Genomic DNA, 102,632 nt, shown 5'->3' on the forward strand with positions numbered 1-102,632 from the left:
TTTTGATGCCCCACAAACATAGCAAAAAAAACAGTTATCCCTTCCTGTGCTAGTGATTTAGAAAATGGAATCGCACTATTTTTGATTTTATTCATTAACAATTTCTTTTAATGAAAGTGCAATTGTTTGACTGTTTTGATGCAAATAATATCTAAGTTTGAAGTATATTTTCAGTGAAAAATAAATAAATGGAAGAATCAAATGAAGATTCACAAACTGATTCTTTTTAGTCCTTGAGGCAACAAGATGTAATATTTCTTAGAGATTTTGGGAAGAAAACAAAGGGGTCCAACAGGCTGTTGTTGAAACCTAATCTCCTTGAGTGCATCTGAGGCCACAGATGTAGCTGATGCAGTGTGTAGGATCAGAGGGAAAAGGCTGAGTGCTGTGCGTTCAGGGACCTGCAGCCTACCCCCTGCGTCGGCTGCCAGGTAACCATCCACAGGGTCTGACCGCCTGATCTCCTTGGGGGCCAGGGACCAGGAGGAGCCACCAGGCAGCAGGTGCTCGGCTGGGATTGTAGCTGCAGCAGGATTATTGTACATTCAGACAACAGAATGGCTGTGTGGGGATGCTGTGGCCACAGGAGTAACAGAGTAAATGAAGCTTGTGTTTTTTTTTATTTAAGCTGGTAGAAAAACTTGCAGCTCAAACAAAACAAAGCAGAGCGATGAAAGAAACACTAGTTATTGTTATTTTTTTCAGCATTTGAAACATAATAATTAAAGAAATTTGACATATTTTGTTTCCTTTTGCAGAAACACACCTTAACTGGATAATTTTTACGTAACATTGGCGCTCACAAAATATTTTTTTTTCCAATGAAATGAGAATGCTTGAATGATAAAAAAGCCTTTGTTTCATGCAGATTAGTCCAGTCCCTGTATACATTTCTGCTGCCTTAAGCATGTCTTATCTTTCAAATGAATTTCAAACTTTCAAGGGCTGTATAAAATCTCAGTAAAATCTAAAAGTACTGTTCTGAACAATTTTAGCTAAAGGCTTTGCTGGGTTTTGAATGCTTAAGATAAATTTCAGAAACTAACAAAAAAAAAAAATCCATTTGTTCCTGGGTTTCTAGGAATTTGGGGTTTGCCTTCAGAAATATTGAACTGCTTAGAATTGAGTAGAAAAAATGAAGTGCTCTATCAATCCTCCCCAAATAAGGAAATTTAAGGATCTTGTCTTGTTCACAGGAGGGTATTCGAGCTGAGCCGATAATTGACAGCTAGATAGGGGAAAAGCGTGTAGTCTATATGAAAGAAGACAGTGATACAAAAGATAAAACTCCTGATATACTATTGGTCTTGATGGATTTTATGGCTGGATTCTATTACTGGGTTAGTATTTGTTGCTTAATTGGTGTTTAGCTTGTACCGCTGGTTGGGAAGTTTCCCCCTGAGTACAGTAAAGTCAAAATAAAAAACCCTCACATGAGAGCTCTGACTGAATGAATGAGATTGCAGAAGCTTGCAGATGAAATGAGTTTCCTCTCAAGTCTGACTGGACAGAAGCTTGCAAACAGGGTGAGGACCTTCATGTTATCATTACATCACTGCTCATTCGCTTCAAAATCTCTGATTCAGACTTCCATTAAAAATGCACCCCAAAGCTTTCAGTTGAAAATTTTTTTAAACGTGTCCTGCAAAGGGGATGACTTGAGGAAAATGATGATGATTTTAATAGACTGTGGGTAGAGTCTTACGATTAACCTGCAGCTACAACCCGCAGTAACAAATGGATGGCTGACATAATTCTGTTCATGGCAAGATTGTAATTGTCATAAAGAACACATAACAAATAACCAGCCCAACACACAAGAAGGCCAAATAAAAACACTGACTAATTCAAAACACCCCATAAAAACAAAGAAAGCTAAACAAGGACAGTATAATCCAAGTTTTCAGACAACAGTTTAATTATTTGTTCTGCAGAACTGGCACCAAAAATAAAACTTTTTCTTTAATTTGCCAATTACTTTTTATTCATCCCTCCATTGTTTCACCAAAGAACAGGTGAATTTTGCTCCCTGCACAAGGGAATTTTGCACAAAAAGAATGCAAACAAATGTGCATTTTGATTAAATTATGTAGTACTTTACTCATGTTAAGCACTCTTTAACTTATCAAAAACATATTGTGTAAAACTTGCTTTTTTTAAATATATTTAGCAACGTTTTACTTATGTTACTTGTGTTAAACGTGAAGAGTTGTTACTCATCTTATCTGTTACATCTTTGTACAGCAAAGATAAAACATTTTTAATCAAAAAAGAAGAAAATGAACATGTGAGGACAAAAGCAGAAATGAAACTGAACTTCAAATCCACTCATTGAAACTGCGTGCTGTCTGTCACTCTGAGCCTGTTTACAAATGGATGAATGGAATATTTGCTGCTTTAATACTCTCTGAGCCTGCTTCATCCTGCTGGTCCTCAGCTGCTTGTGAGCAGAATGTTTCTCTAAAATGTCTCAGGGAGCCGTCTTTCCATTTGACAGCCCTTCGGGTGAACAAAGGCTCAGTACTAATGCTCCCCAGATCAACCGCCTGCCTTTCTATTGAGCGAGGTGCCAAGATGCACAGGCTTTTAATGCTGGAGCGCTCAACGCCGGGCCGCAAGGGAACGTCTTCAAAGGCTAATGCAAAATGAGTCATCTACCAGCCATCTCATAACAACGCCCCTGCAACACAATTCCCTTTGGTTAAAGGTTTGCTATTGTGTTGCACCCATCTGAGCTGGTGTCAACAGTCAAAAAAAAAAGCTGGGAAAAGGGTGGTTATCAGAGGCCGCCCAAAAGAACAGCAGCGTGGAAAAATGCTGGCTTTTTGGGGTCTGTGCAACCATCTGTGACACCTCTGCTTCGCCTCCTGACTAGGCGGTCCCATATGGCTCGCTGCAATTTACCGGGTGTCGCCCTCTTGTTGCTATTTTGTTGTTGTTATTTATTTACAGAAGCATGCACACGAGATGAGTGAGGGGACGGCTTTCCTGTTGGTGCCAGAAGCAGCCAGGGAGTTGTTGGAGGGGATTGTATTTTTGAGATGATCTGGCACCAACACCGCGTCCAACAGAGACAGTCCAGCCAGAGAACAGAGGGAGAGCGAGGCTCGGCCATCTGTGGGACAGACATGGTAGACGTCCTCGATTTCGCAGTTTCCACCTCAAATAGTGCCAGAAAGTCATGGCACCACGGTTGGTTTTAATCTCCACCAGGTCTGTGTTTGAACAAAATTTGTTTGCAGATATTTGTAGTGATGAAATCTTTGCATTTCTCAACACATTTTTGCTTTTGCGAGCTGGAACTAACTTTCCAGCAATTTGAAAACTGAAACCACCATTCCAAACAAAAGTTACATTATACAGTTGAGTATTTTGAAAAATGTTTGCAGAATATAGTATATAGTCTTGAAAAGTTGAAGCATAAAGATGATCTCTTCTTAGAGAAAGAAGAAAACAACTAAATTTGTCAGTCCCTCAGCAGCAGCAGCATGAAACTGAAGGGAACTTCAGGAGATCAGAATGCTGATGTAGAGTGAGAGAATGTCCCAGAGGTTCAATTACCGAGCCACCGTAGGTCCTCTCAGCCTTCATTAGCTGCCTGCTGGAGCAGACACTCCTGCCACACACTCTGTGTGGTTTTTGTTTGGTGTAGAACCTCGGGGAGATGCTTGTCTCTGCTCTTTAATGATCATACCGAAATCTTTCTCAGAATTCAGAGGTGATGCTGTGTTCTGCTATGTGGTTTGTGACTGAGGTGAGGATGCACTGCAGTGTTTCCTGTCCTATTAACATTTTAGATAACAGAAATGACTGCATCAAAATTGGAAGAACAAAAAACCTTTATTTTGCAACAAACTAATTTTATTGTAGAAAAATCTTAGGAAAAGTGCCTATTGTCTGTCAAATACAACATTAGCAGATGCTGACGATTCACTTGTGACTTTCCATCAGAAGTTATATTTTAAAGTTTGATCCTCTTTCTATTTCAAAGTGTAACTGGTGGTCTTTTTAATTATAATTTTGCTGTTTTTAACAGAAATCAATAAAACCTGTGTCATTTTTAAGGATATGGTTTCTGCAGAGTAGCAGTCAGAACTTTTCCTCTGAGGTGGGACTTTGGGTGCAGTAACCTCCTTCTTCCCTTCCTATCGTACATTTGATCAATAAAATCATAGTGCAAAAAAATATATAATTAGAACCACAGTCAGTAATACATGATATTGACTTGGATAAATGTATGATATTAAGTTAGATAAACGTGTTAATTTGAGTTGCATAAATACATTTTTTTTAAGTCAGATCAACATTAAATTCTGTTGGATAGACATAAAAATTAAGTTAAATAAACTTAATTCAATTACGTGTTACCAATTGAAGTAATTCGTTTAAGTTGGATCATCTTTTTTCTTTTCAGAGTGCTGTTACTGAGAGCTCACTGCTTACACGCTCTCCCGCTAGCTTACAGCTCCTCACATGCCCAACCCAACATTACAGGTGAAACAAAAATTGCGAGAAATATTGGAGCTAAACAATCGTACAGTTTTGAGCCAGATACCAGCTCAGACGAAGATAACAAGGATGTACAGGGATCTATTTTTCTACAAGTGGAGGCTTCAAAATAGAGTGGAACAGGGAGCTTGTGGCCTGTCCAGAGTGTTTTCTTCGTAACAATTAAGCTGTTTTTCAAACAGCCCTTTTTGTCTGCTCCTGATTCACATCAATTTGAATTAAAAAATAATAATTTTTCTTTGTATATGTCCTCCATCATCAGAAAAATGCCACAAGAACATGTTAAAAACACCAAAAACATTATTTTCATTGGAGTGAGCTTTCAGGACTGTGATTTTTGGGTCAAAACTTTGTTAAAAAAATCTTACATTTTTCGGAATAGCTTATTGCAACGTCATGTGCCACAGTAATACCTCCTCTGTTTGCCTATTTCATATTTCTGTTGCTGATTTGGTCCACTCTTTAATCAAGATTAAATGTGCTGCACCCTCTCCTGAAAGTGAAAAAACAAGGTCAGGCAATTAAAGCTGTTATTTAAATTCACAACCAACAAGGTCTTTTATCCTTAATGCTTCAAATGGCTGTTTTAATTCCGTGCTCAGCTACACTTCCTGATTTACCTTTTAGTTTTTAAAGTTGAGACTTTAGGATTTTCTTTCCCTTTTTGAAATAAAGCACTATAAACATTCTAAAAAAAAAAAAAATTTCTACAAAAGAAAACCCAAAAACAGATGTTAAAACATTTTCAAAGCACATAAACAACCTGTTCAAAACTCAGTTTTTTTGGTTTATTGTTTTTATTTTTTACAATTTCGTTGTTTATTAGTTAATCGCTTTTACCCAAATGTGACCAACAATAAGATAATAGCCCCCCATCAACCATGAAAAAAATGGTACTGGCAATCGCATTGAGTAGCAATCAAGGCTCATTTCTGTTACAGCACCATCTTAATTTCCCAAACCCTGAATGCTGAGGAAAATTTAATCTGCTCACTTACTTGGGTGATGGAGATGGAAATGTAATTATGCTGAATCTCTGTGCTGAGCCATCTGAGACAAGAGGGATTTTTGGAACTGTAAGCACTTCCTTCTTTACAAATAATGGCAGAAACAAAAAGATTTTGAGAAAATCAATAGTCTGAGTACAGCATATGGTTATGGATCTGTTGTAATTTAGATTAGTTGTCAAGAGAACAATCTGTCACCTTCAATGGGTATTCTTTCATGTTGAAACATGTGCTGTGGCATGCATGCAACAGTCTGGACCTGAACAATTCTAGTCTTTTCTTTGATAAGGGGTTTCACAGTCTTTTTTAAATGCACTTCCTGTACAGAAATATTAAATATTATCACACCAATGATTGATTTACTGGCAGCAGTTTCAATAGTAAAATACTGTATTTAGTTATACTGCAGCTTATTTTAAAAGAACTTAATTGGTTAGTTCAAAAGGGGCCCAAGTCCAAGAGGTTTGTTTTTCCAGGAAATGATTTTAGTTGCATAGCTTAAAGGGAGGCTACACCAAATGGTTAATACTTTACCCAGATTTCAGAGGACTAGCAAACTCTGGACTTGGGCCCTTCTTGAATTAAACAAGGGAGCTGCCATATTGGATAACTAGTGCTGCCATCTATGGGATAAAGCAAAACCCATGCAAGAGAGGCCCAAGTCCAGGAATTGCACTTAATGCATTTTAGATGTCAAGCATAGTCAATACATTACAACGGACTTGGGACTTCTTCTGCACATAATAAGATAGCTTTTCCCTTGAAGACCATAGAACATATAACATCTCTATTTTGAAAAAAATGTGGACTTTGGCCCCTTTAGAAATAACGGATTCAATTACAATAAGGTATTGCAAATGTTTTTTACAGTAGCTCACAGTATTCTATAACCGAAATACATCATTGCACTTATCTGAGCACAGATGCCAGCTCACCTTTGCTCAAATATTGTGTGTGACAAAAAGATATATGCTTGATATATGGTTGTGCCTAATGGTGTGTACAGAGCTTGGTTTGGGGAAACATATGCGTTCTACGCATGCCCCGATCGTAATAGCTTTGCTAGAAACTATCTTTTTACAGATTAAAGGAAACTGTAAGAAAGGACTTTTTGTGACTGTTGTAACCATTTCTGTTTAGTTTGCTGGATGTCAAATTAGCACATTTGGCTGAGAACAGAAGAAACACATTTTTTGTTTAGGACTTATTTGACAGCTAAATGGGTTAATAATTCATTAAAATTGGTTTATACGCCTTTTCAAGTGAGGAACTTGCAGTGATAAATGAAGGTATGAGATTTTGTGATGAACCTCTCTGAAACTGAGTGTGTGCAGTGTAAGAGCAGAAATGGTTCAGGACATAATGACTGTAGATTTAAAATCCAATATTAATGCACTAGGAGTGATTTGTTTTTCCAAATTAAAGGTAATGGTATTATTGTATTTATAATTAAACATAAGCTGAAATGGGAATGTGACTATTTCAATACTGTGACCTTCCAAGCCTGTTTTAAGTTTTTGGAAAGGAAGGGGTTAAATGATGTCATATCTGGTCAAAACTGCAACGTTTCAGTGAAAATGAGTGGGTGACTCATATTTCTTAAAACTCTTGTGTTCACGTGTAGCTATGTAGATTTTTAAGACAGTTTTCCGGGTCTATATATAAAACATGCAACTGCTGAAGGTGCGCTAAAGTTAAAACAGGTTGAACTTTGACCAAACAGGGACTTAGATTTGGTTGTGACATATGGATGGCGTCCCCTTTATTTTAGGAAAGTGCCAACCATTTGAAAATTAATCATGGAGGAAAATTTAACATTTGTGGTTTGTGCCGGCCGGAATTCTGTGACACAAAGTCTTTCATATATTGGAATAGACCTGTGAAAGAAAAAGCCTGGATTCGGCAAGATTAACTTTGACTCTCTTCCCAGGGTGAGGGCTGAGGTGTTCGGGGGAAGTACTGTCACCAGGTAGTGTAAAATATATCGGCATCTGTAGTGCGTGTCGGTGTGAGGGCGCCCGTCCAGGAAGGCAGCCAGTTAGGTAGTTTACTCCTTAGTGGGTGAACTCAAGGTGGCCTCGTCCTCCTCGTGCGCCTGCAGGTAGTGTCCACGGCTAAGTGAGGTCACCCAATGGGCAGGTTTGTCACGCCCATGCATTAGCCACACCATAAACAATATAAGAAGTCCCGTAAGAGTTTTTGGCCGGGACGGACCTTCTAGCTTATCAAAATGGTTTACATCCGGGTTAGGGGCAGGACCTGAGTTTGTATAGCAAAGCTGTCTGGATTTGGGGTTGGACCCACGGTGACTTGGCAAATCAATGTCAACTCTCAAGCGGTCGATAGGACAGACACTGGGGGTTGGACGTGGTCCCAATGATATCTGCAAGTATCAATACGAAAAGGAATGGATGCCTTTGACATTATGCTCCCCCCACTGTAAGTGGTGGAAATGCGCTGGTAAACAGCAGGGAAAGAAGAAGCCCATCCCTGTTTGTCCAGCGTGAATACCATAGGCCAGGGGTCGGGAACCTTTTTGGCCAAGAGAGCCACAAATGCCACATATTTTGAAATGTAATTTCGAAAGAGCCATACAATAATGTAGTGTCCCTTCCCCACACTGAGGCACGGAGACTTAACCTCTTTTAAAGTTCTTTATTCCGATTACTGTAGACCGCAACAAACGCCGTTCAATTAATTCAGCAACTCCTGAATCTCTCCCGCCGACACGAGAGCGCTTCTCCCAACTTTATATTCCCCTGCTCCCGCTCCAGCCCCTCCCATTTCCCTTATTCGGCCCATAGCTGAACCCCATTGGTCCAAACTACCTAACAACAGGCTGAGCGACAGAACTGAGGGCCAATCAGATCTCTGCTTGACGCGTTCAATGAACTCCAGAACTTTTAACGCGGCCCAACAGCCATCCAACTCAGTCCGCGACAATTTGTTTAAAACTAAATATACAAATGAATGTGTGCATTTGATTTAATTTCAACATTTTTAAAGTACAATAAGTCTGTGGATTCTTTTTAATAACATTGTTATTCTGTTGCTAATAAATGATGAGTATTTCTCGTGGTAGTTTTGCTGATGGTCTAGTCTGGTTGATACGTGGTGAGTTTCTGCTTCGTTCAGGCGTTGAGACTTTAAACGTGATCTTAGGTCTGAATGTTCTGTAGATGTGACAAAAACTGCTCACCTGCAGACGGGGAGCCAGACACACACTCACACGCTGCAGTGAGTGACGGGAAGCGGGTTTTACGTTTTTACAATCCCTGCGCGGTTCACCTGCTGCCTGTCCCCACAACCCCTCACCCCCACCCTCTGCTTTCTCCCTCACACATCCCGTCCCCGCATCTGCGCGCTCTTTCTCAGAGACGGGAGCGCGCAGTTTTAGGCACGGCAATTCACAGGTTTCAGGCTGGTACAAACTCTGTGAAATAATAGATAATAGTAACTGATAGCGCTGGCGCAGATTTCTCTCTCTAAGCACTGCTACTACTGCGCGCCTCTGGCATCGCATCGCGCCCAAGAAGGACTGGTCTAATGAAAAAAAAATTACTATAATTAAAGATTTGTCTGCGAGCCACATGTGACCATCAAAAGAGCCATATATGGCTCGCGAGCCATAGGTTCCCGACCCCTGCCATAGGCCATATGCGTGTTCTAAAACAAGCGTTTAGAACTTACTTGAACCCACGTCACATATGTAAGCAGCTTAAGGGAGGATTGCCTCAATTGCTGACTTCTGATGGAAGCAGTCTGGTCATAGGGGCTAATTGTTGTGCCATTACTAAAGATGCAGTAGCAGAGGGTGAGTCAGATGCCACTGTACTTGTTCGAGAAATGTCTTGACCTTTTTGTTTTAAGTGCATGTGACCCTTTTGGTCAAGTTACCAATATAAAGTCCTCTTTCTTATTTTTTTTCTTTCTTTTTTTTTTGTCATTCCTTGCTTCTTCAGAGATCAAACAGCTCTATTAGTTACATAAAAAAGTTTTTCAACTGTAAGAGATGGAGGGGTTAATCCTGATGGAACTCCCCTTTAAAAGGCCTCAGCTGCCACTATCCAAACCTTTTGAAATCTCTGTCAGTTTACTGTGACTTCAGAAGGCCTTTTCTCCCTGACCCTTATTGATTCAGCTCTGCGCTGTGGCCTCTTCAACTCCCCAGCCACCCTCACTCGCACATAGATTCTGTCTCAAAGAGGCCAGTCTTCAAGCCATAGCATACAGGGAGCCATAACGTTTCAATTACTGATGGTTGTAATTATTCACGGTAGACAGCAAATCTGTTTGAACAATGTCCGTCCATTAAAAGAAAAAACAAATGTGCAGGATCTTCTTCACTGATAACCTACGGTACAACCTATTTATTTTAAGACATGAAGCTAAAAAAAATAAGGAAAACGAAAATGTTGAAAAAAGAACCACATGATTATACACGTAAGAAAAGGGAATAGAAAAATTGCTGACAAGCAGAAGATGTCAGACCTTTGAGAAAAAAGAAAAAACCGGGCTTCCCTCTTTTGACCTTAAACGGCTACTTACTTCCTGAAGCAAGGTTCCTGGCTCCTCCAGCTGATCCGCACAATTTCTACCTGCAAAAAAATGAGAAAGAAATGCAAAAGTGAAATGCATATCAATTAAGATGTCATAAGAAAGGTCTGAAAAGTGGAAAACCAGTTTAATCTGGCTGCCCTATGTTTTGTGGATGTGAGCTTTAGCATGTCTTAAGGACCTGTCTCATGCAAAATGTACTTTTTGAGTTTTTGAGTGTATTATAATGTTAATTCCTCACATTTTGTTGGTCAGCGTCAGCATGATTCACCCAAAAATAAATTTAGCTCATAAAGTAGCAAGCAAGTTTTAAAGTGCTTTGTGAAATTACTGCAGGGCAACTAAGTAGAATTAAAAACTAACAACAAACAAACTCCAATTATGCATTTGTTTGCAAAGAGCAAACATAAAACGTAATAGGGTATCAATAGAGGGGTCAGAGGTCACAAGCTCTCAAGGAGAAAGGCAGAGGAGTGAAGTTACAGGACAAATGTTCACAATCTGGAAGCCATCTGACTTTTTACATGAAGGCATCATTTGTAAAAACAAAACTGCATGGTAAAGTACAAGTCATTTTAAAAAATGTGTTGTTTTGTTGTCCAAATAAAGCATTTAGAATTAGTCACGACAGATAGTGATCCAGTTTATTAAATTGTTTTCGGTAGGTGGGAAATTTCAAAAATTGGCAGTGGTTACAGTCATCATGGAACCATTAAACATAATTGTTTAAACAATTATGATAGTTTTGATGTGAAAAAAACAACATGCGGCTCTGTGATGTGTTGCTATAGCAGCGAAAACGGTCATTTACAGCAATGACCATGAATTTGTCCTGAAACTGTCAAAGCAAAAAAACTTCTAGGTTGCAGTACACATTGAAAATGACACAAGTTCTCTTTGATTACTTGAGTTCAGTGTGGTTTTCCTGTTTTATCAGCTTAATTAAATCAGTTATTGTACTAATAAGGCAACATTTGTGTTTAACTGTTTTTAAAATTATTTTGTGATCTATTTTAGCATCCTGGATAACAAGCCCATCACCAGAGGACCCTGGTGTTACTGCCTTCTGACCCCTCCCTCAGCTCAGTGGCTCAGGTGTTCCCCTGTGTGACCTTGCAGACTTTCCTTTCAGCGATTCGTCATGGCTGAGCCTGACTGCTGCGCCAGCATGTGCCAGCTTGCAGAGAAGGGCAAGGCCTGCTCACCAGACGGCAAGTCAGCCTGACAGGCTGCCGCTGTCAGCTAGGGGGCCCGGGAGTCACTCTTGGCCCTGGCAACTGGCCCCACCCCGCCCATTGATAAGAATAGGCAAAAAAAAGGGAGAAAAAAAACACCACCCCCACTTCCTTCCTCTCCACAGGCTTTTCATTAGCTGCATTCATCTGCAAGTTAAGACTGAAAGTGGAGTGATGTAAACACTCCCCTGCACTGAGCGAGTGCTTTTCCTCTTATTGGCCTGGATTTTGAATGACGTCTTGTGACATCAAAATGTCATTGCTGTTTCTTGGGCTGTTTTGATGCTTCACATATTGTAGTCACACCTTTTGCACAAATAACCTTTACTGTATAAGGTGTAGTGCTTCAAGGATATGGAATAGTTTTAGGTGTGAACACATTAGAACCTAGTAATGCAGAAAGTATTTAAATGTAAAATAAAAATTTGCAATGTTCATGTTTTACTTTTTTTTCATATTTTATTTTCTCAAATGGACAATGAATGACATAAAAACACAAAAAATACCACATACAAGTAAATTTGTTGTGTAGGAACACAGACGTAAAGTCTCACTGAAGCTAAATAATATTGTTGATATATATATACACAATGTGAAAAAAGTCCCAACAGGAATAAAATGTCTAACAGCAAGAGGTTTCTGTGCTCCCCTTAGAAATTCATTTTCAACCTCTTTTTATTATTTCTGCCCTCTGGATGCCTGAATAGATTTACAAGCATTAGGACTGAGGGCTGTCATGATTTGAACTTGTCTTGTTTTTGGTCCTTGTTCTGTCTTGTTTCTGTTTCCTGTTTTATTTTGAAAGTCTCCTGTCTTGTCTGTTTTCTTGAGTTTTACTTCCTTTGGTCCCCATCAGCCCTGATCGTGTCCACCTGTGTCTTGTCTGCCCTGTCTGTATATAAGTCTGGTCTCTGCCTTCCTCCAGTGTTGGTCCATTAGTTATTCCTGTCCTGGTTGTCCTTGTCATGCCATGTTCCTCGGTTCTTGTTCCACGCCACAGTGAGTTTTGTTTAGTTTTGTCATCCTGCTCTGCAGCGCCTTTTGTTTGTTCATTAAACCCTCTAGACTCTGATCCTCATGCCTCCACCTCTGCGTCTGGGTCCAACCGGCTCTCGAGCCACCCTGCACCATGACAAGGGCTTTGTGAAAGAGGAGGTCCTGGACCCTTTTGTATTTGCCAAGATCCTAAAATCTGCTGTCAGAACAGACTGTTTAGGGCAAAAGTAAAGTATTTTTGATTATTGAAAAAGTTCTAGAATATTTGTTTTCTAAGGAGGTAATGACTTACTCCAACTTTACAGGAGCACATTTTTGCAGATCTTGAAAAAGTCAACTCTTATTAACTTTCTATGAGGTGGGATGACGTTGGATTGTTCGATTTTTACTAGCTATTTTCCAAATATTCTGACAGATTGTGAAGCTTCAAAAATTGTTCAAGATCATGGTATTAAAGCAATATTAATATTAGACCATTTGAAAATGACATGCATCAAAATCACGATCAATGCTAAACTAATCCAAGTAAAAAGAAATCTGAACTCAGCAACCAAGACCAAGCAAGGATACTTTTCAAAATAATGCAGCAGCTTTGGGCTGCATGAGGATGCAGTGGTTGGAGCTCTCACCTCACTACAGGAAGGCCCAGGTTCAAATCGCGACTGGGACTTTTTCTGTGTGGAGTCTGCATGCTCTTGCTGTGCATGTGGGAGTTTTTCCGAGCATTCCAGCTTCCCCCCATAGTCCAAAACCATGCTCAAAAACAGGCGTGCATGTGTGATTGTTTGTGGGAGTGATTGTGTGCCCTACAACAGACATGGCAATCTGTCCAGGGTGTACCCCATCTTCACCCAACAGTAGTCGGGATAGGCTCCGGCAACCCCATGACCACGAAAGGGGTACAGCAGGTTAAGAAAATGAATGGATGGATGCAGCAGCTGTCATAACATTAACATTACAACCCTTCCAGATCAAGAACTTTGGGATTCAACAGAGACAGGAGTCCTAAACTCTGAAAAAAAAACACAAAACAAATGAAAAAAGGAAAAAAAGATACTCCTTCAAACATCTCTTCAAAACCAGTTTAACATCAACAATGTAATCTAATCTTGAATCCAACATGAAGTCTAAAATACTAAACAAAACAGATCTAAACCAAGACACAAAATTATGCTAACAACATAAAGAAATCTTAAGAAAAACAACACCTAAAATCTCAAACCAAATCCATCAACCCCTCAGTTAAAAGGACTATCATAACAGTTTTGATGGAACTGAATGAATGAAACACACTTTTACCACAGCAAAAACTGCGCTGTATTCCTTAAAACACCCATGAACAAGCCTAGGTTTGCACACACATGAATTGTTTATTGTCAAGCTGCACAAAAAAAATTAATTTTTGTAATTGTTTGTGCCAAAAACAGAGTAAAACCACTTTGCTTCCAATAAAGTTGATCTCACTCTCTGCTGCTGCTGCTTTAAGTTAATTAGCTTTTCCACTTTGAGAGCTTTTCAAGTCAACAAGGCGATTAAGGTTTTACTTGAGCCCGGCTCATCAGAGTGGAGATGCGTATCGCAGCCAGCTGTAACCTGCTATGTAATGCTGATCAGCAGTCATCTGCAGAGCCTGACCTTGAAAATGATGCCACTCTTTCCAAAAGACACATCAGCAAACAAGACTCACAGAAAATATTGCACCTGATTTACCAATTTACCAACATTTTCATGTGATTTCATAAGCAAAGTCATTGCTTTACAACTCCTTCATATCATAGCCTCTTTATCTCAACTCTTCAGCAGTTCATTCCTTTACAGATCTGTCCAGCAGCCTCCTTGTAAATGTAGATTGTTGTCATCCTGTATATCATTAAAGGGAGTTCTGTTTTTAACTAAGTTAATTGAGAAAGCATGTGTTTCTCCCTTTTCTCTACTAACTTCTCCTACAGTACTTTTAGTTCCACCTTATTTCTACTTCTAGTTGTCACCAAACTTGATTTTTCTGTTTCCAGTCTTTTTCTTTGAATAGATCAGAAGATGTTAATGGATTTCAAAGTCACTTTTTCATCTCGGTTTATAAAATGTCCATGGATCCATGTGGGCAATAAATACACCGCGACTTATTAATTAAAACATCATTTCATGTAGGATCACTGCGATAATGAAGACGTCAACAACAAACATCAGAGTTTGATGCTTCAGCACCCACACATCTTAACAAAGGCCCCTCGACAAACCTAATCTACTCTTAAAACACAATGTTCCTCGTTTGTGCTCTCTTTTCGCGGCTTGTTCTTCTTCACTTGTTGACTTTTTATGCTTGCCTGCCTCTGACACCAACACCTGCCAGTCCTGAAAATGCCCCTGAGGTTTGTTTGACTTACCTCGGCCCACGCAGAGAGCCAGAAAGCCAGAGAGGCCGTGTTTACTCTGTCTGCTCCTGCAATTCCTCTCTTTCTTCCCCTCTTTGTGTGAGACTGATGTAGATAAGAGGAGGCGTGTGCGGGGCAGCGGCAGCTGAGAGAGGGCAGCTTGCATGGAGGGGCAGAGGAAGAGGCTGCGGTGGAAAGCTACAAGGTGAGGTCAGACAATTCTTTGTAAGTTGAAGCAGCTGGTGTCATCCAACAAAACACATCTGTCAAACCAGGCGCTATGGAGGAAATAAGTCAACCAGCATTATGTTTTCTACATCTAGGTGCTTCACATGTGTTTCTCCACGGCAGGTAAACACAACAAATCTATTCCTACTCACACAAACACCCGAGGTCGAACATTATTCCCCATCCAGGCCTAACAGCATTAGAGAACAGCGGACGTCTGATTACACCAGGCAAATTGAATTATGTTGTGTTGCTTACATGTGTGACAGTGAGTCACATGACAGTAATAAAACACACAACAGCAGCAGAAATAATCAAGCATCCAACATCAGATTTAATAAAAAAAAGAGAGAGAAAAATATTTGATATGATTAGAAAAACTAAAGGGAAAAAAATCAGAAGATGTTCGTTTTTTATCTGTCAAGGTATTGATTCATCTGAAATAGTTTTAGAAGAGGTTTAGAAGCTTTTTGATTTAAAAAGCAAAATCCATTTGTTGTAAATTATTCATTCATTTAATAGAAAAGTAAAGATTTCATACACTTCATGTATAGAAGTTTATGTTTCAAAACTGAACTGGATTCCAGATTAAGAGGGAGACTTTCATTAATTCCAATAAAAATGGATATAAGATATATTCCTGAACAGCGTATGGAATAATGCTTTGGTGTTTACTTTTCAGTTTGTGCCTTGTACACATGAATAGTGCATTTATCTAACCTAAATTTTTCATTTCTGACAGAGAATGACAATTATGAAATTCTATTATTTTGCAAAGAAGCCAAAATCCCAAACCCTGTGCCGTATCCTAGGACATAGATTCCGCAGAGTGGCAGTAGTTCATTAGAAATTTCACCTCTGAGTTGTGGGGGGACTGTTGGGGTCGAGTAAGCCTGTCTCCATTTCCCATCATCCATCTGTTTCCACCTTTCCCACTATCTTACAGTCCCAAACACACCCCAACCTACCATTACCGGTGCAACAGCAATGGTGAGCAATATTGGAGCTATCCAGCCGTTCGGTTTTGATCCAGATTCCAGCTAAGACGAGGAAAACAAAGACAGTCATGGATCTATTTGTCTATAACTGGTTTCATCAGTAGGGAGCAGAGCACAAAAAATGTATACCTTTATTAATGTCCTCCACCTAGAGAAAAATACCACAAGAACATGTTAAAAACACTGTTTTCATTAAGTGAGTCTTTTAGGTGAGATGGTTAGTCTCAATCCTGATGTGATCGAGAGGTCAATGTAGAAACAGAAGCCGCACAACTGAGCAACACAACCGAAAAATAATAAAAGCAAAATGCAAATAAAACAATCATGAAACAACACAGACAGTGATTGAAAATTATTTCCTGTACAAATGATACAAAATTCTCATTTATTTGCGTAGCAGCTATTATTTTATCATATCATCACATATTAGTTTGTTCTTGTTTTTTTTTGTATATAACAAAGTGTAACTCTTAACCAATTCAAGCTTTAGCCTTTACCCTTCAGAATCACTGAGGGCAGGTTGAATAAAAAGACAAAGGGAAATTAAATAGCTCTTTATCTGACAGCAGTAAACTGCACAAGAAACAACAGTAGATCAGGTGCATGTTGAGTTTTGGAGCTTGGCAGATGCCACTTTCACTGCAAGCCCTTTTATTTCTTTGAAAATGCAGCAGTGGAGCTCCATTAAGCATTGCAAGTTTGTGTGTTTGTGTGTGTGTTCATTTTCTGCAGCCCTTATCTGCAATCTGCTCCCCAGCTGGCTTACACCTGTCAGAGCCACACAAGGAGCTGGACTCACTGGCGTACCTCTGTGTGTGTGAGTCAGTGTGTGTGTGTGGGGTTACGGTAAGGTAAGACAAAAGATTTCCATGCAGATGTTGTGAAAATTCTTAGACTTCCCAAAATGTGGTCAAAAAAGTGTGATACAACTCTATTTATGCATGGTGACTATATGGTTACCCAAAACAAGAATACAAACTTGCAATGCATTACAATATATATATATATATATATATATATATATATATATATATATATATATATATATATATATATATATATATATATATATATATATATATATATATATATATATATATATATATATATATATATATATATATATATATACACACACACACACACACACACACACACACACACAATGCAATGTGGAAATTATATAGTTAATAATGATTAATTAATAATTCTCATTATAATGAGAATACTTGAAATAGTTATCCAGTGTAAAAAAGTCATGTATTTTCCTAAAGAGCCGTGAAAGCAGCTAAAAGTGGTCATCCCTTTGGACCAGCAGCATTTACCCTGCAGTTTGGAGACACAAAAGTGTGAAAATCACTTGAATTATTCACTGTTTTTACTTAATTTCATTTAAAAAACATCCGGTTTTAGACTTGGACTAAAATTCTCCTCATAATTTATAACGTGCAATACTCACTCCAATTATATTTCAGGAGAATTGGGCAGGTGTAGCATCCCAGTTTCCTGTCAGTCAAGATTCATCATACTGTATCATGATTTGTGGAAATAACGCAAACCAGTTTGAGACAATTGATGACGATGTGGGAGATCTTTTTTTTAAAAATGTTTTTTCATTGTGTTCCAGTGAAAGAAGAGCAAGGGATCGTGGCCATTTCAAAGTCTTTTGCAGTTTGTGGCGAGAAATGGCACCTGTTAAACAATGCTTCATCACTAAGTTTATGGTTCATGGTCTGAGGATGAGATTTGGGTAAATCATAAAATTAAAATGGCCATCGGGTGTAACTACTTTTCATAAAAAAGATAGTGTGACTCTGAGATTAACAACTGCATGAATGTGTACTGTAGACATTTAGAGCCATTTCTTCACTAAAACTTTCCTTTGCGCATTGCATCCCCTGTGTATTGAAAATGTATTCAAAATTGCAATATAGTAAGGTAACAAAGGAATGCCTTCAAAAGTATTTTTCTTTGTTTTACACGACATTTGTGACACTCATTCCCAAAAAACCTGCCAATTGATGTTGTGTTGTTTTGTTTATGAACACCGAGTACAACAAAATGTCTCTCAAAATATCTCAAAATTACAGACATTTATATTATTAGGATACAGCAGAATATCATGATTAAAAAAATATAAAATTGCCAACCTTGTTTTATTTGTTTAATTGGGGTTTATTTTTTTAAGGTGTGAGTGTTTTCTTTGCAGGGTTTTCATTTAAAAATCTTTTTTATTCATCAAATTTTAACACAAAACTTGTTTTTTTTATATGTTTTATTTTATTTATTTAGTTTTGTAGTGATTGTAAGTTTTGCACTATTTATTTTGTCTTTTAAATCAATGTGTTGGTTTGGAATTCAACCTATTCATACTTTTTTTTAGTGCTTTGTACATTGAGTTTATTTTGTGCAGCACCGTGACGACTTTAGTCGGTTAAATTTGAACGAATGTGTGCGTCAATATCAGAAGAAACTTATGAGTGTCAGTGTTTGAGTAAAAAAACAAAACTTCTCAAAAGTCTATTTCTCAGTTTGGCTTTATTGTTTTTGGACATTTAGCAGAACGCAGCAGAAACATCCAAAGCAGAGCTAACAAGGAAACGCAAAAAAACAAAAAAGAAGCAAAAAATAAATAAAAAAGTGATCAAGTACAAACATGATTGCATTCAGTTCATTGATTGTAGAACGGTCACACTGTTCTCACACCTTCATTATATAAATAAAAAGAAATCACAATGATTTGGCTACATCATGTTAAAAAAAACACAACAACAAAATACAGGTTTGACCTCACAATAATAACTTACACAAATAAATTAAATAAATAAAGAAGAAAAGAGATTACGTAGTACACAGGCTATTAACACAGAAGGCTTTGTGGAAAATTATAATTTATGCTCAGCCAACAATAAAGAGGTGATCAAAAACAATCAGATGAGTTGACTTTAAGGCAGTTTTACAGCAGGAGTTTCTAATCCAAAGGCATTACTGGCTACACTAGTTTCACTCGGGTTGTTTTTAGGCGACAGCTACTGATCCACAGATCCACAAGCTATGTTAAAGCTAATCCCAGTGAGAAGATAAGGTCTGTCCAGGCCTGTGACCTCTGGGCTTCATGGGCTACAGGTTATTCCCTCTCTTAGGTCTAGGAGCTAATAGCACTTGTGCAGGGATGTGAGAAGAAATCTTCATTAACAGTCCAATGCTGTGTAGGAGGGGGTTCGAAGACACGTGATGGAGTGTCAGGCACAGTGCATGTGAGAAGGCAACAGTCACTGATGATTTTTGTGTTCAGAGCTAGACTGCATCATTATTCCCATTTTACTTAAGTTCTGTTAGCTTTAGAATAGAGAACAGATATTTCATAAATCAAAAAAGTTTGTTCAATTTACTGCAAACTTAATGTTGTGAGGATTTGAGGAAATGTGAATATAATTATTTTCTTTTTTTTTAGTAGTTATCAAAAACTAGAATTCCATATTTTTGCTCTGTGATCATGAAAATGGAACAAAGACAGAGATGTGTAAGACAAGAACAAAGGCTGGCCACGAATCATGTGTGAACAGTCCCGGATCAGCAGGCGGGGCGCAGCGGCATCTGCAGCAGGATCACCTGTCGGTTCTCGGACGGGTGGCATTTGTTGATGTGTCTGGTGAGTCCCGGAGAGCTGTAGAAGACAGCGGGGCAGTATTTGCACGGGTACATGTGTGAGGAGTGCAGCAGGCGGATGTGCCGCTCCTGGCTGCCTCTGCTGCTGAACTTCTCCCCGCAGACAGGACACAGGTGACAGGTAGAGGCGCTCAGGTTGAGCGGCGCGGCGCTCTGCTCGCAGGGGCGCGCGTCGTCCTCCCGCGCGGGTTTTGGAGAGCCGTGCTGTGACGCAAGGTGCTTCCTCAGATAGGCTTGGCGTTTGAACCTTTTCCCACACTGGTTACAATCACAAAGCCCGTCATCGGAGCCAGATTCGGACGGTTGTGGGCTCGGCGTGTCCCTGTCGCTGCAGTCCTTTGTGTCATCAGGCGCTGTTTTGTTGGAAACTTTGTCGCTCTCCAAATGATGCCCTCCGCTCTGCGGCTTTGGTTTGTGCCAGCGCCGATGAGAGGCAAGATTGGCCGGGCAGCTGAATACCTTGTCACACTCAGGACACCTGTACTCGACGCGGACTATTCTGGAGCACTTGTGCTGGGCCAAGGAGAACGGGTCTGCGTAGGCTTCACGACACAGCTGGCACACGAACTCCCCCAGCGGGTGTTGGTCACCTGTGTTCGGCTGCTGCTTCTGGTCCACAGGAGCTTCTTTGATCTTGAGCCCGAGAACTGGGGATGTGGTGACGTCATCCTCAAAGTGCAGTTTCCGAATGGCTTTGGTTTTCTTAGAGGGCGGTTTGCCTTTGCGCTCCGGGTCACTGGGCGGTCGTTTGGCCCCGGAGATGGGGATCTTCCCGGAGAAGGAAGCACTGGCTTCGGCGTGGTTGCTGGTGCTGGAGCCGATTTTCAGGTCCACAGGTGCAAAGAGGTGACCCAAAGCTGTAAGTGCTGCTGGTGTGGGGAAAGATTCAGCCGAAACAGGTGATCCGAGGTTGAAGCGCCTCTCCAAGTAGCGGTCGTGGTCCTGGCTGACGGGGCGAGTGGGGCTGTAGAGACCACGGTACACTGTTTCGGGGTTACCGAATTGAATTGGTTTAGCATCCTGGTCCGGAGCAGTGGCCGCAGCCCCGAAACTGGGCGTTGGAGTGCGCACTGGGATGGAGGCGAAATGCGCGGAGGAGGAGGAGGATGGCGGCAGCAGCGGCGGCGCATCAACTGATGCTTGATCCGGTTCCTCGTCATCAGAGCGGACCCGGTAAGACACCGGGATGGTCTTCTTGTTTCTTTTCACCAGAAATCCTCTGGGCATGTTCGCGGTGGTCTGACAGCTGAAGGCACTTTGGATGCTGCTGCGAGAAAGAAAAAAAAAACACTTTCAGCTGCTCGCTGATACAAACATCGAATGCGTCTTTTTTTGTGTTTTTCTGTTTCCTCTTCTCTATATTGATCCTATGCGCTCCTCCCGAGGTGATCACACTACAACATAGCAGCACTCTTTTTAAGGCAACATGATGACATTGTTTCCGTCCCCCCTTGTTGCCTCATGCCCGACCAATCAGATAAAGCCGAGGTCCCCTGTGGATTTGGGGAGTGGGTGTGGGAGGATGGAGGGACTGATGGAGAGGAGGGGGGTGAGTGATGGAGGATTTGCAGATTGCAAAGCAGATGTACCTGAGGGCTTCATTGTATTTACACCCCCCTCCTCCTCTTCAGCCACACACACACACACACACACACACACTTTCTGTCCTTCTCCACACACACACACACACACACACACACACACACTCCTCTTCTCGGCGTCTCGACCCCGGGCACACGCCAGGAGCCTCTTGCTTTCACGGTCTGATGGGTTTGTATAAAAATCTACACGTGCCTCAGCTTTGTGTGTATTCTTTGACTGGTGGAGGCTTTGATTCCTAAGACAAGGCTTCATAACGGTAAAAGTAAAATGTTTAGGATTCCGAATTAGATTCAAATAGTTGAAGTTCAAGAGATTAACAAAAAGACTGTTTTAAATAAAGCAGAAAACTCAGATTTGACAAAGAAAATCACAGTTTAAAATTGTTTAAATCTACACCACTCATGAACGCTCAGCCAACCAGAACTCAAGGTAAATAACTAAACATGAAATCTAAAAGGCCACAGTTGCTCTGGAGCATGTGCGCCGGCGTGACAGTTAACTCCTGGCATACGATTCCGTCATGTTACGCATACATAATTAATAACTAGAGGAGGTTTTCCTGTTTTGCATCACAATAGTGGCGCTTGTGCAAGCTGTACACCCGTTGTGATTGAAAAGGAAATTGCACAGTCGAGGGAAAAAAAAGTAGAGACAGACACCCCCCCCTCCCCAATAAAAAAAAAAAAAGCAATCTGGTCCTTACGCATGCTGTGCGTAATCAGTGCGCTTGTCCTGTGTCTCCAAGTGGGGCAAACCAAGATTATCTGCCAGTTAAAACACATCAAATCCAGTTCTTACAGGTCAATATGAGTCTGTCCTCCACACTCAGGGATTGACTGACCATGGCACGTCACCTGGGTTTATGTGGAGCTCAAGCTTTGAGATTTATTGTAGAAAATTCGCCCAACAAAACTACTGCTTTTCAATTATCCCAACAATTGATTATATTTTCCATACATGATTACTGTTATTATCAATATTTTTTCCAAATAGGTTTAAATTGAGTTTAATCTGAGTCATTTTGGGGGTACCTTGTTGTCCATAGGGAGAGTAATCCACTACATAGTTTTCTATGGGTCAGAAATTCAACTCTGACTTTGATGAAGGTCTCTTTAAATCAAATTCTTCCTTCTCTCTGGCAAGCAGAAATATCTCACAAAATTAATTCAGTCATTAAAAGTTTCACCAAAGCCACGATAAAGTAGATAAATTTGAGCGAAACCTATGCAGGGACCTGTAAAATAATACGTACAGGTTTCTGCTGACATTCATCTCTTAATATTTCTTCACATCATGCCCTTTCTTTCAGTGCGTGACTTTATATTTGGACACCAGCAGCGCGCCTGTCCTGTCATCCTCTGAGCTATTATATCAGTGTGGACATATGCTGTTGTATTTGTGTGTGTGTGTTTTCTCCATAGTCTTCAGCTTAGCCTCATTATCATACAGCTGTAGTGTGACACCCTCCTCCTCCTCCTCCCCCGCCTCAGGAAAACCACAGATCAACTTCCATCTGCGGTGTGGTTGCACGCTGCTGCACAGGAGTGCTCAGATATACCATCAAACTGGGCTTGTGGACAAAATGCTGCTGGTGGACAGGAAATTCAATTCAGTCTGAATTGAATGAAAAGATACTGAATTTCTTCAAAATGCAGTCCATGCTGATGCAAACTTAGCCTGAATAAATTAGTGAGAAATGGTCAGAAAAGTTAGCCAAGTAATACAAAGTACTAATCAATGCAGTCGATCAACTATCATATTAATTTACATTGTAAATTGTGTTTTTTTTGTTTAATTTTTATTTTTTTCTCTATTCCTCTTTTGAATCGCTGGCTCTATTAGTGGCCACTTAAGATCTGTTTATAAGGAAAAAACTTTTCCTCTTGATATAATCTGACAGTAGAATTTATTGATCTGCATCACAGATCACACTGAATCTTGACATGAATGAAGAGTCTTTTATTTATTTTTCGAATGTTTTTAACAAGCACACAGCAAAACAGAGTTTTACTTCAAATAGCTTCAAAAGAACTGGTTTGTGATGAACAGAATGAAAGTTATGTGTGCTTGAGATTAGACAAACATTTTACAAAGAGAATTTTTCTATTTTGTTGACTGAAACAATATTTTTACCACAAGACCAAACTTATTCTACTCCATCCAGCACAGAACTTTCAAGGCTGTTCCGGCTCAGAGAACATCGGGAGCAGGTCTTTGTTGTTGGCCAGAAATCTCTGAGTGACGTTCCTCACAGTGGCTCGGCCCTCAGCATCAAGAAAACTGCCAGGGGGGCTGCTGTCTGAGTCTTCCTCAGTCACTCTCTGACTCCCGGTGTCCTGCAAACACCCACACAAGTTAAGAAGAAAAAATGGATTACTGGTAGATCTGTGAACTTTCTCCAATGTAGAAATCAGTGGGTAACAGAAATAAAGTTTAATCAAGTTAAAACTTGAACCATAACTGATGAAAAAAGGAAATGTTAATTGCAATTCTAGATGAATCAAAGAAAAATTGAAAGTAAGAAAAAATGGCAGATTAATAAAAAAAGACAAAAACAGGAAAGCATAGTGAAAAAGTCAAAACCTTTGAACTGCGCTCTTATTTTTTTTTAGATAAAATATAAAAACAAACAAACCTTCAGTCTGACTTTCTCCCAAAGCTCTTTTTCTAAATCAGAGTATCTGTCATGGAAAATGGGCATACACCATCTCTGTCTGAAGAAACTGCACAAAGAAAATATATAGATTTTTCTTTTACATCCTACAAAAGTCAGAGTTTAAAAGATCAAACTATCACTAAATGCCCCCAAAATGTTTTTGTCATAAACAGCAGGGAATATCAAATAAAAACACTGTCATTAAGAGCCTGTTTTCAGCTATCATCTTACATTTGGTGCCAGTTTATGGTAATAGGCGATGACACAAATGCAAATAAGTTTAATAAAACTGTCTAAAACCTCATTATTTCTTGAAACAGGAACGTATATTTATCTCTTTCCACATAAAGGTATAAAACAAATCAACAGGACTGAAGTGTTTTTGTCATTTGTGCAATTCATCAACGATAGGCTGCTCTTATTGGTTACCTTGTTTCTCTTTTTCTCTTTTACCGTAGTTTTGTTTTCACAGCTAAACACATGCAGGAGAAGTATAAAATTTTGTTAAAAAAAGTGAACTTTCAAAAGATTAAAGCTGCACTAATTGCTTTGGCGGAATGACCCCAAGCCGCCACACAGTCAATCAATTATTATAACAGCTCCTGATGCTCCATCAGCTTTCACAATGACTTTATGAGTCAGCTGAGTGAGCAATGTGATGAGAGATCGGCGTCCGCAGCTTGGAGGCTGCGGCTTTGTCTTGTCCTGCACTGGCCATGAAGACAGATTGGGGAGCTGCATAAAGAGATTAGGAGGCAGAGGACAATAGGCAGCCATGTCTGTGGGTCATTTGTGTTAAAAAATCGGAAGCAGGTCACCCGCTGTTTGACAAACATACACACAATGCAAAGTCACACCGGCAACACACAGAAAGGACAAATGACAGTGACGAGTCAAACCCCTCCCTCCTGCTAACGTCATAACTACTATTTCACAGCAGTAAGGCCTTAGTCTGTTATGTTTTACTTCTGAAACAACAGGAGACACTTCTTTTTCAGGCCTGACTGGGTTTTACCAACTCTTGGAACATAACAGCAAGAACAGACACCATGAAGAACTTTTATAATCACATGACTTTGGTCAAATAAATCTAGTACTTAACAATAAAAAACAACAAAAAACGTGTAACTTTTTTTTTTTTTTTTTACAACAAACTGAAACTGAACAAAGGGCAAAATATTCCTTTAGGTCACACTCAGTTTTTTCAATTACTGAGGCTAATTAAATGTGGTAAAATATTTTCTTATCAAATTTAGGATCCACAAAGTTTTTCTTTGACTTTGAAGGGCTGGTATCATTTTTGATGACTTAGCTTTGATGGATTGGAAAAGAAAAGTGCTGGTGAGAGTTAATGTACAGTGAATTTTAGTCTGATTATGTTACTATAAGCGGTTTTTGTTTTGTTTTTTTGCTTTAGCTTTTTGACAGCTATTCATCCTAAGAAACCATGCACGCCATCTGCTGCTCCTGTGAGGTATCAAATCGGTAAATCACAGAAGTTTCATCCAGGACTTGCAGTTCATCAGACCCGAATGTGGATGAATCAGAATATCACTTCAGAAAAACAAATCTGACATTTCTCAATACAGTTAGTCACATTAGGTGCTTTTTAAAAAAAATTGTGAAAAATATACATCATAAAAGCTTAACATCTGCAATCTGTATCACACCTGTACAGGTCCTGGAGCAAGCCTTGTCTGTAGCGCCTCAACATTTGGCCAAGGAGCTTCTCATGCTTCCCATACAAAGTGAGATAATTAGAGATGGGGAGGGGCTCCAGGGACAAACAAATGATCGTCTCCACCAAACCATTGCAATCAAGCTCTATGCAGAAGTAGTTGCCTGTCTTCACGCCTCCTGTCACAATCTGAGTGGTCTGTAAGGGATCATTGAAAAAGAACAAAACATGTACTTAAAATAGCATCATAGCCAATAACAAAAACGGAACAAAAGTCGTTTTTGTGAATAAATGTAATTATCTTCAAGATTTTGTCCAGAAGCTAGCATAAAAACAATAAAAGAGTCTATATGTATACATTCTTTAGACATTTCCTATGTCTACCCTCTTCATTAAACTGTCCTTCTTTTCCAAAGTGCTAAGAAGTCAAACCAAACATTTTTCAAATGCCACAATGTAGAATGTTGGAATGTAGAATAGGAGTAGAGTAAAATTAAAAGACCCACTCCAGTGAAAATTGTGTTTTTGGTGTTTTTAACATGTTCTTGTAGCATTTTGCTCATGGTGGAGGACAGATTTAAAGAAGTTTCAGATTAAAACTGTTTCTGAGTAGTTCTATTTTTCATTTCACAATGGATCAGGGACAGATAAAAACCTGCCGTTTGTTCAAGCAATTATTTGTGACGCAGCAACTGAAATAGGAGAGCCACAAACTTCCTGCTCCGCTCCATTCTGATGCATCCACGTGCAGACAAATAGATCTATGTACGTCTTTGTTTTCCTCGTCTGAACTGAAATCTGGAACAAAACTGTACGGGTGGACAGTTCCAATTTTGCTCATCCTTTTTGGTAATGTTAGGTTGGGGGTGTGAGGGGCTGGAAGCAAGCAGGACAGATAGTAAACAAAAGGATTATGGGATGTCAGTGGAGGGTTTCCTCCTCACCAACAGTCCTGCCGACAACCCAGACTTGATTTTTTTTAACAAACTCCTGCTGCGCTGCAGAAAATAGGTCTTAAAAAAATACATACGTTTTTTAATTTTGGCAAAGAATTGCATAATCATAATTAAAAGACCAATAGGAAATCTTTTACAATAGATAAAAATATGGTTACATTGGGACTGTAAGCAAAAAAATAATCAACACTAAAAACAGTTGGAACGTACAGGTGTAAAAGGACGTCTCGCGGTTGTAGGAGAGGGTTTGGTCACATGGAGGAAGTTGAATCCTCCAGGAAGTTTGCCGGCTGATGAGGGATAGCAGTGACATAGAAAAAGATTTCATATTTTTAGATCATACTTTCATCAAGTATATATTATAAATACATAATATAAGAATAGTATACTAAAAAGGTTATTAAGCTAGATTCATTTCCCCTAAAATCTCATACGTTTTTATTTCTCTTTTCTTTTTTTTCAATAAAGCAAAAAGAGTTTTAAAAAACAAAAGAGGTTTATTTTGTTGTGTAAGAAAATATGGTTCAGCAACCCCGCTAAAACAAGTACTGGCATCCTACACTGAGTGGGTCTGTGAAAGAAGCCTGAATAGCATGCATGTCATTGTCAGAATCCACCCACACAGGCATGCTGAGGCTATGAACTTGGTTAACAGACAAAAAATAAAAAGCACCATCAGAACATTCAAACGCTCCTGAAAAGTTCACGTGAGCTTCATTTCTGTGAGAAGGCCGAAGCAGAGTGGCTGTTGTGTTCATGTAACCTGTGGAGTGGCCTTGGTCGCTCGTGAATGCTCAGCAGTACAACACAGCATTGTTGCGTCCTACTGTGGTTGGAGCGTGTGGCATAATAACACTGGATATGAGTGAGTGGGTGAGAAATTGAAAAATGTTTCATAAAATCATGAAAAGAATAGAAATCCTTTACAGGGACACAGCGATTGGTTTAAATAAAGACACAGCTGAAGAATTCTGAATATGCCACTTCAAGAGTGAGAATATTTTTTGAAGATGAGCATCAGTAGACGTTTGAAGTCTGACCTTGAATTTTGGCTTGTTTGTAGATTGGTATGAGACGACCTTCTACAGGGGATTCTTCTTCCAGATTCTCCACAATTGCATCCAGCTTGGACAGTAATGTCTCTGCCAGATCCTGACCCACTTCCTTGGAGTTAAAATTTGCATGTGACCATTCATCTGAGTGGTACCAGTGGGAGAACCTGGTGAGAGGTCCAGCTCCATAAATGGAAGAGTCGGTGGTGAGAAAAGTTGCTCTTATTACTAGTCTGTCATCGGAGAGTAGAAGGGATTTTTGGATGCTCTCCAGAACATCACAGTCAATTTCTTTACCAGAAAGATTGAGAAACACCTGTAAAGAGTTAAAAAACTTAATTTACATCATTTTACCTAAAATCTGAAGTCAACCAAAGATAAAACAGATTCATTTTTTTAAGTTTCATTTTATTCTACCATTACATTAAATTTGTTTTTAAATAATTGCCTTTCTCCAGTGGTAACAAGAAACTAATTCAAAAGGACTTTACAAAGGAATTGTAAATTGGAAAGTGAAGACTGCAACCTCAGTGATGAGGATGCTGCACTGTCAAAATGCAAACATCTAGTTTAAGACATCTTTGTCGCTGCTTTGCCTACATGATAACTCATGGATAATGAAAAAAAAAATAGTTTGAGATAGTTAAAGCTTTAAATCAGTTTACTCTAAAGGTTGATGGACTAAGTCATTGGTACAGAATGAAGACATTACTTATCCCATCACATTTAAGATCTAAGGAACTTCTAACAGTTTACACGTTCTCCCTGTGCATGAGTGGGTTTTCTCCGGAGACTCCAGCTTCCTTCCACACTCCAAAAACATGCTTCGGAGGTTAATTTCTGATTCTAAATTATCTCTATGTGTGACTGAGTGTGTATGGGTGTGAGTGTGTGGCAGGCTGGCAACCCAACAGTAGCCAGGTTAGGCTTGGCTTGGTCAGGTTTGGCAGCCCTGTGACCCCAAAACGGATACAGTGGGTTAAGAAAATTGATGGATGGAACCTCTAACACTTAGGCAATGAATATGGGAAGAGTACCAAAATAATTTTGCTCTAAACAAAAGGAGTAAAAATGAACATTTATACACAAACAAACAAATGATTACAGCTTTTTATTGCCCCGCAGACGCATTGGCAGCAACCCACCTTGGTTTGCTCATGACATTTTTACCTAAAACCTATTTGTTTGTAAATAAGCGACAAAAATCATTTGAATGTTTGACTTACTCCACACTGAAGATGGAGAGGTTCAGAGTCCTTTGTAAAAGTCACTGATGTGAGACGATCAGGGTGTTCATCACTGTTCATCTGAGCCAGCACAAAGTCGCGGTGGACATGCACGTTTGCAACCTTCAAGGCTGCTGCTACAGCGTTTTCTACCACTGAATTTGGGAAGGTACAGACGGCAGGCTCAGGAGGAGGGAGGACTAGATGAATACGAGCTCCTGGAATACCAAGACTTAGCAGCGTCTCCACAGAAATGTAGACATCTATGTTGTCTCCGTATATGATTGCATTGTCTGAAATAACAAATGCATAGACAGAAACAAACAAACAAAAAAAGGCGATTGTAAGCGTGTTAGTTTTCAGTTGTCTTCAAAATTAAAAATAAAATAAAATCAGAATATGAGTTCACTAAATAGTCATTTCACGCTAGTGGATCTGCAGGCAGTTTTGTGTTAAATCAACCACTGTTCCATAATTAAAAAGGGTTTAAAAATAAGAATTTCTGGAATTGTCTTTTTCTACCTAATAAAGTTTTAAATGAATAGTTAGTCATGAAAATTCTCAAAAGACCAGCATAAAGGAGTTTTGGTGCAACAAACATGGATTTCATTCCTGGTCTCTGTCCAAGGTGCTAATAAACCTCAGACTAAACTAAAGGTAAGCACACAAAATTCCTGCTTGACAACAACAAAGTTAATAATTTTGATCTGTCTTAGCCGCCACTGTACACAGACATGTCAGAAAAAACAATCTAAGGGTTGACAAAATCCAGAAAATTCTCCAAAAATGTAAAACTAATACTTAAACAGAAAAGGAGACAACATAACATTTTGTTTCGTGTGACCTCTCTTTTATCTTTGTTTTTGTGCAAATGATCTAAAATCATAATAATTTAGTAGCTTTACTTATAATTCACATGCAGCAGGTGAATCTAAGTGAATAATGAGGCTTATTAAATGCTTTACTACACTCTAAATTTAGAAAATAAGTACTAGCAGGTAGAATTAGTGTTGTTTATTTTTTCAGTTTTACCATTAGTCGATTTTGGGTCTCAAAATTTCATAGTAGAAAACTCCCAGACTGTAGGCCTCATTCTTATTCCTCAAATTTTAAAATTATAGTGCAAGACAATGTCTGCAACTGCAAGTTTCTCCCTTGTTGATCAAGCTTCTAATTTGGGTTTAAAAGTTAAACACTCTTTTCAGTTTCAACTTTTTTTTAGAAGTCTCTTTTCATTATTTCTACAGTTTAACATAGTTGAGGCAAAAATCCAAGCCAGACTTTTGGATAAGGGGGGATTGCAACATTTAAAGTGCTCGCTTCAGTTGGAAAAACTAGATAAAGAACTTTTTTGAAGTTTTTGTTTAAAAAACAAAAAAAAGCTAAAAGGATTTGACTGAATTGAGATGAACTGGACTGACTAATAGCTGTTTATAGAGAACCTCTGTGGAGAACCAGCATGACAAAAATGAATGGGATCAAATTACACAACTGCATTTGAACTCATCCAAAGGTAAAATTTACAAGCACATTCCATTTCTGTTTCTGTTATTGTTCAAATATGGAAATGAACACTTTATCTGCAAGTGTCTGCTGTTCCCATTTGCATGTATTAATGGTTTTCTGTGATAATTGGGATGAACTAATTAGTATGTATAAAAGCCACTCTCCAGATCACTGCACAATTCCTTCAGAGAGTAAATTAATTTCACTTAATGACCCTGAATATGTCTCTGTACTGAAAAGCCTGGCTCTCAGAAAGCGATATGATAATGAAAAATGGATGGAGGAGGCCGACCTGATTCACAGAGATGAAAGATTTCTCTGCAGCTAATTTGCTGCTAATTATACTTGGGCACTTCAGTGTCTGGCTAAGTAATGACATAGTACTACAGATTAATTTCCAGTGCAGTGTGTGTTATAGTGCAGGTGTGCATTTGTGCGAATGGGGGAGGTTTTCCACTTACCTTTCTGATCAAGGAAGTTGGCACACAGCCAGTGGCGAGCAGCCATGCAGTCGTGAACATTGTTGAGTGTGAAGAGGTTGGATGGGACGACTCCTGGGTTGGTCTGTTCAGTCGGTTGTGGTTGCAGCTGGTCATTGCTGGGATTGCTAACGTTCTCAACAGTGACATTGGGTACCTATAGATTCGTTTCAAACATATAAATGTAATGATACAGATTTTTTCTTCCAGACTTAGAAAGGATTTATCGTGGCTTTCTGAATTTCCACTCTGAAAGATTCAGACTGGAAAATAAACGTCTCATGTTCTTACACTGTACTGCAGTCCTGTGCAAAGAATCAGGTAGTTGTAAGGCACCTTCCCAACACCAGACACCAAGACGTACTTGGATTTCCTGTTAATGCTCACCATCTTCCCCTTCACCACATTTATGTTGGAATGAATCAAAGCCAAGTCTTTGCTGTTGTATGCATGACTGCATGAAACAAAAAAGGGAAAAGAGAGCAAATGTAAACTTCCTTAAAATGAAAATTTCTGTTGTTTTTAGTTTTGAAACATTTTGTTGCATTTGAATCGGATTTTTCTATTTAATCTAAGGTTGTGTGAGATTTCCCCTAGTACCCCCTAACCATTAAAAAACTATATAGTGCTAAAATATCCTGTGCCCTAAATCTTAACAGCAATTTGCTCATTACATTACACGGTGTCACAGATTTTTAAAAATCAAATACTTATGAACATTTTACAAAGACTTGTTTTTGTAGAGGCTTTGGGAAATTTCACTAGATTTTGGCATTAAAGATTCATAAAGCTGCGTAAAATGGCAATACAGTGCACTAAGTAGTGAGTAGTAAAGGAATTCGGACACAACCTCGATTTCAAAATCTGAACGCATCATTGACATAATGACTGACGCATAGTCTGAGGTTAAAAAAGATAAAACAGAATTGCCCGTGTTCATGTCTCTCAACACTGTAACAGTCACCTTGTGGATAAAAATCCCATGTCGTTGTGGTCACAGTCACCAGGGAAACCATGTGTTGAAACTAGGGCCAGGTTGTTGAACTTCAGTTTAGGACTAAAAGAGACAAACAATGAATAAAATGTGTATTTTTTTGCGCATAATACAGCTCACGGCACCCAGAGGGAGTTTTTCCTCCTGCCATGCTCTGTAGGCCACACTCTCAAGCACATTATGTACAAGGATTCAGCTGCCCCAGAGGCACTTGAACATTTTTACTTGAAATACTTGAAGCTAAAAAAAATATCAGCACTTTTAAGAGGGAATAGGAACCTTTGAAGATCCATTATTTGATGACAAATTTAGTTTTTGAATGCCAAAAGAGCAGACGTCAGTGCTTAAAACACGTTCTCTAAGGTCTGTGTGGGTGCTGCTCATTGTTTTTATATTCAATAGATTTATGCTTGAATGGGATTAAATGTACCATAAGGTTTTTCAACAAAGGTTCTGCTTTGAGAATGTGGTTAATTGCTGGTTAACCACGCTAATCAGCAAAAATTTCTTAATTTCGGTCAAAATCCGATCCTTCTCAACATGTGCATACATCAGCTTCAAACTATATATAGATGCCAAATATTAGACATACTCAGATGTATCTTTTGTGCGATTTTTTCCTAACTTTTGTCATGAAACCTAAAATATTCCCAGATATTTAAAATGTTTAATAAATTTGCAATTTAGGAGAAAAAAAATCGAATGCATTCCTCTTCCCTTTTTGTGCTTAGACTGTCAACAACATCAATCATCTGTTGTGATGCAAATGACCCCTTTTGTCGTGTTTTGTGGTACATTACGCTGCTGATAAGAGCAGCTCCAGCTCCCGGGCAGCACAGCACATACCTCGCAGGGGTGTTGTGTTATCTGACAGACTACCTGATCACCTTCTGCTCCGTTCTTATCTCAGCTTCCTGCAAAATTACCGCCCAGCGGCACACAGCTACAACACCAGACACCAAAATGCTGTTAAATAGATTGCATGTATTAAAGGCTGTTGCTTAATGTCACTTAGCATTGGACATTTAGCCACTTTGTGTTGGAAAGTTTCTTTACAAATGATTTCATAAGATTTTTTTGCATATATGCATATTAGGAAAATAAAAGAAGATAATGATAATTGTCTGATTATTTTAGAGTCACAATTTAATTACAAAATTGTCATGTTTAGTGGTGAAAAGTGACACTAAATTCCTTTTACTGGTGTCAAAAAACACACATTTTCACTCTAAATCAGCTATAATTTAATACATTTCTTAATGAAAAAGCTGCTGCTTTAAGAGACTGAAACGTTGCTTTACAGTAGTTACTGTTTAGTCATTTTTAGTCCAGTATCCTTGCAATCTACTGATGATGTTTAAACCAGTGTAAAATATAATCAAGCCGTACAATACATATATCGCAAAAGACGGCGAAAAAATTGCAATAAATGGTTACCTACCTTAACTGTGCTAAAACAATCTTATGGCAGCTCAAAGTATTTAACTAATCAAATAAATCCCTTTTATGCATTTGACTAATACGATGGAGCCCTTTCATGTTAAATGCTCGCCGCCAATGTATGCGAGGGTCATTTGGAGTATAAGTTATGTTGACTCTTATTTAAATTATGCTGTTGCAATGAAATGGAAATAATGTTTTGGTTGTTTAGCTATTTGTTTATTTATCACAACTTATATCGTCATTGCAAAATTGATGATTAATTTTGCAAATTCGTCATATCGTGCAGCCCTATACAAACACTAATTTTGATACAACATTAAGCATCTACTGAAACTGCACACTGGTGTTGATGATGCTCAACAGTTTTCTGAAGGTCCGATTTCATGTTCTGATATTTGTAGCTGCATACAGTGGATTGAATTGCTTTTATTTGATTTATTAAATCAGGTTTAGACTTTATGTTCAGACACTTCTCTGACACTGTGTAGTCTTTGAAAATGCTACAGGTCCCTTTTTCGAGTCAGTTTAATATTTGAGATTAGTTTACACACCCCCATTCAAAATGTTTCATTCCTTTTCTCGCTAGATAGGATAACATGTTGAAATTCTAATGTTTCCCTATGACAGCATTTGTATCACTTTTTATTTGTCACTTGAACATGCAAATACCAACAATGCTAACAATGAGGGTGTTACTGCAGTCAAAGTCAACTCTGGATGGTTTTAAGCTGCAGCACTGAAGCATTAAGACTCATTATTGGAGTCTGGATGGGTCTGAATCAGCAGCATTGGATTTGTTCCGTTATCAGGCGGTGACAGACGGCAATGGTGACCCTGCAGCCTGACCACAGTGTGCAGAGGAGCGATCCACAGCAGTGTTCTTTATCTTCCTAACCCCGACCCAGCCAAAGATGAACTTAATGAGAGAATGGAGGGGGGAGTGCTGCTGGGGTAGAATAAGACTCCAGAAACAAATCAGTATTGAGATGGGGTGGGTTGAAGTAAGGGGGGCTGGACATTTGGACAGGCCTGATAAGGGAGCCCCAGCAGCTGACGTGTATGTCACCCTCTGAATGTCTTTCTGCCTCACCATTAGTTCAGCGGACACTAACTGCCTCATTAGTCAACTCATTAGTAACAGCAAACACAGATCGCTGCAGCAGATCCCTGAAGAGGGGGGGGGACTGTGGAGTGGCTAATTAAAGGGGGCCAGGCGCTGGCCCAGCTGAATGCCAGGCCTCACACAGCTGTGTGCAGCACCAACACCATGCCAGTCTAACCAGTTCTGATAGATGTGACTTGCATGGAACAACAGCCACGGTTGCCTGGCAGCCGTCACCAAACCCTAAACCTGCAGCCCTGCACTTCACAGTATTTTCTTGGAAAAGAATCTTTCAAATTTAGGACAGAGAAAAGCACAATGGAAGTCCAACCTGGAGTCAAGTGTCACCTCTAGAGGTTGAACGAAACCGTAGAGTGAATACATGTATGCATGGTCAATCTGTTACCCAGCCCTGTGCAAGACGCATTCATTTTTGCAAAATCACATTTATTAGAGTCAAAATAAAAAAAATAAAAAAAGATTCCCTTTGTTCAGCATTCAAGCTACTTGGACTCAGGCTTCCAGCGCTTTATGTTTTGTTTAATTGAAAGCTTTTATGTGTAGGTTTTATCAAAGCAACTGCAACTGAAAGAAAATAATACTTTTTTGGACATTTAGGATCAAATGGAAGAGTTGTGCTAGTTTGTGTTGTAACAATTTTCTTTGTCATGGACCAGCACACAAAGAGCAGAATCAATGTACCAGTACACTACAAGACTTTGTGGATTCTTCAACTACCGAGATGGACAAAAACAAAACAACTTTGCAGCATAAAAATTCACAAAATGTGGAAGAAGGGAAGAAGTTTATAATTTGTGCTGCTTGCAGCCTGACTGACTTCTGGGTTCAAGATAAGATTCACGGCAGACCGCATCTTTTATTATACATAGAGTGGGACGCTAATGCTAAAGCGGGATCTACAGATGGCAAAATGTTTATGTTAGAGGCTCTATCAGTACACGGGTAAACGGAAGAGCACAGAAGTGAGAATTTTTTTCACAAAGATCCATATTTATAAAAGGAATGATTGACACCAGGTGCTGAACTTTATAGAAAGAGATTCAACTTCTGATTGAGAGACTTACTCACCGCAAGCAAAGTGTCTCAAGGAAAGATAAACCTGTGTCCGATGCCCCCACCACTACAATCCTGGTGTTGATGTTACGTCTTGGCTGCACTAGAAACTTTCTGCGGATCAGACTGAGAGCAAACGGTGCCTGGGAGAAATGGAGAGAAAGACAGCAGTCAGCATCCTATCTAATGGATAGACCATAAATTTGAACTGAAATTTGTTTATAAAGTTCTATATAGTTTTATAGAGTATAGTATAGAACTACATAGAATAGAATAGCTTCTACAGTATTTCTAGAGGTAATGAACCTGCGGCCCACTTTCTGTTAAATCTTAAAGGAAATTCAGTGTTTGGTCTACTTTTACATGCTCTTCATAGGCTTGGAAACTAAGTCAAATAATTAAATTGATGCAGAAACACAGGAGTCAGTGTGCAACCCATCGTTCAAGCAACACATTTCTACAGTAATTACAAGCGCATTCCGAAAGGATTGGTCGAAAACAGCATTCTAATTTTCTAATTATGTTTGGTCCCCTCCCTGTGATCTTAGACAGCTAACGTCTCCTGCATTTTCTATAATTGGGCTGATTGGCCCCACAATGCACTTTGTTGGATGAAAAGAGCACGGAGAGGGGGAAAAAGAGGAAACCCGAGGGTGGAATTAACCTTTGTGTGATATTCAAATCATTTCAATGATTGCCTGTGTGCTCGACATCTGAACCTGATGCAGGAGCTGTTGTGGCTCAGTGTTTGACAAAAGTAATGCAAATAAAGGTGTTTATAGTTTATAAGTGTCAGAATAAGGTGATGTTAAAATATTGCTTCAACAAAGGTTGCTGAAAACAAACCATAAAAACATATTAAGGAAACTAAACATTTAAAGGTGTCTGTAACCTGTAACCTGAATTTAATTTTGTCACAATTAAGACAAAAATGGAGTTTAAGAGTATCTAAGAAGTCAAAGAGGAGCACTTCCTAGTAATTGCGTATGGAAACAGTAAAGTGCATGTCTGATAAATTTTTTTTAAATTCATTTGTATTTGGAATTGCATTTGAGCTAGAAATGCCTACATGCACCCGTTTGAATACTGCAGGAATCAGGCAGATGGAGCAATCAGGAGGACAAAGCCTCATGTCTCATCTGCATGAGCAGTGAAGCAGGTGCAGCACCTCTTATCACACTGAAGGTGCCTCAACTTTCCTACACACAATGAACGCAGCGCAATGTAACACAAGCCTATATTGACAGAGAGGGAACAGGTGTTTTAAATTTGATTAATCATCCTGAGACTGACATCAGCAGTGAGACGAGGAGGGGGCGGAGTCAAAGCTCTTATCTGTACAGCAGCATATAAACTATATCAATAGTATCATAATAGAATTGAATTATTGATGAAACGAGATATACACTTTAGTTTACACTATTAAATAATACATCTAATAACCACTGATCTACCTTGTGTCATTTTTTTTAGTATAGAACATGATAGAACATTTCTATCTCTTTTTTCAAACAGAAAACTACTCATTTAATTAATCTTTTTTTAATGTATCCTAAATATCACGTTTGTCGGTTTGAAATGATCAGGCATCTTATGTTGAAATGAAATAGTTTTATTTTAGGTGCGTGAAATGTATAACTGTCAAGAAAAAGATCGAATCGACTGTTATTTGCAAGAAAGCACTTTTTTTTGTTTTTATGTTCTGTTTTGGGAAAATTACAGCAAAAATGTGGCATTTTTTTTAAATATGGGAAAACCTTTTCCAAAAATTTGTTTCAAAAGCTCATTATTTCCTTTAAAATGTAGATTATCAGAGAAACAACTAAAGGAACATGTCGTCAGTTTGGACTTATGATAAAACATGCATGGTTTGACTTACCTTTTTAGTCTTGTTTAGACTTTGTATACATTTTAAAATAAAAGTGTAATTTTTTTAATATTTCCTCGAAGTTGTATTGCTCTAAATACTATTAAAACAGAAGCATTGCTGTTGCACTACTTTATTTACTAGTTGATTTGGGTTTTCTTTTAGAAACAGCCCCCTCTGCTGGTCATAAAAACAGGTGCAGTTTTTTTCTTGTCAGCTAATCAACATTCTCTGGCAGACTGTTCCCTATCAGCCAGCTGCTGCTGTGCCCACCTGCTCCTCTGTTAGTCGTATAGATGGGGCATCGTTGCCAAGCTCCTCCAGTGGGTAGATGATCTGCTTCCGCGGGCTAATAGGGACGGCATAGTTCAGGACAAAATCCAACGGATCCACACAGGAATCCTGAGAGCAAAAGAGGACAAGGTGTCAGAGAGCTGGAAAAAAAACAAAGCCTTCCAGAGCTTAACATCAGCAGTTTGGATAATTTAGGAGCCGGGTTATTAGCAAAAACACTGTAAAACATTTTTGACAATGTTTCTTTTCAATCAAAAAGTTCTGTTTCATTATTGCAAACATTTTATCCCTCTTTAAAAATGTTTTTAAAGGAAACTGGAAGAGGAAGGAAATTTGGTTTCAAAGTGGAGATGCAATAGTAGTAAGGGCAGCATGCTGCAAAAATAACAACTTGGAGAAATAAAATATTGTCTGATCAGACTAATCTAGTGCAACAAAAAATAAGAAAACAACTTCAACAGCTTTTTTTATTTTGGTCCTTGTGAAATGAAACGGGATGTTACTATGCAGTAAACTTCAATAAGCAGCCAAGTGATTCAGGCCGGGTTAAGTATTAGTAAGTGTTCAAAGGCTCAAAGTTTGCCTAGAAACAAGGATACATTCAATTCAGAATTTAGGAACAGTCTATAGGTGGCAAGGAAGCATATCCAGTGAGGTCTCTTAGCTGTAGGTCAGAGAGGATTTGTAGTGATCAAAAATATAATACACTTCCTGTGCAAAGAAGTGATCTAGTAATACTTAAAAAATGGAACTTCCAGGTCTTTCTATGTGACAGTATTTTATTGTAATTGTAAAGATTGTTACAATTTAATTTTAATGAGTGATGGTCTGAGAGGTCCTCAGTCTGCACTCACCTGGTGGCTGCAGTGACGGGGGTACGTTCTGTAGTACAGGCAGGATTTGTGAGCCAGCCGCAGCACCTCTTTGAAGAAGTGCTTGCTCAAGAGTCCGAGGAAAGGTTTGAGGACAAAGTGGCGAATGTGCACGTGCTCCTCAGAGCGATACTGGCTGAATTGGATGTAGTTGTCTATGTTGTAGTGTGCACGGAGGTAGTCAACATCCTGAAAATAAAAGATGTACATCAATTTTGCATCACCAACAAATGTTTGTCACATGAATACATGTCTTTGTAGATTTTTTTATGTCCATTGCACATGCCATGCTTTTATTTTAATCCAACAAAAATTGTTGATTACTAAAAGTATGTTTTTTATATTCAAATAAATGTTAAGGAGATAAAGGAAAACACTTTACTGGTGCTTTACTGGAGACTCTACCTGCTCATCTTTGACTATAAGTATCCCAACAATCTGACTGTCCATCTGAGCAACATAGGCCTGCAGCATCACAGAAACCTGAAAAAACAGGTAAATATGCACAATGACTGTACTGGACTACAAGTGCATTAGAAGGACTACAAGAATCCAGGAGCTTTCATCTACATGTTGAGGGGTATGTCCTAGTTTTAGAAGCAAATATCAGTTTCGGAGTTGCAGCAGTGACAGCTGGGGTGTGAGTCAGAGTGGAACATTTGTTTAACTAAATTCTTGCCAATCTGTTCTCTGGCATACGTGCCTTTTCTCATTATTACAGGACAGTCATTGCAACGGGTGGACGAACTGTTCCAGCGTCACTTGATAGTCCAAAGCATTAAAAACCCGTATAATAAAGTTCTGAGAAAAACATTTTTGTTTTAGTTCAGATGAAAAAAGAAGGTAAAACACTTTGCTATTAAATTGCTCATAGGGTTTCTTGTGTTTAAAGTAATTAATTTAAACAAGGATTAGTTGAAAAAAAAAGTTACGCCGTGTTTTCAGTAAGAGATGCTTAAAAATCCATTTATACATTTTCTGTAGCTGCTTATTCCTGTTCCTGTTCTGCCTGTTGGGCGGGGATACACAGTTCGCCAGTCCATTGAAGGGACACACAGAGACAGACACACTCACACTCACATTCACACCAATTTAGAATAACCAGTCAACCTATTGAACATGTTTTTTGACTGTAAGAAGCCGGATAGCACAGAGAAAACCCATGCACGAATGAGGAGAATGGGAAAATTCCACACAGAAAGGACCTTGTTTGGATTTATATTAGGAACTTCCTGCTGTGAGGCGATACTACTAACCACTACACTACTTGACAGCATCTTCTCAAAAAAAAAAAAACATACCACCAGTTTATTTAAACTAAGGACAGAGTAGTTTAAGCAGAAATGTCATTTCAAATGATTGTTTTAGTGTTTGTGAACTGACTGGGTCATTGTAGAAGGAATCCAAGTCCTGCAGGAGGGACTTGTTACAGTTGAGATCCTTTACCAGATCAGAAACAGCAGCCCGGTCAGAATCCACAGCTTTTCTCACCCCCACCCTCCTGAAACAGATCATCATGAGGAAAAAAAAAATGGATAAATCACACACACACACAAAAGCAACAACACAGTGTAAAGCCAATTGAAAATCAGTTTATCAGTAACATGATTATCAATGCTGCTTATTTTGTTTTATTTTTCGATACATGTCAACAAACCCAAGACCAGAACGGTGGAAGATGTATAGTGCACAGGGTGATAGATTGGTTGGTTCTGTTGGGACCCGTAAGAAGTTCTGCAAGAACCCAAACTCAGCGCAGGATAGGTCAAAGGTGAAGATGCAGTAGTCAAGATCCTGATAGAAAAAGAAAAACTAAATTAAACAAAACTTAAGGAGCAGAAACTTTTCTTAAAGAAAAGGGTAAAGAAGGAAATTAAATATTTGTTCTGAAGACCTTAGGAGGTAAAGACTTTTCAACAGAGAACGCAATAATATTTATATTTGATAAATTAAATTTCTCCTGTCTTTAGATCAATTTTTATAAACCGCAGTTCTTCCATTCATTAATTTCGGAAGCTTTTTATTTGCAAACTGAAACCATCAAATCAGTTTCCATGTTTAACCAAATAAAATGTCAAGTATAATTTAAAAAAAATCAGTTACATAGAAACTGAAAAAAAAATGCTAAAAGATTCAATTAGAGACCAATAAAACACAAAAAACCCTTTGTGACTGAGATGACAGATGTGCCATACACTAAAATCTAAAAATACAAAGATTCAAAAAAATGTAAACCAATTTTTTTGGCTTTAAGAAAAAAATGTTCTTGTAACATTGTTTTTATTTAAGGAAAAATATGTATTTTAAATTCCACTACATCCAATTTAAATCTGCCATAAATCAAATTTATATACTATATTTTTGCTTGCAGTCAAAATGAGCTTATTTCCCATCATCCATCTGTCAGGGCTTTTAACATTACAATAAGAGATAATACTCACAGGGAAAAGCTGGAACATGTATTGGATACAGTCCACTGACCTGTAAGAGAAGACAATGACAAGCAGGTTTGACTGAGACTATGCGTCTCTGCCAAACTGATAATCAGTGTGTGGGGGGGGAAAGTGGCCACGGCTTTCGGCCCAACTTGTCGCCTTCAACTCTCTGTCACTTCAAGAAGGGCTCTCATTAATATTGTGCTTATACTCTGCAGGAAGCGCCTCAGCTCCATATTCAGCAGCAGCTGGGAGGTGAGGCGCTGCTGAGAGGAGCTCAGCAGGAGCCAACAAACAACCACTCTGCCAGCTTTAACACAACATACGACTGACGCTGCTCTGGAAGGCTGCCACCCCGACTGCCAAGCCAACACCTCAAGAAGTCACAACAGAGGGGAACAAATTCTAATTGAAAACAGAAGAACTTCAAGAAGCAAATATCTGTGAATGAGAATTAGAAAACTTTTTTTTTTTTTGGCTACTAACAGCTTTCTACACTATAAAACTAAAAAAAATATGATAAATGTTGTGGCAACGTTTATCTTAAAGGGGGATAATTTAAAAAGCCACACAAAATGTGTAGTTAGTCAATAAAAGGACATAAAAATAAAACAATTGTGACTGGGTTTACATTTCACACTAAAAAGGAAAATACAGAACTTCCACTAAACTCCTGTTGATTCTTAAATTTCAAAAGGTCTCACCTCAGATTGAACCTCTTCTTGGTAAGAAAGAACCTTATACAAAAAGCGTTGTACTTCTTAGATGGCGCTTCAGTCATCTGTGTCTCTCTCTGCTGAAGAGAACACGTCATTTCCATAGTTTGCATATAAATACCATTGTTTTCTTTAACTCTAAATGCATATCAAATTAAAAGCATGAGCTTGTGTCTCAGTTGTATCTGACGGGTTTCTGGAAAACATTACCTCCTCTAACGTGGAACTTGGTTCTTGTTCTTCTCCACTCAGGTAAGCAGCTGCCGCCTCAGCCTGCTTCTCTTGTATTTTGTAAAAACCCTTGAACTGCCTCAGATCAAAATGATCAAGTATCTCTAGATTATATATGTCGATGACATCACTGACTTTGATGAAGCCAACAACAGCTTTATCAGCCTGTGGAGGAAAACCCTGTTGTTATAATCAAACCAAGCCTTTACCCAAGGATATTTACAATTGTCCAATCTCTTCTTTCTATAATTTGATTACAGAGCCTTGCTTAAGATGAATTAAAACAAAAAATGAAAAGCTGAAATTTTAAGATTATTTCCTGTATTTTGTATGGTTTAGGACTCCAAACAAGCAAACCCACAGAGATCATCTTGGATTGTCTGTTCTTTAAGTGCTAAACGTAATCAGACAAAAAAAAAAACAAATGCCGCAGATGTCTGAACACAATATGTTCAGTGAGAGCATGTCTTGGCCAAGTATCAGCTTGTATATGCCATATGCTGCCATAATGTCATGTCAGCGTGCATCACAGGGGGGAAGGGAGAGGAGCTGGTTGCTCAGATCCCAAGGGAAAAGACCCCTGAAGGAGTTCCAAAAAATCTGTCAAAGGATCCTTGAAAAGCTGCTTTTAGCATTTTTTTGGGCAAATTATTGACTAGAAAAAAATGATAACACACTGCTAGGAGGCATGCACTTCAGGTTTTCTGTGTTCAACATTTCAATGAAAAGAAACCAAAGTGAACCGAACCTCAACAGTAATAGCGTGACAGTGCTCGCTCTCTAACTCAATGGAATCAGATGATGAAGCAGTCTCCCCATCAATTATGTCCATTACTTCGTTAAGATCTGAAGCCCTGCAATGTAGAGAAACAGGAAAATCTTTGTTTATTTTAGTTTAAACACACCACCGCCCACAACACCTGCAATTCAGCAATGAACGTCATTGCCCTTTATTTAATGTGGGTCTAAAACAAAACTTTATTTTTGAGAATAAAAGAAACACTGACAGATATACTACATCTGTAAGGGACCCATGCTTTAAAAACAAACTCTGGTGCCAAACAGTTGATCTCTGGAGTTTGAGCCAATGTATTGATCTTGAAATGCTTTGGTGTAGCCAAAAAAAAAGCACTTTGCTCTTAATCATCAAAAATAAAATCAAAGTTTTTAAGAACCTTTTGGTTTTGTCAGTAGAAACATAGCAAACCTAAACCATTGAGGGGAAAAAAATCCTTAATGCTAAAACATAACATAGTAATTCATACATGTAAAAAAGAACAATGTTTGGGCTTGGGCTGTGACTTGGGTTACATTTTATAGAGATACAGCAAATTAAAATAATGTGTTGCTTTTTTATTTTGCTGGTAATATCAGCAGGATGTTTTTATTTATATACTCCAAAGATGCTGTCACATACAAAACCCTTCTTTGGATTTTTGGATCACTTTACAAACTGTCATTTATTTATTTATTTATTTTAGAGACAGAATCTAAACTAAATTTTCAAAATGAGATAAGTGTGATTATCAAATAAAATTAAAGGATAAGATGATGATTTTTCTGGATTTTGGTAATTGTGCTATCCTGTGGGTTCTAGATGTCCGGACGTTACAGTTTTTCTCAGTCGCTTTGGTACAATTCTCAGATCAGAATTGAAGTTTGCAAATTTATGTGTGCATTTCTCAAAAGATTTTGTACAAACAGCAAAACACTATGGATTTCTTGCAAAAGCCTGTAACTTGCTCAAAATCTTTAGTTCATCTCTCCAAACTAAGTTTTTATGTCATTGAACATGTCAGTGCCATCAGAATGTCAAGTCCTTGTGTCATTGTCTAAGACAAGACAGTCAAATTACTTAGTCATGTTGTCAATATAACTGTGTACTTTAGAGGGAAGTTCTGATGTAAACTATGGCGAAAGTTTTGATGACAATTATTGTAAGTTACACCTTTTTTGTTTGATTGCAAGAGACTGGACAAGATTCACATTTACACTTTTATTGTTCATTTTGTAATTTGTTGACAGACCATGTCATACCAACATAGAAAAAACCCACTGCAAACAGTAACAGAAAGGGGAAAAAAGATAGGACAATATTCTATACAACAGTACAGACAGGAATTGGTGTGGTCCTCCTACACCTCTTGTCGTTCCTGTATGTTAGGCCACAAATTCACATCCACATCACAGCGAATATCCTCTCTTGCAATGCAGCGTGGAAAAAATCTTTTAGAGTGTCTTATCCAGCCTCTGCAGGCGTCTGCTGTGATGTCATAACACGCTGCATCCATGTCAGCCAGGAGGGTCATTTGTGTATGTGTATGTGGCTGGCGATCATGAACTTTCTATCTCCATGCTGAAAAAAAGTCCTCAATAGGGTTAAGGAATGGAAGTAGGGTGAAATGAACTCCATCCGCATCCTGTTGTGGGCTGCAAACCATTGCCTGATGATGTTGGAGTGATGAAAACTCACATTGTCCCAAACTATCACATTCGTTGGCAGGTGATACAGACGTCACCTGAGAGCAATTTACCAATTCAGGACAGATTTAGACAAAAATATATAATGGAGATGTATAGAAATATGTTTGTCACATTATGACAACTTGGTCAACCATTTTGCAGTTAATGACTTATACGATGAACTAAGGACTAGGTGTTTTGAGGAGTAAGACTATTGCACAGTGAATTATATAATATATTTTGATCAACATGACATAAACAATTTATAATGTAGCAAAGAGCAGAGAATTATACTTAATTATTTGCATGGATGTACCAAAGCAATTGCAACTTGTTCAAAGAAGTGAGAAACTGCTTATATGATGTGCACAAGTGACATCATGATGTGAAGATTGAACAAATAGTTTTGGGAATTTCATTCTGATCTGAGAATTGTATTAAAGCGACTGAGAAAAACTGTAATGTGTCTTGAAAAGGCAGGGTTTTACGCATCTTCAAGGTAAAGATGTTTTTAGAGATTGCACACCACCTAGTGGCCAAAAAGATCATTTCACATTTTATGTCATAAAATATGGAGTTAACATTTCCTACCATGGTAAAAGTTAGATTATTTTGCTCACATGTCTAATAACCCTTTAAATCATTCCTTTCTTGTTGCTGATCCAAGTGGCAAAGCTGGTTACTGACCACCCACTTATGAATAGAAAACCTTTTTCCACACTGACCTGAATGGACGCATGTGAACTTGTGGATAGATCTTTTCTCTGCAGCAAAAACACGCCAGGCACTGCAGAGCAGAGTCAGTCCGGCTCTGAAATGGGTCGAATATCACCTGGAGTGCTGGTTCTGCAAACCCAAAGTCACAAAGCTGAGTTTATAAAAATGCATTCATATAAGCAAAACAGTTCATGTGGTCACTGAAGCATTTGATTACCTAGCTCAGCAACATTTGGGCTAACCAGACAAATGTATTCAACTTCAGGGACTACGTGGAAGGCAGTTCTGTAAAAAGAGGTGTTTTAAAATCTAGAAAAAAAAAAAAATACAAGAACAAATTCTCAGTTGATATATTTAAATGTTACTTTTAACCAATACCTCATTATCGTATGTACTGTAGTGGTGGCAAAATCTTCTCGTGCCACAAAAAGGTGAAGGAACAGTGTATTCAAAGACTGCAAAAATTAAACATATTTAAGACAGAACCGCAACATAATTAGTCTTTTTTAAAACATTTATGTTTAAAGAGATGATTAAATAAGTGACGCAAACTGTGCATTGTGGGGAGCTGAAGTGTTTGTGCAGAAACTGTTCCCACTGGGCCTGATCCACCAAGTCTCCAATGGGATGATCGACGAAGACAGCATGGGCCACAATGTCCTGGTTTTCATTGACCACTGTCAGGGCGAAGCTGGCTTTGTCTCTACAAGGAAGATCCCAAAAGACAAAAAAAAGCAAAATTATTTTATAAAAATAAATAACTTAAGTTAATAATTTATCATCAAAAGCAAATACATGTTTACTCTTTCTTTCAAATTACCATGGTCTTTAAACACTGACTGTATGGGATTAAATGTCAAAGACACCATAGGCTACAAGTCTGTAGATTTTTTGTTTTTAAAATACAATTGACCTACTCAAGTTGAACAACGTTGACTCTTCCAAAAATTGGACTTGTGGAGGTTGTTAGGCTCTCAATCCACTCAATGTCTGCTGATCCACCTCCTACAACGATAGTTTGACGGCTTGCGTCCTCAGCTAGACAGTTTAAAGTTTCAGATTTCATGATGATCATCTAGTGAGAGCAGGAGAAAACCGGGAAAAAAAGTCGCGATATAAGCAAAAAACGAGTAAAAATAGCTTCTTCTTTTTTTTCTTCTACAAGGTTTACTAACTCCTTGTTTTAGATAAAGCAATCCACATACTAGCTGCAACTTACTGTTCAATAACTGTGGAATGACAGAGTAGCTCCGAAAGTTTTTTTTTTTTTTTTTTTTTTTCAAGGGCAGTTGTCACAGCAACTGACGCCGCGCGGGTAGAACCATTTGTAGCCCAATGCATTGTGGGTTATCAAAGGACAATAAACAAACAAACAAACGAAAACAAATAAATAAATAAAGTTATTTGTCAAGGGAAAAAATAACTTGGCTTTTTTTCCTATTTAACATAAAACGTTTTTGCAAAATTACCTATTTGCAGACACTTGGTCAGATATTCAAGATATCAGCAAATTAAGATTCTAAACAGTGGTTACAAAAAAAAAAATATTTATTTATTTATTATAATTATTGAGTGGTAAAAACATCATCACTCTGTTGTAAATGTCAAAATAATAAAAAAATGGTCTAAGTGCAATTCACAAAAGAGCTAAAAAGCAACATTTTTCTTACTCAGAATCAGATGATAAAAGCAAACGCATCTGTATAAAGTTACTCAGAATATTTCTCTTTAAACATTAATAAGAATGCATTCTATGTCGTGATCTTCTCTGCGTTGTACACTCCAGTCCACGTGGTGCCGACAGCGGGCGTGAACTTCTAGGTTGGAACCGGAAGCTAAAAGAAAGAAATGAATTGTGGGTACTGTCATGGGCGCTCACACCGAGCAACAAGCGAGCAAACGATTTTGTTGTTGTCACTAACCAGTATACCATTTTAGAAATTGAACTTGGCATTTTAACGTAAACTGTTGACTTGCTAAGTAGTCAATATGGCCTCTACTGCTGCTGGAAAACAGCGGATACCAAAGGTGGCTAAGGTAAGTGAGAACGAAATAGCAAAGCTCTCTTAACAGCTTCGCTAAGCTAATGCTAATAATCATTTTCCCCCCAAAGGCACCCATTTTTAGTATTGCTGGCTTTTTATTTAATCATTAAAAAAAAAAGTGTGTAATACATGTGTAACAATGCAACAACAACGTTTTCACATTTTTACAATAAGAAACTATAATGAACAATTTTCAAAACTAAACTTATTTAACACTATTCTGAAAGTTCTAACAAAGAGAGTAACAACATGGTGACCTGCTTAGTTAAATTAAAATGTAACAATATGCTAATTGTTTTAATAATTTGCGACGAATCTTTATTCATTTTCCAAAACAGAAAATTATAAATCATTTTTTAAACAATTGTACAGAAGGGGAACCTTTTTTTTAAATCAATTTCATCTTGTAGTTATAATGTTTTTGCAAGAATTATTATCATGTTGAATATGTTGTTTGACTGGAAAACACAATTATGAAATACAAATATTTTATGTTGAGATAATAAAACAATTTCCCCAGGCATTACTTTAGATATGTGTACTATATCAGGCCAGAAATATTAAAACATGACAATGTACAAAGACATGTTTGCCTAATATATTCACCATGGCGCTGGCAGAAAGAGCACTTATTCCATACATTTGGGAGAAACAACAAATATATTGCGTTTTTTTTTTTTTTTACTGGGTGATATTTAAGGATAATTTAGAAGATAAATCGTTTAATATTATTTACATTAATATAGGTTTTTGCTAACAGATTGTTTCCCAAAGTGTTTTTACATACACTTTTTTCAATTAGACTTATTCCTTGAACTTAAAGTGACACTATGGCATTTATTTTAAGTTGTATTATTTGATGTAGAATAGACATAATACTCATTTTAAAACCTGTTTAAGGAACAATATTGGATTTGCCTAAAGAACTCACATACGTATAGCATTCACCATTATCATCCAGTAACTAGTTTACTGTACTTATATTTATAATGAACCTGGCATTTATTTATTTTTGTGTAAAATGTTCTATGGACTGTGATAACTACATGTTCAATCTGCAATGTTGCAACTCTGTCGTGATTTAAGCAACTTTTCTTTCCAAGATTTGATCATGTAAAAACAATAAAAAAACAACAACAAAAATGTACTTATTGTATTGACACTGCAATGCAAACTGAAAAGGAATCTATGGTCTTAAAAATACACTTTTTGCTTCTCTTTTTTTCAAATGCAAGAACATATTTTCAACGAAATTACTACGTAACTTAGTTAATCGAAGCTGAAGGTTTCCATTTATGCCGCTTCGGTTTGTCTCCTTTAATTTACCAGATAAATATTTACCTCCATTCAAACAACGCTTGCCATAACCTTCAGTGCAGTGACCACAAGCAAGTTATAGCAGGTTTACATTTCTTTCACTTGTCTATGATTGTCTATTTCTTTCACTTTAAATTAGGTAAAGTTAGAGAATTGAATTGCTGACACTTACTGCAGAGGTGAACTGAAATTAACACATTTTTCCATTTCCTGTTTTTTTGCCAAATGCTGAAACTCACTTAAAACTTGTTGCATTGTGTCCTTGGGCAAGACACTTCACCCTCCCTGCCTCCAGTGTTGCTCCACTGGTGTGTGAAGTAAGGGTTAATGGCCGACGAAGTGTGCGGTTACTACTTTTTAACGCACGCCGTGGAAGCCTGCTTCCGCGAAGTGCGTTAAAAAGTAGTAACCGCACACTTCGAAGGCCATTAACCCGCTTATACCATGGTCACTTACAAAAGCAATACATATTAACCAGGTTTTAGTCCTTAATTCTTGTTTTTTTTTTCGATTTGTATCACTTTTCTCATAAACAGCGTACTATATGTTACGTGATGCGGCGCATCGCGCCGCATCACGTAACATATAGTCCGCGTCGCGCAGCACCACCGCTGCAGTTAAGATTCGGCGATAAATATATATGCTGATCGTCCCGATGGGTTGAATAAAGCATCAATTCAGAGGGAAAGTTCACCTCTTACCGCTTGTTTTTGCCCCGATGATGAAGCAAAAGGTTGTTATACAGAAGCCGGCGCAGTGATACAAATCATTTAAGCTAGCCGACCGGAACTTCTTTTTCACCGTGCGGTTATCAGGTTTTAACGCATACCCAGCAGCCAATCAGAATCGAGTATTCAACCGGACCATGGTATAATGTGTATGAATGTCTCGGTGATGGTCAAAGGGGCCTTAGGTACGACCTGGCCGACACGCCTCTGTCATTCTGCCCCAGGGCGGCTGTGGCTACAACAGTAGCTACCATCACCAAGTATGAGGAGTGAATGAACAATGGACACATTGTAAGAGCTTTGAGCTTCTGGAACACACCGAAAAAAGTCCAATTTATTATTATTTTTATCATTAAGTATTTAATGAAATATGTGTATTTATTTTGGAGTTTACTAGCAAAGCACGGTTATTAAACCTTATATGTACATGTTTCCACTGATAATGTATTTTAAATAAGGATACCTGGGAATATGCAACATTTGTAAAGACTGTGTTTTGCGTTTTAGGTGAAGAACAAAGCCCCAGCAGATGTGCAGATTACAGCTGAGCAGCTGCTGAGAGAAGCCAAAGAAAGGGAGCTTGAACTTCTGCCACCACCTCCGAAACAGAAGATCACCAATGCAGAGGAGCTAAATGATTACAAACTGAGGAAGAGGAAGGTGGGTTTTTATGGTTTTAACTTTATCAGTACTGTAATATCTTATATTAGAACATGATTAATATGTTTTGCTTGACTTTGACTTAAAGAACAAACCTTTTTAAAAGAAAAACTATGAAACGTTTAAATTATTTATCCAACCTAAAATTCTACTTTTGTAGGCGTTTGAGGACAACATCAGAAAGAACCGCACAATCATCAGTAACTGGATTAAGTACGCACAATGGGAAGAAAGCCAGAAAGAGGTCCAAAGGTATTTTACTCTATCTTTATAACTTGTGTTTTTTCAATCTAGGCCCCCGTTTGCCCAACAAGAAAGCTATATGCAGGAGCTACTTTAATTGGAGATTTTTTTAGTTTGTCTTAGGTTTTTGAATTCTAAACAACCTTGCATGCCTTTGCTGTCCACTTTCTCTCACCACTGCCTTACCTGCTGTCAGGGCGCGCTCCATTTACGAACGAGCGCTGGATGTCGATCACCGCAACATCACGCTGTGGCTAAAGTATGCAGAGATGGAGATGAAAAACCGCCAGGTGAATCACGCCCGCAACATCTGGGACAGAGCCATCACCATCCTTCCTCGAGTCAACCAGTTTTGGTATGATTTTTTAATTCCCTTCACTTCTTTTGTCCAGTTTGTGCATTATTTTAAAGAAGTATTCTTCTGTTGAACAGGTACAAGTACACATACATGGAGGAGATGTTGGGTAACGTTGCCGGCTGCAGGCAGGCGTTTGAGCGCTGGATGGAGTGGGAGCCTGATGAACAGGCCTGGCACTCTTACATCAATTTTGAACTTCGCTACAAGGAGGTGGACAAAGCCCGCACCATTTATGAGCGATATATCCTTTTACATCATTTATTTGACCATTTTGACCTCACAGAAACTGCTTTTCTTCCTGCAACCCAAATTTATTTAGAGGAACGTTAGTAAACTGAGCAGTAGAAAAAAATTAAAGTAATAACTTTAGCCAACATATTGAACTTCTGCTGACATCTGTTTGTGTTACTAGGTAATTTATAGTTTTTTTTCTTCTATAACCACACATTTTCCAGACAAGATGAGGCCTTTTCAGACATTGACTTACAATCAGAATACCAAGGCCATTTAATTACTAGCAACCTTTTTAGGATGAACAGAAACATGGGTAATCTTGCTGGAAACATAACATTTCTTGACTCCTCGCACTTGTGATGGTTCACCCTGAAGTGAAGAACTGGATCAAGTATGCCCGCTTTGAAGAGAAACATGGCTACATTGCTCATAGCAGGAAGGTGTACGAAAGAGCAGCGGAGTTCTATGGAGAGGATCACGTCAACGAAAACCTCTTTGTGGCTTTTGCCAAATTTGAGGAGATGCAGAAGGAGGTACAAGAAAAATTTATTGTATTTCCATGTGCAATCATGGCTTCTAATAACACAGAGTTTCTTTTTCTATGCAGTTCGAGCGGGTTCGAGTCATTTATAAGTATGCGTTGGACAAGATTCCGAAAAATCAAGCGCAGGAACTCTTCAAAAACTACACCATGTTTGAGAAGAAGTTTGGAGACCGCAGGGGGATTGAGGATGTGATCATCAACAAACGAAGATTTCAGTATGAAGAGGAGGTCAAGGTAAAAATGTCAAATGGAAGCTGGGTAAAACCCAACAACAAGCAGAACATGGAGTTTGACAAGACAACAAATTTAGGCTCATTTGGATGACATTTAAAAAAAAAAACCTAAATGTGAAGATTTCTGTCAGATAAATTAATGATGCAACATGAGTTGTGGCTCAAAAAAGTGTTAGTTTGTGAAGAGCTCAACTTCTAATTAACTGAATGTTAATTATTAAGCATTTTGTAGATCGTTGTTGTATCTTTTTTGTGTTTTAATTACTGCATGAAACAAAGAAATCTGAATCTTAGTTCATCTAAGAATCTATTAATTCTCCCAGATCAGATTTACATGATAAATTCTGAAAATGACCCATCTTAATCTGTGGTAGAAATAAAACTAAAACCTGATTTTGATCTAAAAGATGCAGTCGGGTGTTAGCTTGCTGTACAGCATTGCATACCAACTACTGATCTTAGAGAGGAAAGGGTTCTTGCCTTCAAACACAAGGATTCTCATGATTCGTATCTTCTTCAGGCAAACCCACTCAACTATGATGCCTGGTTTGATTACCTGCGCCTGGTGGAGAGCGATGGAGACCCTGACACGGTCAGAGATGTTTATGAGAGAGCCATCGCCAACATCCCTCCCATTCAAGAGAAAAGGCACTGGAGGCGATACATCTACCTCTGGATCAACTATGCTCTGTACGAAGAACTAGAAGTCAAGGTTGGTTCTTCATTCACCTCATGTCTACTTTCCAAAGCACATGGGAAAGGAACTGCATGCTCACCTCTGCTCACTTGGAGAATCTTAAAACAAATGAAAGTGAAAAATACTGACTCCTCTGCATCAGAGCAATCAAAAACAAGAAGTTTTACCCTTTTTTTAAATCACCTGACAGGATCCAGAGAGAACTAGGCAGGTTTACCAGGCCTGTCTGGATCTTATGCCTCACAAAAAGGTATTCTTTAGAATACTTGTCATTTCTTAAAAAAAAGGTCGGTTTGCTGACATAACCTTACAGTGACGCCTGCTTTGTTTTTTTTTTTGTAGTTCACGTTTGCCAAGATCTGGCTTCTCTTCGCCCAGTTTGAGATCAGACAGAAGAATCTGCAGGCAGCTAGAAAGATTATGGTAAGATGGTGAAAACTCGGCCGTATAAAAATGTATGCACGCGTGTATTTAGAGATATTCCTAAACCAGTGTTGGTTGATGATAAGGAACTTTTTGTATATTTCTTTGTAAGTTATATGATTTTTATTTTAGCATGTCTTTGCACTACAGCTGTGAAATTTATTCAAAACAAGGGACTCCCTAAGGAGACAAACACACAATTTAAAGTTGAACTTTGATACATAAACTAATCTAGTTCAACTTACAAAAATAGGTGTTTGGTATCCATTTTAACTAGTACGACAAAAACTGGTCCACCACCTTCCTCTGTCCTCTCAGGGCACAGCCATTGGTAAATGCCCCAAGAACAAACTGCTGAAGGGCTACATTGAACTGGAGCTGCAGCTGCGAGAATTTGACCGCTGCAGGAAACTCTACGAGAAGTACCTGGAGTTTAGTCCGGAAAACTGCACCACGTGGATCAAGTTTGCAGAGCTGGAGACAATCCTGGGAGACGTGGAAAGATCCCGAGCGATCTTTGAGCTCGCGATTGGACAGCCACGACTGGACATGCCAGAGGTAGGAGTTACAGCTACTGAAATGCTAAATAATTAGAATTTTTTAATACTCTCCTCATTTTTTATCTCATTTGTTCTTACTTTACCTAAATACATCCTTTGTTTTTTAAACCTTGCTTTAGGTTCTGTGGAAATCTTACATAGACTTTGAAATAGAGCAGGAAGAGTTTGAAAACACAAGAAACCTTTACAAACGGTTGCTGCAGAGAACTCAACATGTCAAGGTGAGTAAACTGCTTATATGTTTGAAAAGAATTCTCATTTTAGTTGTGATTTAATGCAATTATAGTTATTATTTTTGAAAATCTAATTTTAAACTTTTATATCATTGGAAAAAAAAACAAATTAATGTGCCAACATTAAGCTTAAGTCTTAGTTTGTATCTTTAACTTGACAGATAGTAGAATATCAAATGTTGTTTCTAACCAAAGTTGAACTCTTCTGTTTTCCCATCTCTCCCACTGTCCTTGTGTGATCTGAGAAACTACCTTTTTCCATCAAACAAAAAAAGCCTAAATTGAATGTTTTTCACCCAGTCAAGTGACTTATACCATTGTCTTTCTCAGGTTTGGATTAGCTATGCCAAATTCGAGCTGTCAGTCGATGGACCTGACCGGCTGGCGAAGTGTCGGCAGATCTTCGAGGAAGCCAACAAGAGCATGAGGAACTGTGAGGAGAAAGAAGAGAGGCTGATGCTGCTGGAGTCCTGGAGAGACTATGAGAAGGAGTTTGGCTCAGACAGCAGCAGAGAACGAGTTAGTAAGCTGCTGCCCGAGAAGGTCAAGAAGAGGAGGAAGCTGACCGCTGAAGATGGGGTAAGCAAGGAGACGAAATTCTTTTTCATCAAAAGGGAAAATGTGACTGTTGCTCCAGAAGAGCGACAAGATTCGCTGTGTGACCGTGAAAATTTCACCTTTTTCTTGTTAATTGTTTAACTTTAAACCACATCAGATCCTAATAAAATTAGCTACTCAACAAATATTAGACGTAAATGCAAACAAAAGAAATGTTTTTCATCCCATTTTCCTGATTCCATCAGTCGGATGCAGGCTGGGAAGAATACTACGATTACATCTTCCCAGAGGATGCTGCCAACCAGCCCAACCTTAAGCTGCTCGCGATGGCCAAGATGTGGAAGAGGCAGCAGATAAACACCGACGAGCCTCAAGAAAAAGGTCGGAGTGTTGAAGAGGCAACATCAGTGGAGGCTGAGGAGACGGGCCTCGCCGACAAGCAGGCAGAGGAGGAGCCTGCCAGAAACATGACTGAATCCGAGCAGGAGAAAACGTATGATGACCGAGACGACGAGGACAGCAGCAGCAGCAGTGATAGTGATGAAGATGAGGAAGCAAAGAAGAAGCAGAGCAAAAGCCCTCAGGAGGACAAAGATTAGATTCAGTCAAAGCAGGCAGGGATTTTCTACATTTTTTTAAAAAACTCAGCTCACGAGCCATCTTTATTGCAACTTTTCTCTGTGTCGTTACACCGCTTAGACTCATTTGTGTGTTTTCTCAACTGACTTTCTTTCAAATTTATAAGAAATAAAAACTAAAAACTGCAACGTTTTGTACATTCAGTGGCTCTCCGACTTTGAAGCAGAAAAAAAAGGCGCTTGTGTGTCATTTTCACTATTTACATGGTCACTGAACTACAGCTGAAATCACAACACAGCAGAATAAAGACGGCAGATCCGAGTCAGAGAGCCACACTCTGATGTTATTCAATATCCTCCGGTCTGACCGGGTGTGGCAGCGGGATGATCGACTTCTTCTCTGTGTCTCTGGACAGAGCTTTCCTCATATCTGCAAAAAGAATCATCAGTTTGATTATTTTAAATCATTCTTTCCAGTAAAAAGTATATATATATATTTTTTTTTTTTCCAACACTAGGGAAAAATGAATTTACGTGTATTTTTTTTGCATTTTATTTGGCTGTAAATCAGAAAAACTTTTCATTTTACAGCTAAATCCATTTAATTTGTTAAAAAAATTCCTTTGATAGTTTACTTTAAAAAAAAAGAAGTAAAATTGACCTGTTAAGACTACACATTTGTTAAATGTCAATTTTCAAGTGTTCGTGACTACATAACAGTCTTCAGATAATTATTTCAATAACTTATTCATACTAAGGGCATTAAATGCATTTATCAAACCCCAAATACTGATCATAAATAAATGGTTTCTTTTTTAAAGGATTCAAAAAATTAAGCTTTTCAATATTTCTAAATAATGTATTAATGTCTAAATTAAAATGAAAGGTTAATTTCCACTAACAGGGATTGCTGTTTCTCATGTATGTAGTAAAATAAATTCAGCTCTAAGTGTTACCGTAAGCATCTTCATCGGGCTCCCCGTTGCTGGCAGAGTAATACTCGATGACTGTCCTGTACACGCTGTAACCCAGACGTCTGTACATGTTTACAGCAACCTGGTTGGACACTCGCACAAACAGATCCACAAAGAATCCTCCCTTCCTTTAAAATGACAAAAGGAGAATGGTCAATACAATGATCAAAATCAGATAGCTTTCCAGATACAAACCTCTCTGAGATTTCCTCCAACATTTCCATGAGCTTGGCGGCCAGCCCGAGCCTTCTGAACTCCGGAGCCACAGACAGAGCGGTGACGTGACCGTGCCACTCCTCGCGAGCAACAGATCCCTCTGCCTTCCCCATTACTGCAAAAAACAGGTCCAATGGGAGATGTGATGCTTCAAACTGTCAAAACTACTAAAGGGCAACTTGTATACATCAAACTCGGTATTTAGAAACGGATTTTTCCTTTTTTATATTTGAATAAAAAAGCGAAAACAACTCTGTGGCTCATCAAATTTTCAATAACCATAAGGAATATTGTAAGGAAACATGGAAAACTCACTGTAGCCCATCAGTTCCCCACCAGGAGCCTCAGCAACAATAAAGTACTCTGGCCAGTGAGCCAGGTACTGCAGGTAAAATGGGATCCCATACTGGAGGTCAAGGGTCAAGAAAACTCGTTTTTTATAAGCACACACTATAGTGTTGTATATTTCAAATAATACTACACAAATAGTTAAGGAATCATTCCTTGAGAAATGTATTATTAATGTTATAAAATGTTATTAAAATATTTAATACAAGACTTAAAAGTTAAGAAAATAAAAACCATAATCTCAAGAGGACAGATAACAAGATGTAAACTTTTTGCATATTTCCTTATATATTTACACTTGAAATTTATTATTGTATAATATATAATGATATACCTTCTTAACCAACGATGAATTGAAAGCTCATCGAAAAGGATACAGTCTCAGTTAAAGGATCCAAATTTCTGTTCAACAAAACAAGAGCAACGCTGTTTACTTTAAAGCACAGAACAATTCTCGCAAGATTTTTGTACAATATGTCAGGGGTGAAAAAAAAAAAGCTATTTATGTAGAACTTGTTTTAAAAATCCGGGGTAAAAATATCCTTAATGCATAGTGTTATATGTTAGCCGTCGACACAGCACAACTCAGCCGGCTCGAGTCGAAGCAAAAAGAAGCTAATATTTTTCTTCCAAATGTTTATTTTTCAGCCACAAACTCTCGTGAGATTCCTTGCCTTTAAATTAATCCAGCATGTAAACATACAGTCAGGATTGTACTCACATGTTGTTGAATTTGAATAAATCATCGCAGGTAAAGGGTCGCAGCGTTGTCATGTTTGCTAACTACAGTAAGCCGAGCAGAGAAGAAGAAGGACTTCAATGTAAAAAGACCACGAGAGACTTAGGAGCGCCCTCTACTGGAAAGGTCGCGTACAGCTTGAATTTTTCGTCAGTACCATTCTTCTTCGGCTGCAAATCACACGTCTCCGCCACTACCTAGTGTGTGTCTGCCACCTGCTGGACTGAAGTATCTGTTTTTTCCTTTGAGTGACCAATGCATGCTTTTTTCCTGTTATACCTGTTTTTGTTGTTATATTTTTTGTAAAGATGATCCTCATGTGAGTGGAATACTCATAAAAGCCCTGCCTGTGGGCGATTCCAGTAAAAAAACACCAGTTTTGCATTATGTCACAAAGAATTAATAAGAAAAGAAGGAGAAAAGGAAGGGAGGTTACCTTCTGCAGATATATAAGACCGTCTCAGGCTGCTTCTAGCACCAAGAGTTATTCTCTGAAGAGAGGACCATTAATACAAATGGACCTTTTTAAAGTGTGGGGAGTCTTCTGTTTCATTGCCTTCTCCACGGCTCAGGACCCCACCAACAGGTAAACATGAAGGACTCACCTAGGTAGCCGAATAGCTCATCTGAAATGTTTTTCTTGCTCATTTAAAAATAAAATGTGAAAGTTTAGATCAAATTAAGATTTGATAATGAGAAGAATGACAAGGACGGTTCAGGAGTTGGAGTCTTGTATAACTTAATTTACATAATCTTTAAAGAAGTTTTTGAAGTTTAGGTTACTGCATCTAATTATAATTGGAAGCCATAATACTTTGGTGGCCCAAGATCTTTTTTGAATCATTGAGTTATAACTTTCTCGCTTGTCTTAATATTGTTTCTTGTCTTTTATTATAGACCAGATCCTCCACCTTCATACCTTCTGCTTGCTCCCCGAACCATCCAAGCTAGAGTCCCAACTTGTTTGTCGGTCAGCATTCTGGGAAGAGAGCTGGTCACTGTGTTAGCCCAGATTTTTCATGGCAAACAGCTCGTAGCTACAAACTCTACTACAGTTAAAGGAGGTACATCATCTATCCATTACCAAGAAAGACGACTGTCTTTGAGCTCTGAAATATGATTTTAACATGAGATTCCTGTTTTGTTTTGCAAGGGTCAACCAGGATGCTGACTTTGCCAGTGAGTAATAAAAGGTTTTAATCAATAAATATTTATCTATTTTTTTCCTAATTTTATCTGAACTGTTGCATGCTGTCACTGTGTGAAAAATGGTATGACTCTTTTACATTTCTTGTAGGTATCAAGTTACCGAATGGTCCTTAAAGTTCTGGAAAAACCTTTAAATGAGAAAATTATCTCCTGTAAAATTGAATTGGAAAGGGGTTTTAAAACAGATCAATAACAGCTTACTTTTTGTGTTTTTTAAAAATGGTGCTTTGTTTCTCCTCCAGGTCATTGATGGTGAAGCTGACAACAAATACCCATACGTCCTTGAGGTCAAAGGTTATGTGGGGAAGTCCTTACTGTTTTCAAACTCCACAAACCTGTCCTTTGACCCCAAAGGCTGCACCACCTTCATTCAGACAGACAAACTTAACTACCTGCCAGGGCAAGTGGTAAAGATTAGAGCAGTGTCTATTCTCTACAATGGAAAGCCTGCCAACAGCTCCGTGAACATCACCATCACTGTGAGTCCAACATCACAAATGCTAACATGTACATGTGCAAAAATCCACCCTATACACAACAAGCATATTATCGTATGTTTTTCTTCAACTGATCAATAAACATCAAAATCCAAACTTTTCAAATACTAATTTCATTTACAGCACAAATGTTTTCATGTAAAATTCAGTTTTAGCTTTTAAGATATAGTTTCTTTTTTTATTTGAAATACTGCAAACTGAATTGATCAAGAAGTCATGGTGGGGTAACCGAAACAAAGCACATTTATACAACTTAAAAACAATCAAAGCATTCAAACTATTTTAAACACAGCAAAAAAAGATTATTTTTACGATTATCGTTTTGTTTTCATGTTTTTCTCTTATAAAGGATCCGCGTGGGAACTTTATCAGGCAGTGGCAGAACAAGGAAAGCAACCTGGGGGTTGTTTCCACAGAGTTTGAGTTGTCTGAAAACCCTCCTTTGGGTCAGTGGACGATCTTAACTGAAGTAAAGGTAAGTACTTCACGTCATAGAATAAACAAGGAAGGAAAAGTTTATTGCTCAAAAAGGGATATTTTGAGTTTTTATTAAAACTGAAAACGTTCTTTCAAATGGAAAGCTAAAACCGCAAAAGCAAATATATAAACTTTTATTTATTTTTTATTAAAACAATAAAGCATAACAAATATGTATCTTTCAGTGGGTTCCTGATCCACATCCACCAGTAATGCACGTCAGAAATGGCCCATCTAACCATACACTGACCGAATGTAACACTTCAATTACCCAACCAAGACTAAATCACTTTTTTTTTTTTTGGTGCTTATTGCTTTGAACCGAATCAATGTTTTTAAGAATATGTTTTCTAAATGATCTCTATTTTTTGGTTGAGCAGGCAGTTATGGGGTTTTACGTTCTGTTGCAGCATTTGTTTTAGGTTTTGTTGGGTCCAAAAGCTTTAATTATGTGTTTCAACCTCTTTGGTTTGATTCATTTTTTTCAGTCAATCTGATAAGCTGTTGTGCTGTTTGTGTGCGGTTTTAACTATCATGTTGATAACACTGCTTGCAACGTATTTTCAAACATTTTTAATTGAATAATTTGATTTTTTTGCCGCAAATTTCTGCACCTTCTCGTGTAAAGAAAAAGACTTGGTGAGATTTACAGTCTCAATATTGACCATAGTGAGAAGGACAGCTGTGTGAAATATCATCCCTGAGAATGAATGATATACTTTTTGCACAGCTTCTCCTTCTTTTTCATCAAAGAAATTACCATATAGCAAAACAAAAAAAGTCTCATTTTACTATTAACATTTAATGATTTGATCTTCTCTATTCCCTACAGGGGGCACAAAGTCAAAAGAATTTCTTTGTGGCTCATTATGGTATGCTCTTCTTGTTCAACAACAAATCTGTAAAACTGCTTTGATTTTTTACAGTAAAATTATTTTTTTGTTGTTGTTTTATTTCCTGTTGTTTGCAGTTCTTCCCAGATTTGACGTTTCAATAAAAGCTCCTGATATCCTCTATCGAGGAGATACTTTAAACGGCTGCGTTACAGCAAAGTGAGACTCTTAGTCTGTTATGCTGGCAAACTGATCCCCGTGTCTGTGGATAAAATGTCACATATTTCTTTTGTCGTCATCAGATACTCTTACGGGAAGCCTGTTCAAGGCCAGCTGAACTTGACTTTTATACATCATTTTCCTTTCGCTCAGGAGGTTTACAGTGAAAGCAGAGAGGTGAGCTTCTGCTATGATGAAGAACCAAGTTAGTTTAGAACTAAAGCAGTAACTGCTTTTTTTGTGAAATTTAAATGGAAAACAATTGAAAGCTAAACTTCATTTAGAATCATAAAAGGACAATAAAAAAATACTAGCTCTTTAGAGGTTCAGGCTTTTTATTTTGGTATTTCTTTGGACACTCAGCTAAAAAAACTGTAACTGAGTAAAACTTAAAGTTGACATTTATACATTTCCTAAATCTTTATATTATATTTATATTCCTTTTTCTTCCCTGTTTAGATTAACGGTATGGAAAATTTCACATTTGGCTTTTCCTACTACCACCCAACGTCTTCACAAATGTTCTCCACTGAGAAGATGGAATACCTTATGATTGAAGTTCAAGTTACAGAGGACCTCACAGGTAATTATTATTTTATTTTATCCTCAGATCAAATGACTTGACTTCAAGATATCCAAATCGCTCATAAAGCCACCTGTGGCGGGGGCAGCACTCATTTAATGAATGCAGGACAACTTTTCAAACTACTTTTGAAGTTCCATCTTATCATATAGCATACAAAAATGACAAGAAGAAACTCATCTTTAGGGCTGTGATAAGCACTGCTACTAATACAAAGCAATGCTGAAAGTCCGACATCATGTAAACAATCAGAGAAAGCAGCATCAACACATCCTTCCGTGCTTCATGAGTAACTTGTATTAGTAAATATCAGAGATGGAACGATTCACTTTCCATTTTGGCCATCCACCATGACGTTACCCCAAGGCAATGAGTCATGATAGCGAGTTAGTAGATGGCGTTATACGAGATAACAAATGTTGCTATCTCTTGATGACGAGATGATGAAGATTTTTTTTTAATTTTTATTTCCCCACAATGTGCTGCAGAACAAAGCAGTTTCTCAGAAAAAATGTCAAACACCAGAAGAACTGATCAATTTATAATTGATAGCTTTAATCGTGGTCTAAGATTGTGCTGATGTTGTTGGTCATAAATAACGTTCACACTTTGAGAGGAAGGTTGGCCCAGCTGCAGCTGCGCAGGTGGCTGCAGCTCAGTGGCTGTTGTCCTTTTCATTAGTGGACAGGCCGTCCACAAAACGATGCATGAGAGGTGCAGGCTGGAAGGACTGTGGGACTTGATCCATGAGATTCAGTCGTCTCTTGACCCAGTTGGTTGATCACCAAAGAAAATCCAATTTTTGGTGTTCTTGTGCTAACGAAATATAATAACTCGTTATCTTGAGATAAACACCTTTTTTTTCACGAGATGGTAGATGTCATTAACTCTAGAGAACAAGAGAAAGAGATAGATAATGTTATTACGAGAAAACAGGCAAAAAGAATAAGAGCACAGATGGCTGTTTTCTGCTCCCGTAGAGAACAACTGCCTGTTTTTTTTCCCATTCTGAGTCTGGGTCAGTAGAATTGTTAAGCTGGGAGATGTGTAGTAGACAGTCATCAAGACTTTTCACATGGGGAGAAACATTTAAGGTTCTTACTAATCAAGCTGGTTGATCAAAGAGTGCTGCATCCCCCAAATTAGACCCCAAAATAAGCTGGAAGCAAACAAATGCAAGTTTATGATCTACATTGTATTTTAACATGCTATGCTTTGTAAATTCTTGTCATTTTTCAGGTCTGACTTACAGCGACACAATGAAAGTTTCATTGATAGAACAAAAATACAAAATTGTATTTGAAGACTTTCCCAAAACACTGAAACCCTCTCAAAACTTTACTGCAACGGTGAGAATAATTTAATTTAATTTCCATGTTTGGCTTGTAACTCCACACTACTCACTCATTGGCAAACCAAGAAGGTTTTGCTTGTAAATTCAAAAGCCTGGTTTCAGTTGTTGATTTATAATATCTGTGTTTCTTGTTTTTACCTGACTAGTTAAGATTATTGACATATAATGACCAACCACTTTCACTGGAGGATCAAATGAAGATGGTGGAAGTGTCAGTGGTCCAGATGATGGAAACATGGTGGAACATGGGGATGGAAACTATGGAAGCAAACTCCACAGACCCTTTATATATGCTTCAAGAGGAGGTGCCACCCAAAGACATGCAGTTTCCTGTTCCTGCAGATGGAGTCATACCTTTACACATCGAGGTCATGAAGGGCATTGAAATGCTTATTATTGATGTAAGTGGTTTTTGTTTTTGCCAACATGACAAAAGCCATGCAAAGGATATTACATCAAACTCTATGTCTGGTTGTGCAAAAAAAACAAATTTTATATTTTGTGTCGTATATTTTGTGTTTGCGTTTAAATGCTAATCATACACACTTTTTCTTTATACTTCTTCCTTTTCATGGTCCCTTGAAGCTGTCTGCATTAAAAAAAAAGCTGGTATTACAGCCGAAAGGGAAGTTGCATGGCCCAAATCCAAGTCACACTGAACAAAAATATAAACGCAACGCTTTTGTTTTTGCTCCCATCTTTTATGAGATGAACTTAAAGATATGAAATATTTTTACAAACACAAAATAATTATTATTAGAATTTTTTTTTCAAATATTTGCAACAAAATAGTCTTTTATTGTGACCTTTTTTGTTCAGTATACAAAGAATTAGTCACATTAAACACAAATGTCTTTGCTTTTGTTTTAACATTGCTAAAATAGAAAATACAAGGTTTGGTCAAGAAATTTAGAATTTTATATAAAGTATACTAAATAAAAAAAATAAAAAAGCAAATGTTGACCTCCTCTCAGTAATTTGTTTACTTTTTACATAATTTGCATTTTAAACACTTTTTTTAACCTGTATTGTAGCATAATGTTGCATTAGAAGAAACAACTCATAAAAACTTTTATAAAAGGTGATGATGTTGCATTGACGTCATGATGCCAAAATGCTTTGGCATCATTTTATTTTACATTAATGACTGAATAGATTTGTATTGGTTTCTAATTTCATTGTCTTCAGGTTTCTTTTGATGACTGTCACAAAACTCTCCAGCTCCGTCGAGGTTATGTTTCTCCCAGTAACTCCTTCCTACAGATTCAGAAACCCTCTGAACCAGCACAGGTAAAACAGATGTTTTATTGGTTAATTTATTTGCAGAGGTGTTATTGGCTGAAAGCAGCAAGATTTCATCCAGATGAATGCTTACTATGGCATTTTCTTTCCCTTTCTTTCTTGATTAAACATTTAACATCCAGTTTGTGTTCACAAACCACTGGGCAGTACAGGAAATCCTTTCATAGAACCCATTCATTTATACACAAATTAGTATATCTAGCACTTTTAGAATGTTTACAATACTGCAAAATATATACATAACTGTGAGTTTTCACAACTCTATATATAATATTTTTGTGTTTACATGGCAGTATTGGGGGATTAAAATGTTGTTCTTTTTGTATAGGTGGGGACACCCCTCTGGCTAACTATTAAAAGCAACTTTGACATGGGCGATATTCACTACTTGGTAAGAAACTATTTAGAGGAGACAGAATAATCTCATTTCAAGTTGTTGCCATGCACCGATTCCTTCCAATTTTTCTCCAGATCAAGTCCAGAGGTCAGATTGTTTCTGCTGGGACAACCTCAGCAAATCTGACTCTGATCCCGGAAGGGTCCTGGGCTCCTTCGGCGTGCATCATTGTTTACGGCGTGCAACCTGACGGAGAGGTTATCAATGATGGGATTCATTTGCCTATAGCAAAAGTTTTACAAAACAAGGTAGTGTTATTTTTATGTTCCATTTTTTTACTAAAAATATAAATAAAGAAACATCCAGAGAGATTTTGTAGTTTAGTTTAAGTTTTTTTCTGGTCAGTGTTTTAAAACTAAGTATATTGAAATTCTGTGTAACTGGTTGAAAGCACCTTTTATTATTAATCACAATGAAAGCACAAGATTACGCTAACACATCAGGTAAGTCAAACATTTTCACAGCTAGATTTCCCATGAGACACATGAAAATATCATGATCTTTAATTTTTAGAAAAAAGATTAAACACAATTTCTTAACTGTTTTATTTTTATTTTTTTAGGTTTCTCTAAGCTGGAGCAGCTCTCCTAGGAAACCAGCCGAAGACGTCACCCTGAAAGTCTCGGTGGCAGAACCCGGCTCACTGGTCGGGCTGCTGGTGGTTGATAGAGCCACACAAGGGGCTAACACAGACAATGACATCCATGAGGAGACGGTAATCACAAAACTCTTCAAATTCTATATGTAAGAGAGACGATTCACTCTGCGTGCAATTTAGTCAACCTTTGAAAAGACACAATGCTCACAAATTGGGTAAAAATTAGAAAGTTATGTTAAAAGACTTTCTGGTTACATGTGTGTTTGTGTATGGAAGAACAACAATAGAACATTCACACAAATCTAACCATAGCAAAACAAAAAATTAACCCGAAAGTACATAGAGCAAAGTCAAAAATCTAAAAGACCTGTTCTTTTATGTTCAATTTCTTCTATGATAACATCTGTTGTGGTTTGAATTATCTGCTCTATTAGCCACAAACACCAGGTGCTTCCATATATCCACAGAGGCTACTCCAGCATAATTATCAGCAGAAACAGTGTTCAAGCTACTGTTAGATATCCACACATTTTCTATCACCTGATAGCACACAGGCGTATCCCAGTCTGTGTCTCCAGTATCAGTTCATCATGAACCTAAACACTGTAAACTCTTTTATATTAACTGGGTCAGACCCGTTTGAAACAAAGAGGGGTGACTTTGTGATTGTGAAGTGTAACAGAAGCTGCTGGTTTTACAGGTGCTGCAGGAGATGCTGAAGTTTGATGGTTCAATGAATCATGCCATGCCCAGCATAACACGAATTGGAGATCCTTTGTCTGTTTTTAACGTAAGTCCCCTGCGGAAATAACTTTTTGGCTCTAAAAGATCAGCCTCTAATTTTTTTTTGTGCTTTCTTTGTGCAGACATGTGATCTGGAAGTGATGACAGATGCCAGTTTGCACAATGCCATCTGGCAGTTTTATGAAACATGTAGGTGCTCATAGAGAAACGTAGCTTGTGCAGCTACAGTATCTTTCACCTGCATTGGAATTTCTCAATGGTTGACGTATAACGCTTTTGAAACAGACGGGACTGAAGGGAATGAAGGGAACGAAGGTCCTATGCAGCAAAACCAGGAGCCCCACGAGCGAAAGTACTTTCCAGAAACCTGGATATGGATGGATGTTAACACAGGGTAATCCATCACTGCTGCTCTCCATGCAAGAAAAAGGAAAATAGCAAAAATAATTGCAATATACACAAGAAATGTATATGTACTGTATTTAATTTTGTTGCTTAATCAAACATAACGGTGACAAGAACAACTTAAAAAATCACCAAATTCAGATTCACACACAAGTAATCATCTAAATAAACACAACATAGCCCTTACCTTTTTTAAATCTCATTTTATTTTGCATTCATCCACCATATTTAAGGCTAAAAACAGAAAAAAACAACGAAGCAAATTTAATAATACTGCTTGAAATGAGAGTTTTTGTCTGTAAAATGTGTTTCGTCATATTGAAGTGAAACAAAACAGAAAAAAAATTGCTTGGTTTAAGCTTTTTTCTTTTCTTTTTAGACTTTTCTAAATTAACACTGATGAAGGATTTTTTTTTTATTTTTTCAGAGATTCCCACACAGTTAAGTTACCTCTGACTGTGCCTGACAGCATCACCAGTTGGACAGCCACTGCCTTTGTCATGTCTGAACATCTGGGTCTGGGGATCACAGAGGAACCAGCTACAGTATTTATATCATTTTTTGCAAAAATTGAAATGATCCTCTTTTTTTCTTTTTTATTGACATTCTTTAAATCCTCTCTTTTAAAAAAAAACTTAAAAAAAACTTTTAATTACAGCTTTTTATTTGACTTTCCCCAGCTTACAGTGTTCCAGGACTTCTTTCTGTCCTTGAATCTACCGCCGTATGTCATCAGAGGAGAGGACTTGGTGCTGGAGATCATTTTGTTCAACTACCTCCAACAGGACCAGGAGGTCAGTCTGCTTTGTGTGGAAAATCAACTTTTTCTTTCCAAATTTAGAATTAAGCGGTCAGTTGTGTTGAATCTTATACAACTTTGTAACAAATATTTATTAGAAAAATTTGCCAAAGTTTACAAAAGACTATTTTATTTTATTTTAAATTGTAAGCTAGTGTTACAAATGTACGAATAGTAGCACAATAGAGGTTTTGTGCTAGAGTTGAATGCACTCCATGGGGCTAGCAGGACTTATCCAGTCACAGGTAACTTTATTCTGCGGTCCCATTTATGATTAATCCCATTATGATCTTTAAAGTCAGGAGACTTTTAAAAGACAGACACACACACCTGACCTATTTTTAATTCTTTAGCACACAAAGGATTTCACCAAACGCTCGTCATGTTCTGTTAAACATGATCTGGACAGACTGTGATTTTCTTTTGGTCAGGTCACAGTCATTGTTGCAGAAAGTGAGACCTTCGAGTTCATTTTCCCCGACATCATAGACCTCTCCATGCCCAGTGTTCGTCAGGTTCATGTGGCGAGTGGGGGCGGCACCAACGTCCTTGTTCCCATCAGGCCACTGGTTCTGGGAGAAATTCCCATCTCTGTGAAAGCCACTTCGTTTGAATCCTCCGACTTTATCAGCACAACTGTCCTCGTCAAGGTGATGCGTCAAATGAGTCATAAAAAAATGTTGAATACATTTATTTAAATAAAATGGATCAAACTAAATCTTTAGGAGATAATAAAAATGAGACATAAAGCATACTAGTTTACATACGTAGATGTTAAGCCACATTTGAATTTTGCCTTCTAAACCTTTCTAGTAATGTGTATTTACTAGACAGGAATTCCTAGAATGTCTTTTCAGACTGAGCACATCAAGCGATATCATACAAAGTATGTAAAGAGGTTGGATTCATCCTCATTTGTGGAGGGGGGTCTTGCTGCCATATGGGCTTATTTAAGTAAATACTATTCTGTGAACTTTGAAAATGTTCTTTTAAGACATCTGTCTTACTGAAACCCACCAGGCTGAAGGGCTCGAGCAGACATTCTCCTCCTCCGTGTTGCTGGAGCTTTCTGCCGGACAGATGAACCTTTCTAAAATCGTTGCATTCACCTTTCCACCAGATGTTGTTGTGGGGAGTGAGAGAGCTTCAGTCACTGCCATCGGTATGTAAACACACTGCCTTGCTTTTATTCTGATGGAAATTGCTTGCATACTATTTTGAAAGGTAAAAAAAAAAATGTCAAGCTATTTCCAGTGACGGAAAAATTGACTTTATTGTTTAAAAGCGTACAAACTGGATAAACATACTGTTTGGATGCATCCAAGCATCCAGAGAGATTGTTTTCACATTCCTTAATTGAAAAATGCTGCCAAATCAAGTGGTACTTAAAAAATAAATGCACTGCCGGCAGGTTGACGTTACACTTTCTGGTAGTTTTGGTAATGAAAGGGAGTGAGAATCTAAGATTTTATAAAGGAAAACTGTGCACTCGGGAAAGACCTGAGGTCTACAGCCTTTTTCCTAAAAACATGAGTTCTTAGAGAGACATTAAAAAGAATTACATATGTATTTAATTCAGCTATATTTACATTGAACTCATTTATTTTTTAATTCTTTGGATTTTTTTGTTTTGAGTGAAAAAAGTTGATGTCCAAGAGGAAGTCAGACTGTAGGCTATTGTTACTGTTGCAAAAGGAACGTAACTTCTTTTTAGCTCTTTTTAACCCTGTAAATCCTACTTCATCAAAGAATTGACAGGTTTTTTTGTTTTGGGGAAATCAAGATGTTTTTTAAACCCTTTTATAAAATCCATAGATACAAATTACCAAAACCTTTTTTGTGTGATATAGAAAGTATGTATTATGATACATTTGGGTGATTCAGTTTTTACTCACGTTAGTTTAAGATGCAACAATATTAACTTGAATATTCAGGAGAAAAACACCTTATTTACCCACTGTCTCAAATTTGAGCCACAGAATTTAATGTGGTGTAACTGTTTTATAAAGAATTAATAATCATTCATTAAATTTTGGATTCTTTCAAAACACCACATACTCATTTCAAAAATAGAGGAAAAACAGATGAGCTAGTTCACCATAAATATTTGAAACGAGCAAAACTTTCCTCCCTAAAAGTGTTTAAGATGTCATGGAAGCCGTCATTTGGAAATGAGCAGGAAAAGCTCTTCTACTGCCCCTAGTGGAATGATGATGAACAACTGTGCGGAAACCATCTCACTAAGTTATACACAACACATTGGGTTTTTGAGTAAAGTTTTCAATCAATCAATCAATCAATCAATCAATCAATCAATCAATCAATCAATCAATCAATCAATCAATCAATCAATCAATCTTTATTTATAAAGCACTTTTTATATAAAAGCATAACACAAAGGGCTTTACATTAAAACAAAACAAAATAATATAAAAACAAGCATGAAAATTAAAATAAACAAGCACAAAATTAGAAAAGAATAGGGCCCCCCTCCCCGTACCTACACACAGCCCCCCACTCCTTTCACACATCCCACCCCCTAACTGATGGAGAAAGACAGTGAGAAATGAGACATAGGCTGAGCACAAAAACAAGATGTTGGAAACGCTAATAATTGGAACCTCCCTCTCTGTGAATAGCTGCATAGACAGCCAAATGCAGCATCACAGGCGGGGACCACTCCACCACAGCTAAGCGGGGATGCAGGTTCCGATCTAGAGCTGCAGTGGCTAAACAGCAGCCGACTCAGAGGGAGAGGTCCCAACTGAGGAAGCACCAGAAATAAAAATGAAAATAAAAATAAGAATGAAAAAGTAAACAAAACGATGAAAAGCAATAAACAATAAAACATTGAAAAAAGGTAAAGTACGATGTGTTAAAAGCCTAGTTTAAGTTCATAAAACAAGATAAAATGGATAAATAACTAAATAAATAACAATAAATGAAAAACTAACTAACTAAATAAATAAATACATATAAATGAATAACTAAATAAGTAAAATAAAAGTAGTAAAAAATCAGCTAAAAGTCAGGTTAAAAAGATGGATCTTGAGCCGGATGGTTAGAAGGCCAGTGCCAGAGGATCTCAGGGTCCGCGAGGGTTCATATTTACTGAAACATCTGATAAATGAGAAGGCCCAAGACCGTTAAGACATTTAAAAACTCTCAAAAGTAACTTAAAATCAATCCTGAAGCAAATGGGAAGCCAATGTAGGGATTTTAAAATTGGGGGTGATGTGAGCCCGCCTCCTGGTCTTGGTGAGAACTCATGCAGCAGAGTTCTGGAGAAGCTGAAGGTTCTTCATGTTAGTTTTTGGAAGACCAGCAAGCAGGGCGTTACAGTAATCAATTTTACTCATGATGAAAGCATGCATTAGCATCTCCATATTAGCAAGAGAGAGTAGTGGGCGGACCCTAGCCAGATTTCTAAGATATTGATCGTGGTAATGAAATAGGAGTCTCAGAAATGCCTGTATCAAATATAATAAAAGTGATTATAAGCTAGAGGGTTAAAAACATTTCAAACAGAAAAACCTTCTTGGCCACAGAGGCTAATGACAACTTTGCAAAAACTTTGCTCATTTTAAATGTTTTTATCAGTACTATTTGTTATTGTCTGATTTCTCTTGTTTGATCTGTGGAGGTGACATCCTTGGACCATCCATCAGCGGCCTGGATTCGTTGATTCAGATGCCATATGGCTGCGGCGAGCAGAACATGATCCACTTAGCACCAAACATCTTCATCCTCCAGTATCTGACCTTAACTGGGCAGGATGACCCAGAAATCACAAAGCGAGCCACAGACTACATGATGAGAGGTACGCAAAAACGTTATCATTACTAAATATTGAAAAGAAAAATAACAGGTGATGTGTTTCCATTAACTTTATTTTTTCAATTATATATTGTTTTTGGTCTTTAAAGAAAGACAAAACTATGTCATTAAATAAATAACCCAAATGTGTAAAAACAGCAGAAGCATCCTCAAACTGTGTATTTTGCTGGGTTGTTGCCTGGTTAACGTGATGAAAAAATAAATAAATAAATAAATAAAAACAGCAGGACAAGTAAATTGAGAGCTCAAAAAACTTTTACAATAATTTTCTTTATTTGTTTTTAAAATATATTATCAGTGCAATTTTATCACTAATTAATGTCATTGTAATCATGAGTTGTTTGTGTCACGTTTAATTAAAGCATTTGATTGCATTTGATTAGCTTGGATTGCTGTATTCTAACTCTATTGTCCACCTCTTGCTGTGTGAGTCAGGGTATGAGCAGGAGCTGTCCTTTCAAAGAGCAGATGGGTCCTTCAGTGCTTTTGGAGACAGTGATGCATCTGGAAGTACCTGGTATGCTTCAAGTTGTTGCATGTTCTTTCAAATGTGCTTTGGGACTCTTTTCCAAACACTAAGATATACTGTCTTCCCAGGCTCTCTGCTTTCGTGCTGAAGTGCTTCCTTCAGGCACAGAAATTCATCGTCATTGACAGCAATGTGCTCCTCCGTGTGGCGTCCTGGATCTCAGCCCAGCAGGGGGCTGATGGCAGGTTTGAAGAACCTGGCAGGGTGATCCACACTGAGCTTCAGGGAGGGCTTGATGGGTCCGTTTCCCTCACGGCTTACGTCCTCATTGCTTTGCTGGAGGCTGATGCCATCAGGGTGAGAGCAGAAAGGCACATTGCAGAGAATTTTCAAGAGAAAGATGCCAAAACCTTTCCTTGTTTTAGTTGATCCAAAAAATGGAAAGTCTAAGCAAGCAAGCATAGAAGAAAAAGCTAAAGCATATATTTATTCCACTGTGATCCCTTAAACCCATCTTCATTCGTTAGACTCGGTATGCAAATGAGGTGTCTTCAGCCCTGATGTACCTGGAGACGCGTGTGGCCATGGGCGGCGTGCCCAGCAACTACAGCCTCAGTCTGGTTACCTATGCTCTGGCTCTGGCAGGTAGCTCCACATCAGAGAATACACTCGCTGATCTGATTGAAAAAACTACTATAAAAGGTGAGACAATTGTTAACGGGATTTAAAGTGTTGATGCAGTTTAGTATAAATGAAGTTTTTTTAAGTTTTTACCTTGATTCTGTGAACTTCTGAGACATTTTTCTTCTAAAGAATGGAGGAGTAGACCCACTTTTGACTTCCTGTTTTATTTTGTAGAATACAAGTCATTTTAGTTTGAGCTAAGCTGGCTCCAGCATCCCTGTGACCCTGAAAGGAATACAACGGGTAATCAAGATGAATAAATAGAAATTATTTCTGCTCTCCTTGTTTAGATGGTTGGCCAATGTGGTCATCACCAAATGCAAGTCTGTCACCATCCTGGCAGCCTACCTCTGCAGACATTGAGACAATGTCCTATTTGCTACTGTCCCTGCACAAGCTGAACCACATTCCAGATGGTTTAGAACTCATGAAGGCGCTGAGCCAGCAGAGGAATTCCATGGGGGGTTACGGAAGTACCCAGGTCAGATCTTCAAAGTTTACCCAAATCTTTTTTTAAATCAAACACTTGAATCCATACCACAACAGTATTTTAGCCTTTGTTCATAGCTGAAGCTTAACCCTTGTGCTATCCTATGACCCCCACCCTTACATTGACGTGTTCTCCCTACCATGACAAAGGTGGATAAAGGTGAAGAGGATTTCATGTAATCCATGGACACCAGTGAAGATCACAAATCATTGAAGAAAAAAGGTTCAGAGGACTGTCTAGTGGGTCTAGATGACACAACTCCCAATTTCAAAGTGCCTAGGATAGCACAAGGGTTAAAATGAAAAAGAAACAGTGTTTTATTTTTCCGCAAATGTAAGGCTAAAAGAGAATTTCCCAGTTGTTATTAAATCATCACCTGTCTAAGTGTTATTAAATAAATGTTAACAACTCAACGTGCTCATCTGTGCACAAACTTGCATGGAAAATGACAAACAGGAAACTACATCAGTTGCTCCAAGGCTTTGTTTGGCAAAGGTTTCCTCCAAAACAGATGTAAACACTGAGAACTGAGCTTACATACAGCTGTAAACAGGAAGTCAGCAGCAAATATCAAAGCAGCAATCCATCACTGACAGCCCTCATTAGAAACACAGCCCTCCTGAATCAGACGGTTCTTCTTTCTCGCAGGACACAATTGTGGCTCTGCAAGCCTTGTCTACCTTTGCTGCTGCCGTGGGATCTTATCCCTCTGATCTGAACATCAAAGTGACCAGCATCAACTCGGGCAGGGGCACCACCTTCCACATCAACCAAGAAAACTACCTGGTCCATCAGATGCAGCAGGTATGGGAATTCAGAGTTGAATTAATCAGAAGCAGCATTTGGGAGATTATCCATATAATCCTGCTGGCATGACTCCGAGATATGCTGCTGATAATGATCGTCAACCATAAAAAGTTCATTCAGTGGTAAGACAAATAAATGATTTTCAGGGGTCAGGGGTGTTCATTCTTTTTACAAAGAGGGCCAAATGTGAAAGAGTGAAATGTGAGATTGGCCTGCATTCTTTGAACATTTATAATAGAATTAAATGCAAATAAACTATTTAATGACAATTTTATTGCAATGGGATACTTTTCATTTCTTCAAATAAAACAGATATATGTTTAAATAAATACAAAAAGATGTGAACGTCTGATTTGAGGACAAGAACTAAATTATAGAAATAGTCTGTAAATAAACCTTTTGTCAACATTAAGTCTGGGTTCATATGAAATGTTACATATTATTCATTATAAAATTGTATATGTAAACTTCTAAATTGAAATAATGTGAAATAGAAATTACACAAAAAGTTATTTCATTCAGAAGTATAAATCACTGTGGTTTTTAGTCAAAGAAAACAAATTAATCTGTTCCTCTTGTTTGGCCCCTAAGCCACTGAAGGTCAAGTAGGCTGCATGTTGCCGCCACAGCTTTTTACAACGACCCCAAGCATAATTTAGGCAATCACAATCAACAAATCGTGCTCACAGAAAGTCCCAGGGCCCACATATTATTGATTTTTATATTAGGAGCCTGCAAGCCAGTTGAAATTTAAACACAGGCCGCATTTGGCCCATGGGCCGGACTTTGGTCATGCCTGACTCACGCTTTAGCAACAACTGCCTTAATGGGTGGATATGGGCTGTCTGCAGACAAAAAATGGGCCAACCTGTACGGGGCACAGAGGTGGCCCACATTGAGATCACAGACCACTCTTTGAGCCTGTAGAGTGAAACTGTTTTAAGCATATTTTTTCTATGTATGCTGCGAGCGACAGGTTGTAGGCAACATGTAAACAACATGCAAGGGTAAAGTAGGTGAGACATAGGCATCTGTACAAGTGCGTGTAACTCAGACTTTAGTTGCATTCACTTACTAAGGATTTTAATTCAAATTTAAAAGATAATTCAAAAGTATTTCCTATCACAGCCATAAACTGAATTACTGCTCATCCAAAACCATCTCAGTACTTTATTAAAAAAACCCGATATGTGTTTTTAGATTGAGCCAGAACAGGAGCTAAACCTTGAGGTGACAGCAGAAGGTCATGGACTTGCTTTGCTTCAGGTACCAGTGAAGAGATAAAAAATAAAAATTATTGTAATAGTTGGTGTTTGTCACTACTAACAAAATTGTGTTTTTTTATCATTTCCTACAGCTAAATGTGTTTTACAACATCAAGAATGAGAAGCTGATGAGACAGAGACGAGATGCGGACAGTCACGAAGCTTTTACTATGTACATTGAGCTGTCAGACATAAACGTGGACTTGGCACAGCTGTCTATCTGCAGCAGGTGAGGAGGTCATGTGACCACAGGGTTTTGAGTAGCATTCGCAAGCAATGAGAAGCAGATTGTGACAGCTAAAGATAAGGAAAGCTGACAATGTCATAGCAAAAGATTCTTAATAGGTGAAAACTGCAACTTTAGAGATAAAATAAAATTGTTTTATTCACCTTTAAGGTACAGTTTACATAAGACTCTTTACTACTTTCTAGTAGGGATGTACAGATATAGCTATGTATTGAGAAATAGATCTGGTTAACAGCAGAATTGGTTTAAAACCTTGGATACAAACAAGATTATGTTTAAAAAAAAAAGGTATCAAATTCGGCAATGAAGTAAACAATTGATTTCTGTCAAACTTTGTCAGTTTCTCTTCCTGTTGTGTTTCTACTGTCTTTGTCTTTTTATGAAAATGTGATACAAAGAGCAACAAATCACAAACTTGGGTCAACCAAGTCAGTTCAGATACTATTGACTGAAGGTGAACCACAGCAATGAATTATGTGCACTAAGCATATTATAACTTTTGCGTATTAATACATAACAATTATAAATGAATAAATAAATAAAAACAAAATTGGAAATAATTTCAGATGAAATAATTTTAGACGAAGATTTTGTTCAAATAGATAATTTCCAATCTGCAGTCTGTCTGCCGGAGTGGGCCTGAACGCCACAGGGATGGCCATCATGGAGGTGGGCCTCCTGAGCGGCTTCCTTCTGCAAGAACCCGGGGTCTCCTTAAATGACGTTGTAAAAAAGGTGGAGGTGCAGCCTGGAAAAGTCATCGTGTATCTGGACTCTGTAAGCTCCACTCCAATACACAAACGCTACTCTGAGCTAATTCAGACTAACGGATAATCTGCAAACATCTTTAGGTGACAACAGAGGAGATGTGTCTGTTGATTCCTCTGATGGTGGAGTATAAAGTTGCTAAAGTCCAAGAAGTAGCTGTTATCCTCTATGATTATTATGAACCACGTGAGTCTTAATGTCATTTTATCTCCTCTCTATTCATGTATTTGTCAACAAAAATGAACATATCTACAAAAAAAATCCTCAATTTATAACTATTTACAATCTATAGCATGGATAGAAAACAAAATGTATGCAAAATGGAGAATTGCAAAACAAGGCTTTTTTCATTGTTTTAACTTCTTGTCCTGCAGGGCGAAGGACTGAAAGGATGTACACCTCAGATTGGAGGAACACCATGTCGACCTGCTCCTTCTGTGGAGACGACTGCAGTCAGTGTCAAGCAAACGACAATGACATCACCGTATTGTCCCATGGCAGTCGTCTTCTCTCATTGATCTGTTTTCCACTTATTCCAGTCCTGCTGTTTATCCTTGTTATTATGTAAATGTAATGATTAGCACATTTTAGTTTTTGATCCATATTCCAATAAGCTAAAAGCTGTTTATTGTAGTGTTTCTAACATGATACAATAAACATTTATATAGTCGTCTTCTGTGGAACTAATACCTGCTTTGGAGAATCAGAACTACCATTTTGATTAAGGCGTCTTTTTGTAGCAATTTGCTAATTTAAAGTCCTAAACCTGTAAGAAAAGACAAAGTAATGGCAGCATGAATCATCCATTCAGCAATGTTGCTTAGTATTGCTTGGTATCTGTTTCTTTAGCCACACGTTATAATTTCTTGTACAAAAACATAAATGCCTGATGGATAACACAGCCCGGTTACAAATAGACTGAAGCTACTTTTTTGTGTTGATGGAAGCAAATGTTGATGTTCACAAGTGACCCAGACATAAACTCCAAGTTGAAAAGTAAATTCCTTACTTTGAAACAGCACACAGCTAAGTGCATGAACCTGATAAATAACTACATTTCAAACTGCAAAATTAAAGGGTGTTTAAACTTTGAAGTCTGCTTTAAGGCAGCTACAGTGCTGTGACATGTGGACTTATGAAGTATGCGGGAGCCAAATCTTTAGCCTCTGGCTTTTTCCAGCTTGATTCTAGTCGACCTGTTTGTAGAACAGTCCGCACATGCCACAGGTGAAGCTGAAATTCTTAAGCATTTGCAAAACCATCTGCCAAAAAATAAAAAATAAATCCTAGTCTGTTGAACAGAGTTCATTCTTATGGTTTAGCTAGTTAGGAACCATGAAGTCACTTTATAATTTACTTCTTACAACGGTCATTCATGCTTCTTTGTATTGTTACTGAAATGTGATTGTAGATCCCGTTGATACATGATAACCTGCAAATAGAAACCACGTCCTGTCTTCTCCTGTAACTTCACAAGCTAGTCAGCAAATAACTGTAAAAGAAAGAGAGTACTTTCCAACTCTTTCCAGTCTACTTCTCCTGTTCCATCGTATGAGCCAACTTTATTACAAATGCAACTTTTTCAGTTTACACCCAAGTAGTTTTAAACAAATTAACGCAAGACAAAGATGGGATACCAATTAGTTTACAGGTGATAAACAAAAAATAAGATTAATTGTCAATAATCTTCAGCCTACGTGAGGCTGTAAAGAAACCAATCTGAATTTTTGATGTGCAAACATAAATCAATTTTGAAGAGGTTAAATTTCCTGAATTTTTGCAGGAATGCTCGAAGGAAGAAAACAAAAGAAATGCCGAGAGTGCCTGGAATGATGGTGCATAATGTTACATCAAAAAAGAATAATGTTGTGCATTAAATAGAGGCTTATACAAAAGTATAACTATTAATATTATTGATAAAATTAGTTAAAATAAAATCTGAATGTTGACACAAAAGATAAAGAATAATGTAGATTTGGTTTAATTGATGGTTTTCGAAATTCGGCTATTAGTCAGATACAGAAATTAATGAGCAAATACAACAACATTTCCATTTCTTTAATTCTGTCATTTCTGTATTTTCAAAAAATAAAACAAAAACTGTCATTAAACAAAAGGTTTAGCCTGAAAATTATTGAGTAAATGTGACTTTACTGCATTGTAAAATTTGGATTAGTAGATGCAAACCGCTTTGCTGGGGCAACTCACTCATTATATATCATCAAGACAATATATCAGATCCTGACAAGCAGTAAACAAGCCTACAGAGGCTAAATATTTCTTCCAAACACTCCCCTTTCATTGCTTCACTGTCTCTGCTCCACATGTTTAGTCAGCTCATGCTCTGCAGAGCCCCTCGTTTTGACATCAAACGGCGAGGGGCTAGCAGAGCCGTGCAGGGCTGAAGCCAGCATATCACAGAAAGCTCTTTGGACAAAGCAGACGGGTCATTTGACTTAGCAGCTGCAGATGGAAGCAGAGATGTTTGCATTAGAAGAAAATGTGACAATAAGCTGACAAGCCTGTCAAGGGGTGCCTGTTCCCAATCCGAAAAATCAGCCAATGTATTTGGTAACAGTCAGAATAATTTAACACAGAGCTGCCTGAAAAATGAATCAATTTTTCTATACTCTGGAAAAAAAAAGTGTGTGCCAGGGTGCAAATTTATGTTGTGGGTGCAAATTTATGTTGTTAAACAATTGCATTTATCTATTTTAAATGTATAACCCGAAGTATGAAAAAAAATCAATTTGCAGTAAATTTGTGATTCAGTTTCCATTGTGTAGCAAAACTATTCTGCTGTAGCAGACCGAAGGTGACCAAAACAACTGGTTCTGGGGGGGTTTGTTCAGTTGTTTTACTCATCTAGTTGTTTCTTGTGTAACTACGTTATGACTTTCTGCATTGGTGACACTGTTTAACACCATTAACCCTTTTGCTATCTTAGATGACCCCACCCTTACATTGACGTGTTCTCCCTACCATGACAAAGGTGGATAAAGGTGGAAAGATTTCATGTAATCCATGGACACCAGTGAAGATCACAAATCATTGAAGAAAAAAGGTTCAGTGCACTGTCTAGTGGGTCTAGATGACCTAACTCCCAATGTTAAAGTGCCTAGGATAGCACAAGGGTTACGCATAAATTACAAAGTATCTTTCACAGTAATACTCCAAAAAGCGGCTAATTATGCTGCAAAAACAGCAAAATTAAAGTTGTCAGAAACATTCTTTAAAAAGTTCCTATTTTAAATGCTACATAAGAAAATGTTTGCTTTGAGTGAGGAGTTGCAGGAAATGAATTTGACAGTAGATAGTTAATGCTTCATTGAAAGTAAAAACAAAAATGTGTGGGAAAACCTAGTAAGTAGGATTCTCTGCTGCAGTTGTTTATGAAGTGAGGAAAGCATTTTAGCAATTAGTTGGATGAATGGTAGCTCTTAAGAATTCTTTACAAAGATGCAAATTGTCAAAAGAACTTTTTAGGTAAAACCCAGATTGTGGGATTTCCCATAAAAGAAATGGTAATATGGTCCTGTTCCTTTTCTTCGATCAACCAGTAGATGTCAGACTTGCTTCACAGAAAAACTAAACCAGCAACCTTGTTTGAACTCAACTGAACAGCAACTTTCCATGACACATTCATAACAACTGGAAACTTTTTATAGAGGTTTTCACGTACACTGTGCAAGTGGAGACTGTGTGACCCTCTTAAGCTGCCCCTGTTATTGGGAAGCAGATGTGCATTGAAGCAAATGCTGCAGACCAGTGAGGATAAATATGAATCCCATGGAAGTTACACACAAGCAGACACATCCGATGATTGATTGAGCATGTTGCTGCCACTGTCAAACTAAAGAGGGTATCAGTTTTTGAACAAAAACGCGTTGAGTGCTTTATCCAGAGAACAATTATATTTTAAAAAATGGGCAAAGTCCAGCTACAGTAATTTAGATGGGATCTCCCTCATTACGAGCCAATCGGATTCTGCATTGAGTCTCAGAGCGGTTTACCAGACTGTATTTCCTGGAAAAAATGACTGTCATGAGGTCTGCAATTGGATGTTGAGCTTACATCAAGTTGCTACTTTTTACAGGCTGGTTTTCAGTCCGAATGCAGTCTCAGCTTAGTAACATTCATAAGGCGGAGCTCTTCAAAGTGGCCCCCAGAGAGGATGAGGTCAAATCTCAGAAACTTATTTCACAAGCCAGAAAGCCTCTTTATGCAGACAAGGATGGCGGCACAGGCTCAAATTTTCTCTGCTTGTAACAGTCCTGTCTTCACACACTTCAGCTGTGTTTCTACCTCAAGAGCAGATTTTATGCTGCAAATGTTTTTGCTCATTCAGGGCAGTGCAGTCTGGTGGGAAGGCTGTGCTGATTCTCTGTGAGCCTTTTCATTGGAAATGATGGTTTGTCAAAAATTTATGAGGGAAAAACATCTATGTCCATTTGAGTGCAGGCCCATAGCCAACTCTGTCTTTATAGATAGTTTGAAGGAGAACTCTATACAATGATGAGGAGGAGCTGCTCTTATATTTTTAGTACTTTCAGGTATTTTAATAACCTCATATCACAGAGTTTTATTGTCCTAAACTCAAACTACTCAGTTGACTCCAGCAGGCAATTTTTCAAATTTTCTTCCAAAATATGATTTAATTCCAAATAAAATTGGAGAGGGTTTGTAAAACAGCATTGAAAGATATCCTGAAATGAAATGATCTAAGTGTGAAAAGGAAGTGGTTTTCAAATCCAGAACAATAGAAGATAGAATTAAAGTTACTCAAGAGATCCAATTTAATCTCCAACTCATTCCAAAAAAAGGAATGACATTAAAATCCATCTTAATGTTGAGATATTTAAACTCTAAAATGCAGCAGACTGCCATTGAATATGGTTCACCAGTTTGCAATTTCAATCTCAAACTGATTTGAAACCATTAACACAGCCCATACCGGCCACTTTACCAGGCAAGCTTGTCTAACTTGTTTTTGGCAAATAAAAAAAAAAAGAAGATATTTTACAAAAAATCTGGGATATTGTGCATTTGCACCCTTAAAATAAAGTTAACCGTTTTTGTTCACAATGCTATTGCAGTATTGTCACAACAGCAAAACGTCCTCACTATTTAAAACAATTTTCCAGTGCAATGTTGATCTTGACTTAAACCTGAACCATAAGTTGCAGACACTTTATGCATGAACACCCATTGCAGGGATGTGCAAGCTAATAAACTTGTGCTGACTGAAGTTCTACAATAACACAATAAGATAAACAATATTTTAGAAAGTATACTCTATCTTATGTTGACTAAAAATTCATAAAAACATTGAAAATTATTACATTATTCATAATGTACAGTATCATCAAAGATCCTCAGTAAGATGTAGGTACATGAGAACACCAAAGCCATTGTGAAGCATGGAAACATCATGCTTTGGGGTTGCTTTTCTACAAAGGGAACTGATCTGTAATAAGGAAAGGATGAATAGGTCCGTGTATGGTGAGATTCTGGGCAGATACCCCCTTCCATCCATGAAGGATGAAACTTTTCTGGATCTTCCAGAATGATAAGGACCCCAAACAGATTAGCCGAGCATCGAAGGAGTGACTGTGTAAAAAGTATTTCAAGGTTCTGGAGTGGCCTCACCAATCTTTGGAGCTCAATCTAATGGAGAATCTGTGGAGGGAATTGAAAGTTTGTGTTGTAATATGTAATACCCACAAAACATCAGAGCTCTTGAGAAGATCTGCATAGAGGAATAAGTCAAAATAGCAGTGTCTTTAAACTTAGTAAAGGTTTCAGGAAATATTTAACCTCTGTCGCTGACAAACAGTTAAAAAACAAAGTGCTGAGGTGAACTTTTGTTATTGACTAAACACGTATGTTCACATTTTTATGCACATAACTTCTTTATAAATCATAAAATGTGATTTTCTGTTATTTTTTTGACATTCTGTCTCTCATAGCTTTTAAGAGGAACATCTTTGAAAGGCCTGCTACTGGTCGATATGTAAGAGGACAGTATCTCTAACAGAAATGTTAAAGGTTTCACTGCAAACAATCAAAAACTAATGTGTGTAAATAAAGTAAGTAAATTAATAGGATTTTCTTCTTAGAATTAAAATGAATTCACATACTATGACGTTTTCTAAATAGTCTTCTGAAGACCTTGTGAGTGAGATGATTACAATGAAACCTATGAAGCAGTCAGATTTACAGCAACACTAATTGTAAGTGGTTTGGAAAACGTTTCATAAACTAAAGAACAAATGTCAATTTGAAACAGATTTGAAAAAACAATTTTTTTCAGGACTGGAACCTGCTTGAAAACAAAACTGGACTGCATTTGTACCATTGTGAGTTTGGCTGTAAAGAACAAAAATGTCAAACACTTCATCCTTCATCTTTGCTTCTTGACTTGTAAATACAGTTAAAAGCCAATAAATCAGAGGTGGAGACAGAACAGACTGCTGTCAAGTTCTCCAAAGAAATTAGATAATGGATGCAGGACGTATAAACATCAGCTGCATTCCAATGTTGAAGCTCTAACAGTTTGAAATGCTTGAGTTGATTTATAATTCAAGATGAATAACTGCATTACAGTAACACAACCTGCAACATTCTGTAAGTTAATCATTAATTTTTCAGCTGCAGGAATACAAGTAATTTATTTCCTCTTAGACCAGGGGTCTACCTCAGGCTCTGGAGCCACATGCGACTCTATTATCCCTCCATTGTGGTTGTTTGACTCAGAAATCAAGGCAGATGATTTAAGTAAATAATGGGTTTCAAGTTTCCATTTCTTTTAGTTAAGCTGTAACTTTTATGTTTAGATTTTAACTTGTCAGATGACTGAGCAAAATAACGATGCAAGGTTTAATCCACTCTCCATTCATCCATCCTTAATGATAGAAAATATTTGACTTGGCCTTTTTGCATTTTTATTTCAAGTTTATCTGCTGCCCTGGGTGCACACTGGGTTGCCAACTGTTTATCCTCACGCATACACTTACACGCCATCATCTTTAGATTTGTTTGTTTACCCGGAAGTAGTCGCCGACACAGTCTACCAGCTGTCCCCCATTTACCCCCTTCCTTATATAATCACTTATTAGGGTGATGGGGGGGGGGGGGGGGGTCGGTCAGCCTGCGATGCACCTTGGGGGGAGGTGTCACTTGGCAGTGGTCCCCCTCCCCTGGTTGTCGTATGCGAACACCCCCCCTCTCGGCCTGGATTGCACCTTGGACATGTTGGACCCTTGGTAGGGGGGGCGCTTGGGCATCAATGCCAGCAAGCAGCAGATGTCCTGTCAGCGCCCCACCCGCCAATTTTAACTGCACCTTAGACATTTAGGGCCCCTTGGTGGGGAGGGGGGTTTGGACATCACTGTTAGTAATCAGGAGATGTCCTCCCAATGCCCTACCCGCCCATTTTAATGGCACCCCTTTAGTACACACACCTTTTACCGCTCAAAAATACACTCTCCAACACATACATGCATGCACACACAAACATGCTTACAAACACACACACACATTATACAAGGAAGGTGGGACCTCGGACCATCTGTCCCCTACCCCACCCCTGGTAGGGGGTACTGGGCCCTTGGCAACGGTGGCCGTGTTCCTTAGGTGCTGACTTCCTGGGCCCGGCGGCCCTCTCTCCAAGCAGGGAGAGGGATCCCTGTGCTCTCTACCAAGACTGGGGGCCGGGGTTCACATCACACCTGAGCCTGGGGGTGTCCGTTATCCGGTGGTGTGGGTTCTGGTCCTTGCTCGTGAGCGGTGGCCTTCTCCAAATTCTATCTATAGGTGAGCCTGGTCGGGCCATGGTAACAACACTTCTTGTGGATCCCCACCACTCTGGGGCGTCTTCCTCCTGGGCAGGGGTTGCTGGCCCCTGCCTTGCTCTCACCTGGATCAACCGTGGACTGGGTTGGCGGTTGTCTGGAGCGTAGGGCGGGTCTCCCTTGGGGGGCCCTGGCTCGTGCCCGGGGTCGGGGTTGGGTGGATGCCCAGAACTCCTGGATGGCGGTGGGTTGCTTGTCTGTGGCTGGGGGTGCTCTCCTGGGGAGGGGCCCCGTGTTGGGCCTGCTCTCATGGTTGACTGGGGCATGCACTCTCTGTCCCCCCATGCCTCCCTACTCTCTGGCTATGGGGGCCCATGTGGCGGTCCTTCTAGCCCTGGCCTGGGTGACGGATCTACCCCCCCCCCCCTTCTTCTTTAATCACACTCCTACACCCCCCCCCCCCACACACCTGGCATCCCTCTCTCTTCTTCCCTTCTTTTCTTTTCCATCCGGTCCAACAAAAGACTGTTACAGGTATGAGTAAGGTCAATAAAGTTTAGCATAAATTACAAAAGGGGTTTATTTAAATATACACCTAGTGTGTCAAATGATTCATAACCCTTATTTTAACAGTAAAATATGTCCAGCACAAGAGGTTTTCAGCTCTCATCTGCCTGCTCAGCTGTTGGACAGCTGGGGTATTTGAGGATAGCCTATATACACTTTGACTTTCCAACTTTAACACTCCAAAAGTATGTTTTTAGTTTAAGTTTGAGTTTTAAAATCCAAGTTTTTTTTGACATTTTAAAATAAAATAGTAAATGATTAAATATTATTAAGAATTAGATAAAGAAATTAACTAATTGTATTTTTTAATAAGTGAGGGTTTTTGTTGATTTTTACTCTCCTATCACCACTACAAATGACAAAATTGAGGCAACGCTCCTCAAGTCCTTTTGAAGAGTAAAATGACTGTGTTATTAGAAAAATAGCATTGAATAGTTCTTGTCTTTGCAAATTAACCCTTGTGCTATCTTAGATGAACCCACCCTTGCATTGACATGCTCTCCCTGCCATGACAAAGGTGGATAAAGGTGGAAAGATTTCATGTAATCCATGGACACCAGTGAAGATCACAAATCATTGAAGAAAAAAGGTTCAGAGCACTGTCTAGTGGGTCTACATGACCCAACTCCCAATGGTAAAGTGCCTAGGATAGCACAAGGGTTAAACACAACACAAAACAAAATTTTCAACTGAAAAACAATTTTAACAAACTGCAATCATCAAAAATCAAACTTCATCTAGTTGCTTTGTTGAGTCATGAAATGCAAAAAAAAAAAAATTCAGATCAACGATATCAAAAGTTGTTTTTATCGAGACAGTGAAGTATAAAAACAGCATTCTGGTGCCGTGTTCTTTAAGATGTTTGGTTTTTTAAAGTTGAAACTCATTTGCACATAACACAATGTATTAGATTGATAATATCTCTGAAAGTATTCCAGGAGATTTTTTTTGGCAGGAGAACAACAGTAAAAATAAAAATGCACTGTGCCTTACAAAAAATACAAATAAAACTCTACATGACTAAATTTTAATTGAATCAGATATGGCAGGAAGAGCACATCGCAGTGCAGACTAGGGAGTCTAGGCTGTCATACATCTGCTTTGATATTAAATCCATGTGGTTATGCAGTTTGAAATAAATAATAATAGTTGGGGATGTCATCAGAAAAACTCAAAGAGCATTACAGCATGTTTTTCTATCATTAGCTTTGAGTTGATGTTTTTTTGTACAACTACGATCTTATTTTATGGAATAGATAAGGTCATCCTGCAGGTAGTAAAACTTTTTTTATTATTTAAAAATATTGAACACTTGAATTACAATTAACTTTGACCACATGACCTGGTTATTTCTTCACGAAGTTAATTTTTAAAAACTTTTTTATGTGAAATTTCCTATTCAAAGCAATGATCCAAAACTATTTAAAATGATCAATTAATCAACTTGTCATAGTTCACAGTTTGTTAAAAAAAACATTTGCATTTAATCATTGAGACTTTAAAGTCGGACTGGAAAATTTTCAAAGCTTATATTATAATTTCATGTTTTCCTCCTAATTTTTTACTCCTAAGAACAATTTTGGAACCAAGGGATTCTCATCTGTTGAGAGATTGGATGACTTTTGGAGATGGACATTTGTAATTAAACAGTACAGATCAGACAATTTGAGAACTTGCTTGATCCAAAATGTTGCAAATTGAGGAGCTGAGTATTTCAGTATTTCAGAGTTCTGCTTGTTGCAGTCCCTGCAGTCTGTTAAAGCATTTGTGAATGTTTTTGCATGAAGGGACCAGAGGAATGCCTGGCAGAGAATGCAAAAAGCCTGCAAAACATTACACTTCTTCTCCCACAGGGCTGTTTACGAGTCACGTCTGCCTCTGAAATGTCTGTTTCAGAGACAAAAGGCCATAATGTGACTGTGTTTTTTTCATTAGAGGATTGGATTGCAGGTTTATGGTCTTAAACAACAGCATGAGGAGATTTATCCAGGTGTCTAATTTTTAATCAACAAAAGAAATACAATCTCCTTTTAAATGATTTTATAATACTTCCGTCAAAATAAAAAAGAGACAAAAATAAACAAAAAACTATTTTTATTTTATCTTAAACAATATAATCACCTTAATCGCTGGAAAAAAAACATATATCTATATCTATATCTATATCTATATCTATATCTATAGATATAGATATATATATCTATATCTATAGATATAGATATATATATATCTTTAGATATAGATATAGATATATCTATATCTATATATATATACAGTACAGACCAAAAGTTTGGACACACCTTCATTCAAATGAATTAGAGGGTGTTATAACATATCTTATCACAGCTATGGAGAGGATACTCAAATCTATGTGTCACTGACAGCAGGTGAATGTGGGCCAGTGGATTCACTCAGTTATTGCATCCAACTGATCAGTGTGTGGATGCAAAACTACTTTCTCCAGCTAAACTCAGACAAGACTGAAGTCATTGTCTTTGGTCCACAGAAACAAAGAGAAAGTGTCAGCAATTAAAAAAGTGTCAGCATCACTCTCTGTCTCTAAAAGCTTCAAATCAAGTCAGAAACCTTGGGGTAATCATGGAGAATGCCCTGAACGTAAACAGCCATATCAAGTCAGTAATATCAGAAGCATTTTACTTTCTAAAAAACATTGCCAAAATCAAAACTTAGCGTCAAAGCTAGATCTGGAGATACTTCTTCATGCATTTGCCTCCAGTAGGTTAGATTACTGTAACGGCCTGCTCACTGGCCTCCCTACACGAGCTGTAAAACAGATTTAGTACATCCAGAATGCTGCTGCTTGAGTCAGGACTAGAACCAGAAAGTACCATCACATTAATCCTGTGCTCAGGTCTCTGCACTTGCTTCCTGTAGCTCAAAGAAAATACTTTAAAGGAGCTCTGCTTGTTTACCCCTTGTGCTATCCTTGGCACTTTAACATTGGGAGTTGGGTCATCTAGACCCACTAGACAGTGCTCTGAACCTTTTTTCTTCAATGATTTGTGATCTTCACTGGTGTCCATGGATTACATGAAATCTTTCCACTTTTATCCACCTTTGTCATGGTAGGGAGAACATGTCAATGCAAGGGTGGGGTCATCTAGGATAGCACAAGGGTTAAAAGTCTCTCCATGGCCTTGCACCAAAGTACCTCTCTGACATGTTACTGTCATATGAACCATCACGGACTCTGAGGACCTCAGGGACCGGCCTCCTGCAGGTGCAGAGTCAGGACTAAGCAAGGGGAATCAGCGTTTCAGTCTTGACTTTTAGCTAAAAACTGAAACAATCTCTCTGAGGTTGTGAGACAGGCCTCTACTTTGTTAAGTTTCAAATCTTGACTGAAAACATTCCTGTTTAGCCGTGTGTTTAACTGAAGGGTCCTTATCGACATCCCTTTTCCTTTTCTTATCTCTTTCCTTCTTTTAAAGTAAATTTTATAATGATTATTTATGTTTATAATCTTTGCACTGTTATGTATTGTGATATGAATGCATTTTCCTGTTTTGTGAAGCACTTTGTATTACTTTGTGTATGACTTGTGCTATACAAATAAAGTTGCTTTTCCTTGCCTTACAGAGCCTCAAAAGGGACATGCACATAAAAAAAAAAAAAAATAGTACTGCTTTCTCGTGCACACCAGTTTGTTTCTCATACATACCAGATACCTTCTTGCAGCAGCTTCTTGCAGCAGTTGGTTAAGTGTAGGACTGGCACATGTGAAATCAGGATTCGATTTCCAGGGGGCATGATGAGCTTCATCCAGTGTGGGTCCTCGGATAAGAGACCCCATGCTACTGCTTAACTAAGTAGCCACAAGTCTGGGTCCCCAGCCTGGATAACATACAGGGTTGCATCAGAAACCAGTAAAAATATTTCGTTTTACTTGTATGTCCTTTAGGAGCTCTGTAGATATCCTCTGTATGTCTTAAGTTTTTTCTTTTTTTTAATTATAGTGTTGACTTTTGGACTTCAAGTCGGTAATAAATCCTATTCTATTTTATTCTATTCTATTCTCATAAAAAGGTAAACTAATATTGAAACTGAAAGTTTTATAAACTAGTTTGATCAGCAGTACATCTATTTGATTTGTGAAGTGTTCTTGTGTTTGTCTATCACAGTGAAACAAGCTCAGGCTAGTAGACTTGACCCAACTTTTTTAGTAATCTTTATAAAATCATGAAGTAGTGCTTTTGTAAAATAATGTCATTTGTTTAAAAATGACTTCTTGATGAAAATTGATCTCAAGTTTTTTTTTTATTAGCTAAATATACACTTAGATGTGATTAAAGTTGATTACCTTTTTTTATTATATATATATATATGGCATTTAAAACATTTTCACAAACCAAGACGGTTATAAGCTTGTTTCCAGCTGCCATAGACTCACTAAATCAACAGTTAAAGTAATGAGAAGCAGGCGGTAATGCTTTTTTTTTTTCAGTCATGTGGCTCCTGTTTGCATGTGAGTGTGAAAACCGCTGGAAAAAGTGATCCCAGCTGAATCCTGCTCAAGTCGTGTCATCAGGTCCTGCAGAAGAAAGCGTGGAGAAATTAAAGGTGCAGCGCTGATTATTGAGTCTGACTCAGCTTTGTCTGAGCTACAGGGGGCATGAAAATCAGGAGCCCAAAGGATCTTGCCAAGGAAATACAATGTCAGCCCTAATTTGTCCACAACTGTTGTGATAAAAAGTATTCTTCCAGACATTACAGAAACTACTTGCTTTTGTTCTTTGCTTGAATGTAGGGTAGTAAATGCACAAAAGGGTGAAAAATTAATAAAGAACTAACGGCAATCAAGAGAGAGTAACTAGCAGTTTGTTTATTAAAGCAGAACACAATCATTGTATGAAGTAGTTTGGATATTTCCTCTATGGATACTGGCATAAATAGAAGTAATCCTGACTGTGGCTCTGAATGCCTTTACTCCAAAGCTCGGCTGTATGCAATAAATGCAAATTCCAACTGATGAACCGCAGGCAATGTTTGTTCCCCACAATAAAAGGATAGCACAGTGAAAAAAGCTTCCAGGATGAACAAACATGTCGTAAGATAAATTACTTTTCATTGGATATGAGTGACCTTTTAAAAACTCTAATAAAATAGTGCCTCCCATATGAATTCAATGAACTGACATGTGTTTGCTGTTGTTTTGAAACACAGAGAGTAAGGAAATTGTTCCTCAGCCATCAAAAATACCCCAATCATGGTAAATGAGTTTATTTTAAGGCTTTCAAAATTACTTTGTAGCTGTTACTTACAATCCGGTTACTAAAAAAAAATTTTAGACAACAAAGGAACAAATCAAGTGCCTAACCTGGGGGATTAACGTAACTCCAATGTTGGAAAATTGAAATAAAAAGGTGACAAATGTAGAGATTGGAAATTTAAAGAAAAAATAAAAGACACCACAATCTGTAAATCTTGAGCATTTTGTTATTTCTCCTGTATTTTCTAAATGTTTTGAGTTGTATTACTTTATCTGTTTAAAAGTATTAATAACAATTTGTTTGGTTCATCTTTTTTTCTTGTAATGCTGCAGGTGGAGCCTGACATTATTGTCCAGGTTATTCACAGGTGTACTAAAGTAATAAGGGGAATAAATAATTGTGCCAGTGTGTGTTGTGTCAAACCTATGTTAGTGACAAGCACACGTTCTTTATATTAACTGCTAAATCTGTATCCTCTAGTTATTTGCAAAACTAATTCCCACAGTCCCTTATTGTATGCTCAGCACGAAGGGTTAAAACTGAAAATGTTCTTCTAATCTAATAGGTGATTTTTATATGCTTTTATGTGCAAGATAAAGACACACTGTTCAGAAAATTTGGCTTGATTAAGACAATACACCCATCCAACCAATCTGCTTAGTCCCTTTTAAGGTTACAGGGTTGCTGGAGCCTATCTCAGCCACTGACAAGTCACCAATCTCTAGAGCCACATAACCACACATACATTTTCATTCACACCTAGGCACAATTTGAAATGACTACTTAACCTATGATGCATATTTTTGGAGTGTGGGAAGAAGCTGGAGTGCCTGTAGAAAACTCACACATGCATGCAAACTCCACACAGAAAGGTTCCAGCATGGATTTGAGTTTAATTGAAACAATTTAAACAAAATAGGAAAATGAAAAAGGTGAGATATTTTACAATTTACAACTGTAATTAATTTGTCCTGGATTAATGTTCCTTCTTTTCCCACCTTAAGACAATAGCAGTTATGAATTAGCACTTCATAAATAAACCCTAAACTGATATAAACTGAACTGAATTGTTGTGTTTCGCTTGTCCAGTCTGGCATGTTTCAGAATTCCAACCGAGCGGAAAACCTTAACACAATAATCAGAAACAGAAAAACAAAGAGCTGCAAATGCTGCGTAACCAAAATCTAAATTGACACAAAACTAAAGCAAGATCAAACGCTTTACATTTGGTAGAAGGGGTGCACATCGAAATGGCACATGACAAAAATATGCCTGATGGTAAAATGAGAATAAACCAAAACAAATTATGATAGCAAAACAAATAATTTTTTCTTGATTCATGAGATAAATATTTTTTTAAACTTAGAAAAGGTTCTTGGTCATCCAGGTCTGTCATACTTTGCAGTTATGGAAGCTTTGGTAAGGTTTTTGCCCCCTGAATAGCTTCATAAACATCCATCATCTGCTAACTATAACAGAAGACTATACTATTTTGTCAGAAAAAGTTCTAAATGGCTCGTTTGTTTCTTTATATGTAGACATCTTACCAACTTCTGCAGGATTGCTCTTTCTCAATAAAGCATTTAGAATAAACACCGTTAAAACATATACATATTTAATACTTGACATTAACCTAATGGAGTTAGCATCTATCAGCGGTCGGAAAACTTCCACAATTAAAACAAATCTTTTGAGAAGTATGCTCTATCCTTGATCATAAAAAGTACAATGTTAGACATCCATCCATTTTCCAAACTTGCTTAAATCCTCTTGAGGCCATGGGGATGTTGGAGCCAATCCCAGCCATTTTCAGGGTGCACCCTGGAGGGTTTGTCAGTCCATTGCAGGACAACACAAAGAGAGACAACCTAGGGTAAAATTAGAGACACTATTCTATTAAAGACCCAATCTGATCATCTTTTGATCTTTTGTATAACTTTGATTATGCTGTTTTTAGCCAAATTTAAAAAAAAAAACGGTATTTTTTTCTTAAACATACCGGTAGTTTCTGCAGAGTGGCAGTGGTTCACTGGAAATTCGCCTCTTAGTTCTGGGTGGGACTGATGCAGATAAATCACATCCTGTCATCTATCTGTTTACACTCTCTCTTACTAGTTTACAGCCCCTCAAACCACCAACCTAACATTACCAGTGCAACAAAAATGGCGAGCAATATTGGAGCTGTCCAGCCGTACAGTTTTGAGCCAGATGCCAGCTCAGTAATTGTAACATTGGGCTGTATAAATACAACTGAATTGAAATACATATTAGCAGGAGGCTAATATACAAGTCCCACACTTTTGCTTGCAGATGAAACCAAATGCTTTTCCACCTAATTGTTTAATTATTCTTAATTATTCTTAAAAGTGTGGTCAGGCAGTGCAAGCTTTAGATAGTGTTTTCAATTGTGAACACAGCCTAATTTGAGTTTGTGTGCTGTAGTTAGGAGCTCTGGTGGTGAAAAGTATTACTTTTAAATGGTGGAATCAGGATGGTCAGAAGAGAGAAGCACAACGTATTTGTAAAACTGAAGTTCATCATTAGAATACGCAGACAGTCACAGCTTTTAGAACAATCATTGGAAATGAAGGTGAATGAAAATCTTGGTTTATTTAAGTTTATGCCACAACCTAATCAACCAATCAGCTTCACCCCATATTTTATTAAACTAGCTCCAGTGAGCCCATGAACTGTCTTTTCAAATTAAACATTTTACGTTAAAATTTTTTAACCAAAAAAGCACACAATAAATTGGTTCAAAGGATCAATAAATTCTGTTTAATGACAACTTATGAACTCCACCATGTCTGGACTCCGATAAATGTTTTCTTGACATTTAAATGTCATACATGCAATTCAAATGGGAAAACCACAGAAACAAAAAGTAAGTTCATTTATCACAACTAAATACAAAACAACCAAGCAGATAAACTGCAGTGACACTTATAATTCAACTTCCAAATCTAAAATATAAGGACAGAGCAATATAAGCCACAACTCTGTGTTGTTTTTTGAGGTTCACATTTCCACTTGGGTTAATTAAACGAATCATGTAAAATGGCTTCCAGCTATGTCACTGTCAATTTTTGCCAGCTTTCAAGACAGATTACAAAGTTTGTGGCTCTCATTCATTTAGCTTACAACTCTGTAATTTTCTAAAAGTTTTGTGGCTTTTTTCAACCTTGTTGTCATGTTGTTGTATGTTGAAACAAAATGACAGAGACATTCAAAATTACAACAAAGGTGTAATTTTGGACAAGGTCTCTTCGGTTTTCAAACAGCAAGAAGAAGAAATTCCCCCCCCCCAAAAAAAAAGAAAAAACAAACAACTAAAGGTGACCATCTCCACCTATCTGTAAGACGAATCAAATGTGGTCAAGCAGCCATTTAAACACTCCTGCATAAAAAAATGTTCATTTTTATTTTATGCACCTGTACGAAGTGTTGACCTGAACAGGTGCTAATGGTTCTTGGGTTGTCCTGGCGTCTTGAAAGGAACGCCTGCATCATAACCCTTGTGCTATCTTAGATGACCCCACCCTTACATTGACGTGTTCTCCCTATCCTGACAAAGGTGGATGATACCATTCCCAATGGTAACCCTTGTGCTATCCTTTTTTCTTCAGTGATTTGTGATCTTCACTGGTGTCCATGGATTACATGAAATCTTTCCACCTTTATCCACCTTTGTCATGATAGGGAGAACACGTCAATGTAAGGGTGGGGGTCATCTAGGATAGCACAAGGGTTAAGGGGAGCCCAGGAGTGTCTTGAAGTTTTCTTGAGGCTTGTGTAGCCACCTTAATGGACGTCATAAAAATGTAACATACCATTGTCGCATGTGTGGTAAATGTAAATTTCACACACTCATGATGTTTGGAGGATGCTGCATTCTAGTCAGGGGTAGAAAAAAAAAAAATCTGGACGACATGTCTGCGTCTTACCTACTTTACCCTTACGAGTTGTTGACGTGTTTGCTATGACCTCTTGCCTGCAGCATGCCCATGGAAAAATATGTACGTGAACACTTTTGCCCTGCAGATTCACAAAGTAGTCTACGATCTTGATATTTTGTGTTGACTATCTGCATGTCCTGTACAAATATGCCTTTTTTCCCATAGACACCCAGTATTCACCAATAAGGGTAATTGTGACTAAGGCGTTAGTCACATACATTGTCCTGTATTAAAATAACTTAAGGTTTCATTGTAACTTGCAGCCATTACCACCATGACGTGGTCATTTGTTTCATAAACGGATGTGATTGACACAGTTGTTTTGTGTCAGTCTGTTCTCTGGAAGTCTTTCATACTAAAATTGATGAGAATTTCACAGAGACAAATGTGAGTGGAGGCATCATGACACATTTCAATTGCTCCCTGTTTGCATGAGCCTACACCATGAAAAAAAATAGGTTTTCACTGACTCAAAGTTGATGGAGAACATTTTCTGACATAACAGTCTTGATGCACATTATCCTCAGAAAGTAAGTGAGAGATATGACTTATGGCTTGGCATGCATGAGGTAAAGTGACTGTTTGCACAAAGTAAATTCTACTTTTGTATTTTTTTTGCATAGCTATATGATAAACGCTAAGATGTTTGGTCTAAGCAGGAGCTCCCAAGACCCTGAAGTAGCCTAGATAAAAAATGTTTCTTTGTTCTTTGTCAAAAACTCAGCAAATTCATCCATATTCCCTTCGCTGCTCTTGCGTGAACTGTAACTACATTGTCTCCGGTGGAATAAGGTTTTAGTTTAGTGCCTCTTCCCAGGTACATTGCGGTTGTTGCTCAAGATTGGAAACATAAAAAAAAAAAAAAAAAACTTGACAAGAAAATGTTGTCCATCTTAATTAGTAAATATCTGAAATAACATTTGAATCCCTGGTAATCAGACAGACATGCATGTTCACACATCGACACGACAGAACAAACATTTTCCGAAGCCCAGTGATGTCAGCTTTTTATTGCTGAGGCTTTTTCCAATTGCCTGAGGCTTTGGAATATTTTCCAGTTTAGCTGCATAAACTCTGCTGTGTTCCTTTTTACAACTGCCTGAAATATTCGCCCCCATCACAGCGTGTTAAATTGACTATTTTCTAAATCCCCACCTGACAGACTTGCATTTGTGTCAAAGGGTAGCGCACAGCTCTGCTTCTTGATAAAGACACTTTTAGCGTGTTACCTAGACTATTGTTTCATGTTGGTAAAGAGTGTGTACTGGCAGTGCAGTAATTACAACAAACAAAATGACAGCCAAAGGCTTCTTCACTGCCAGTACTGATGAGCTGTAATCTTTTCAAATGAGTTGTTCTTTTGTAGTCATAAAAAGGGGAAAAAGAGGTCCCATTTTAAAAATTGAGTTTTATGAAGGTGAAAAGCCAAACAATGACTCAGACACCAGGGGGAAAACTCTCTTTAATGTTTCATTGTTAGACTTGATTATTTTGTAGAAATATTGGATTATCAGTATTCTTTTTTCCCCCCTGCAGGATAAATTGCTTTTATTTATTTATTTAGATTAAAGTTACTCCTTTTTCACTTTATAGCATGATGCACAAAACAAAAACTCTGGCCAGCCCTTTAACATCAACTTTGAAACCTGGAATGAACGCAGTAACTTGGTGATGTGGCACTATGGCGGATTCTCCTTCCATGATCAAATAGGACTCAGACGGAACGGCTGATTTTACATGCTGCACTCTATTACACTTAAACAACACACAATGGATATGTAATGTTCCAATCTCTTTTCTTATAGTTTGGAAAATATTTCCATGTTGAAAAACATTCATGACAATCCTCCTTGAGTTGGAAAACGTGATAGTATCAGTCCAGAATAGATTTGTAACGATTAACAGATTTATTTTTTCTATAATCCAACCAGATCGATCTGTCTGTAGCAAGATGTTAAACAACTCGACCTATACCATTATAAAATAGTTTTAAATTAAAATAAAATCAATTAAATCGATCCCGGAAAATACCACTTGGACTGGGGTACAGTAGGTTTATTTCACTTTAACGTAAAAACGACCAAGTGCATCAGATCTGACAGCACGCGTGATGACACCAAAAACTGATCAGTCAATCATTCCAGTTCATAGTGTGGAAACACTTTGAATTTTTCAAAGTCATGGCACCATACATTGTGCTAGAAAGTTCTAATAATGTTCCCTTTTGATTCTTTGGATGTGGAAAAACAACAGTGGGCTGAACTATAGGAAACTAAAATGTGAATAGATTTGACATTTATTCTTGTTTGCTTGTTTGTTTGTGCGCATATTAAATTTACACTTGATTATCTTGAAGAAATACAAGGAATCTGGAAAACTTCACCTGCACTGTTCAGTACCAGGTCTTTATCTCTGAGTCACACTAGTTGAATGCTTGTCCTGGATCCATTTTAGGTCAGTGAATCGGATCAATTCAGATTGTTCAAAATTAACCAATATTGATTAGGAATAAGATCAACAACCACAAATTAGGATATGAATCAAATCATTGTTACAATGAATCATTGCACCCCTTGTCCAGAAATATCTCAAATGAGCACAATTCTCATATGTAATATGGATAAAATTCAATAAAAATTTCTGTGACCGAAATGCTTGAAGCCAAAATGCTTTTCAGCACTCCCTAAATCAAACATTCCCATAAAGATCTATGTGATGATAATACAGCATTTATTTTTGATTTATCGCACCAGTATCAACACTGAAAACGTTTGTAGCTGTACAGACAGCATATGTGCCCTCCAGCCACCAGGTTACATAAATGAGGAATTTTGATGAGCAGAGAGCATCCTGCAGGAATGCTTTAACACACATAAGCTGCAAGTTGAGGAATGTGAATGGTTACAGTAACCAGCAGACATTTGATTGATTCATAGCAGATTGAGCCTCAACTATATCATTCTTATTGTTGGAACCACAGAGGTTTCATAATGCTTAAATTGAAATATTGATTTAACTTTAAAATACGTTTTTGTTTGTGAAATTTAATAAACAGAGTCACAACATTTCTAAGAAGTACATCTTAATCTGTCAGTGCCTCTTAATTTGAAATTGATCAAAAAAGATTATAGGATTTATTGCACAAGACCACAAACCACAACAAGATAGAACAGCAAAGCAATTCAACTCCTCAAGGCTTAGAGGACATTTGCCCAATTATACTATCTACTATTATCTAAGTTTTATGTTCAATAACATTTGGAATTCCTAACATCAGTCAGGAATTCAGCAATGAGGCAGATATGACGTACCTACACCCAGACAAAGCAAATAACGTCAGCCTCAGTTCTTCCCATTTTTTATATCATCAGCAACTTTATGTGTCATCTGGTTGGTGCTTAGAGTAAAGTTGCTGTTTGCAAAATTGAGGGACAATCAATGTGGATATGAATTAGAGTATGTATAAACGAAAAATGGGAAATATCTTGTTCAAAACTATGCTTTTCTCTGTTTTTGAGCTCTATATGTAACTTGGTGACAACGGCCTGGTGGTTCAGACTCAATGTCTGAAGGGAGAACCTTGATTTCAAGGTCTTAACTTTCACATCCTGGGAGGTTACTTCTCTGGAATCAGGGAGCTCTAAAGCTTGTGTGGGATTGAATATGATCTTTCTACTAGATTTATAACATAAATACCCCAAAAAGCAATTAACATTTTTGCTTATTTTGATGTATTATTTATGCTCTGACAACTACCAGAGCAGTTTTGTTATTAAAAACAGTCAACAGCCGTCTTCTCAGGAGAGACTTTTGCTTTCCTTGAGTCACCCACAGTGGGGAGCAACCATTGCATCAGGTCTTTTTCTACATGTTTAGTAACCAGATGCAGAATTTGGAGTTTTCCTACTTGGGTGAGAAGATGGTACAGCTACAATTACACAGAACAAGTGGTTGGACGTCTGCCCATCATTGCAGCTGTAATGACTTACTGCTGAGGATAAGTTGCTGAAAATGAATGAACGGTTGACTTTTGGACAGCATCATCTTTTACATAAATAATTCACAGAATGAAAAAAGGGAGCAACCATTACATTTTTCTTTGAAGCAGTGAGAAAGTGTAAACTGTAGAAGACATTTTGGGGCTTACAGTAGGGGTCACCAAAGCTCTCTGAATGGTGGGGAGGGTTCATGGCTAAGGGGCTTCTAGCTGGTGGTGATATCATTTTCCATCAGTGCCTCTACCTCCTTGAACACTCAGAAGCAGCCTCAGAGACGGAGAAGATGAGGAGAAGGAGGAGGAGGAGATTTTTTCCACTAGCACATTTCACCTCCAGGCGACCACGTCTGGAAAGACAATATCTCTAGAAAAGAGGTAACCGTCAGAGAGTAGAGCATGAAGCTCAGTGATTCCTGTCTGGAGAGCAGCTCATAACTTGCTGCAGGGTAAAGCTTGTGAGTTACAGAATTACCCGAACCCCCCCCCCAATGCCTCCTCCAAACCTGTCAGTGACTTGGACCGACAAGTTATCACATTAACACACATGGCTGGTGAATGATGTCCCAACAAAATAAAACACAAAACCCCACTCTTTATGGATCCATCTTTTTATTCTGCTCCTTAGAAAAAGAGCATCACCGCTTTGCATATCAGAGATTAAAGTGACCAAACGGGCAGATTATGGCAGAGTTTCATGCTGCTGTAACACAATACAACACAAGCTGTTTTATATGAACTCAGCCTTCACTTTTCTGCTGGTTTCTAAACACATCCCAGTTTAACAGACCAACATTGTACTACAACACTGCTAATGCCAGAAAGACTGTTATTCTTTGCAAAATGCAATGCTCAATATTTATGGGTTGAAACACAGATCGCAGATGTTTTATTGGAAACTTTCTTATTGAATAAAAGTATAAACAGTCCAAAATGTTTTGTAATGCAAATGTTAGTCAAATGTTAAAAGCTTAATTTGTCATGAAAATATTTTTAAATGTGAACTTTTTATTAATCTATTGACCCAAAAAAACGCATTAATTTTTTTTTATTTTTTTTTTTATTCTGGTTGCTGACGGCTACCTAGCTTCTGGGGCGGCGGAAAAATCCAGCATTTGCTTAGTGCAACATTCCTATGAAAAGATCATCACCTTCATTCTAACGTTACTTCTCCTCGTGATTTCTTCCACACAAGGAAAAAAGTTGTAGAAAGGATTAATCTGCAGAGAAAACTAGCAGGGTGAGGAGTGGGAGGGTCCTATTTCTGTTAAAACTGAACAGTTTTGTTTCACAGCCAAAGTGAGAGATCCATGTTGTCAGGATCCTTTTAAACAAACCTTTTCCATAAATATGCTGAAAAGAGCTCATTGCTAATTAAGTGAGCTAAACTAAAAGCTATTGCTGATAAGAAACGAAACAAATTAATTTACCTAAATTAAAAAATGATAAAGAACCCACATTTTTTTGGGATAAATTTTTATGAATATTTTTAAAAAAAAGTTTCATACATTTCGTGATCTTTATTTAACTGAAACTGATTTGAAGAAACCTGGCATCTTTTAAATTAGACTAAAATATTTTAATAGTGTAGCAAAGTTTTACATTCAAGAAGGAGTTTAAAAAAAACCTTAAACCTCAGGATTATGTGGAAGAAAGAAAAAATAAAAAAGTTATTAACTATTAAATTCAAATTGAATAGTTTACATTAATTTATTTCCTGAATTGAAATTAAAGCAATTGATTCTGAATTAAACTGACATTTTTTAACTGATGCTAATTTAATACCACAAGTTCTTGTGATCATTGTATCAGAATAATCAGAGATGTATTATCTTTAGCTTTTTTACATGTTAAAAATGTTTCTTTTCAGTTACTATAGTTCTCTTTTACTCTTTGTTCGTTGGTTTAGGCTCAAAATCTGCTGAAAACTCTTACTGGTGAAAGTTGGCCCTCTTAACAACTCATTATAAATCTTTTCTCTGGCTTGCCCTGTAGAGATTCACGCTCCGTAAGCAAAGCAAACACAAGTGGTGCAGACAGACAAGAAACCTCCTTCTGAAGCAATACATCACTTTGAAGGTTGGGCTGGTTTTCACCAAAGCTATGTTTGTTTCTGTTTCGAGTTCCCCAGAAAATACCCATTAACCTCAATGATACATGTCTGGTCTCTGCTAAAATTTATTGAAGTTTCCTAGTTTCCAAAAAACGAAAAAAGGTGAGGTTTGTGTGCTTTTATTGTTTAAAAACTTGAAAATTTGATACAAAACTCTACAAGATATTCATGTTTTTTGTGTTTTTTATTTAATATTTAGCCTTTTTTTTTTAATAAAATCAAAGCATGAAATATAAAAAATACATATTCTCCTAGCCTTTAGGCTTGAAACGGCCCTGAAGACTCGCGTTGAATGTTCCTCCAGGAGTGTACAGTAGAGAAATCCTAATACTATGAGTTACACTGTGGTCTTATTGCATCATTTAATGATGGGAGTTTAGTATTTAACATATTATGACTCTTTAACCACATGTCTTCCTTGGACTGTTTTTCATTAGTGGTGTCATTTGTAACATGTCATTAACTGTATTACTGACTTAAGGAATGCGGCAAGGGAGGCACACAGATGTTGGAGTAGATTGTTCTTTTTAATTAACAATGCCAACAGATGTTGAAACATTAGTTGTAGTCAATGGCTCTATCAAGATCTTCCAGCTTCAGGAGGGCGGTGCAGTTCCAGACGGCTAACATTACCCAAACTGTCTTTTGCTTTAATTCCAAGAAATGAATCAGCTAGTGTCAGTGAGTTCGAAGTGTGAAAGTGTAACCCTGAGCATGTGCGAACATATTCTTTAAATTAGCATTGTAGTTTGTTGATCATTCGTTGCTAACTTTGTCACTTTTTTACCTTATTTGTCGCAGTAAGCAACAAAGCTGACTGACGCAAAACTCATTATTTTTATTCTTTTGAGGAGTGTTAGTAGTAGTGTTAGCCATCAACTGTAAATGAGAACTGGACTGAGTGAGTGTCACGTCAGAAAATCCTTTACGTCAGTCGCCATTTTTTCGTGTCGCAGGCGCTGCCACGTCGGAGCCAGATGGCATTGGTAAGTTATGATTGGTCCGAGTCGGTCTGAGTCATCTTTTCTATGGCAACCACTTTCACCAATTAAGAGTGAGCTTGTTGGAAGTCCACAGCCTTACCACTTCAAAATGTGCTCAGGAAAATCTGTCAAATTAAATGTTTCGAACATTCGACGCCATGCTATGCACACACCGAGCATGTAATGCACGTCCAAGAATGTGCTAAACAGGCATTCTTGAACGAGCTTTTAGCATATGGTGTTTACACTGGACTGTTGCTACCTGATACTAATGCATGTACAGTCAGAAGAGGCTTGGTGTGAAATGGTCACCCTGTTGTTAGAAGAAACAAAACTTTAACAGTTTAGTGGGAAATATCAAAATGGTGCAAAATCTTGTGAATTTTGCTCCAGACATTTTTTTTCACAGCTCTATTCCAATTTATGAAAGACTTGGTGTCATAGAATTCCACCCATGCACAAACTATAATATATGATTTCTCCCCCATGATCAATTTTCAAATGGAATGAAAGAGACGCTGTCCATACATCACTACAATGACTGGTCAAACAGCCGTGGTACAGTGGTAGGGCAGTCGACCCATGATAGTAATATTGCAGGTCCGCCTTGCACGCCCATGTGTCGAAGTGTCCTTGGGCAAGACACTGAACTCCACCTTGCCTCTGGTGGAAGGTTGGCACCAGTGTTCAGCAGCAGAGCCGCCACCTGTGTGTGAATTGGTTTGTGACCTTCAGGCAAGGTAGAAAAGCGCCATACAAGTATATGCCATTTTCCAAGGTGCGTTTAATGGCTGAACGTTTTGTGCGCAGAGCCAGAAAATGGACTTAGAAGCCTGCATAGTGACACGTGAAAGCAAGGGTTTTCATTGAAAAAGGGTATTTGAATGCATGTTTCTGACCCTGGTGTAAATGTAGCACAAGACCACTTAATTGTATTGAAACCTCTGACTGACCAGTTAAGAACTTGAATAACTTACACTACAGAAAAAAGACCATGAAGAAAAATGTATATTATCAAGAACATGTAAAAAAAAACAAAAAAGGTAGCACAGCAAGAATGGTTATTCTGAGTAACAGCTTTTTATTTCTCAATAGAAGTTTATGGGATTTTGGCTTCTTGGAGCCAGCATTTACTTCCTGTATGGAACGTGAGGGGGAGGAGTCACTCAGTCCAACTCTCATATACAGTCAATGGTCCTCCCTCGTCAATGGCTCAAGAATGGCATAACCACAATGCCACTGCCACTCAAAGATGTCAAGTTTTCCTGAAAGTGACGTCAAAAAAATAATACGCCTCTTAAGTGGTTCAGTTTTTGACAGAGAACATAGATGAAGCAGATTTTAAAAAAGCAGATGTGCCGAGTAAATATAATTAAAAAATGTCCTTGCTAAGGAGAAAGATTGGAAGTTGGACCATGAAACCAAATAATAGCCTTTGGCAAAAGTCTTTACTAAGGATTTGGCAACACTTGTATCTGTTGGATAAAAAACTACAGATATTTAATACTAACAATTACTGAAGTGGTCTTTTGACACCAGTTTCATGTTTATCTTGGACACAATAAAATATACTAGTCTTTCTATGTGCGATTCTGACAGAGGACCACCCAAAACTTCAAAGAGAAGAAACACAATGTATGTTTTTTGGTTTTGGATATTAAAAGTTGAACTTGATTTCCCAAAGGATGCCTAAAAAAGGTCAACATTGCCCAGGAACATGTATTATTTTCAAAAGAGGCCAAAGACGTCTTCCTGTGTCATAGGCTGTTTTTAGTGTGCTGCAGCTGTGCAAATCAAGGTTAAATTGAAAAGACATCCGGCTATTTTTACCATCGACTCGCTGTTTGCTGTCTCAATCTAATTAGCCATTTATGTTTGCAGATGTGCGAGGGTATGCTGTTATCTCTCAAAGCACCTGTGTGTTTATAAAACATTCTTTTGACCGATAAAAAAATGGTCATCCTGTTGTGGGAAGAAATAAAACTTTTACAGTTTTCCAACATCTGCAGCCTTGATTGTGGCACGCATTGTCTCATCCAGAAGAACAACAAAAGAGCAACACGCACGCCAGTTATTCTTTGGTTGGAAAAATATTCCTTGGCTTGGGAAAAATTATGAATTTGTCCTAATAAACAAAAATAAGACCTGCCTGATTAAAAAAAGTTTCCTAGGACAGCAGGCTCTTCAAATGTGACCATTTTATAGACAGATGTTGCAGAAGTTGCATGAAAATTGCATAACCTGTTATTGTTTTTCAACACATGAGATTTATGAACTTGTGTTTTAACCTGAAAACCTAAGTGTTTGTGTGCTGTTGATTCTAAAGACTACAAGACAGAGAAGAAGACTTGGAACACGGACCTGGACTTGAGTTACACTTTACCATTTTGTCTCACATGAAGAGACTGGACATGAGACTAAAGCTTAACCCTTGTGCTATCCTAGGTACTTTAACATTGGGAGTTGGGTCATCTAGACCAGTGTTTTTCAACCTTTTTTGAGCCACGGCACAATTCAACCTTGACAAAAATCCCGCGGCACACCAGCATCCAAAAAAAAAAAAAAAAAACAGAAATTCATGGTCTGTATTGATCGCCACCCCCCCCCCCCCCCCCCCCCCGCCCGCAATCTCACGTGCATTTTTGTGATAATTGTGGCCGGAAAAGCAGGAAGTTGCGGCTGTTTTTTCTAAGAAATGAAATGAAAGTTAAATTAGAAAATTTAGAAACTGTTTGTTTGTTGTGGTTTCAAGGCGTTTCACAAGGACAACTCATTGTGCGCTGGGACACTGGCCCTTTAAGCCAATGCATCATGGGAGATGTAGTGTGAAAACTGCCGAAAACTTGCAGAAAGACTCGCGTCTCTGAGCTTCATTGTATTGTCCACTTGTTTCACGGTCTGACACCGGACTCTGTGGAAAGCTACACCGCTAAAGACGAGCTTTAGCTGGTATTTTTGTTAGAACTGAGCGACTTTATCAGCAGAATTAAGAACAAGGAAGTGAAGACTTTAAGCACTTCTGATTGGTCAGACTGATGACATGTGATTAAGCCTTCAAGAATGATTGGTGGAGACAGTTAAAGGGACGGGACTTTTCCGCATACTGTCATAGCTGCAGGTAAATCGCGGTAACGTCATTCTTATCAAAATGTCTTTAATAGAATTAAATAAATACAAAGAAAAAGTAATTTTAAGATCTTTTATATTCCTAACTACTCAGTGTTTTATCAGGGCCTGTTTGGATGAACAAAGAGCTGATCTCCTGGAGATGGAAAATGTTTTTAGATCAGTTAATTATTAATGAGGACAATTTCCCACGGCACACTTGACAATCTCCCACGGCACGCTAGTGTGCCGCGGCACACTGAAAAACACTGATCTAGACCCAC

The 102,632-nt window shown here is 38.0% G+C and overlaps 5 protein-coding genes across 9 annotated transcripts; 2 read left to right on the forward strand and 3 right to left on the reverse strand.

The window, feature by feature from the left end:
* Window positions 1–18,421: 18,421 nt before the first annotated feature.
* On the reverse strand, window positions 18,422–21,140 carry insm1 (INSM transcriptional repressor 1). Its single transcript, XM_004083747.4, has one exon. The coding sequence runs from the start codon at window positions 20,796–20,798 to the stop codon at window positions 19,476–19,478; it is 1,323 nt and encodes a 440-aa protein (XP_004083795.1). The 5' UTR covers window positions 20,799–21,140; the 3' UTR covers window positions 18,422–19,475.
* A 1,920-nt stretch (window positions 21,141–23,060) lies between these two features.
* cfap61 (cilia and flagella associated protein 61) lies at window positions 23,061–46,686 on the reverse strand. Of its 5 annotated transcripts, none has more exons than XM_023952812.1 (25): window positions 46,154–46,242; window positions 45,852–46,009; window positions 45,487–45,637; window positions 45,313–45,389; window positions 45,152–45,219; window positions 44,943–45,063; window positions 42,503–42,608; window positions 41,734–41,919; window positions 41,512–41,600; window positions 40,814–40,853; window positions 40,018–40,166; window positions 39,756–39,873; window positions 38,778–38,855; window positions 38,355–38,561; window positions 37,480–37,608; window positions 35,355–35,482; window positions 31,691–31,783; window positions 31,018–31,180; window positions 30,709–30,883; window positions 28,742–29,034; window positions 27,504–27,831; window positions 26,674–26,753; window positions 25,500–25,705; window positions 23,809–23,896; window positions 23,061–23,509 (listed from the first exon to the last, which is right to left on the reverse strand). In XM_023952812.1, the coding sequence occupies exons 2-25, from the start codon at window positions 46,007–46,009 to the stop codon at window positions 23,348–23,350; spliced, it is 3,393 nt and encodes a 1,130-aa protein (XP_023808580.1). In that variant the 5' UTR covers window positions 46,154–46,242; the 3' UTR covers window positions 23,061–23,347. The 5 variants fall into 5 exon arrangements, with proteins under 5 accessions (XP_023808580.1, XP_023808581.1, XP_023808579.1 ...); XM_023952813.1 differs by having other exon boundaries at window positions 40,030–40,166; window positions 41,512–41,603; XM_023952811.1 differs by having other exon boundaries at window positions 41,512–41,603.
* Window positions 46,687–46,784: 98 nt separating this feature from the next.
* Window positions 46,785–54,534, forward strand: crnkl1 (crooked neck pre-mRNA splicing factor 1). The gene is made up of 14 exons (XM_004083749.3): window positions 46,785–46,971; window positions 49,532–49,684; window positions 49,845–49,936; window positions 50,124–50,282; window positions 50,360–50,526; window positions 50,874–51,052; window positions 51,127–51,297; window positions 51,817–52,008; window positions 52,184–52,243; window positions 52,336–52,416; window positions 52,735–52,974; window positions 53,096–53,197; window positions 53,540–53,788; window positions 54,013–54,534. Exons 1-14 carry the CDS (start codon window positions 46,924–46,926, stop codon window positions 54,364–54,366), a joined length of 2,247 nt encoding a protein of 748 aa, XP_004083797.1. The 5' UTR covers window positions 46,785–46,923; the 3' UTR covers window positions 54,367–54,534.
* On the reverse strand, window positions 54,398–56,730 carry naa20 (N(alpha)-acetyltransferase 20, NatB catalytic subunit). Its single transcript, XM_004083750.4, has 6 exons — window positions 56,605–56,730; window positions 56,261–56,285; window positions 55,851–55,941; window positions 55,515–55,650; window positions 55,302–55,447; window positions 54,398–54,775 (listed from the first exon to the last, which is right to left on the reverse strand). Exons 1-6 carry the CDS (start codon window positions 56,655–56,657, stop codon window positions 54,690–54,692), a joined length of 537 nt encoding a protein of 178 aa, XP_004083798.1. The 5' UTR covers window positions 56,658–56,730; the 3' UTR covers window positions 54,398–54,689.
* Window positions 56,731–57,117: 387 nt separating this feature from the next.
* cd109 (CD109 molecule) lies at window positions 57,118–75,879 on the forward strand. Its single transcript, XM_011491907.3, has 33 exons — window positions 57,118–57,208; window positions 57,520–57,686; window positions 57,776–57,801; window positions 58,074–58,310; window positions 58,678–58,803; window positions 59,638–59,677; window positions 59,776–59,857; window positions 59,941–60,034; window positions 60,317–60,440; window positions 61,680–61,789; window positions 61,941–62,195; window positions 62,983–63,084; window positions 63,425–63,487; window positions 63,568–63,741; window positions 64,056–64,208; window positions 64,792–64,881; window positions 64,958–65,024; window positions 65,121–65,229; window positions 65,668–65,785; window positions 65,921–66,034; window positions 66,471–66,689; window positions 67,060–67,201; window positions 69,683–69,859; window positions 70,312–70,393; window positions 70,474–70,702; window positions 70,873–71,047; window positions 71,320–71,510; window positions 72,168–72,323; window positions 73,527–73,592; window positions 73,684–73,820; window positions 74,459–74,615; window positions 74,690–74,792; window positions 74,981–75,879. The coding sequence occupies exons 1-33, from the start codon at window positions 57,138–57,140 to the stop codon at window positions 75,172–75,174; spliced, it is 4,350 nt and encodes a 1,449-aa protein (XP_011490209.1). The 5' UTR covers window positions 57,118–57,137; the 3' UTR covers window positions 75,175–75,879.
* Window positions 75,880–102,632: the final 26,753 nt, after the last annotated feature.

The sequence above is a fragment of the Oryzias latipes genome, chromosome 24, assembly GCF_002234675.1.
Source record: "Oryzias latipes chromosome 24, ASM223467v1".
Classification (NCBI taxonomy): Eukaryota; Metazoa; Chordata; class Actinopteri; order Beloniformes; family Adrianichthyidae; genus Oryzias; species Oryzias latipes.

Bases quoted from the DNA above. Each gene is read 5' to 3' on its own strand.
- insm1 (XM_004083747.4), bottom strand. From the start codon at position 20,798: ATGCCCAGAGGATTTCTGGTGAAAAGAAACAAGAAGACCATCCCGGTG.
- cfap61 (XM_023952811.1), bottom strand. From the start codon at position 46,009: ATGATCATCATGAAATCTGAAACTTTAAACTGTCTAGCTGAGGACGCA. The intron at 45,638-45,851 runs GTAGGTCAATTG...TCTTCCTTGTAG, and splicing joins GTCAACGTTGTTCAACTTGA to AGACAAAGCCAGCTTCGCCC. The intron at 37,609-38,354 runs GTGAGTGCAGAC...TTTTGCTCTCAG, and splicing joins CCCGTCACTGCAGCCACCAG to GATTCCTGTGTGGATCCGTT.
- crnkl1 (XM_004083749.3), top strand. From the start codon at position 46,924: ATGGCCTCTACTGCTGCTGGAAAACAGCGGATACCAAAGGTGGCTAAG. The intron at 50,283-50,359 runs GTATGATTTTTT...TCTGTTGAACAG, and splicing joins CCTCGAGTCAACCAGTTTTG to GTACAAGTACACATACATGG. The intron at 53,198-53,539 runs GTGAGTAAACTG...TGTCTTTCTCAG, and splicing joins AGAGAACTCAACATGTCAAG to GTTTGGATTAGCTATGCCAA.
- naa20 (XM_004083750.4), bottom strand. From the start codon at position 56,657: ATGACAACGCTGCGACCCTTTACCTGCGATGATTTATTCAAATTCAAC. The intron at 55,651-55,850 runs GTGAGTTTTCCA...TGTTTTTTGCAG, and splicing joins TGGGGAACTGATGGGCTACA to TAATGGGGAAGGCAGAGGGA. The intron at 54,776-55,301 runs GTAACACTTAGA...TTCTTTTTGCAG, and splicing joins GCCCGATGAAGATGCTTACG to ATATGAGGAAAGCTCTGTCC.
- cd109 (XM_011491907.3), top strand. From the start codon at position 57,138: ATGGACCTTTTTAAAGTGTGGGGAGTCTTCTGTTTCATTGCCTTCTCC. The intron at 59,858-59,940 runs GTGAGACTCTTA...TGTCGTCATCAG, and splicing joins AACGGCTGCGTTACAGCAAA to ATACTCTTACGGGAAGCCTG. The intron at 71,511-72,167 runs GTCAGATCTTCA...TCTTTCTCGCAG, and splicing joins GGGGTTACGGAAGTACCCAG to GACACAATTGTGGCTCTGCA.